Raw genomic sequence first — 101,640 nt, 5'->3', positions numbered from 1 at the left:
GGTTTGAAGTCGATCGGATTTGAAAAAGGTCCAAAAGTGCGGTGTAGAACGAAAACACGTGTTATCCTATGGGAAAAAAAGTGGAAGAAAAAAAAAAAAGAAAAAAAAAAATAACAAAAACAAGAGCTGTTTCGGTGTGTACACCGAAACAGCTAAAAAGTCTCAAATAATTTCTACTTTTCGTTTGCAATTCAACTTATACACCTTTTGCATATAAACACCCGTCTTTGCAGCGTTCTTGTCAGATGAATTCAGTAACTGTGACAATGACTGCATAACAGGTCTACTCATGATTTAACATGTTTAATATCATTGGTGTACAAATGCTCACTCCTCATAGATGACTGCAAACTGAGATATGGCAGTCTTTATCCTCTCTCAATAAAAGTCATAATAGTGTAATTACAACCACAAAGACAATGAAAATCATTTAAATTTCATCAAAAATAATTATCTTTTAGTGACAAAGATGATAATATTCATGTTATTAATGTCAAATCTGAAGTAACAAGGATTCGTTCTGGCTCTATGTAATTTGTGACAGATGACTATGCTATACCTGACCCTACACTTATTAATCGCAATTTGTAGTTCACAATGTGGCTATCTGGAGTTGTTTTCCGATTCCTCTCATTACCAATGTGTTACTGTGGTCCTGGGTGGTAAAACACAGCAGCAGCCCCCATACCAGTGCCAATGCACATAGACACAACACCATAGGCTCTGAAAAAAACAATCAATAAAACATTGCAATTGAAGAATAAACACCTTGGTCATGTGTTTCCCTGAAACCTAAAGTAAAAAGTTTACAAAATATTCTTATTTCAAAAAGCCTGACCTAAGTTCAAAATCTCCCTCGAACTGAACTGTCAACTTAAAAAGAAATACTGTTACAGAATTCCTGATGCATGTGGCAGGTTACAGCTTAAAGTAAAGTGAGGCATGAGATTTGTCAGTCTTGTGTCTGATAGACTTTTTGAATCTGAGAGTAAGACATTATCAGTATAGAAAGGAATGCATCTTTTATCCAGTTTGCAGACATTTTTTGAAATTGACAATCTCATCCCTGTAAAAATGGAAAACCTTTGATGGTACCCCGTATATGCAAGAAAAGAAGATGTTTGATTTGCCCAACGAAAATCAGCACGCTAATTTGAATAGTTTGCAGTAACAGGGCACTTGAATGTGAAGAAATGCATTTGATTGAACTTCTTTCTTTCAAAGTCAAGATGGCCTGGAAATGTATATGTTTGGTCAGTTATGTTGGATGTTCTCCCAATTTAACATTTCCATCTCATTTTCATTTTGACAAAAACTACTGCAAACGGTTTCTCTAGTCAGTGCAATCACATAAATGTACATAACATGCAGCATAACCCCTTGGCTGAGATCAAACCAGCTTTTAAGACTGCAAGGCTAAATAACCGGCTAAAGGGGAAAAACTGATTTCATTGATCTTACCGTCTGCCCCTGCGTTTGAGTTCATGAAGTAGTGTGGCAATCTGACGCGCCCCTGTGCATCCTAGAGGATGCCCAAGGGCTATGGCCCCACCCAGGGGATTGACCTTCTCCATGGGTATGCCCAACTTCTTCACACAGTAAGTGGCCTATCAAGTTGAAAGAGAATAAAAAAATGAATGGGAAAATGAGTCTGAGGTTTAACAGGTGAATCATGCAGTAAGCACAATATTAAGCCTAACCCTGCCAGACGCAACACAATGCAACACCAGTGCATGAATGGCCAGCTCTGAAACAGTGAGAGCTAAGTTCCATTCAACAATGCCACAGTTGCATCCTGCTGCATGCGGTGACCACAGACTCTGAGGCAGTGTGGCCTTGAGACTTTTCCCCGATGGATCTTGCTACATTTGACAGGCTTGTCACTTAGTCAAGTGTTGCATGCTGCTACGTTTGGCAGGGTTCTAGCAAACATATCCTGGAGGCATGCTGGAAAGTGGTTAGAGTTAATGGCAAATCCCATAACCTCATTAAAAAAATATTGCCCAAATATTACTTTGTAATACTTAACTAAATGAGCTGAACCAATGGTCAACTTATACTGACATTTAGATGGGCAATATGGGTGCTTTCCACTTCCGTTAATACAAATGTGCATTTTTTTTCTGTACATGCAAATTGTCCATCAGAAATTGTCAGCATGATGTTTGTCATGCACCCACACTCAAGTGCACTCCGTTTGTGCAAATGTGGACCCAGTTTGTGCATAATCAGTTGAAAACTGTCCTGTGCACTATTTGCCATTCGTGCACAGTGTCTGATGTTGACGTTAGCACCAGTTGCATGTACATCTTGCTCTGACACGGTTTTTTGTAGTTCAGTCACCTGTAAGTTCAAGTGAACTTCTGTGAGAAAAACCAAAACTCAATGCTTTGACTTTACAGCACAGATTTGACAGAAGACCCCCTTTAAAGGCAGAGTACATCATTTGCAGCTATCCAGAAAGTAGCTAGCTATCCAAAAAGTAACTGACCAAATTATTGTTGACAAGCATAAAGATAGTAATGGCACTAAACTCCCTGTGAAAGTATTCTTTCCGGCATGATGTCATTTTGAAGAAAACAACAAAAGAAGGCCATTTCCAAAGATGCGTCTAGCAGTTCGTTTTTAATTTGGCGAACCCATGAATGGGTGCGCGCAAGCATTGACACGACTCGCACGGTTGCTACAATTCGTTGGTTAAGTACGTCACATCACATAGCTGCAATCGGCTCAATGAGAACGTGTCCCAGATGCTGATTTTGGGTGCAATTCAACTAAAATCGAGATCCTAGAATATTGTATTCTCGGAATATGCAGTATTCACTGAGCTAAAACTTTGTCAGGTTAGTTGTTAAGCGCCCTTCTGTACATTCTGAGCACTTTTGTTGCTTCAAAAGAAAAAAAATGCACAAACGAAAAATGATATACTCTATCTTTAAATGGAAATGCCCAGTTGAGCACTGATGTAGTTCAACTGTATAAGTCTTTTACCTGGCTTGCAAAGGCTTCATTGATTTCAAAGACATCAATATCCTGCACAGACAGCCCAGCTTTCTTCAATGCTTCAGGGATGGCATACGCTGGTCCAATACCCATGACAGAAGGGGGTACACCCACCACAGCAAATGAGACTAGCCATCCTAGCACTGGCAAGCCAGCCGCCTCAGCTGTGGAGCGTTTAGCAACTAAGACAGCAGCAGCACCATCACTAACCTGACTGGCATTGCCTGTTGGCAAAAACAAATCAAAACAATGGCAGGATGTTCATCAAGATAAATGTACAATGAATTTCTTTCCTTGATTCATTTTCAGCTGTGTGCTATTTATGTTTGTACTTTGCATCACTATATCTTGTTTCATGCACCTGCTTTCGTTTGATATTTGAAACATGCGAATCTGAAGGTACGTGCAGCAGCAGGAAAATCACATGCACCATCCGATCCACTCCCTGAAAATAATCCTGGGCATCACAGGAGAAAAGTAACTAATTCAGAAATAAACATATTTCCATCAGTACAGAAAGTTTTCTTTATTGACTGGGATTTTTAAACTTGCAAATTGACAGGCTAGACTTAGACTTTTTCTGCCTGCTCTGTACATTTATTTTTAATGTACATTTGTCATGATTTGCCATTTCTATGAACATAATGACTGCATAATCAAGAATATGTTCTTTTGTGGGTGTGGAAAGGGTTTGTGTTTTCCATGTATCATTTGCAAAAAGCTTTATGCGCACTGGAAAAAGTTTTTTTTTTCTTAAATATTCTTTACATTTGTTTACCTTTTTGAAGTGGAAACTAGGGACTAGGGGGTTTATTTTCTCCCATGAGTTAACTTATATTACATTGTACTTATACTGAATCCTTGATGATGGATCCATAAAACCATAGAGTGCTGGGGTGGTTTGGGACGGTACAAGGAGTAGCCATGGTAACAGGCAGGGCACTTTGCAACTGTACAGTGATGTAACACATTCAACCTTGTTGGAACGGTTAGCAAAATGATAGCCTTGATACAAGAATCCCAACATTCAACCTTGTTGGAACAGTTAGCAAAATGATAGCCTTGATACAAGAATCCCAACATTCAACCTTGTTGGAACAGTTAGCAAAATGATAGCCTTGATACAAGAATCCCAACATTCAACCTTGTTGGAACAGTTAGCAAAATGATAGCCTTGATACAAGAATCCCAACATTCAACCTTGTTGGAACAGTTAGCAAAATGATAGCCTTGATAAAAGAATCACAACATTCACCTGCAGTTGTTGTGCCACCTGGCTTGAAAGCAGGTCTTAGTTTTGCCAGTCCTTCCAACGTGGTCTGTGGTCGGATACCATCATCTTCAGTCACCTGATGAATATATGTACAGACAGTTCATGTTATACTGCTAAGTGGCATTCCAAATGTACACGTATACCACGGACTGGGTGGAATTATTGAGTCCTTTTTATGAGTTGCTGTAGGCCTATGAATCAGCATCAGTATGAGAACGAGAGTTGTAACTCCTGCATATTGTAGTTCAGTGGATATGTATCAATACAAGTACATGTATGAATACTTGCCCTATTAATTTTGTTAAGGCTAAGCTTATCTCTTTTCCAATAAACTCAAATCTGACAAATTAAAACAACTGGGACTAGAATCTGAAAGTTAATTTTCCTCAAATTTAAACTTGCCTTGAGGTACTTTGAAAGCTCAACCCCGATTTAAAAGCACAAATTGTTCTGAACATTTTTGAGCCCATTCCAACCTGGATTTACCGTTATCTGTCGTTCTTTGCCATCTTTGTCTTCAATCCGTGTAGTTACTGGCACTATCTCATCCTTGAACAAGCCCTGGGCTTTGGCCCTTGCTGCCCTACCAAACACAACCATTATAAACATTAATACACTGAGGTTGATACATTCCTTTTTCATGGTTTTTTTTTTTATTCAGTGATACCTGAAAATTGTAAGGAGGTAATTAGTATCCCTAACCGCCCTGAATCCTTCAAAATCCTCTTTGCCAAAGTGGAGGAATTTGGAGGATTGAGGTTACATGGCAAAAGTGTGTTACTGATTTCGTAGAATGCACTTTGTTAAAGGTCTGCGGCTGGACCTTGTGTTGTTTTTGCTCAGCCATGAATAAATATAGGCCTGGATTATGCTTGAAATCCTCCCTACTGCTCCAGGATGTCACTGGCCAAGCCTCAACATATTGACAGTCACTGCCGCAGGATTTTGCAGGGTTCAGGCAGTGGTCACCCCTCCACGGACCATACAAATTCAAAAAATAATGGAGGATTTTGCAGGATTGAGGCTACAACCTAGCAAAAAGGCCTAGGGAGTTAGAGTTAATACCACACACAGGGCAACGGACACCAGGGATTTTTTGCTTTCGTACAACATATGGTTTGTGCGTGGATTGCATCAAAATGCTGTTGAGGATATATGGCACAGTCTTAAATCCAATAGGGATCTCTGTATTGCAACATCACGTGCACATGCACACTACTTACTCCAGAACAGTTCTAGCAAAGACCATGCTTGGCACACTGCTTTTTCCTGCTCAGAATACTCTACAGAGGCGGGCTGTGAGAGCATAAAAATGTTCAGACTTCGTAATGGCAACTCTTTTTTGAATTTTTGTCCAATACATTCATAATTAACAGGCATGACAGATTCAGATGATGTATTTTACTTACTTCATTTGTGACTCATATCCCATCTGGTCTTGCTGTTCTCTAGTGATGCCAAACTGCTCAGCCACATTCTCTGAAGTTATTCTGGAAAACAAACCAAAGGAAGTGTTACTTCTATAATTTTCATTTCTCTAAAAACAATTCAAAGATGTTTCTGTAGGCACTGAAGCTGGGTCTAAGCTAAACCAGAAAATAAGAATTATGCCACAACTGGAAAAAACTGTTTGAGCCTGTTTGAAAAGAAGAACCAAAACAAAGTATGAAGTGGGATTGACAAATAAATAAAGGGAGTCTGGAGGATGGCTTGCAAATGTAACTGAGGCAATCAGTGGGATCTGTTCATAACTATTATACACTCATTGCAAGAACAGTACTTGATGCCATGTTACTACTCACAACAGCTTCATAAAAGGGCAAGTTCGAGCAAGGACCAGTGGTTAACTAGTGGTTGGTTTGTGACGTGCCTAGCACATGCACACTGAAGTTGAAGTGTGAACGACTGTAGTCGAACTTTTGTCATGTCAACGACTGTCAAAACAAAAGGCAGTCGCACAATTATTCAACTCTTGTTGTTTCACTTTATTTACACAATAACAGTGGCTGTGTATAGTTTAGGATTAATCGCCAATATTATTATACAAAGGTGACAAAAGTGACAGAATCGTACACTAACATGGAACAACTGTGCAATGAAAATGAAATTTTTAGCTCACAGTTTCGTTTTCCACCATTTTTGTTGAAAGTTGGTCCCCTCTGCACTATGCTATGGAAATTGCTATTGATAACCAGCTATAAATCGTTGCGCGACCAGCCCCAGTAGGCTGGTTCCAAATAGTCGACTAGCGTAGTCAACCATCGTCGACTAGACAGAGTTCCGGCTAACTTTAGTCTAATTATGGTTAACCATTCGTCAACAATAGTTCTTGTGGGAACTTGCCCTAAGGTGTAGACTTGAGGACAAGTCACGTGACAACCGTGTTTTGTCTGTGGGCCCCGCAATATCAACTAGCATGGCGCTGTGTTTCATGCTTATTATCATTTGCTGGGTTCAACATGTCTATTGACTTGACTAACATGATTTGGGATGGATATTCTTTATGCACCCAGCGATATATGTACGCATGCATTACGTTTCCATAATGAGAGAGCCACTAATAGCTCACCTGTTCCACTGAGGAGGCATCCATCATTAACGTGGGGATATCTTGCTTAGATATTTGTATATGTTTCACTTTCTTTCGCAAAATGCTCATTACAATATAAAACTCTATGGTATAATTATAATAAAAGTGGAAATATATTACCTCAAATATTTGATTTCCGAATAAGAAAATAACATGATGGAATGCCAAACGGCCCAGGAATTAGCTTTGACCCCTGGAGGAATGGGACTCGCACTAGGCTGTATTGCATTCATCACGCACAGAATATATGTTTGTGAAACGTGCACAAGATGCGTAAACTGTAAGATTTAATATGAAATAAATTTATATTCTCCTGATTCTTAACCAATTAGACTGCTGGTAGTACTTGCCATACATTGTGTACAAGGGCGAGAACAAATTATTCAAGTTGGTAATTGGAACTGACGTACACGCATATTGAGATTGAAGATGCGCAAACCGTCCCCGCATGTAAGTACCATACTATACTGCACGTACCAAGGAACGAAACGACATGGGGTAACAGGCTGTACATATATCGCAGCACGGTGCGGGCGAATGAAACCCGGCCAATTACAGACTCGATTTCAAGTCTATATAAAGGGCACATCCCATGTGCATATGCAGAACGCATAATTTTTTGGATGTATTGAGCTTTCACAAGAGCGTCTGTATATCTAAGCTGTGGTCTGCCCATTTTTCTTCCTTTGATTGTGTTAAATTACAGATGTTAGGAAAATCCAAATCAGATGGCACTTTTGCACCAGAGCACAGGCCAAACAACCCCAACGGCATGTTTTGTTGGAATCTGTCAGGATGGGTACAGTACCCCTAAACTGACAGTCTTTTACATTGGGTTGGCACACCTCCAGAATCAAAGTCAGAGATATGAGTGTGCAGTTTCCCATATGGTGTTGGAATTTGCCAGGATGGGTATGGTTCCTAGTGAATCATGCTAGGGGGTTAGGGTTGATGTAGGTAAGGATCTATCATTGAATCAAAGAAAACTCACCCCATAGGAGTAAGACATTCGCTGGCGTCTGCATTATCAAACACCTTGGGGTTCAGGTCATTAGCCTCCTGGCCTTGCTGCATTCTAGACATGGACTCAACTCTGCACAGGATCAGACAAACATTTCTTACCTGTAACTCTCTGTTTCAACACAATGCATTGAAGTGCAAGTACAACTATGTCTGGAATCAGTGCCCATATATTCTTTCAAGTTACATGTATATTATATGCATTCACTTCATGTACAACACACTTCTTTACTACTACCTATACTCAACTAATTCTATGAAAGATTTCACTAAATTCATTCACAGTGGGAAAAAAAGTGTATTTCTGGATCATGTAAAAATGGGTTAATATATAGTTGTCAAATATTAAGTAAAGAGTCAGAACTTCTCTAACATATAATATTTTTTTAAACATCACAAACAAAATGGCAGGTGGTTTTCAAGACTTGATTGAAAATTATTTTGCCATTTCCCTTCATGTGTACATGCATCTCTCAAGTTAATGATTTTATTTACCTTGTCTCTAGCATTAGATTGCTTTCAGTGTTTTGTATTTTTGATGCTTCTTACGACGACCCAAAGGCTCATCTTAACTTATGATGAGTTGCCACATACAGCCCCTGGTTAGTAACCATGTGTAGTGCTTTATGGAGTTGGCCCAGATCAGTTGCTGGTGGATGTCAAATTCTAAAAAGATGCATGCTGTATTTCTTTACACAGAATTTTAAACTCCATGTACACTCCGCCTATATTTACTGGGGGTTTTTTTTACATGAAAATCTGCAGGGTACATAAACATATATGGGCCCTTAAAGAATCTCTACAATGTTGCTATAAGCACTCACCCAGCAGCAATGCCCATGTCATACACTCCATTCTTGATTCCTCCTGCTATGTTCATGAATGCCTGCAGACCTGAAGAACACTGACGGTTGACTGTGTTGACCGGCACGGATACAGGAATTCCACTAAAAAAACAAAAAAAACAAGAAATCTTCTGAATGTTTTTTTTTTTTAAATATCATCACCATACAGTGTGAGTCAAAAAAGTGACTGAAATTAATGTTTTTCCACTCATCTGAATTACTAAAATTGCTTCTTGCTATTAGAAGTAATGCATGTTTTACTAAAATAAAAAAACGTTACATTTGTACAAAGAATTTTAAGCTAAATGCTTAGCTATTCAGATTAGAGAGCTCCAGAGATTACACACAGGCATTCAAATTCAAATGACATTTAATTTTAGTCAAGACTGACCTTGTTTTTACTGTCAGATTTTGTTTTTATTTATAGTGAATAAAGCAAGTCTTTTTCTTAATCAAGGATGGCGAGTTTTGTCTGTTTTTCTTTGCAAATTGTATTTAAAAGGTATTAAAATCTTATTATGCATGGGTAAATTATGATCACTAGTGGACCGTGAGATGAATTCTGTGGTGTTTCTAGAACTTGTGAATAGAGTATCATCATTCCAATCAGTCATCAATCATTGTAAATCAGCATTACAATTATCATCATTACCATATGACCATTTTTACTGTAACCACTGATCATATTACCATTATGGCAATCACCATCGTCACCATCATCACCATTTATTTATTCATATATTTAGTGTTATTTTACCAGGGTAGCCCCATCAGTTTTTAATGAACTGTTCCCCCTGGGGGCCCTGGATTACATAAAAACATGATATAATAATGACAAAAATACAATAAAAGACAGTTATTAGTCCAGCATTGGAGGTCCTCACTACCATCAATCTAAGTGTTAGTGCTACCATTTCCATCATCATAACTATCAATAATCATTGATTATACATCCTCACTAAGTTACAGGGGGTCATTATCATGGTGATTCCTTGCCTTCATTCCGTTTTCTCCTTCTCATGTTTACACTTTATACCAGGATCATTTCAAACCTGAGGAGCTGAGCAACTCTTGCCAAGAACGCCCCACCCCCTGGAGCCAGAACATTGCCAACAACGATGTCTCCAATATCAGCTGGGGCAATCTTGGTTTCCTGCAAAACACCCTGGAAGGCTGCTGTCAATAGTTCATCAGCTTTGGTGTCCTGTCAAACAATTCAAATTTTAAAAAAAATATACAACTCTGGATAATAGAATTGTGATCTTAATGCAATTAGGATTTGGGCCTTTGTTCAGAAACGCTGAAGAAAAATAAAAATTGACAAAAAAACTGAGGATAGGTATAACGATGCAAAATGAGAAAAGGGGAGTGGCCAATGACAAATACAATTGGAGTATAGTGGAGGCAATTTTGGATCACTTGAAAAGTTTACCTTTATTAATTTGACCAAAATCTAGATTTTTGAATGTGTATACATGCAAAGATAAACATTGTCAAACCTTTTTTAGTTTTGTAAGACGCAATCAACTTTGAGGTTTTAAATTTGTTAATCACTGAAGTGGTACAATTCCTTCCAGATACGACAGACACTAGACCCAGTAACTGGGGCACTAGAGATCTTGTTTTTTTTAATTTTGGCTTTCAGCTTTGGCATGTTCGGTCAGTTGTACTACAGGTACTGGTAGCTAGTACGACCGACCAAAGATTTTGGTCAGTAGTGCTGGTACGACCGACCAAAGTCAAAATTTGAGGAAAAAATTCCATACTGGGCCACCACTCAGAGCTCCTGCACAAAGACTATGGCCATGACAGAACATTTTAAAGTATTATAAATGGAATATGAATTATGAGTGGTGGCCCCGTATGGATTTTTTTCTCTAAATTAAAAAAAAAATGTAAAATGCTTGGGCCGTGGAGTTGGGGCTGCAAAAAAAGTCATTTTTTGAAAGTCGTTTTGAACGAGGAAGTAGGCCTAGGCCTAAAACAAAACAACTAGCAGTGACAAGGATGAGTCCTAAACTGCATGATTATCGAGGCGTGTCTCTAACCTTGAACGAGCCCCGTTTGGCTTTACCGATAGGTGTCCGTTTAGCACAAACCACCACCACGTCGTCGTGCCTGGGTGCCCGGGCTGGCACCCACGAAGTCCCGACTCCAGCTCCGCTTGCTGCAGCTGTCTCTCTCGGAACAACATTCACTGACGTCGGGCGCTGCGGCGGAACAGCTAAATGACCGGTGATTGTTTGCAACCGATTCATTTTGGAAGGTTTTGGGGGATGTAAAATGCGCAACTCTCAGAAAGCTCTCTATGAAATTAGATGGCGGCACGAAAGGGGCAAAGTCGTCGATTTATCTAGGTCATTCTTCTATCTTATCTTTAAATCAACACATGCATGACATGTGAACCAAAGAATCAAAACTTATTATTAACCACGTACGATAGAGGGCAGTGTCACACATCGATAGAGGGCAGGCAGCACTGCTCGCGAAGTTATTACATGTATTAGTGTGCCAGCGCAGCGCAGGCCAACTACTGTTTTGCTACATGTAGTGTGAAAATGAAATGAAGGGCATCGTCGAGTTATTTTATATTATGGTTAAACATGTGATGTTCGATGTTTCGACACTAGGCCTATTTGAACAATATAAATAAGAAATCAAAAGTCTCCATCGAGATGTTTTGGTCAGACTACTCCAGTAACTATGGAGAAAACGAGGTCGTCGGCAGTGTAAACCCCGGAGACAGTTCATCGAGGCCTGCCCATTCAGATGTTTTGGTTCGTGACGCTCGGGAGTTTGCAACCACAGCGATAAAATGCGACCAGGCAGGGCAGTATCAAACTGCCATATTCTACTACGCTGTGTGTATAATGTTATTGTTAACTTTGGCTCCTTAACTTTGTATAAAGAGGATTGGGCAATGGGTGTGGCCTGTTCCTGCATGTGTCCTGTATTTGTAAGAGAATGAAAATCCACTTAACGTGTTATAAAGTGTTTAAATAGTCGGAGGTTATCTTTGAGTTTGATACCTCGGGCAAACTACCATAAAGGATAATCCTTAGGACACCTCTATTTTCATGATTTTGTAGGAGTTCTGTTCAAAACTGACTGTCATTGTCGTCTTTAACCCCTCATAAATCAAAGCCCTGCCCTCTTTTTACGAAATTAAAGCTGCTGATATTCAAGAAGGTGTCGTTGCCAAATGTTCAAATGTGCCAAGAAATATCAGAGTGTCACTTTTGATTGTCATTTAGTCAGTTGTTTTGGTGAGTCTTTTAACCTTATATAGGAAAGGGGTCCTAAAGGTAAGGATTACCCCATAAAGCATGCCATGGCAGGAAGGAAAGACAGTGTATATTTAGCCGGCACAACTTTCATTAAGTTTAAGTAAATTACATTTTGCCGGATAGGCACTGAACTAGACCCGTAAACATGGCATTATACAACATATGTGACATACAATTGAAGCCACGCTCCGTTCATATCTCTGAGCTTTCAAAATTTCTAACGTTCCTGTTGATGGATTGTGGACTCAATTTTATTTGTGACCTTCTGACACATTTGTAGATGAACTAGGTACCCACAGTAACTCAATTTTTGATTGGAGTATTTTTGCTTCTAGTGTTTCTTTTAGAAAGTTTCAGAGAATTCAGATGTAAGTTATTAATATCAATTTGGAAATGTTGAGGAAAGTCTTATTGCTAGAGCAATATCCCAAGCAATCCTCTAATGATGCTAAATCAACAGTCAGAGTTTGGACGATACTATCACCCAATTATATCCAAATGACTAAACAGGCAGTTTGTAGGGTCCAGCGTTTCTGAGACTGACTGTATGTCACATGTTTTGAAATTTTGTGAAATACAGATTTGTGTCATGTACATATGTACCAAGCTACGAAGCTTATTGACAGGTTTTTGTATACATGTAGATGATTTGAGTTGTCTAAATCCTGTGCTGCTATGTTCCTATCCCGAATACAGGAAGCCATCCAAGCAATGTATAATGCATCTCTTGCTGATCCAAACCTCAACCTTGCTGAGCGATATTCAGAGTACACCAAGCGTGTCAAAGAACTGCATCAGATTGGTAGGATATAAAGCCCCCATCTACATGTACATGTACTGGTATATTCTGCCTGACTCCAGCAATTTAACATTGCCACTGTCACATTCTTTTCGGACATACAACTGATATTTGCTGGGTGCTGTATATAGTACTAATGAATCCATCAATGTTATACAAGTACAGGTTTTGAAGGTTTGAAGGAGTTAATGATAAAAACCCTCACCATGCTCACCGTCACTCACCTTTTAATAAAACACTTACAGCCACTTGATGGACTAGACCTAACGATGCATATTTACAGTATTACTCCTTACTGTTCAGCAGTCTGTAAATTGAAATCCAAGAAGACAAATTCGTTGGGGTTTTTGGAAAGTCTACATGTAGCACTGGTTACCAATGAGAAGGACCCGGAGGAGGGCAAACTCCACTGAGAAAAAGATGCAATCACAAAGTTTATTTGATTATTTATTCAGTTAATCAGAACTCTGGACAGGCAGCGACACAAACAAAGTCTGCTGAGCAGATGGCTGCTGAGAGAGCTAAGTTCTTGTTGAGACAAGCATTTGATGAAGATGGGCATGGAAATGCAGAGGATGCAACAGAACTCTACCTGAATGCTGCTGAGATGTGCATAGAAGCTGTTGAGTATCTTACTGGCGTTGCTTGTTACGAAATTATGAACATTTATTGCAGTTTATACTGACTAAGTCATAGTACCAAAAAAGGTGCTTCATAAAACAGTTGTCCATACATGTACGTTCAAAAAATAGATCATTTTGCTTGTCTCTTATGATTTGATCTCTAACACATACTAGCAAATGTCTTATATCTCCTACTGAAAAAAGGGAATAACATGGTAAAATTGTACCGTGTTTTAGGGTATCAGTGTTGACAATTTGGCCTTTGAAGGACAGGCTAACATTAGTTTTACTATTAAAATAAAACTCTTAGGAGAAATTCCCTTTGAAAGAAAGTTTCAGCACTTAACTTTCTTATCTTATTTAACTTAGAGGCACAACATAAATAAATAAATTTAAATAACAAATTTAAATGTTAGTAAGCATTTGTCAAAAGTAGCAGTAAAAAGTAGTAATTGTCATAGTTGTTCAAGTAATTGTTAAACTTTTTTTTTAAATGACTTTATGAAATGTTTTTTTGCAGGCAAGATCATGCTCATCTGGAGAGCAGAGAAGCAAGCTCAATATACTAGCCAAGCAAGCGATGGATAGGTAAATACATACACGCTGTAACTGAATCATTGAATGGAGCCTTGCAAATTTGGCTTACTTATCTTTTTGTCTGAACATTGCACACTTTTTGTATGACTTCCATCACATATTGTTGCCTAACATGTATGTTTATGAAGAGTCACTTCAGTTAAATATATGCACTGTAACAATGATTTTAAATTGGTTTGTTTTGTTTTTGAAAGTTAATGTTTCATTTGAAAGTTAAGTCTGAAAATGTGTCCAAAAATTTGACATAAAATCAAATGGAGGATCTCCTAATATGACACACTCTGAAAAATATTCCAACACATCAAAAATGTAAGCAAAGTAAGAAAGTACTTACTGTTAAATTGTTCGCTTATACAATTGTGTTCATATGGAAAAGGTTTTGGGGGAGGGAAGGGGGAAGGGGGGTTGTTGGCACTTTAAAAGGGGTCTATTGTACAGCTGTGACTCTATATTTAATTTTCTAAAAGTCTAAACCAATCTTTTAAAGGCATAATAGTGTCATTTGCTTTTCATACATTTTGTTTATTTCCAATAATTACACCACTAATAATCCAAAGAAGAATATTAAAAACCCAACCTGTTGCAGTTTCAGTTTAGTGAATTGTATACTTTTTTTGACAAAAAAGTGAAAAACCATGCAAAACCTTTTGATTACGAAACACAATTTCTATATTTCCAAAAATCAGTCCATTGACTCATCATTGGAAATCACCTACATTTCTTGATTTCTTCTCTGTGGCAGCAAGCCGGACAAAAATGAGTTTCCACAAAGTGTTTAGTACTATACAACCTTTAATCCAAGAACGTTCTTGATAAGAATTTGGTAGGTTACTTTTGGGATAAATGAAAATGATCCTGTATGCCTTCAATACCGGACCATTAACATGATGAAACAGAATATTAAAGTGATACACAGCGCAATGTCAAGCCAGTTGGCAGAACATTGTTCATGTTGGTAACCCTTGCCAGTTTGTTGTTATTTATTTCTTATAGGGCAGAACAGCTCAAGACAAAGAATGAGCCAGTGCTACGCCTTCCAGAGCCTCCGTCCTCCCTTCCTGACTTGCCGAACAACGCCAGCATCCATACATCTCACTCCTCCCATTCCACACCCCAGTCCTCACCTAAGCCAACCAAGAGGAATACTCACAGTGCAGGCAGTGCAAGTGTCGGGTCAAATGATGGCCGGCTGTCTGCATCGGGAGGTGGTGGTGGTGGTGGTCCAAATAGAGGAGGGAATAGAGGTGGTGGAGGAGGCTCCTATACAGCTGAAGAGATTAAAGTACTAAGGTCAGGAAACCTCCCAGACCATACAACATTGTCATTTTGAAATATCATCTGATTTGACTGCTACTTTGAATGGGCTGTGTTCTGTACACCTTTCTGAGTAGAGTTAGTTCCAGTGCAGTTTACATGTAGTTTTGCACTTGAATAAGTTTTTCTTTTCTTTTTTTCACAGGACCACTTCATTTATTAATGGTCGAGAGTTTCTTCCATATATATCGCAAGCTGACTTGAAAGAAAAGTTTGCCTTCTCTATTCCTTTCACGTAAGTTTGCCAAGACTTCCTTTCCAAGTTTTCATGGTTTTACTAAAATTGTGACAGAATCACTTGATTGAGGGCTCCATTGCTGTGATTTAGTTTGTCAGACAAATGCTGCTGCTTTTATTGAACTTGATTTGGGATGGGAGAAGTTTGGGCAGCCAAGACAAAGGCCAGAGAGGCTTCCAAATCAACTGCTCAAACATAACCTGGTCTCTGCGTTTGATATTAAACAACAAGGTGTACTAATGTCAATAAGTTGAGGTTCTCCAGAATGGGCCTTTTTTTTTAAATAGTTTTACATTGGGGGAGACCATGAATTCCTGGAGCGCAGAGCACAAAGCGACGCCGCTTGGCAGTTTGCAATGTTTTATTTTGACTCACAAGCACAAGTTGCCGCTGAGTTTTATTTCTTTAAACAGCAAACAATAAACACAGACTAAAAGCACAAACGGGAAAATTATTTTGACGATAATCTGATGCATTTTCAATATTTTTGATATGATTCCTCAATATCAAAAATTTAAATACTTCAATATGATTAAAAAATTGCTAACGGCGATATCGATATCAAAATAAATCGAATAATCGAGTAATATCAATATATACGGTGCTAAGTCTGTTATTTCAGACCTGGTTTCAATAGTAAAATAATGTGAATGACAAGACTGTGAACCAAGGTATGATAAAGTCCTATGGAAATGAAAGTAAACAACACATGCTGATAAACTGTTCTCTTTTCCCATTGTCCTTTGGATGAACCATTGACTGTTGATAGGGTCTATTCTTTTCCTTCACAGAGACAAGTTGGGTCAGCTAGCCTTAGCCGCTAAGCAGAAATCCAGACTTGCTAAGTTTGTCCGACCATCAGAATTCTGCTCAGACCCACAGATGATCTTTGCTGTGTCAGCGTTCAGTATAAAACAGGCATGTTTTATGTTCACTTAACACATTTGTTACTTTCTGTCACCCCAACCCACCTAAATCAAATGCCTGGTTGTGCCTGATTTTAGAGCCCATCCACTGTAAATTGATATTTGACTCGGCAATTCAGACCTTTTAAGTTTATTAAAGTGCACATGGATATACAGCATTACATCCTTCAGTCAGTTTACTTTGTTAAACTCCGAGATGTCAACTTGAAAACTTGAGTCATGGTAATTACAGTGGTTGCAGCAAACATATCAATTCATATGTTAAATCAGGCAGGGCACCAGTCTTGATGAGATGAGTGTTTGTCTGCTTTTTATAATCTTCCTGTCTTCATTTCTGTGCACATACTGGTTTGCATTTCATGTGGATAGAAAGGATAATGGGCAACAACTAATTTGTTGACATGAAGTTTGCTTCATTTTTGCATTTCAGACAATCTAGTCTGAAGCTTTATTTGGACCTCATTCCAATCTGCTGATCCTTCTTTGTTTGCTTCTTATTAACCTGTAGTTTCATGTGATGCACAGTTTATGTTCTTATATCCTTTTCCTTCAACCTCCAGACAATTGTTCAGGATTGTTCCTTCCTTGCATCCTTGGCCATCTCAGCTAACTATGAAAGACGGTTCAAGAAGAGTGTTATCACAAAGTGAGTTGAGGTTTCATCCAAGTGAGCCCAATGAGCAAAGAACAAGTCAAATCTTCAGAGCAGTAATTGTCATTACTGCAACCTAAGACCCTCCATGAGATTATCAAAATAGAAAACCACATGTGTGAGGGTAGATGGGACAGTGCAGGGAATTTGTTATGTGGCCCTTTAAATCCAACTCCTGCAACTACAGTGTATACGATTTTCCAATTTTAAGATTTCACTTTTGAATGAGGCATCAAACAAAATTGGCTTATTTTCTATTTATGGAATACATGTAAAGGTACCATTAAGGAGACACGTTATCGTAATTTCCTCGCACGATGGGAGACATCGGTCATTAGGGAGACATTTTCATGTCTCCCTAATGTCACAGCCCCCTTTAGAGGCACAATTTTTTTGTCGCAATTAGGTTATATTTGTTGCTCGTGGTCTAATTAGTAAAGACACCGAAATTTGTGGAGAAAGGACGAGGGAATATTGGGTTGAGGCACATTGAAGTTTGAAAAATTGTGTGCACAAGTCTATGGGGATTTCTCCCAAATGGCCCATTTCCCGTAATTTGAATAATTACTTTATAGATTTCAAATTTTTTGCAACCTGACTGTAACTAAGTCCTCACAGGTTACACTTGTTCCAGCCTTGTAATTGGAGGGTTTCAGCTGCCCAAAATAGTAAAAAAAATTAGGTTCTTGTTAAATGAAAACATACAAGTTGACAACTGGTCAGGAGGGAAACAATTGAATTTGTTGAGGAGCATGGACGGTACATCTTTAAGAAGAGACTGCGCAAGTTATTCCTGGAAAGTCCAAATTAAAGTTCACTACTATCTTTCATTTGTGTTGCTTAACATGGAAAACCTAATATCTTTTTGAAATTAGTTTCATTTGCCTTTGTTGTTTTTTTCAGAATTGTCTATCCCCAAGACAAGCAGGGCAAGCCAATCTACAACCCCTGTGGGAAGTACATGGTGATCCTTCATCTCAATGGAGTCAAAAGAAAGGTCAGTCTGTACAAAGAAGATAACTATTATAACTATTATAACTATAATAACAAAGACACACTCAGACCAACTGGGTACGGAGAGAAATGAAAGCAACAACGTTACAAATTAATACCCGTCTGCTCTGATGAATAATTTAAAATTTGTGATTAAACATACTCTAATGTTTTCAGCCACATTTAAAAGAAATGAAAGTGAGGCTGTAGTGAATAAATAGTCTGGCACCATCCTATTTAACAGTTCACAATTTATGAAATAAATTCAGGGAACACGACAAAAATGGCCAGATTGTGCATAAGGCCCATTGCACACAGACAAGGGTTTGATTTTGTAAATAGTTCTTTGTCTGATTCATACTTGATTCTGTTCATTTCATCTGCCTTACTAACATGTATACTTCACCATCAGTCAGGACTAGACCGGGCTATTAGGCCTACCTATTGCCCATGTGATTAGCGACACTATTTAGATTACCATGAGATTACCATGTGACCACAAATATGGCATTATCTGTGAAACAGACTATGGACCGACAAATCACAATCAAGTATGTTAGTTAGCTGAATATAAACTGTCAAGCTCTATGTTTTAAAGGTGGAGTACATCATTTCCAGCTGTCTAAAAAGTAACTGACAAAATTGTTGTTGAAAAGCTTACTTGGTTTAAAGGATAGTAATGGCACTAAACTTCCTGTGAAATTATTCTTTCTTGCATGCTGTCATTTTGAAGAAAACAATAAAAAAAGGTCATTTCTAAAGATGTGTCTGAAGACGTATTTCCGTTGGTAATTCATTTTTAATTCAGCGACTGGTGCGTGCAAGCATTGACAAGACGCACACGCGCACAATTGCTACAATTCGTCAGTTCAGTGCATGATGTATTGCAGCTGCACTCGGCTGAATGAGAACATGTCCCAGACACTGATTTCAGACAAAATTCAAAACATGACTTGGCAAATTTTGAATTGAAATCGAGATCCTAGAATATTGTTTTCTCGGAATATACAGCATTCACAGAGCTAAAACTTCATCAAGTTAGTTGTTCAGCACCCTTCTTTAGATTTTGAGCTCTTTTGTTGCTTCAAACGAACATAATGCACAAATGAAAATTATGTACTCTACCTTTAAAGTAGAAGCAAATTTCTGCCAACAGTTCAAATTTCTTTGTCGTTATATTTGTTATGGAGAGTGTGTCGATCTGTTTTTCTTCAGGTGATCATTGATGATTATCTGCCCATGGATAAACATGGTGATCTGCTGTGCTCATTTTCCAACAACCGCAATGAATTATGGGTGTCTCTGTTGGAGAAAGCCTACATGAAGGTGATGGGAGGCTATGATTTCCCTGGATCCAACTCGGTAAACACTCAGGGATGCATTACTAGGGTTATCTAGTATCTCTTTAGTTCATCTTCTTGATGGGTTGGAGCACTTTAAAGCTCTAATGTGGTGTTCAGCCCTGAGATGTCCAACCAATGTTTAAATCCACAAAAGCATATGATGAAGTTGAAACCAAAGAGGAGGGGGGGGGTGTTTTGGTACACCAGGGTGACTTTTTCTTTGTGAGAGGTCATCCAGGAAAATTACAGATCAGTTTGAGAAGTGCAGGGGAAGATACACCATGGATTTTTGTCTGAAATACGCCCCAAAATACAAAGCCAATCCATGTTGATCCAGCTTGGAATAGAGCCTAGGTCATCATACATGGTAGGTAAATAAAGAAGACTGTCCAATACTAGCATAGGGGTTTACGCTTTGTCTGTGCCGTTATCCAGGGGATCAGTATCTTTCTTGAACATTTTATGATATCAGTGACTTGTTTTTATTCTTTAAGATAGAATGACAATCAGTATAATTCTTCCAAGAAAGAGTTTTTTAATTCAGTGATCATTAAAATTGTATCAAATATACCTGAAAGAGGACAGGGACCTATACACAAAAAGTAAAATATATTTTGTAAAAGTGTGAACTCATCATCTTTAACAAGTTGATTCATCCTTCTGGTAGGATAAGCACAAGCTATCAGATAAATCTGGTGTATTTGGCAGTGAATGCTATTGTCCATTTTCAGTCAAATTATATTTTCATCAAAATTGGTTGGATGATGAGTGAAACATCAGGCATTTGCACAGAAAATGTGTCCTGCAAGTACATCATACATGTGTATTTGTGTGGTATCCAGTAAACAAACTGAGCCGTTTTGAAATGTTGATGGTACTCTCTGTAGCTGACCTTGTTTCCTACACCTCCATGAACATGTTATTGCAGTTCTTGCTTGACCTGTATGTTGATTTGTGCCCCATCCCACAGAACATTGACCTGCATGCCCTAACAGGCTGGATCCCTGAACGCCAAGCCATCAGACCAGACTCCAAGGAATTCGACAAAGACAAAGTCTTTGCTAAACTCAAAGACCGCTTCCATAAAGGAGATGTCCTTGCTACCTTGGCAACGGGCATGATGTCTGATGCTGAAGGAGACCGGGCGGGACTGGTACCCACACATGCTTACGCCATGTTGGATATACGGGAGATAATGGTGGGTTATTCAAACATCAGTATCTTGTCACCATTGCTGTCTTTCTGTTGCTAATGGAGTACCGAAGTGTGACGTCATTTAAAACCAGAAAGTGTAGTGCAAACGAATGGAGTACGCGCGCGTGTTGGTTCGCAGGCTGAATCGCGCGCTAATGTCTTTTACACACATTTGTGCGCATGACGTATTCACTTCAGTACTGCATAAGGCCATGTTAAAGTAATAATTTGCAAACCTTCATGAATACATCTTACAAAACAGCAGTCAAACTGTCAAATTCCATGGATTCTCCACAAAGAAAAGCCAAATAGTGTCTTTAAGCTACTTTTTAGGATACATTTACATCAATTGGCTAGTATATGGCATTATTTTTTTATGTCCTCATCTTAATGATCTTATAGTAAACTGTCTGAGTTATTCCTGACCCAAAATCTTTGTATCGCTGCAGGGAAGAAAGTTACTGCAACTCAAGAATCCTTGGAGCCATCTGCGATGGAAAGGACGATACTCGGAGACAGATGAGACAAACTGGACTGCAGAGCTTCAGAAGGCACTCAACTTTGACCCCAAGAATGCTCAGCAGTTTGACAATGGTACTCTCTCGTACTTTATTTATTGCAGCAGTGCTTGTGACAAAAGTATCATGAATATCGGTATTAATATAGACCAATGTGTTGATTGGTCATTACTGTGGAACCACACATACTAAATGCTCATGCGTAGGCGTTCTGCATGCACTCCATGCTCCTTTGACCAAGGGTTACCAACATGCCTGCCTTCATGGGTCTATCTCAATAATGGCTTGTTATTTTGTTTGCTGAATTATACTATCTGGACTTTAAGAGTCCATTCAGTTGATATTATTGTGCATCTTAGGATCAGGAGTGAAGCTTTGAGGTTTCATTCAGAAAATAAGCAACCAATCCACTGTTTTGTGTGCGTGTGTTGCTTTGCAGTCGAATCATGGATGTATTCAGCCATACAGTCATCTCAGCTATCATCAGCTACTGACTAATGACTATTATTGAGGCTCAGGAGCAATTTTGTTTTAAAAAAAAAACCAATGAAAATAAAATAACAGATGATCATCAGTTTTCTGTGCAGCTTAAATACCTGTGAGAGACTGAGTATTTTTAAAAGAATTTTGAAGTATGGGCATTTAGCACTGGTGTCTGGAAATTTTAGTACAGGGGTGCATCCATACCCTACCTACCAGCTCTTCTATTCTTTTGACAATGTTTTTGGAAACTCAAAATTTATATTCTTTGGCCTAGTCTGTTAAAAGGGTATAAGGTAAACAAGCAAACCAGATCTTGAAAACTAATCAGCCGCCCTTGGATTGCCCTTTTCTATCATAATTTCAAAATCGAGATATTTACCTGGCACAAGCATAAAGCCTCTTTTTGTATTTGTTGAGTTATGTTCTCTTCAAGCTATGAGTGATCAAATAATGCTGAGTTGTCACTATTCATGTTATTAGGAGTGTTTTGGATTGACCTGGATTCATTGTGTCACTTCTTTGATGTCATCTACATGAACTGGAACCCCAAACTCTTCCCCTACACATACGTCATCCACAGGTCAGTCACATGTTGGTTGTTTGGACCATTTTATCCATCACATTAGAGAGCAATTCAATGCAGAATCAGCTAACTCTCAGCATACTTGCTGTAGATATCTGCCATTGATGATTAGGGACTGGTCAGTATTCTCTCTGACCCTTGTTCTCATATATGTAGTCCTACCAAGGGTTTTTTGTTGTACAAATATTGAGTGGCTCAGAGTGAAATGGGAGGAATATTATCGCAAGGTAAAATCTGGACTTTTCCATTTCACGAGGCAAAGCCGAGTGAACTGGAAAAGTCCAGATTTTACCGAGCGATGATATTCCTCCCATTCACAATTTAAAGCCACTTAATATTTGTTTTATATAATTGACATATAGATCCTTGTCATTTGATATATTTTAACTTTTATTTCACTACAAAATTGATGGGAAATGTATTTCTCTTTTCCAAACCACCCCTTCACGAAAATGTTTGAACCCCACTCTGTAGCGCTGGCTAGCTTTTTGGAACAATACATGCTACGCGCATTCCTTTGCACACCAGCATTCCTTTGCACACAAATACCGCATCTTGGAACAAAAATGATCCTAACTGTTCAATAGTATTGCCCATTCCCCATGGGCAGATAGTACTTTTTGAGACCCGGCGTGAATGGGAGCAATAACGAATGTCACGTGATGTGAGTTCCACCAATCAAATGACAAGGATATGTATGTCGGTTATATAATTGTTAATATTAAACCCTCCTATGCAAACATACATCCTTTGAGTCAAAATCAAACAAGTGACTGTTTTCTACAGTTAAGATTCCCACCCACATCAAGCAGGATTGACTGGCTGGGACTGTTTAAGTAACTTGATACAGCTATGCTTTGACTCCAGTTGAGTGATAAAACAGCTGTGACCACAACTTGCCTGCTTTGTCTGTTGACCCAGTTTGACTAGTCACAGTGCTTACTTGACATATGATCTGACTGATGGTGACTAACCCTTGTTAAATGTATAGCAGGGAAAGTGGAAGTAAACTTTGACTGTTTGTGACTGTTTAAATAGCAGGAGGGTCAATGTCCCTACTCAAGAATACACGGCCAAATGTCTCTTCCAAAGCCTTTTGATTTGGTTCTAGGAGCTTAAGTTCATCATATGTGATTAGTTATTCTCATTTAATGGTTGCAAGGTAGTTGGTTACAAGATAGCTTTGGAAAAAGTCAACAAGAGTTATTTCCATACAATTGAAAGGCATACAGGGTGAGTGAAAAAAATGAAAGCTAAATGTCGGGACCATTATTTTAGTGAAGTTCTGCATGTAGCACTTTCAAAATCCAGGATACAAAATCCCAATACAGAAGCTTTCTTTTAGTACAAGAATCAGTCATATCCCTCATGTACTTTTCAAGTTACTGAATTTTAAACACAACCACCGTTTTAAAGTTCTGTCCACGGATCACAAAAAAAGGTGTGCGTTCTTTCAGCAAAACGAAACAGTTCACACACATCCCTATGTGATTCGTTTTCGTTTTGCTGAAAGAACACTTACCTTCTTATGATTTGTGGACAGAACTTTGAAACAGTGGTTGTGTTTAAAATTTCGTAACTTGAGAACTATATGAGTGATTTGAATGATTCTTGTACTATTTAAAAAGAAAGCTTATGAATTGGGCTTTCATATCCTAGATTTTGAAAGTGCTACATGCAGAAGTTCACTAAAACAATAGTCCTGACATTTCGGTTTTGCCTTTTTGACTCACCCTGTATATGTGAACAATATCCATTTTAGTTGAAAATTCATGTTGTAATTCCTGTAAATGACAGAAGGACATTGGTGTATCCCGCTAACCCCAGCCATATTTGTTGTGTTTATTTCAGTGAATGGAAGGCTGGAGAGGGTCCGAAGAAAGACAACTTCAATCTGTCCAACAATCCCCAGTACAAACTGGATGTCAGGGGCAATGGGGCCGTGTGGGTGCTGCTGACAAGGCATATCACAGACAAGGTGAGAATAACCCACAGATGAATAGACAGATAGATAGACAGACAGACAACCTCCCTGTATATCCCTGACTAGCAACAGCTCTTAGTGACTATGCATATCAGTCATGATGTGAGATAGAGTAATGCATAGATAGATGCCTGAACAGACTTGCAAACCAACGTTACACCTTTATACTCGATATTAAGGAATAGTTCTGTGTGAGTGGTTTGTCTGTATTCAAATCTAAAGTTTTGGTTTCAGTGTTGGCTTTTACCCTTAACAAGTGTAACTTTATGGGTACTGCAAGGGCTTCCCAAGTACCCCATGAGAAAATCACTGTATGGTATATTTTCACTATTGCCCTGTCTTGATTTGTTTTTTACTATTGCCCCTCAGTAGCATAATTGATCAAATTGTGTTACACGTATTTGTGTTCTTGTATCACAGCACACATACCTGCCATTACAGTAGTCTGCTCAGTCAGTATACAGTCACATGTAGAGTGTAATTCCAAACCAAAATGTACACTTTTCCTGAAGTAGTCTCCTCCCCCTGTAACTCATATCTCTGAGTAATTCAAAGTTGTATAAGATATAGCTGACCAGTTTTTGCCTTGATAACTTTTCTTGATACTAATCCTATATATCGCTTACAGAAGACACAGTAGGTGCTTATATAAGAGTGGTGCACAGTGTTCAAAAAGTCCCAACTTGTTCTGCATAGGGTTAATAAATATCAACCGATTATCGGATTAGACATCAGATTGGTGTTTTATTAACAGGAATGCAGCTTTTCCATGTATAAGCTGTTCTCTTCTTTACTTCTTTTGTATCCCATCAAACATTGAAAACACTCAAATTGCTCAAACTAATCCGTGACTGCTGTTGCCCGTGCATGTACCTCATCAGGCCATGGTACGTCCACATTGTTCATATAGCTATTACATCGGTACAGTCAACATCCGGACCAACCAAACGTATGCAGCAATGTAATGACAACTAGACACCACATGCCTACACAAAACAATCCAATCTTAGCCAATTAACATTGGTCAACTAGGGCTTGCAACAAGATACTGTTATTTAATTCATATGGCTTTATCTAAAAAAACAAACTTAAAAAAACAAACAGAATAATAGGGCCTAATAACATCCTGAGGTTAACAGAAGGGAAAAAATGACCAGTTTGCCTTGGCAGCCCTTTTTTGTATTTAAAGTGTAATTAATGTAACCATAGTCCCACAGCACTGTACACTGGACATGATATAGGTGACATATTAAACTTATTAACTGTACAATGTATAACTAAACAGGTCCTGCACAGGTGGCAACTAACATGTGATGTTTAAACATTTTAATATTTAACATCCTTAAACGTTTTGTTAATACATGTAGGTTGTTTACGTTAAGAATTTTACGTTTCCATCCATGCAAACACGGCAATAAATCACGTTCAAATATTAACACAAATAGTCTTACACTTTATATTGTACATGTACACGGTGTAGGTTGCATCCAAAGTAGCTTAAAAACACTTTCAAATTGAACACCATGAGGGGCATAGTTGATATATAAAATTAACTATGCCTCTCTAAGGTAGCTGTGGCAATCTTGTACAGTAAATACAATCCAAAAAGCACTTCAGAGGCTGCTGGGTAACAGTGTAGATAAAATGGCCTTATTTGAATTACTAAATCTCACATCATGCTATCGGTCCATACCTTGACTACCCAAAATTGCAGTGAATATTGCTCCATTATAGATTGCCCTCACTAGTTGATAGATCATTAATAGGATGCAAGACATACCCGGTACACTATGAACCAGAAATGTTTTATGTCTGAAACGTGATGGCAATTATAATTTCGGACATTTGGTCACCGTTTCAGCCATATATCTGAAACATACTCGTGGCTAGGTTAGTTTCTGACATGTGCAGGTGACTGACATGATGATATGATGTGCTTATATTTCAGATATTTGAGGTTAACAGAGTGTTTGAAATGTAAGTGGTTTTTACAGGTCCACAGAAAATATCTGAAAAGGTGACATATGTCTGAAATATCATTGCCATCTTTCATGTCTGAGACATTTGTCCGAAGCAAAATCACTTCAGACACAATTCTGGATCCTAGTGTAATTGTTACTTTGTATTTAATCTCATACCGTGTGGCAGTTTTACCTCAGAAAGCACAGCTGTAATTTTTTTTCTGAGATGGATCGGTAAATGTGCAGCTTTGTCCTCCATCCTATTTAGTTGAGGTCATCTGCAGGATGTATGGTATCTAGACATTTTTATGTACAGTGTGTTAAAGTAACTTATAATAAATAAATGTGTGCCCATCTCTATATTCCGCGACAGCACATCATTTACATATTACCTACATGCATACATGTAGGTAATATATCAAGTCATAGACCATGTGGACAGCAACAATCTGGGTGAGTAATTTCAGTCATCATACAAAAGACACCAATAGTACGGATACCGCTCTTTTCAAGGTCAGGCATGATATTCTTGGATCTCTAGAGACATGTCGGCTGCGACACAAGATGCCTGCCATCAAGCCGTCAGAGGTCTTGTCCTGTCCCGTCTAGACTATGCCAACTCTCTCTTGTTCGGTGCACGCGATTCAGACCTTAAGCGCTTGCAGTGCCTTCAAATGAAGCTGCTCGGCTGGCCTGTCGGTAGAGCTTTACTGGCTCCCTTTGAAGCAGCGGATCTCCTTTAAAATTCTCACCCTGATATACAAGTGCCTTTATGCTCTATCCCAGTCCTACTTGACCGACCTTAATACTGTTACTCAATGCTTCAGTTTCCCACAGACACCGAATCCACTCATCTTCTGATCATACCCGACTTTCTCTCCCAAGATCCAACAAGAGAGCCGGGGATATCTCTTTCAAGGTAGCAGCGCCACGTCTCTGGAACGAGCTTCCTGTTGATCTGAGAGAGGCGGAGTCGGTGTCAACTTTCAAGCGGTCTTTCAAGGACCTTCTATTTCCCAGAACCCTTTTAAATTGCCTGTCCCCCCCCCCCCCCCGAATGTTGTTATTGTTAGTTGCTCTGTTGTCCCGACCCCTCTGTGCTTTCCCCCTTATGTTAGGCACTGTGATCTTGGTATAGCGCTATATAAATACTCTGTATTATTATTATGTAAATGAACATGTAGGTGTGTTTATATCCATGCACTTGTTCCTTGTGACTTGGATTCAGACTCGAGACTCGGACTTAAAAGTTGGACTCAGACTCAACTAGAGTGACTCGACTACAACAATGCTTCAAGGTATCTTGCGTGAGAGAAATCCACCCTGAATGCCTGGACTTTATAGAATAACAGCACAGAGTTGATAGACGACGCCCTGAAAATGTAACGTAACAGCTTCTAATCATCTCATTCTGGACTCCCAGCCCGTTTTTGAAGTCTGTGGAGAGTTGAAGAACTAGTTGGCCTCACTTCACTCACAGCATAATGTTAAAGCTGACATGATGCAAAACCTGTTGGCAAATACTCACTTACAAGTCATTTACACACTAGTTATGTGCTAGGATCAGGTTTTGTCCAAGTATATTTGCTTTCAATAAAAGAAATTTAAGTCATCATTTGTGTCATTGGTTGTGACACATTGGCAGTTTGAGTAGTATTCCTCCATTTTTTACAGAATATCATACGGCTAAATGTTTCCTTGAAATCAGGATGAGATGTGCCATATATGATGGGATTGATGCAACTACTGAAGAAGACAATTGCAGCAGCATAGGGTGTCATGCGTATGCTCCAGTCATACCCAAGGGGAATCATTGCAATGAACGATGGCGTGACAAAGATAACAAAGGCCAAGACAATGTGAAGAAGGTTCTTAGTGACGGCAATCTGTCTTTTCCATATCATCTTCTGCATAGCACGATCCACACAACCAGTAGCACCAGAAATGCTGTTGATATCATGCCTCGTCATTCTACGGGATGACTTGATAACATATCGGTAAATAGACACATAACACAGTAAAATCACCAAGAATTGGATTGGGAAATAAAAAATAGGTATGAGGATATTCATAATGTATGACATAGGAACATCCTTGAGCCAACTACAAGTGCTGTACTTGGGTTCATACCCTAGCTGGCCAAAACCAATGGTGGTTGGTATCACTGTTAAACAGATGGGCATTATCCATGAGAATAGTACCATGCCGGCAATGCTGCAGCGGGTGTAGATGCGTCTGGTTGTACTGACTGATTTAGTGATGCCAATCCATCTATTGAGTGCAATCAGGGCTAGATTAGTGGTGCTGCAGCCATTACTAATAAACATGAATGCAGCACTAATGACGCATAGCCAGTCTGCCCCATGCAATGGCCAACCTGCCTCACTCAATACTGCCACTGCCTGCCATGGTAGGAAGCTACATGCCAGTAAGTCACTGATGCTAAGATTCACCACAAAGACATTGGTGATTGTCCGGAGTTTCTTGGAGACTACCACAGCAATGATGACCAGACCGTTGCCAACGATGCCTAGACAAGTCGCAGTGATACATAGAGCTGCAATGATCTGCCTCTGGTAGTAATGTGTGTAAACTTGAAATGGTTGCACTGTCATTTCAGTATCAGTCCAGACAGTGGTATAGATTGTGCTATTTACTGTTGTGCCACCCATACCTCAAACAGTGAAGCACAAGTAGTGACTTCAAGAAAGCACCATATCCTCTGGAAATGTATCCAGTCTTACCTCAGGAGCTCAAGTGCATGACTGGATAATTGGCATCACACACCACTCATTAGCTTACAGTTGATTCTTCTCCCACGTAGTATTGCTATGTAGAGTGCTTATGAGCCAATGAAAGGCAAATGTGAAAGTTGACCCTGCATATCCCAACCTGTCTGTCAATGTGTAGCTAGCAGGAACACTAAAGCCTTAAAGGAAATCAACAAATAACGTATGCTTGACCAAAAAGACGGGATATAGTCCCCTGTCAATTATTAATGGATGTCTGCCTCACTAAAGTGGTTGTATTTGCATACTAGTTGTTATGGTTGTTTGCTATGGCTCAAAGCAATTAAGCTGATGCATCAATCCTTTTCTTAAACATTTGGCAGCAAGGATAGGACAGCATTTCCTGGCTTGCTCTCATATTCATGAATGTGTCAATCTTGTGTTGTGATTGCTTTATAGACAGTGCTCTGGTCAGATGGTCGTATAATCTCTAAGGTTCATGTGCAAATCTACATTGTTTTGGGGATTTTTTTGGAATGATTTTCCTTTTTTTGCTTTAATTTGAACACATGTTAACATGTATGGGATGTTTTATGCATGCACAATGACATTGACATACAGATGTGCAAGGATTACATGAAATCATGATGAGTCGTTTGATTTAAATTGCAAATAGAAACTTGTATAAACAGTTACAATACATGTACACTGCATTAATGTTGTAATTAATTGAATTTGTTACTTGTTTGTTTGGTCCATCAGGATGACTTTGCAGACAATAAGGAATTCATCACCTTGCTGGTCTACAAAGGAGGCAAGAAGGTCTACTATCCCAGTAAGTCCACTCGTCTTACCTTAGGCTAGAGGATACCAGACTGTGAATGAACCATGCAAATCCTACCAATGGAGCAAGAATTCTTATCTGGTGTTTAATGATGAACATCTACTTGAGCATCAGCTCTAGTTTTTACCTCCTGACTATTGACATTCAATTGACTATTGACTATTATTCTCATGCTACCAAGGGCACTATTGGGCCATTTCATAAGAGACTATGGATTGGGGGGGGGGCTCATTTAATTTGCAGGTCTGCTAATTTTCCAGAATGTTCACTGAACATTAGCATGGTATTGTTTGGCAATTTACAAAAGTTGTTGTACCTTTTAAACCTCCTTTTCAAACATACTTTCTGTGCAAAGTTGTCCTTTCAGTCAAAATCAATCAAGTGACTGTTTTTAACAGTTAAGAGCTCCAAGCATACATAATGCAGGATTGACTGGCTGTGGCTGTTAATGTAATTTGATACAGCTATGCTTTGACCGATAAGCCAGTTGTGCCAACCACTTGCCTGATTTTGTCTGTTGACTGAATTTGACTAGTCACAGTGCTTGTGTGAAATATGATCTGACTGTTGGTGACTAGCCTGTGTAGAAGGCATGGCAGGGAAGAGGATTGATGTTTTTTTGACTGTCTGTGACTACTCAGACAGCAGGAGGGTTAATAACCAGAGTGTATGCCCAATAGTTGCCAGAAGTTTTCTCTCTGTGGACAATGATTCTATTTGGGATACTTGCTCAACTGATACATCCTAGTAATAACATGTAGCAGTACATGTAACCTGGATTACAGTGCTAAATGTTTCTCCTAACAATGGGTTTGATTTGTTTTCAGCAGCAACATGACAGCAAAGGTGTTTACTGTGGGGATGCATCTGTTAATTGTCAACACATGTTATTATCTTCACTATTGAAAATCTGGGACCTCATTGTATTGTGTATTCATAAATACCTCAGACAGTTTAGCCATTCCTATTGGTCAAGAGTCTGTCACATGGCCGGTCTTAAACGGATGATAAAGACATGGCTAGCTGGTCTTAAACACTTTTTCAGTGTCACATAAAATGTGGACTCCTAAAAATCCAGTGCCTCTTTCCGTTTTATTGGTTGAACGTTCACAGACCACACGTAGGCATGCGCAACATGTCAGAGTCAGAATTTTATAGTTCTAAATTCAAAACGCAACGCTCCAGGTGCGTTCTGCGCAACATCGCTCAGAACGTCCCATGCTCGCGTCAATCTCCATAAAAGGGTTGTTTACATCTTAATCGCCAGCTGAACACTCCATTATTTAGCTAGAGGGATGTTTCAAAAAGCATGAAGTAAACTTGTTGAACAAAATCGGGATTTTTTGACCGAAATATTATGTTTTTTGACCGAAAAGGTATTTATGAATGGGAATAAATATGTGCTCCGTCGGTATTTATCACTCCGTTTAAGACCGCTTAGAGTCTGGGTGCTGATAATTACCCTCGCCTCCAGCTCGGGTAATTATCAGCACCCAGACTCTAAGCGGTCTTAAACAGAGTGATTAAAAGTTCTCGAGCACACATTTATTCCCTTAATAAATGCATCAAATGGAAATTGGGCAAACTGTGCTGATATTGCATGTACCATGGATGCATTTATGCCGTGGAATGGCACTTTTGCTAAATATGCTCAACTGAAGAAAAAAAAAACAATCCAATAAGTTGTTCATGTAGCTAGGTTCGTTTGTTCAGTTGCAGCCCTACTAAATTACTCGGCTTTCAATATCAATGAGAGGATGGAATGGGTCATTTATCTCGTAGGTAGCACCATATCTTGCCTGTTTGTTTTTTCTCTCAATGTACAATGCAGAGAAATGGATCAGTGATTCCAAATCTATGTACCAGATGCAGCATTTTCTTACAATAATTTTGACTTTCTGTCTAACTGGATCATAATTAGATAGCTCAATGCAGTAGGTCATAGTACATCAGGCATAGAGGAGGCTGTATATGTGCATCTATTTGTTGAGGCACAGTATGCCTTGGGATATCTATTTATGTCATGTTTTCAATTTTATGCACTGCTTGCTGCATGGGCTCTTATTCACCCTTTGTTCACTGCAACAGTTTCAACCTGACAAATAAAGTAGTGTTGAAGTTCATTGCAATTGGGTGATGTTCTGATTTTTTATTCTAAATCTGTAGATGACCCTCCACCATACATTGATGGTACAAGAATCAACAGTCCTCATTATCTCTGCAAGATGCTGATTCAAGACAAGAGCGTGTATACAATTGTAGTGTCTCAGTTTGAGAAGAGCAACACCATTCGCTATTCACTCAGGGTAAGGTCCATGCAGACGGTCACAAGGTTGGTAAGGCCTGACAGTTGAACCTATTAGTGCCTGTACCACCCATGTACCACCTTGCCTGTTAGTTCCTGTACCACCCATGTACCACCTTGCCTGTTAGTCCTGGTATCACCTGAAACACCCAAGCACTCTTGGGTTTGATGTATTCATCAGTGAATAAACACAATGTAATACAATGTAGTACAATGTAGTACAGGTGCTAATGGGTTCAGCATAGCAGATTGTTTCTTGCTTTGGATTTGACCCTATTTCAGTCCATTGCAAGTGGTAGGTAGTTACTTCTAAAAAAGAATTAGAAGATGACAGTAGTATAATAATAATTTATTTATACATTTATATTGCTCAAATTCCATATGAATATGGTCAAATGCGCATCACAATTATTATCCCTGTTCATCAGGAATGACGCCAATTTTTTCTACAGCAGCTCGAGATCAGCGCATTTTGGTCTCTATATACCTTCACAGGTACCCATTTATACTCCTGGGTGGAGAGAGGCAATTGAAGTAAAGTACCTTACCCAAGAGCACAAGCACCATGTTTCCTGTCGGGGTTCGAACCCATGTACCACGGCACACAAGTCCATCACCTTAACCATTGGACCACAGCGCCCCAAGGTGCCATCCCAACATCCCTGGAGTCTTCTATGCTGCGTCTCATGTTTGAATCCTGAAAACCATTCTTGCCTCCACAGAACAAAAGCCCCTAATCAAGAAACTACACAGTCCATTTATACCGGTATAACAAAAAAATTATTAGACTGTAACCCTTAATCAGGCATGCAACTTTTTCTCGGATCAGCTGACTTCCTCGTTTTTCACTGCACACTCATGCCATTCAAAATTGAAAATCACTGTACAAAGTCTTGTAAAGATTGAAGTTTCCTTGTTTTTCCTTTTTTCCAAGTTGCATGACTGCTTAATCAATAGTCTCAAGATATTGAACTAAATACACACAACAAGTCTATGTTGACATTTTATAACCAGTTTGGAAATGTTTGAAAAGTACATATGGATTTATTTCATTTTTTGTGTGTTGTTTAGTGATCACTCAAATGTAGTTGGTAAATTCAAAAGTGTCAGAGTTTTCGCAGATTGTATTGGCCTGATACCTGCATATATGTTCCCATATGAACTTGTTGGTTTGTCAAAATCAGGGAAAGCGGAAGCCATTACCATAGATGAGGGGTCTATCAGGGTTGCCAGCCTTGTGAATTGTGGCCAAATGAAATCTGATGGTTTACAGGCAGTGGGATAACGACATTCATGAGCTGTCTAATAGGCAGCTTGTCGTATGAATACGCACAACATGCAGCATTTGCTGTATGCTTGTATGTGAATGTACCTGGTCAGATTCAAGGTAGATGTACATGTAGTTAGTATTATCCAACTGGAGGTAGGCCTCATTGATGAGCACAGCTGCTGAACCTTTATCTGCTGGCTTGATGTCAGTGTGAGAATGCAAGGAATAACTGCCAAGCGCTCATCTCTGGGGCAATTATTGCAAGAAGGTATCAGGATTATTTCTCATTCTCTGTTATGATTTCTATCTTAATGTTTATAGGTGTACAGTACCTGTGAGTTTAAGCTGAGCAAGATGCCAGAGCCATACACTAATACCAAACAGGTCAGTCAACCAATGTCATCATGCTGCATCCTGAGCTGAACTGTATCAGTTAATTGTCAGTCATGTTAACGATGCTAGTAATAACTAATGATAATACAGACCAATCCAGAGGAGGCCGTATGTGGCAGAGGCTCTATGCCAGCTACATGTAGTCTGAGAACGTCTGAATAAATACCACAGACAATAAATCGTAGTTAACAGTAGTTTACTTCTTACAGATATAGCCTCTTACACAGCAGGACTTTGCTCAAAATACACACACTCTAGGCAGTTCAACGTTATGATTATCAGATCATTTATATTCATGTGACAGTTTTCTGCCTACCCTAAGCAAACCATAACAATGAGCACCAGCTAGAAGAGCCGTCCATCCTGTATTAACAACTTTAAAAATGGGTCAAATGGCTTTCAGGCTGGGTTGCTGTTAACCCACCCCCCCCCCCCCCCATAACTCTGTCTTAAGTTTCCTAACAATAAAAAACTTCCCCCAAACATGGTGACGGCCCGCCGTCAATTACATTGTAATTTACAGTGAGGGGATTCAAATCATTACATGCCTCCCTCGTTGTTTATTGAACCTTAGTAATGCCCTTATGGTTGTGCTGGTCTATACTTTAATATGACTTGCTTTTGTTTGACTGTTGAATATTTCAGATCACAGGCGAGTGGAAGGGTAGGACTGCTGGGGGATGTGCCAATAACCGAGCATCATTTGTCAACAACCCCATCTACCAGGTGACCTTACTGGACAAGACAAAAGGAAACTACTTCATGGTTGACCTCAAGGGACCAAGGTCAGGAATTGGGGTCAGGGGTCATATGCAAATGAAGTAATGTCAATGGTTATTGTGTTGTGTGCTTCAAATTACACATCCATATGGGGGTTATTTTTAACTATGCCTCAAGCAGCCAAAATGCAAGAAGGTTTTGTTAAGGCATTTGCAAACTTAATCTAGAGTTTGATACCTAAAGCATTTATATATAACACCTAACTAGATCCTTTTCATTTGATTGGTGGAATTTAGTCACATGACATTGAATCATTGCTTCATTTCATTGACAAATATTCCATTGTATGATTTATGTCATACATCGTCCAATTTGGTTCCATTTACCATGCATTTTGGTTCCATTCATTTTGCTCTATTGCCTTGATATCGATTGCGGAGCATGAACTTTACTATTGCTTTGAGATTGCAGTATTACGCGTTCACAGTACATGACCGACTGTACTGACACTGTGTCGATCGCAACCTTTAATTGACATGAACCTTGATTCGAACAACAACAAACAGTGTTTGGACAGGTAAAGTCTTTGACCAGTTATTAAGTTATAGACTGTATTTGAACAGTTTTGGACTTGAACCCTGAACTTGTTAGGTTTACAGCTGTTTGGATTGGAACTTTTACTACGTGTTGCATTTATAATGTGTTGACTGTTGTGGTGGCCATGGAAATGGAGTAAAATTGGCGTTAAGCCTAAGTAATTTTTTTTTTCCATAAAATATCAAATGACAAGGATCTATTTAGGTGTTGTATGAAACAAATAATGACTGATTTTTTATGCATGCAATGGAAGGAATATTTTCATGAGGTGAAAGATTGACTGTTCCGTTCAACTCAGCTACGTCTCGTTGAATGGAACATTCAGTCTTTCACCTCATGAAAATATTCCTTCCATTGCACTCATAAACATGCATTATTTGTATAACATGCAACATGGACTCGTACTATATGAAATTACTATACCTTATACGTATTCATGATCAAGAGCAGCTTTCTTACTGGTCCATTTACCATCATGTGCCAGATGCTATTTTTGCTGTTTACAAAGCTTGCGCAAGTATTCACACACAGGGTAAATATGCATGCGTAGTCACATGGGTTGCCTGTGCAACAGTCTACTACGCATGCGCTTTACGAAGCAATCGTGGAACTGTCGCACAGGTGTAGTAGCACGTGCAAACATCGCCCCAGCGCTACACATGAAAAGATGGTTGAACACTTACATGTTAATTAGCGTCTTCCTGAGTTTAATAATGGAGAAGTTAACTGGAGAATATTGTGGACAATAAAGATGCCTCACCTACTCAAAAAAAGTTGTCCACAATTCGACATAAACTCTAAGGAGTAAGATACTGTATTGTGAACTAATTGAACTTTTCTGAGATTGAGCAAAAATATTCTTCTTGAGAGCTGGACAAATTTATCTGAAGATTTTATTCCCGCGAGGTGCATTCGGCAACTGAATATGTATGAGGTATAGTAAAACAAATATAACATGGTTTATTTCGGGTGGACAGTCGATATTAGCTCCCCTTGGTATTGGAAGTTGACAAACTAGTTCCCGAGGTGAAGTTAATATCGATTGTCCACCCTCAAATCATTTTATATTTGTATACTAATTGCCCAATGTAATGTGATCAACTGGTTTGGGTCAGCTGGATAGTTCAGATGTTATATCTGCAACAGGAAGGGAATGTTTATGTCAGGGAGAGGTCAATTAATGTTTGTCCTTCACCAATGCACCGTATACTCTGTGTTGTCTAAGAACTACTGAGAAAAATGTACTTTCTTAAGTCTCGTTAGTTGCAGTACCCACCACAGATATCAGATTCACTGTTGACCCTTGAAAGATTGGTGGTTGAGTGGTCAAGACACCTGCACTAGTAAACAGGAGGTGGTGGGTTCCACTCCCACCCAAGCAAGCATGTGAATTGTAGACAGTGCTTTGTAAACAGTGCTTACAAATTACATTGGTGAAGGGTTTAATCCAGCTTAACTGTGATAGTGCTGCATATTCATTATCTATGGACTCTGAACACAAGTACCCCGCAAACCCCGACCCCCCCAACCACACCCCCACCCCCACCCCCACACCCAACCCCCATTTCATCTTGAATCCAAGCATGTGTTAATACTGTGGCATGTGATTTCTATTCCTGTAGGGAGTTCCATGTTGGCTTTGAGATTGTTGCAATTGCCTCAGATGGTCCAGGCACGGCATCATTCAACAAACAAATGAGTGGCGATTACAGGCATGTACCGTTTTATGTAGCTAGTAGCAAATTTTGTGCTTTTCTAAAGAATTCATATATGATTATGACATACCAATGGTATTGAAAGAATTTTGAATTCAGTTTTGATTGTTCTTAAGATGTCAACCAAAAAATGTTGAATATTATGGTTTGAAAGAATCTCACCTGATGACATCATTGTGATCTCACGCTATTATTAGTATTTACAATACATGTTCTACGGACATACCAAGTTTCAACCCATCAGATTACCACTTTTGTATGTGCATAGCTTCCAGAATCTACTGCCTTAGCACTGTTACTTGTAATATCTTGGTGTTGTTGAAGTACAAAGAATGCACATAGTAGGTTGACTGCACAGGGGGGATTTTGTTGCATATTTTATAAAGTTCCTAGCAAAACAATTGCTTGGGGTTATGGTAAATAATACATCTTCCTGTAAATTATTGTTAATTTCTTGGTTTTGTAGACGGGGTTTCACTGTGGTTCAGCTGGAGGATCTACCAGGAGGAACATATAACATCCGACCCACAACATTTGCTCCAGGACAAGAGGGGCCATTCTTCCTAACATTGTCTGCATCATGCCCTATGAAAGTGGCTCAACTTCAATGATCTAAATAAGACTGAACTAAGGACAAAACAAAGTGATGATACAGGATCCACCCCTACTACATCATGTAGTTATTGGTGTAAAACTTACAATTGATGACAGTGGCACTTCAAGGATTTTTGAGTATGGGAGCCAGGGGCTGGGGTGGTGGAATCAGCATCTTATGGTAGGGAGCCTTCGGTGGTCTGTTTGGTCTCAAACATTCTGGGCATTTATGTCCAGTATAAAGCCCCTCTATTTATCCCTTCACAACTGGATAAATGACAGGAAATACTAGTAACGTACAGAACTTGCTCGATTGCACAAGACCAATTCTATATCTACGAAATTGCTGGCTAGAACTTACTGGCTGGAACTGCCAGGTTGCTTAGTCTGCTGATAGCCATGGAGTTTCTAACTGCTGCTTTGATGAATTTCATTTTGAAAAACTCACAAAAGGGAGAGGATACAGGGAAGACTACTGCAATTTGATCAAAGCCTGTATGGGTCCTGAAAACCCTCTGCAAATGGTTCCAGTGAAATGATGAACTTGCAGTAGTTTCCTCCCATCTTCACTGCAGCATTTGAGAACGCGCTTTGTTGAATAACAAATGTCTTAGACCTGCCATATTGGCAGTTCCTGCTGTGGTCATAACCAGTCCCGGCATTTTTTCCAAAATCTAAGAAGCACTGACTTTGAGGATTGAGTGACTGTACGATTTCATAATTACGCAAGAATCATAATCGAAGCGCCTTTTCATTTCTGATATCAGTCTACCAGAATGCGATATGCTAATTGAGCCTGAACTGTCTTTGATTGTTGCAATGGTGTGAGCCTCGCCTTAACTACATGTGGCAGTAGCTTCTAGCATGATATCCTTCTCTAAATACTCAGGTAATCAGCGTTTTCCCTTTCTTTGACAACTCAATGGATTCAATGTAGGTCAGATGGTCCATGTAAAGGATATCCAAGCCCTGCTCTTCTTCTATGGTTTGTGCGTCATTCCAGAGGAGATTGTCTTATAGCTGTGAGATGAGAATAGTTCAGCTGCCTTATTGACATCCACATCAATAGATTGAAGCGTGTTGGAAAGTTGGTTTGTCTTGGTATGTCAGTAAACATTACAAGTGTCTTGAGGAACTGGGCATTGACCTATGCCAATAGCATCAACTGCCCAGTCAGCATGGGGTTTCGTTATCTATTTCCTCTAACAGACATATCAGCGCTTGAAATCATTCTCTACCATCCAGCAAGCGTTACTCTAAAGCCCAACATGTCTGTCTTTCACTAGGATACATATTCGTATTGTCCACCTATTTGAAATGAACATAAGATCCACTCATAAACACATAGACTTCAACAAGTACCAAGCTTAGATGATGACAGCATGAGTCAGTCAAGAAGTGTGCATGATACAAATGTATGTTCACTGCCATGCTCATCGTCTAAGCATCGTTTTTGTGCACATCACTAAAATTACTCGCCAAGTGGTTTTATGAAGTGATGACTTGTTCTCACTGTGGCTTCACACCAGTACGCTTTGTTCGCCAACTGCCCAACAGAGGTTCCTTGCTTTTGAATGTTCTTGTATTCTGACCAGGCAACCATTGCTTCGGTGATAGTCAGCGTGACGTTTTGTTAAACATCCAGGATTCCCAACAACCTTCTTCCGTTTGGAATAACCAGTACAAATTGTAATAGTAATACAGGCAAAAGGACTGCAAAGAATACAGAATTGTCATTTTCTGCCAAATTGTATGTGCAGGCCGAGTCAGCTTGCTTTGGCAAGTTTGAAGTAAATGTCAGCCTGAGATATATATTATGATCATAAATTGTCAGTTATAACTGGCTGTCACAGGTTTCAGCAATCATACCTTTACCTTCATCAACACATTTAGCTAGTGTTTTTTTGTAGAAAGATTCATATTCATCTTGAGGTACAAATGCTTATCTTTTATAGTTATAAAAGTTTCGATGGAAGGGGTGTCGTGCAATTGCTTTATTTTTTTTATTAAACAGTTCAGCTTCTATGTGTATAGCAACAGTTTCATATGCTTCAACTTGCGTCAAATCAAAATTAATGTTAAATGTATACAAATCACAAACAGAAACAGTTCAAGAAAGCAGAGTTTCCGATCAAGTAAACATTTTATTCTCTAATCTGAAACCCAAGACATATATACATAAAAGTGTGTTGATATGAAATATAGATACAAAAGAACAAACACTGTACAGAAAGGTGTGGTGGTTTTTACAAAGCATAAGTTAACTTAAAACACTTGTTGAATAAATAGTCATTTTGTAAATATTGCCTTTTTGAGGCCCATGAGCATCAGCAGTGATTGAAATATAAATTATTTTATGCTTTAGAAAGTTCTAAAAGGTGGTCTTTTAAATGGCAAAATAATGTATGTATAATGCAATTTCATTTAAATTTATTTGATAAAACATTTTCTAATGAGCAAATGTTATAATAGTTATCATGGTGGAAAATACGTTCCAACAAATCTTCATATTAATGTATGAGTAGCATTGCTGATTTGTATTCATCAGTTATAATATGACAGGTCTTGATCATCAAGGAACCTGCATCAGTATGCTTAGATATTTGGCCATTTGCCCAGACTTACAGTTATTTTTTTTCCAACTTTCAACATTTTCATAGCCACGGAAATGTCTTTTTAATCAAGTGGCACTAATTCAGAAATAAAGGGTTTCTCATCGTAAAAAATTGGAAGACTTCTAACTTCATTAGTTAACTTACATGATGAATGTAAACTATTCAAGTATACATGTATGTTTACTGCGCAAGCAAGCAATGTTACAACTGAATGCACACTTCATTCAGTGTGTTAAACTCATCTATTGGTTACAAAAACATTCACGTCAGCTAGTTTAGTATCTAGGCTTTTTTGTTTGGCAAAAAGTGAAAGAAATAAAATAGCACCTTCAGAGTGTTTCTTTTTAGAATTGTTGGTCTATAGTGCATTGTCTAAGAACTTGGCAAAGAAAACCGTCTATTGCTTCCCACATTATCAATACTTTCCCAATACAACCAATCATGGTCATTGGGGTACATGTCATTGGCATCTTGCAACTTGCCACACATCAAGTGACGCATGCAAATATGACTGGGTCTGAATGACTGGCTAAGGCTGGCACCAACACATGCCTGAATGGGAAGTGCAGTCAGCGGCTTCTGTAGTCTCATATGTCATTGCCAGCCGCAGCTAAGTAATTCATAGATTTTATCGAGTTAAGTACTTGCTGTGATTTGGTTAACTTGAAAGTGATACTTTGACAAGTTTGACGAAAACACAATGATACATTATTCAGACACTGGTCCTTGTTTGTTTCTACATGTTCTATGCCAACTGCACAAGGGATGTAAAGACATACATGTATACTATTGCCTTCATATCCAATCACTATGTGCATCATTTGTACGTCTAATGGGTAATTCAACAATCATATCATGTGCAGTCATTTCTATATTCAGTAATACTTCATTTTGCAGTTAAGTTGAAACGAGCATTCAAATGTAAAATCTATATGATTAAAATGAAATGGAAGTTAATTTTTTATGGCTCAAGGTGCTTTTAATTCTTTTTAGCATAAATTTAACATTTTCTAACAAAAGAATTATTAATAACGTCAAACGCTTGATATGTAGGACTTAGTTACTGTAGGACAGTAACTATAAGGTGGTAAAACGAACCTGAATATGGTTCATTAATATTCAAGTTTTGTTCATGACTAATTGTAGGTTAAATCACATTACAGTGGTACAATCCTAACACCGGTACGTGTAAAAATTTAACTTAATTTTATCTATTAATATGCATATATGCAGATACAGATCATGCAAATGCATTAAGCACAACTCATACATGTATCTGTACACGGTGGTTTAATGTACATACTGTTTGTATAGACACATCATGAAATATATAAATGTACAAAATTTACAACTTGTTATCTGTAAATTACAAAAAATTGACTCTTGATTCTTTTAATAAATCACAACCTGATACTGACAGCTTCTTTGCATATCTGAAATCTTGTTGTTGACTTTTGTTGCTAGTTTTACAAGTCACACATGTCTGATACTTGCCAATTGTCAAAATGATGAACATGTTACATCTGCAAAATCTGCAAACAAGCAATCCACAAAGCGGGACACTGTATACAAAAAGGAAGGTGACATTTTCAGGGATAAATTCTGCTACCATCAACATATGAATATATTTGTCATACCTCTGTCTTGTATACTGTATTTTTATTGGCCTAGAACGATCACGTTAAGTTTATAAAAAGTCATGGCACACTCCCTGTGGGATATCACGTACTTTGACTTTGTACTTACAGTGTGAAACACCTGTATCGTTGGTACCCACGCTATTTTCACCGTGTTTTCACACATGAGTGGGAGCAGCGAAGTAATAGAGGCTCAGCTGTTTCGAGCTCGGTACGCGACATGCATGTGAGTTGACGTTCCATTGTCATGATTGTTGTATTTACTGCTGTTTGTTTTCGTCATGCTTGCATCAAAATCCAAAGAATCCAAGACAGAGGTATAACAAAACAATTGTTGACTGCTGTGATGTGGGATATGACGTTTTCAACACCCTCGGGTGCTTCGCCTCGGGTGTTTGAGACGTCATATCCCACATCAAAGCAGTCAACAATTGTTAGGTAGATAATGCACCCATTCATTTATTCACAATCCAAAACCTCATTGTAATAATTCTATCAAATGTGCATTGGTGATACGTGACTCACCCATTTCAACAATTTCAACAATTATAAAACCTCCCAACATTTCACACATCTAGACAATGTTTCACTAGGAAAACAAAAACATTTCAAATGTACATCCAATATTTACAAGGTTAAGCTGATGTTACGTAACTAGCCTGAGAAGTCTTGTAGTGATTGATAGTCCTACTATTAATATGACATTGGGTATTCTCTGGAGTGGCGCAGTGTTCAGTGGTGTCAAGGTGCTGAAGATCGCTGTGGTGGAGTTATGTGGTGACCAGAAGTTACATTGTGTTCCTTCACAGCATGATACACACCTCTGCATGGGAAAAAAGAGAAAACTAATGGTAATGGTTGGAAAGCCCTGTACATTCATTGTACTCTTAGTGAGATTCCAAGCTTCAATAGAAGATCCAATAAGCTCTACCCTATGAAGACTTGACCAATCACTGCTGTAATTAATGCGTGTACAAAATGCACTTGCAGTATGATGTTAGAGAGGCCCACATGATGTTGCTCAATGTGTGCAGCGGGTAGGGCTTTAAAGGATTGGTCCAGATTTCAGTGTATTCTGATCACTACCAGTTTGCTTTAAACCTACAGTCCATCATTTGCAGCTATCTAAAAAGTAACTGACCTAATTATTGTTGAAAAGCATACTTAGTTTAAAGATGGGACTAAACTCTCTGTAAAAAAAAAAATTTCTGACAAGCTGTCATTTTGAAGAAAACAATGAAAGAAGGCCTTCCAACGATGCATCTTTCATTGGAAATTTCTGTTAGTAGTTTGTTTTTAATTTTGCAAAGGGCAGTTGCTTTAATTCGTCGGTTCAGTGCACGTCATCATGTAGCTGCAATCAGCTGGATGAAAATGTGTCCCGAACGCCGAATTCGGGCGCAATTCAAAACATGACTCAGCAACTTTTGATTTGAAATCAAGATCCTAGAATGGTGTTTTCTCAGAATATACAGCATTTGCTGAGCTAAAACTTCATAGGGTGAGTTGTTAAGCATCTTTCTTTAGATTTTGAGCACTTTTGTTGCTTCAAACAAACATAATGCACAAATGCCAAATGATGGAGTGTACATTTAAGCTTGAGAGTAGCAATAGCAGCAAATCGTCTTGCTTAAAGACAGCACAGTGTTTTACTGAAGCATATATAGCCCCACAGGTGACATGTCAACTTACCTTGATATATACAAACATGTACATACACAACAAGAGTATGGCTTCTTACTGCACTAGGGCCCCACCCAATTCTTGCCATGAGCTAGGCCACACCCCTTATTACAATCTCACCTGTACATGTTTAGTGCTGGTATCTGTGCAGCCTACAGTGTTCATTGTACAGTCTTGTATCTCAGCACATTTCTTGTTGACTAATATACTCTCTCTAGTCTTCTGGTTCACGTAATGGGATGTATGGCAGTACTTGGTTCCTAGTGAGTCAAAGATAAAGAACTTGCAACATTAAATAGTATTCTACTACATGTATTTTAACAACATCGTTGACAGGCATTTGAATGTTCTCCATAAGACCAGGCCAAGCTCAGCTAAAGCTGTGGGAGTCTAACATGTATTTCACAATGCAGAATCCTGTATTTAGAGTTATCACACATAAAGCAAGTGACTCCAAGCACTCATACATGCTTCTTATCATATCACTCGTACATGTTGTAATTGTCCTTAAGTTCTGCTTTATGACATAAAATACACACAGCTGATGGACATTTGAGTGCACATGTTGCATGTTTAAGCAGTCTACGGTCAACTGACTGACTTACCTTTAGGACAGAACGCATCATAGGCTCTCTCATTGCATTCCCTGTTACTCCTCTTATCCGTGCAGGTAAAACACTTAATGGCATTAGGGAAAGGTGTACCTACAAAATAATACAAATTCAAGAGTGTCTCATGGTTATTCAACTATTGTCTGCAGGCATTCAATTAGATGGCCTAGTACATGTACTTTGTAAGAAAAATTGAACAGTCACTACATGTAATTTGGCAAGGATGAGCATTTATCAAACTTGGGTGATAGGTTTAACAACAACAAAAAAAATTTTCCACAAAATGATTGGATATTTTATGTGGTGTATAAAAAAGGTGAACTTTTTTTCCATTAAAAAAGAATGTATATTTCATTATTTCACCCTTTGTATATGAAAATTCTTTATGGTCATGAACCAAGCATCCCTGAGAGCAATATTTAATAAATAGAAAATAAAGTAAATCTGTCAAAATCACATTGAGAGATGAGAGAACATAATGACATTTAACTTTTAGGTGTGAACTAAAAAAAAACAATTCTTATAAAAACACAGGGTGAAGCAAGGAGTGACAAAAAGTGCAATGTGAATCCGATCAGAATGACATGGGGTTAGCAGAGATGGAAGGCATGCATGTACATGAGGACATGACCACTATGTCAAGCTGATCCAATCATGGATATTTAACTAGGTAGGAGTGATGTAAAGCACAAAGATAGAATGACTTACTGTCATCATAGGAGAATATGAGAGAGGGTTCAGTGGGTGCGCAGCATGAAGACATAAAGACTAAGCAGAAGACAGCTGCTGACAACCACTGCTGGATAATCTTAGGCCAATATGGTAGCATCGTGGAGTACTTCACATTCTCAAGGTAACAAAGACATCACTTCTGAATCTGCACACAAAAAGAAAGAAGACATTCAGGTAAGTTTGAGTGTATGTACGTATAAGGCATAGAAAATGTCACTAATGACCAACTTTTGTCAAACTGATCCTTCTGCACTCAGCAAATTTGTGTTGTCCATAGCTTACCGGTACCAACTTGATGATCATATTGGGCAATTCAAACTACCGGTACACGGGCAGTGTTATCACAGTTCTGTCTATGATGACACATGAACAAGAACTGATGCATGAACAAAGCACTCTGGAAAACATTGTGTAGACAGGATGTCTCAACATAAATTATACCAATTTCTTAAATGTAAAATATCAGACATGTTCAGATTATTTCAGATAGAGAAAACTACAAGTGAAAAGGCCAGGTCGTCCTCTATCCAATGGTATACAAATAATGAGTGGCTTAGAGAGGAATGGGAGGAATATTACCGCAAGGTAAAATCTTAACTTTTCTATTTTACGAGGCGAAGTCGAGTGCAATGGAAAAGATTTTATTGAGCTCAATATTTATATACAGTGTAACTGGCATATAGATCCTTGTCATTTGATTTACAGTTAATATGAACTTCTATTTCAATACAAAATTGGTGGGAAATATATTTCTCTCTTCCAAACCGCCTGGGTGGCAATGAAGGGCAGACATATGTTGTTATTTTTTTGCTGTTACTTAAAGGGAATAAACAACATTTGCAAACATCAGAAAACAAAACTACCAAATTATTATGAAAAACCTTAGTGGACTGTTAGTAAATGTTACTTTTTCTTGTGGGTTCACTAAAAAGACAAGGTTTTCACCCAGCTAACGTTCACGAGTTATTGGGCGCTTTCCAGAACACAATGTTCCTTTAACCTAACCAAAATGGAACAAACACAGTAACACACATCCAAAAATCTGTATCTTTGCAGAGACATCGCTTTGTTCTCGTGTACAAACAGGTTAGAGGGTTGTAAAGCTATTTTCAAAACACTCCTATCCTACTTGAACCAGAATTACTTTCCTGGGTCAAAATTTATTTCGTGAATCGTCAGGTCAGGGAACCAGACTAGCTGGACTGACTGTAAACAAAATGTGGACTACCGATACCAGTACATGTAACTACATTTGGTAAATTAGGGGCAGCTCATAAAGTCAGGTTTTTTCCAACGATTGTCCGTTGACCATCTTTGGAAATTGATACTTTTTTTTTAAATGACAGCACACCAGGTGCCATGATTTCACAGGATGCTTGAGACTATTATTCACGCAAATGTTGTATTACCTTTAAGTTGATGTAAACTTATTTACATTGTAAATAGAAAAAACTACCGCATTTCTGTGAAATCAGGTCCACAAACATTCTTTGCATTGGTAAACTTATTTTAGCCCTGATTGAATTTCAGAATGGAACTGCACCTGGTTTTCTGGTTTATTTGTTACTTTGATTGTCCTTGAATGGCTAGCATCACTATCCTTGGGACTCTATTTGGAGATCCTGTATCATCCTTAATCTCTGTAAATGTCAAGGGCTTGAATTGGTACAGTCCCTGGATGATGCATTGGCCATGCTTATGATCAGATAGGTTGAGGATGCAATGAATATAACCTATACCATGTGTCAATGCAATTGCTGGTGTTGCAAGCACCTTGAACCATGATGACAGAACCAGACTATTGCATTGCAAGAAGCCTCTGACTGTTTCAAAAATGAGAATCTCTCATAAAATTGAACTACCAGTACATGTACTGGTACATGTACCGGTGCAACACCAACAAATTTCAATTTCAACTCAATAATAAATTTGTAGAAATTTACAAGTTGCTTAGAAGAAAAAAAAAAGTTCTAAATCGACCCCTGTTTTCATCAAATCTTTATTTTTTATTTCTATATTCACCAACATACATGTGTACACAGTTGATAGGGTACATGTAGATCCTGTTCATACATTTGCTGTATGTTTGTTTGGACAATTATCAATTTACTCTGGACAGCACAATGTGACAACACAACTCATGAACAGTTTTGATTTTGCAAGTTTTTCACTATACAATAGGGCCTATGCCAAAAGAATAAATTGTGCCAAGCTTATGATTGAACTAACAATGGCAGATAAGGGATGGGGGTATATATCGTAAAACCTGAACTCCAAACTCTCTGAAAAATACTGAACTTTTAATACCTCAGCTACCGGTATCCTTCCCATTCTTCCTAAAAAAAATCATGGGACCGGCTATTGCTTCACTCACTCAACAAGACCTGATTGCAGTGCCCTCTGCCAGATCCAGTATAAATGCCGTTTGAAAGGCCAATATCAATTTGGAGAACTTTAAAAAGATATACAGAATATCAAGATATACTAAAACATGTCATCATTGACAATGTTCACGTAACGCAGATATTCTCCAGGTACATTGAATATGCACAAGATAAAAAAGATGAGACCCTATCAATCATGAAAGACAATGAATGAGTAATACTATTGCTATGGTAACCAATTTGATGTTACTGAGTCATCCATTTTACTTCATCAACAGAAAGTTGAAGCTTCCTTAACAACAGAAAGCATTATTTATAGGTAGGCCTATGTCTGAACTGTTCACTTTTGTTACTATGAACTCAATTGAAACAAAGTGCCAATTTAATAAGATGGAATTTATGCATCGGGGTGATATAAATCAAATTAGGTTTTGCCTTTCACCAACGTTTAAACACTGTATACTCAGTGTGTTACCTCCCGAGTGAAAGTTGGGGGGGAAAAATGAGTGAAAGTTGGAAAAAAATCACTCGGGTGGGACTCGAACCCACGACCTCCTGCTTTCTAAATAAACGTCGGTGAAGGGCAAAACTGCCAATTATTTGTAAGCTGGAATGAGGTCTTTCATCAATGCTTGCCTAGATGCTGATGTTAAGGTGTAGCATAGTATAAGAGTGATAGTCAATGGTAGCCTTGTATCCATTGCTGCAGTTATCCATCCATGGTCCCCATACAGTTTGCTATGCAGTCAGAGCTCCTTTTATTGTGTTACAAGATTCGGACTTCCTTTTCCAAAACATTTCACCCACTGTAACTATTACATATGATTAAGGGGAAATAGTGTGATGTTTAAGACTGGTTGAAGGGGTCTGGCCACTGATTTTGGCCTGAGCCGCATTATCAGTGGCCGTGTTCCACTCGTGCTCATAGGATAACTAATATTATAATCCAACATTGCAATTTATGAAAAAAAGTCTCCTATCCATGTCAATACATTGTATGTCAATCCAGACCAAAAGTCATCTTGATCTTCCATGCCTCAGCCTGTTTCTCCCAGATGTGACATTGTAACATTTCACAAAATCCAGGTTGAGAAAACACCAAGGATATGAAACATGTATTTCCAAGTACTAAGCTAGCATGTTTATACATGTAGCTTTACTTCATGCCTACTATGCTTGAGCCAAGCTAGCTAGCCCCATCTGTGTCTCCTTCCTAACAGACATGTGGAATTACTTACCTGATCCTGTCAATCACTATCAACACAGCCTTACACAGATGTGCTCCTGTTTTTACCAAATTTCACTCTGTAAAAGTCTTAAAATGTGGACTAAAATAACATACATGTAGCCAACACATACTTGCTCCATGATTAAAGCTTCAGCTGTGAAAATAGAAAGTTGCTGCTGATAAACATGTAGTTCAATGTACATGTAGGTTCTGCATTGATTACTTCAGAGAAATTTGAGCCCTTCTTTACTGTCATGCATTCAAAGGACTAGGTACATGTATGTACAGTACATGTTTAAGTGTATTGTGGTTTTAATATTTTAAGAAGGTAATATTTATGGTTGAATATTCATAGTGTAATATTTTAGTGTATAGTCACTGGCACAGGTGCTATATACTTTGAACCTGATCGTGAATGTATCCCCAATCAATAGCACCTTTGCACAGGTGTTCTTGAAAGCAAGCCAAGAAACTGTATACTTCCAGGTGTTTAAACACTCAAGTTTCCATCTCCAATGTCTTCTTTTATTGAGGGTGGAAGATGGAAACTTAATCCCATCCATGAACAATACAATGAGCTGGGACGTGACCCAATGAAGTCATTTATGCGCACAATGGATGCTCCTTAAACATAAAGTAGGTCTAGATCATTTTTCAAAATAATAAACATTGTGTGGCTGAAGAAAATTCCTGACTTTACTTCAAATGTTCAGAAATTAGATTGGGAGTGCGAGTGGTTCAAAACAAAAAGGTGGAATTTGGTATCTTCTAAGACTTCCTCCCAAAAATAAAGTACTTCACTGTTGATGATTTGAAAGGATCATTTGGAAGCCATTTTGACATGATTTGACATTACTTGTATGCACACAGCATGGACAATGAAACTTGTCAAAACAACATCAGCGAAGTCTGCTGCCAGACATAACTCAAAATTGACATAGCTCACGTTTAGAGAGTAAGCAGTCAAGAAATGGCTCCAAGTGTTTTAAGACATCCATCACAATGTAGTCAAGATGCATGTAACAGAGTCTGTCTGTCTGTCTGTCTGTCTGTCTGTCTGTCGGTCGGGCTGTCTGTCTGTCTGTCTGTCCTTGCTCTGTGGTCCATACTAGGAACTTGTAATAGACATCTTGATAAAAATCCACCCATCATGCATTCATGTACATTTGTATACATGTACATGGCAAGGCCACACGATGCAAGTGTAGAAAATTAATCAGACTGTCAACTAATGGAAATGTTGTAGTTATTAACATGAAATGATTCCAGGTTAAATGAATTATACATCCCTCTTGCTTGCTTTCTAACGTCATAATGAAGAAATCATACAGTACCTCCCCACCTTCTATCTTCACATTCACAAAGTGGCACAGCCGGCTCCATCCACAATTTAAAGCATTAACTTTCTATCGCTGGCACAGAGTGAAAGATATGCAACCAAACATTGGAGATATATTGAAGTCAAAACCAAGTGTCAATTTATGACGGCAGCTGTATGACTAAAATGTAGGTCACTTGCAAAGGATGGCTTTATGGAGAGTAGAGTAGACACAGGCCAAACAGCACAACAACTTTGTCAAATCTTGTCCCACCTTCAACAAAATTTCATTTATAATTTATGATCAACTGGCTACTAAAAGCTAGGCTTTTCCATGTGGCCCCGGTATGTTCTTGATCATAATAAAAACAAACAGTTCATGGGTTTTGAGGCCGGTTGTAAAAAAAAAAAATAAGAAAACAAAATCTGCCTTTGAGTACCAGGTGGTTAACTCACATCGTGTCAACATAATCAAAACACTCTTTCTCTTGTATCCAAGGAAAGTAGACATTTTTACAGCCAAATAAATGAGAAAAGATCAACAGAATAATGATAACAGCCCTATTTCTTTTGTGGTAAGGACCCCCTCTACTCAAGTGCATAAAACAGAAAATCTAGCTCCAAAAAAAAGTTGAAATCTGTCCAAGAAAATGATGCAATGGGGAAAAAACTGTTCAACACATAAGATGAAACTTTTGCTTCCCTTCAAATGCTCAGAGATACACAAATGTCCATGACGTGGTACATGTCAAGATATAAGTTTGCAGTTTTAAATACAATACAATTATTCCTTCCACCTTGCCACCCCATACAGAGCAATCTTTCAACAACTGCCAATCAAGAAAGACAAACTAACATACATGTACATTGAACATGTACATTGTACATAATCTTGCAGCAAAATATCAGGATATCGTCTACACGTATTACAAAATGCATTACAAAAGTGATGTGGAACACTGTTTGTGCATGAACAAATGTACTTTTTGGTAACGAAAATAAATCCAACCTACACGTACAGTATTAAAAAGAAATTTTTCTGGTTGTGCAGAATTCTCTTCATTAGTCCCCTTCCTGTAATAATAACGTAGTGCCTGGAGCACCAATTCTGTGTGCTTTATAAGTAAGCTTTATTATTTTATTCTTATTAAAGATAATGTAAACTGGTGGACCCACATACATACATGTACATGTACAAAACTACATGTAAAACTTTTTAGATAAAAATGTGTAAGTATACTACAAAATTTGGACTTGTGATCCAATGTTCATCATCCTGTTGTTTTATCTTACCCCACCAGCCCTCCAAACAATGAAGGAAAAAAACTATGGTACCTTCAATGCAAAACGTATAATTATGTAAATAAACTAAACAAGATCAATCCTTGAGTACCATTTGACCAAAATACAATAATTATTTATCATTTAAAGCCCATTATGATATCAATTCTTGATAACTGTAAATAGGTCAAGACGTGTGGCCTATTTGGGTCAGTATCAAATATATCTGATGGATACAATCAATATGATATGCAGAAATACAATGTATAGGCATTTTAAAGAGAGTTACTATTGTTGAATGTTACTGTTAGAAAGGGGGTGCAATTGTACATGTACGGTACATAGAAGTACAATTTCAACTTTTTCCAAGACTACAGTATCATACCACTGTTATCTAAAACAAACAATGTTAAATACCCAAATGTTTAGTCTGGAACACGTGCTACATATGTACATGTAACTTAGAAGAAAACGGGAAAGCTGTGAGACCATTGGTTCAGTCAGGAAACTTTTTTAACCACAACGGTGCTTGAAGACACATTTTCATCAGATGTGCGCAGTGTTGGGCTCAAAAACATGTCTGTCACTAACTGATATTACCCGGTAGTTGAAAAGATCATTATAAAATCGAACAACATACCTAGAAAACTTACGGATAACAGTGAATTGCAAAATGCAAGTATAAATTTCAGGTACACATCTTTTTTGAGTTATGGAGTGCTACCCGTCGCTGCGGTCACAATTTCTGAAACTCACCTTCATAAAGACTTCATATCACACACTGGAAAATTGTAATGAGGTAAACTGGCAGTTTGGCTCAAACGTCAATGGCATCATGCACTGCTGGAATTATGTAAAGGCAAGGCAAAAACTATTTGCCACATCAGATGTATAAACAGGGGTTTTCAGTAGTTTCTCTGTCAGTGTAAGATGGATTTCATGTGACCCAGACAATGGTTAGCAAACAATCCAAAGCACTAAACTGTGGCAATCTCTGACAAATGAGCAGATTGAAGTTCACCAACTACTTAGAAAAAACACTGTTTAGAAGACTTAGCCTATTAATACATTCAGCTGATATACTCGGGGGGGGGGGGAATTGCTGTTAACTTATTCAGATAAAAAAGGCATACCTGGAAGGGAATACATTGGAAACTAGAGGTTGTAGGAACAACCACACGGTGTTGGGCCATGGATTACCGCAAACTTTGCCACACACATCAACTCAAATGCATGTTTAAATCCATGTTTGACTTTTCAATATGCCGCCAGAGGGCGCTCTATAATTTGATGACGTCACCTGTACAATTTTTGTACAGTACTGCCTAGGCAGACACTCACATCGTTGAAAGCAAGTTCGCATCTTCTGCCAATTTTAAATAATAAGGCACTTCCGGTTTCAACCGGAAGGAAGGGTCACGTGATTTTGCACTTAATACCGAAAATGAAGACACTGCAATGTTGTATCGACTGCCATAAAAAACAAAATCAAATCTGTAATGGTTGATTTTATATTGATTTTCAAAGATTAAATCTAGAAATCTTTGATTGCTTGTAATATGTTACTTGATGACGTCATTGTGACATTATTACCAGAAAGTTCAAGAGCTATGTTAACTGTGCTATATATAGCAAAATTTTGATTATATCTATCACGGCTGATTTTTTTGCAATTTTTGAAGGTTTAAAAATCTTTTTATTGTAACTTCCAGAATGATGACGTAATCAATTTTTTTTTCGCACACAGGTCTTGCCTGCATTTTGGTCATCATGTACATTAATTTTGAAGCGATTACCGCAAACAACACCAAAGACATCAAGTGAAAATGCATTTTTGGCGTTTTTAACCTGCCGCTAGAGGGCGCTCCAACACTTCATGGCATCACCCATCATTTTTTTTTAAAGGTCAATCCAGGCAGACACTAACATCATTGGAAGCAAGTTCATATCTTTTTCCAATTTCAAATTATTAGGCACTTCCGGTTTCGACCGGAAGGAGGGTCACATGATTTTACGCGCACAAGATAAAATGAAGAGCATATGTACAATGTAGTATCATGTCGATTCCCGCAAAATTGAAGTTCCAGTATCTCACGGTTGTTTTAAATTGAATTTCAAAGATTAAATTTACTATTTTTTGGAGTGCCGTCACGTGACCAATGATGACGTCATGATGACGTAATTGCAAAAAACTACATCTTCAGTGGGTTGTGCATTCATGTATAATATTGACAAATGAAGTTCAAATATGTTTTCATTTTGACATAAATAATGAATAATGAAAGGTTTGCGGGAACACCATGTGCGAATAATTTCTCAATTAAGAGAATGGTTCTGAAAAGACAAACAATTCTGGAGAAGAATGTGTCTTAAAGAATAAAAAAAAAAAAAACCAAGAATATTGAATTCATACAAAAACAATAGGTGTTGGGCTCACGGCCCAACACCTAATTAGAAATGTTTTAAGTTGGCAAATTCACAGCTGCATCTGAGAGTAGCCTTTGGAAGCACACATGTACATTGTATGTGGGTAATTCCACAAAGTTGGGTACAGAATGTGTGACATGAGGGTGAGTTTTTCAAAATAATGTGAAGAGCACTAAAATAACTTTTTTAGGTGCTGACATATATGTAGTGTCTAAAATAATAAACCATTTTGAGACATCTTGTCAAACGTTTTATTTTTAACAGTGTTGTTTATTAACAGATGCAAAGCAAGTTTCACATGTAACATGGACACCAAACATGAGGAATCACCTTTCCCATTGTTATTTTATAGAATTGATATGCTCCAAGTATAGAATGTATTTAAAAGGGCTTGATAAGTACATTAATTAAATTCATACATTTTTTGGCTAATCGTTATGAGATTATTGAAATCAGCTGTTGTTCACTCACATGAAATGGGCAAATTATATAAATTTGGCCCTTCATACATATTTTTTCTTGTATTGTCTGTTCCAAAAATGTTTGTCTACACCAAACGTGTAAAACACAAGGAAGCAAACCCACACGTTCAACTTATTTTGCCATGTTACCATTTCTTTTACACAAGACAGTATCCATGCAAAATAATTTTGTGGTTTCACATGTAACAATGACACCAAAATATTGGTGTCCTGTTACACGTGAAACTGATATATGGATTATAAGGTAATAAGCTTTAAACTTGATAAAAAATGAGTAAAACTTCATTTATATTAGTTAAAAATGAACAAATTTGAAACATCAGCTGAAGATGTGAGTGTGTTTAGCTTTGAGACTCCCATATTGGACAGGGTTGGGTTTCACATGTAACATGGATGCCAAATTATTGAACGTTCTGATTACATCTCAAGATGTGATGCCTAAACCATTTTGCCGTCCCCATCCTTCCCGTATCCCGTCCCTACCCTCCCCTACCCCACCCCACCCTCCCCCACTCCATTCCCACCCTTCTAGTACCCATAACATATTGGACAGGGTTGGGTTTCACATGTAACATGGATGCCAAATTATCGAAAGTTCCGATTACATCTCAAGATGTGATGCCTAAACTATTTTGCGGTCCCCATCCTTCCTGTATCCCGTCCCTACCCTCCTCTACCCCACCCCACCCTCCCCCACTCCATTCCCATCCTTCTAGTACCCATTACATAACAGTGTTGTAGTCGAGTCCATCACAAGTCCCTGCAAGTCCATCATAAGTCCATCACAAACAATTCAGTCTTAATCAGGTAATAAACTTTAAACTTGATAAAAAAATGAGTAAAACTTTATTTACCGGTATATTAATTAAAAATGAACAAATTTGAAACATCCGCTAAAGATGTGAGAGAGTTTAGCTTCGAGACTCCCATTATTGGACAGGGTTGGGTTTCACATGTAACATGGATGCCAAATTATCGAACGTTCTGATTACATCTCAAGATGTGATGCCTAAACCATTTTGCCGTCCCCATCCTTCCCGTATCCCGTCCCTACCCTCCCCTACCCCAACCCCCCCCCCTCCCCACTCTACCCTCCCCTTCCCCACTCCATTCCCACCCTCTAGTACCCATTACATAACAGTGTTGTTGGATGCATTGTTCCTTGGATTAACCATTCCCAAATGGATGAATTTACTGAACATGCTGAAGCCTAAATCAATGCAAATTATGAATTTATTTCTTAGGGGAAGATTTTTTTTTAGTTTTGTACTATTCATTCTTATGTGTTTTGTTTCTTTTGTTTGAAAAAAATGTTGAAATATCTTAATTCAAACCAGAAAAAGAAAATCACATGATGCTCCACCCCCATTATGAGAATGGAATGGTCTGGCGGTATCCTGGCCTGTGACCAATCAATGTTGACACTTCCCCTCTTATTTTAGACTAACTTCAGTAAAAATCACCAACTTTCGAACCCCCTTCAAACAGATAAATGAAAAGGACCCCATTTTTAATAGATCAGACGTTGACCATCCAACGCAGGCAAAAGCACAGGCCAAAACACAAAATCGTACCACACCGTCGCATGGAAACCACGTCGTGATATTTCCATTACGATGTGCAATTTCAGTTAGGGTTTCGGGACACATATTTAGCGTCATTTGTGAAAGCTTAGCCTCTTCTAGTCCGAGTAACTTGGACCCAACTTATCGCCTTTTTTAACATTTTGGACATGGTCTGGCGATAGTGGGGTCCAAGCTAATACCGCGACCTGGACAACATCATCCTGTCACTGTCCCAAACCAACATTTTCCAACAAAAAACATCAGATTTCACCTTCAAAACGGCCTCCAAATTACTAGATATGCCACCTGAAGTACAAGTAGACATCGATGATTAAGATGGTTGTACTTAAGTTTACTTACGATCCGGAAGAAAAGTGAAATTTTCCGTTCATTTCGGAGAGCTCCCCTCGCGATCTTGAACACGTTAAATTTCCGATCGTGTTTAATGTTTGAACGACGCGATTTCTTCTACATGCCCAGTGTACATTCAATGGTCCCCGTATCCCGTGTGCGATTCCGTTACCGAGCGCGCGCGATGCACGATTATGATAATGAGTCACGTTTGTAAACACATACATGTGCATTTTGAACTGTAAAAGGGAATCGGGAACCAGCTTGAACTGGTACCCGCCATAAAAGCTGCGCTAGTTCCCGACTCCCTATTATCGTTTGAAATGCACATGTGTTTACAAATGTGATCCAGTCTACTCATTATCATAATCGATGCATCGCGCGCGCTCGGTAACGGAATCGCACTCGGGATACGGGGACCATCGAATGTACGCTGGGCATGTAGAAGAAATCGCGTCGTTCAAACATTAAACACGATCGGAAATTTAACGTGTTCAAGATCGCGAGGGGAGCTCTCCGAAATGAACGGAAAATTTCACTTTTCTTCCGGATCGTAAGTAAACTTAAGTACAATCATCTTAATCATCGATGTCTACTTGTACTTCAGGTGGCATATCTAGTAATTTGGAGGCCGTTTGACCGTGCATGAACATGTTTTATGCCAAATCACGGAAATGGAATATCACGTCGTCACGCGGTTACCATTTTGTTTCGTATCCATTCCGTAGCTGAAGTGCAGGTTTTAGCGTGTCAACTATACTGCAACAATTGTTTGAGATGTTATTCATGTTTCAGCATACACAGGGAGTAGTTCTTCGGGATTACCAGGCACCGTGTTGATAAATCTGTAATCTAACCCTTGTTTGTCCTCCCCGAATGTGGTATACCTCGTAACTGACATCACACCGTAAAAAAATGACACCAAAACTATTGGCACCCACGATGGAAAAGTTGCCGAAAGCACGCGGGTTTCTTCTTGCAACAAAGCAAGGGTTGCATCCGGGTACTTTGATCGCAAGACGTTCATCCAGAAAATCTATAGAGGGCGCACGCGCGATCGCATTTAATTATCACGTCGTCACGTTTTTTAGTGGATGCGAAGTCAACTACCAGTGAGTAACCACGGTTGTTTTTTAAAAATCGTGTAGTTTTTTTCATGATTTCTGGTTGGATACGAATGGAATGCTACTGTTTCTCGTGGAAATCGTTATTTGGGTCTTCTAAATGACTCTGACATTTTACAATATGTCGGTAAATTTCGGTTTCACCTCGCAACATTGCTGACACGAAATGTTACGATGGGCGCTGAGACTTCCGTGATCGATACTTCAGAAATGCAAGACGCATGGAATAAATAACAATCAGGGAATCGTAAACGGTCTATTGGTTCAACTTTATTTGCAAAACATTATTTAAAATATACTCTTGGGAACACAGAATCGTACATTGAAGACCGAGTATGTTTCATGTCACAAAATATTCTTAAAGTAAACATGGATACCATGATATTTTGGTGACGTAGTTTGGGTTTCGACCAATTGGAGGTCCCAAAAAATTTTTTTTTCTTGTTCGCCCATTCATCCTCAATAAATCGGGATCGATAAAAAATGTGATTAATTTGTCAAAAAAAAAAATAACAGCACTTTGTTTTCACTGGACCACTGTCACTGATGCATTGATTGTGTACCCAACTTCATGGAATGACCCATATGCCTGCAACCCCTACATCAATAGAGTGATCAAGACTATGTGATCAAGACTATGCATGTACTGGTAGCTCAACGATGACAAAATACAATGTAGTTGAAAAGGTGGTCACCTTCATGTGTGTACATGTAAGTAATTATTAGTTTCCATGAAAGTCACAGTGTTTATGAAAAGTGGTGTTCTGGTGTAACACTTAAACCAGCGGCATGTCCCTTGATAAAGGCCAGAAGTTTGCAGCTGTTGGAGAGTGTCACCTCCACCAGTCATCTGGCTGTCTCAATATCTGGGTTAAAGTGACATTAACAGGCTGATTTATGACACCCTGGGTATCACTGAAGATTGTGCAGATTGTGCCAAGAGCATTCACCCAAGTCAAGCCATAAATCACCTTCTTCGTTTTTTTCTACATAAAAAAATGATTGTTGAGAGAGATTTAAGCACCGGCAGCTGTTGCTTTCCTTTTGATTGCTGCGAGTACTCAATAATAAAGGTGCTAGCTGAAATGAGTCAAGTAGTTTGGGCTCTCAGTTTCAGTCATGAAAAACTTGGTTTGAGGCACCCACGGATGCACCAAGAAAATGTTGATCCTTACCTTCAGCACTCAGGGACTGCATTTTGGATAATTACAAACTGCATCAGGATTTCCGTGTTAGGTTGGTTAAAATACTCAACATGGCTTGCCTTTATGACTTATGTGAAGATTTACATACCATGTAAATGTTGAACATGACATATTCCACATCACAGCAGTCGACAATTGTTTTGTTACATTTGTATTATCATGCCAATCAGTCACAAGGGTTTTAACTCACTATTCAAGATTAAATTTCATTTGCAAGTCAACCTTTTGATTACTGTGAGCTTTCCTGCCAGACATGAGATTGAGAGGTTGCAGTTTGATGTTCGTTGATTGACTGACGTACTACCTCCACTCCACTTCATGTTGGGCAGTAGTCACAATCAATCAACAACTCAGGACCAGTTATTTTGCACTACATGTACAACTTTCCTCTCATGCCTTGTTTGATATTACTATACTTCATGAATATTCATCAGGCAACCGCGGTATTTCATTGGTCAATTCCACCATGTTTTTGATCATGCAGTATTTGGATAATACAACATGGTTTATTTTGAAGTGACCAGCTGATTTTAACTCTCTATCTTCTGCTTCCCATGAGGTACCGGTAAATCAGCCACAACTGTGCAGTATTTCACCTCAAACATGTTATATTTGTACATGTACAATGTACTGTATACTAGTATCACATGAGTTCTGCAGATGATTAATGATCAATGACAGCACAAATGTAGGTCACAAGTTTCTAATAATTATGATTGCCTTAAACTTGTCTTATAACAAACTGTAGACAACTGAGAAATAAGTAAGGTCTCAAAACAGGGCCCAAAGTTCAACTTGTTCTTAGCAATGGTGGATAAGAGGCAACAGTTCAGTAAATGTGTGCTGCTTGCTTCACAATTTAATGGAAAATATTCCATGACAACTGGATCCATAACAACTGGATCAAGGCCCTGACCTACATGTACGTACCAGTCATGTACATGTATGCAGGCTTTATCTTGCCCCTCAGCTGCAATCAATTCATTTCCATTACTCTCTTACAATGTGGACAGACGATTTACAATCCTCCCAATAATTGTTTTGCCAGTTCAGTGCTACTCAACACCCTAACTGCCCTGATATACAAGTGATAAATCCTCCTCAGGTTCATCCCAAATGAAGGGTCAATACTTGAACAGTTTGGTAATAATATCTTAACCTTCATTCTGGGTCAAGATCTTGGTGGGAGGACTGTTGAAATGTGACAACACAGAGGTTCTGTTACTTTGTAGAGCTTTTAAGTTTAGTAGTAATTCAGTCAGTTCTTATCAGCAGACCAGATACAATAAAAGTTATAACTTGAGAAGGGATATAAATTATGGTTTTGAGTGGGGAAAGCATTATTTATTGGGCAATGATTGCCGTTGAAAAGCAATGGTAACGACACTCATGAGCCCAGAGTAGTGGTCAAATTTTGTTTCCTGTCTTTCATCAATGACCTAATAATATTATGATAACAATCCATCTTGTCAGTTTGCAGTCACCCCGGCTTTTTATTTCAGATCATCCAGTAACGTGTTCTATTCCCTTTTTATGATTAAACTAGGTCTAGAGGATGAAATCCATCAGGTCACACTGCAGTAAAAATGCCTCCTGATACATGACACCGGTACCAGCTAGTAAAGTACCAATGAAATCTCTCTGCCAACTTGAAGCTGTATGTAACAAATATTTCACATTTTTACTAAAGATTTGATTTACCTAAATACCATACATTATTTCAGGCACTAACTGAGCTCTGAAAAAATGTCCACACACGTTACAATGTAGGTTACATATTCAATGCCATACAAACATGGCTACATCAAATTCTTCTATTGGCACGTAGACACCATTTGATTTCAGAATCAAATATTCTAATGGGGTCCAAAGTCACACCATTTCAACCTTTGACATTCAACTTTGAATACTTTCCAACAACAGATATCCCAAGCATGTATTTATCAAAGAGGAAAATTAACCTACATGTAACTAACAGCAACTCTGGATTTAGCATTATATTATAGGCATTGTGATTAAAGAGAGCTGAATTGACATGTCAGGCCATACATTACAAGACTAAGCATTGCACTTAGGAAATCAAGAAAGAATCGGCAAACCAAAGTTCACATTGGCCAGCCTACCGGTACATGTACATATGACAGAATAGTGATGCAGTAAAGTCAACATAAGTCATGCCTAAATTTTGTTGTGGTTTCTTTGAAATTGTATATAAAAAATTACAGGACTATCTATTGTATATCAAAGTTGTACTTGGTTGTGAGGCACGTACATGTCGGCCTGAAATCCCCGAAAATGTTAAGTTTTGGATTGTTTGCTTATCCTACTTTAAAGGTCTGGTTGAAAGGAAACTAACCTAATGTAGTACTGTTCCCAGTTGTTTACATACACACGCACTGAAATTTGTATCCTTGTGGAGTCATTTCTTTGTTCTCGTGTGCTAAAGTTTACGAGTTTGAAAGGGTAGTTTCAAAATGCTCCTATTGTAACCAGAATTAATTTCCTGGGCTGAAATTTGGACTTAATATCCCTTACATAAAAAACTTCAATTTGCGACACATTATCAACACACCTTGGAAATTTCTAGTTTCTGAGTAAAATTCATGTATCTATTTCGTGATAACCTTGTGGAGATGTATTCATCTATAGAAGTTGCCCTGTGGAGAAGTATACAATCTTTTGTTCCCTATTATACACATGTCTCCACAGGGTACCGTGTACCAGATCACTTTTGATGCATACCCATTTCCAGCCGTGTCCATTCAATGTGTTGTGTGTGACACATAATACACACAGCACCATTACACAAATGGTTTTCTCGCACGTCCGCAAAATGCGATGCACCGCAGTAAAATATGTGCGGCAGGAATCACAACTACTGGGTAGCACAAAACAGCTTGATTTTTGAGAGTCAAAATTTGGACCCCCAAAATTCATTCTCATGCGCCATCGCAAGAATAACACAAAAATGCCCAGTTTTTAAAGGACGGTTGTGTGGACGTTTATATACATCCTACTTTTTAATTCTCTCTTTCAAATGAACATAATTTCGTTTAAAGTGTGTTTTGTAGCCCAATTGGGTGCATATCAGGACGTAATGTCCCTTTAACCCCATTTTAATTAAACAAGAATGTAACGACTGTGATGGAAGCTGTACCTTTAACCTATGATAAACAGAAAGATATGGATTGGAAATATTACCTGATGAATCTATCTATTTTTTTGTTGAAGATGCAAACTCCAAATGACTTTAGCCAGCTCTAGGTACCTAAAATAAAGATATCAAAAATCACAAGAAAAATATCAGTGCACAATAGTAAGGATATGGATATCACAAATGCTCAATCTGACATTGTTCCAAAAATAGGCAAACTAAACACAAACACAGCCAACCTCGGCTTTTATTATTTGTTTTCAATTTCAGTTGTTTCAGTGTGTTTATTGTTGTACCGTATCACTTTCAAATCAATTTCCAAAAACTCAACACAAACCAAATGGTTGTGTTTCCTTGACATATTTTTTTCCATACCAAACACTTTTGTTCTGCTTTATTAAAGCATCTCACTGGTAGCAGCCTAGCACAAGCCAGTGCACACAGGCACATCATGTAGCTGGATACTGCACACTGGGCTACATGTACATGTATGCATCAAACACCACCAAACAGGAGCTCATACACATTAAGAATCCACAGGATTAACTGATAATTTTACCCCAAAATGTTGGCAAGTTGCTGATTGAAGAGCTTCTTAATCCTTCTGGATGTTTGTATTTGATATGATACAAATTCTTCTACTTTGTAATCCCTGATTAAAGTCATGCTACTTAATTTGGGTGTACAGTTAACTCTTACAAACTAAGAGGCATCAATCAATCACAAGGCTTGTACTAGCACAATGGGAAAAAATGCCAAAATCACTCTTGAGGGCTTTGTGAGCATTTCAACTGTCCAACCAATAGTATAGTACATTGTAAGATGCCGTAAACACGATGGTGTACATACCGTACATGTACACATGATCTGCTACCCGGTATGCTTGCGTGCACTAAAATAAAGCTCCTGGTACCAGAAGTACCGGTACCTCAGTACCCCCCGGCAACCTTAACCCTGCACAATCCAACAGAATCCAACTATTTGTCATTTCCGTTGGATTCTGTTGGATTGAGCAGTAAACCCCTTGTACATGTACATGTATACATGTATATTCCTGTTCAAATCTGTTGGATTCAGCAGGCAACTGAAAGCACCCATAGTCAGATTCTGTTGGGTACTAGTAAATATCGCTGGATATAAGTTGGACTCTGTTGGATCCAGCAGCAAACCGAAAAATAAGGCAACTGGACTCTGTTGCATTGAGCATATATCAGTTATTTTACCGGTATATTTTCAGGCACCCAACAATTTGGCAAGTTGGATTGTGTGAGACTGTGTTGGATTGAGCAGGAAACTCACATGACTGAATAACTGTCGGGGATTTAGCAGGGTAGTCCAGGGGAACAATTAGGGGTTAGGGTTTGGTTGTACCCAGGTAACCAGAGTAAACCACCAGATCTCAGGAACCCCTGTCACACCAGCAGGGTTGCTAGACGCTATCCAGGTAGAAAGTCCCAAATGTTCCTCCAACCAGTGTACACAAGACAATAGAACAGGCCTATGCATGAATTTTGATAGAAGGGGAAAGCCTACCGTGTATGTTCAATGTATCCTTAAAAGACAATCACTGTACAAAATATCCTCCTTTTTCCTGTATAATGTTGAGGAGACTGACATGTTAAATGAGGTTCATAAGGGAATGATTGAAATTGCTTCAGTGTGAAAATGAATGCAGTTGAAAAAACAACATGCTTGCACAATCAAAATTCTGAAGAACCAATTCAACCATGGCAAGCCTAAGAATCTTTATTAAGTGAATCTAAATGAGAAAAGGCAAGTCACTAAATCTGCTTCTATTCCCATTTCCTATTCAATCACAAGCTTGATGAAAGAAATTGGTGTGTATTTAATATTTAATGTTTAACAATTTTATGTTTAATCTGTAATCCGTCGTATCTTTTTAGCGAACAAGCAAGCGAATTTCTACCACACTGTATGTTTTCACATACTGGGTAGGCCTATTTGTTGCAATATGATATTAAATAAATAAACAATAAAGAAAAAACATGTACACGTACAAGTAAATGTATGCTGACAAAATATCTACTACAATGTTGAAAACAAGAACTGCAATTTCCAATTCCTCTCTGGTAAAGAACATTTTCTGCAGGCATTCCATTCACAGCGGCTTGAATGAGTCATCCCAACACACAACACATCACAATTCAATCTTCATTTGCACTTGGTCAGCATTGAACCTCAAATTACTGACAGGACATGGTGTTTCTCCTCCACAGATTGGCCATGGAGCCACAGCTATTGTGGCTGTACAGTACATGAAAGCTTTTCATTTAAGGAATGGATTTATGAGTCTGTCAGTTGATGCTTCAATTCATCTCTGAAAGCAATTTTTTTGGAGGAGGAAGGGGTGGAAAATTCTAAAAGTGTACCTCCTGAAGATATCTACATACTATACCAGTACATGTACAAACATGTAACTTTGTGACTGCAACATACATTTAAAGATCACATTTTTACAGCACAGAGTACATATAGTATTTTTGAAGTATTAATGGGTTGATTGGTGTCGGGGGGGGGGGGAATATTTCTGGACAATAATTCAGCCAAGCATAAATCAACAACAGTGTTTCCCATGCCCATTCAATTGCAAGGGGACCCACTTTGTAAATGTTAGAGGCAACCTCTGCCTTCTTCTTTTTTGGCCATAAATTAATACCAGCTCAGCTCACCTCACAAAAGGAAATTTGCAATAAAAAAAAAGGAAATTGATACAGGAAAGTATTTTGTGTAAAGTGTGGAGTCACCAGTTTTTCCACTCTGGATGAAAAAGCTACATCTGATATTTTTGATACAAGTTCATCAAGTGTTCATGTGTATACAGAAAGTGTAAAGTGAAAATGCTGAGTACATTTACCGGTATGCGGTATCTGTTTTGCAAGCTAAAATGCACAAGTGAGTGTGCAGTTTCAGGTCCGCTGCAGATTTTGGTACACCCTCACTACACTCCCCCAAAACCCAGGGGAAACCCTGCTCAACCACTTACATTGGCACCTTATTAAAGTGCTAAGGCATGTCAATCGATTCATTTTATCACAAATTGAATTATCTTGATGAAACCTAAGGCAATCATTCATCTGTAGGGACTTAAAGGAATACTAGACCCTTTCCTGGTTAGTGGCCCACTGATGATCACTTAGCTTCAGGTTTCTGGACATTAAGAATGCTATTCCAGGCATTTCAAACAAACAGCCTAGGGACCTGGTCTTTTAACACTCTCCTAAATGAACTTGATAATGAATCACACGTGTGTAGAAAGTAACCCACTGAGACTGTTACTGGCACTGAACTTGGGAAATCACACATGTCCAATTTCAAAGGGATTTGCTATCAACTCCACCTAAAATCCATAACCTGACATTCATAAGATGGAATTTTTGCATTGGGGTGATGTAAATCAAATTAGGTTTTGCCCTTCACCAACGTATAAACAATGTATACTCAAGTGTGTTACCTCCCGAGTGAAAGTTGGAAAAAAATCACTCGGGTGGGACTCGAACCCACGACCTCCTGCTTTCTAGTGCAGATGTCTTACCACTCGACCACCGAGCTAACAGGATCGGTTGGCTGGTTCGAATGTGATGTACATACAGCGGATACCGCATTAACTATTCGTAAGATGGAATTTTTGCATCCAGGTGATGTAAATCAAATTAGGTTTTGCCCTTCACCGACGTATAAACACTGTATACTCAAGTGTGAGAGTACCACAAAGAACCCATACAGCTTTGTTGTCTCAAAGATCGCCGTTTATGTTTACACATACATGTGAAACACAGAATTGGCTATTCCTTACCACTGCCGAGTAGAATAGCATCAGAAGTGTATACACAAAGTTCTATCGTGCACTATACAGTCATTTCATTGGTCTAGAACTTTTATGTGGAGATCAGTGATATATCGCAAAATGTTCAATGCGCGCGTTGCACACACGTACATGTATGGAACCTGCCGGCGCGCTAGCTTCGCGCAATGAGAACTGCAACGTCAACTGCTCAGTCTCATGTTCGGCAGGACATCAAAACTTTCAGTTATCAAAGGTTACATCGCAGTGGTTTAATTTATTTCTCAAACAGTAAGTTACAACCATTTATCGTTTTGACTTCGGCCTATTGGCAAGATATAACCAAAAAATTGTTGACTGCTGTGATATGGGATATGCCATTTTTAACCCCCTCGGGGCACATAGCACCTGAGGTGAACACCCTTCAGGTGTTCAAAACGTCATATCCCACATCACTAAATTCAATGATGAAATAATTTATTGCCAGCTACCGGTACCATTTTACATAAAATAATAACAACACACAGTGACCAGGATGTGACCTAAATTCTCCACAATCAACCCAAAATATCAATATTCATACATTAATTAATAGCCCAAACTGCAACCTGGCCTGAGTGTGTTTGTTTTTATGCTACAAGTACATTGTAGTACTGTAAATATCCACATGCACAGTTTACAGAATGGTAGTCAGCATACCAGTAATCATCATGAACAAATTAATCAAAATTAGGAATATCATTTGATTAAAGTACACCACGATGCCTACTGACATCACATGTCTGCAAATAGAATGGAGACTGTTAGTACATGTATGAAAAGTGCCATTTGGACCAGTCAAAATAACTTGCTTGCTGTTTTCATACAATTCAGAAGCATAGACATTCAACAAAATGTGTTTTCAATTGAAATTCCTTCAAACAATAAGATGTGAAAGTAGCAATAAATAGTGTTCAGTGCATGGGTACTGAAATTAGGGATAGAAAAGTATCCTCCTTTTCAGATTTTATTCAGAATACAAATGTACATACGGTATATGCACTGTGGCTCTTGTGTGACAAATGCTACACTGTGAATTACAAAACTTTGCAGCTCTCATCTATTATATCTATTATCAATTTCTAAATTTTGTGAAGATTGTTAAGTGTCCCCCAGGCAAGGGCCTACCAAATGTTTGGCATAATGGTCTGAGCATAGAGCCTAGCTCTATGGTCTGAGGAGGTGTAATCAAGTGTCCTTGTTCCTTTCCTCCTGCCTCATAGATCTGGCTTCATCTCAGTGAGTAGGCAATCAGGATCCACCGCCAGCACTCTCTGCTATCATAATATGATTATTTAGAAGCCAATGGATTGAAAAGGGATCAGTGGTAACGCCGGTGGCATATAAACGTTCAGAGCAAAAGAAACATTTTTGAGAGTTCTTATTCACTTGTATAAAACTATAATCAGTACAATTGAATTTTGCCTCCACTCTCCAATGACGTGCATGTGCACATGGCATGCATACAAATGTGGCCTTTAAAAAGTGTTTAACCAACATAAATATATACAGTTAATAAAATGGGTCCACAAAATTTGGGAAAGTCTTTTAAAATGAAGCCCTGCATAGATTTCTTCCAACACTTGACTATGAAAACACTAAATTATATCTTGTACTACATGAACACGTACATGTAGTGTACCAGTACATGTACCGGTATGCTCAATCTTACCATGGAGTGTTTCAACTTTATGAGCTCATATTTACAGCTTTGTGACTGTCATGCCTGTGAGTTCATTGTTGTACCTTTATCACTCCAAACAATATAAAGAAGCAATGACAAACTTGTCAAAGCCATATCTCTTGCGGTGTAGGCGGTGGGAATACTCCATGTCTGTTTATGGACCCCAGGGTCACTCTGAATAGTCTTTGAGGGGATCAGCTATGGGTACTTTCAATCCATTCACATATTTGACTAATCATGGTAACCCTTCAACCTAAACTTGTAAAAAAAAAAAAAGGCAATTTTATTACCATCACCTGCAATTCCAGAGATGATTCATCAACCACTGATAAACTGAGAGCGGAAATGAAAAATCTACTCACAACTTCCTTCTATTAAATTTATCAGTGTTTGAATAAACAGGGCAATTTTACACAATGTAGCCACATGCCATTTGGAGCACATACTCAATTTGTCATCATGCTCAGTTTGTCATCACTTTTTCATTGATTGATTCTCTGAAATGATGACATAATTATAATGTATATTGTACATGTACCGGTACTCTATGAATTTCTAAGTTGATACATGTACATTGATCCATACATGTATGCAATTTCAAGGTATGTTTTAAATGTTTAAATTTGCATTTAAAGTTCTGAGACAAGCCGACTACCACTTTGTTCCATGTTGCTTTAACATCTTTGCAAGATGAACCACAACGGGAAACTGACTACATGTATGAAGGTTCAAATTGAACCTACATACTGTACATACATACGTGTACATGTAGTCAGTTTGCCTTTGTGGTTCATATTATTAATTTTAAACAACAAAGAAATTGACTGCCAGAGCGGGGCTTGCACCTGCGACCTCCGGATTACTGTTCAAGCCCCACTCCAGTGAATTTCTTTGTTCAACTTTGAAAAGTATCTTTAAATTTAACTAGATCTAGTTTCTAGGCATGCATGCTATCATTTACAGTTTGTGTGCTGCATGTCCTTCATTTCCTTGACATTTTTATGATTCCAAATTAAAGGATCATATTCCCACTTTCCCTTTGCTTCACTTGTTGGTGGTGTAAATTGCCGACATCAAAAGAACATTATTTATATCTTGGGAAAATGAGCAGCTGCATTTTATGACATCAAATCACAGGGGAGAATGCACAGAATGTGAAGCACAGGGGAATTCCTGGCTTCTGCTTAGAATCTTCTTGACCTTCGAAATGTTTAGACATAGATCCCCTAACTATACATGTATTCAGAATTTGCAAATATTCATATGGTGCTTTAACAGAAGTTTAAGGAGTTGAGTTGGTTATTTTCCCATGCACTGAAATACCTTTTAAAAGCCTGATGTACCACAACTTATGCCTGGTTGCTATTCCTGAATCTCTAATATCCAAGGCTTGATAGATTTTATCCTTTATAAGTGACTTGAACACATAGAGCTATATTAAGTTACTAGAGCGATAACTCCTCATTCTTGCGCGGAGACGCTTTGAAGCCGCTCTGGGCGCAGATATTTTGAATTTATGTGCATGTTTGTGGAACACAATCAAAATCGATGGATTGAATTTTAAAAGTGTACTCTAAATGCAACGCGCAAGTAGAAGATATGCAAACAACTTAAGCGCGTCACGGCGAAAAGCATCGCCAGTGGAGGGACGCGCACGCGTTGCGCTGTTTGCGTAGAGCAAAATTAAACGCTCAATTGCTGATCGTGCGTTTCGGTTTTGGGCGTATCGGCTTCGATGGCGCACCGACCGGTATGGAATACAAACGCAGATATGCAAATAGCCGTACAATAGACGTACAAAATTTTGAGTTTTTCATAGGTTTGAGCACAAACATGGATGCGCCCATCAGGCATTACCTTGTACATCGAGTTAGCGCTCTAGCAATTTAATATAGCTCTATGCTTGAACAGCATCTCCCATGATCAGACTACACATAGCACCCAGTGACCAGTATGGTACAATCCTCAAGAGAATTGTCTTACCACGGAGAACTCCAAACACAAAATCTTCTGTTCATCTCCTTCACTGAAATGCACAATATCCACAGGAATGTCGGCAACTTCTGTTAAATCAATTGCCCTAAAAAAAATCTATTAATTGACTCTACTAAAAAGGCTATTCCTCTCCTACACGAGGATTCAATAGGTTGCTCAGTCCTTTCTCAAGATTCTCTCTCAGCTCCTTAGTATGTAACTGTTGGCTGGAATCCCACTTAATCCCATCCGCCACTTTGAATAGATGGGAAGCTTCTGCTTAACAATAACATTTGTTTATACCATTTGCCTCACACACCATTAGATCACAAGGCAAAGCCAAACCCTTTGAAGTAATCTTGGATGGATTAATGCCCCCCCCCCCCCCTGAAAGGCTCTTCTTGCAATTCATTAGACAGGCACCTCCAGATACATCATTCTTGCTGTGGTTAACAGCAACTCAATTCCCTGGGTTATAAAAAGGTCAGTCAGTTTACAAAGGATACCTGTGCAATTGTTCAGTATTGTATAGCCTAGAAGCATTTTGTTAAGAGTCCATACAGAGAGGTTTTTTTCCTATTCTGAAAAGGTAAATTTGTTCCTTTTCTAATTGAAGAAAAACTTAATTTATTCTAAAATTCTAATTGTCTTTAGTCTTGATACATGCAGATGTCATGGGTTTGATACCCTTATGAACGAGGATGTTGTTATTTTAGGGTAATAACATGAAAGGTAATGTTTGGGGATCACCAAAAAGAAGCAGGTTTTTAATGGCAGGTCTGATTAAAAAATTCTTCATATTATGCAAACATTTCTCATAGGGAAAGATGCAAAGTTTTCTTGATGAACAGCAGCACTTGTTACAGATACAATGTATACTGGTATTTAGTTTGTCTGAATTGTTGACAAGGGCTTCCTGCTGTGTTTCCTCAATACAAGTCCAGATTACATCGTTAACCTCACAGAAGTCATCAGACTATTCATTCTACTGTCACACTATTCACTTCACTGACACAAACCTATGTTTGAAAAAAAACAATGACCACTTAAAGAAAATGCTTGCAAGATGTACTAAATTAAACACACAAAAATTATACAGATCTGAAGATCTGAAGATACAGTGTACTACTAATTAAAGGGAAACTAGGTCCTGGAACAGCCCAATTGGGCTACAAAATGCGCTTTGAACGAGATGATGTTAATCGGAAATAACATTTAAAAGTAGGGTATTTACATCCACACAACTATCCTTTCAAAACTGGGAGTTTTTGTGTTATTCCTGTATTATGCGTGCGGGAACGAATTTCGGGGTCCACTTTTGCGACCCCATGGCATAAATTTGAGCTGTTTGGATGCTACTTGTGATTCGATTCGTAAAGTGTTCGCCTTGTGCAGACGTTGAAGAAACCACTTTTTTGCATTGGTGATTGGTGACCCCTGTTCCCGAGACACACAACGTGTGTATCGTGCACTGAGAACGACACGAAAAACGTATTCGTGCTCCGTCATGTCCGATGTAAACAAGCGGGGTTTTTCTTTTCTTTTCTCGGGAACGGTAAGACATTAGATGTTGGTTTCCTTTCAACCAGATGTTTGAAATAGGCTAAGTAAACAATCCAAAACATAAACTTTTCGGGGATTTCAGGACCTAGAGCCCCTTTAAACACACAAAAATCATTATCAAATCTGAAGATCTCAACCAAACCATAAAACTGGAAGAGAAAATATCTCCAAAAGGTATCTGGCTTTTAACAACACCCAGTTGAGAGATTGCAGTAAATGAGTTGTCCTACTGGGAAACTGCTGGAAAGATTGATGGTAGGATAGGGAATACATTAACCCTTGTTTATTGGTGTTGATGGGCCAAATGGTGTATATTGCTGAAATTCTGAGGTGAAATATTTTGGACAAAATCGCCTGGAAAGCCTAGAAAGGGATATTCAATGTCTCATAAATTATTATGACTAAGTTCACATTTGGTTTGCTGTGAACAGCAAGTTCTAGGCCATCTGTGAGGCGGGAGGCAGGGGAGGGGTGGACAAAGTAATTTCTAGGATTGTTTCCAAATTATTGAGGACCTGGTTTTGGCCTTTGAAACTGAACAGTTTGTTAAAGCTTCAGACACTATTACAATGTATCCCATTTACCCCCAGCAGAATTTGAGATATTAGGGCCATCATCTTATTTTGATAATTCTTACCTCACAAATATCGCTGTTTGCTGGGGAGTGGGGGCAATTTTTTTTTAAACCCATTTATTGAATGGGGGTTGCCCTTCCAAGTTCCAGCTGTACCACTACCAGCTACCACCTGCGCTATGGGTAGGACTACATGTATGTACATGTAAATACAAACATGTATGTAAAAAAAAAAAAAAGCTCCTTAGCTGTCAACAAAGAAATCGTCTTGTGTTGGAGCCTGCGTACTGGTACTCGGGAATACAAGGTGTCCCAATCTGTCAATGTTCAAGAACCAACAATATACATGTAGGATGGATATATCTTTGTTAGTTAAGTACTGGAAGACAAACAAGTAAACCTAATCATAGACTTCAGCTTCTTGTTTAATATCAAATCACACATACACCATGTAACAGGTACGTAATAACGGTACATGTATGTACATGTACATGTACATGTACGTACACATGTACATGTACATGAACCGCTAGCAAGTTTAAAATGGAGTCTCAGCTACACAGAAATATGTATTCTAATCACTGACAAGGAGGCAAAGCAAAGGAACAGCTAGGAAAGATGATTCTGCTCAAGTCCATCTCACAGCTCAGAGATTAACAATCAACACACCTTCTGTCAAGGATTTATGAGGCAGTCATGGACAGCACAAATTGGGCCCTTGCAATCTTTCATATCCAGAGAATGCAACCATTAAAACTTGATGTGAAACAGCTACATAACATGTGGCTGTGTACTGGTATTTAAGAAAAGGAATGCCGGTATGGATAAGGAATGCCACTGCCCTGTTGACAAATTCCATCCTAACATCAACACACAAAAACGGAACAGTTTTTGCAGATTTTGTACCTTTTTTCATATCTTTGTTACAAATGTGATTTTCATCCTAATTTTGAATGCAACCTCTGTCAAAGATTTTACACCAATACATATTCTTTCTAGTTTTATGCATGCACCTATCCCCTATAGACTAATTCAACGAACAAAAGTACATGTAGAGGCCATTTTTTACGTGGCACCACGTATGCGCCCATGCTGCATGTACACGTGTACCTCACAGCGACTTGCACAAGCCTTGTGCCACACATCTCAGATAATGTCTGTCGCCATATTCATAGTCTACCATGTTTAGTGCTGCTGTCAGGTCATTTTCCACCCCAAATTACAAGCCAGCATACATGAACATGAACAACTTCTAATTCTCTTAAGTTAATCTATGAGGAGTTAGGCCTATGTATAGATCTATAAAATGTTTATGATATGTCTTGTGCATTGTTACATTTACATGTACCTTGTACTTCCGGGTAAATTGTAGTTATTGACAAGAATTAATTGCATTTGAAATTGATATGATTGTGGCACTTGGAAATTCCAGACACTTTCTCACTGCAATTGTCCAACAGTGGATCCCTCACCCATCCATCCAAGGCATAAACACAGTCGAAACACGACCCTAGGTGCACTCCCCACGTGTATGAAAATGTGTGTTGCTGGGAAACTGGATTGGTAGGGTGTAAAAAAACACCGACTTCCTGAGGCAAATTTACCCAAATCTGACCAGGGAACATGTCTAGGTAACTCTATCTCGCAAATGGATGGCCAAATCATCTTCTACTTTCATCGACTTGAAAGCAGACCGTATTGTACTTTAATCTACAATCGCCATGGGAACCAAGATGTGGATTTTTCCCGGAGATATTTTGGTTGAAGGATGCCAAGGCATTAGGGAATTGTACATTTTGTTTGGATAAGGGTTAGAGAAAATTGCTAAGTATTTTTGTGGGTTCTGATGGTCAACACCTGCATGTACATGTATTACATGTAGGGCTGTATACACGTAAATTACCGGTACTACTACCCGGTATGTGACTCCAGTACATTGCCACAATGTGTTTACTTAAATTTATTACATTTCACAACAGAGGATGTTATGTTTACAGTTAAAATATTTAAACAAAAAAAATCCATTCAAAAGTTTTCTAAATATTTAAAGAACCCAAATTTAAACAAAAATGGAACATTGCACTCATGATGTACCGTACCTTCTTCTAGGTTTGTTTAGAATGAATGGTGTCTGCACATTACCTAAATCTGTGGTACTCTAACTGTGACAGTGCTAGGGGGGGGGGGCATTTTCCCCCAAAGTTTTTCCCTTGCCCCCTCCCCCCCCCCCCCCATTTTTCTCCCAACTTTTTATCCACAAATAGATTTTAAGATTATGTTTATTTTCTTCGCTGTTTAAATTCATAAAATGTGGAGACATTTTGGGCCAATGAAAGCCTTATAAACATCGGTACTGTAGCCAAAACATGCCACACATGCATTTACATGTATACAGCCGTAGATAGTGTGCAGCCAACGTCTTTGTACATTTTGTTATACATTTTTTATACCATTCTGCGGTTTGATACATTTCTCATTCATAAAAATGACTATACTTCTAAGTTGCTCTAGTGGCTTATTTCCGGGCCACCGACAATGGTACACGTGCGCGTACACAGGCTTAAGATTTTTTTTGACTGCCCCCAAAAATATTTCCTTTCCCCCAATTTCCCCCCTAAATTTTAGAGTCTGGCCCCGTCACTGCTCTAAACTCAAGCACCATGCTACGTGTACATTGACTAGAACATATCCTGGAACATTTAATTTAATGACTTGTAAACTACATCTTCATGGACTTAAACCATCATAGACATGTATTTTCAATTTATATTATTGTGGATGCTGTTTTTACACCACAGGGCCATGATCAATGTTCATCCTCCAGTACATGCTGATTCATACAGAGGTATGTAGGGCCCCTCCTCCCTCCCCCCCAAAAAAAAAATGTTAGGTTGTTCAACAAAACTGACTAAAACAGCTCATGTTTGAACCATGCTATTCTGCCCTTGACTGTAGGCCTATGTTGAGGGTCCCCCCACCAATGTCTTTGTTCAGCAGAAGGATGCTATAGTCAGAAACCATAAACCATTGATGGCCAGAGCTGATGCCTAAATCCACAATGCTAGCACTCAACATTAGCAATGCAAGCTGCCCAATGGCAACAAGAGATTATTCAAAGAAGATGCAGCACTACAATGTTACCCCGGTACATATTGTTCTAGATGACTATGAGCTCAACCAATAAAGGCTATAAAGAAATTTTACAGGAAAACATTTGTAAAAAGTGCTCAATTCTTCATCCCATGTTTCAATTACTCCCAATTATCATGTACACAAGCTGCAAAGTCTGTACATAAGGCATTTACAGGTAAAAGCAGCAATTGAAACGATAATTTTTAATCAAAAGAAAACAAACTGACACTTTTTAAGAATCAGAATACAGTGCTGAAAATTGAAGTGAATTGTAAATTTGTAGCGTGTAGCCAGCCAGGAGCAAGGAAATGCAATTGAATGTTATCAGTTACATTTTGACAAAGAGTCAACAGGTGTATATTTTCAGGCTTGTTGACTGAGGTCATCTGCCTCGTTATTAACCGGTGAACTCTGGACTATGGCCACATGACGATGTGTTAATTGTTTTGTTCCATTTTGTGTTGAAAAGAAGTCACACTAAACAGTAACCAATATTTTTAATATGCAAATTTTCTCATCAAAATATGCATGCCCAAATAAATTTTGGGCACCAATTTCACTTCTGGATTAATCTGCCATCCATGCAAAATACAAAGGATACCAAAGAAATGAATGTAATGAAAACAGATTTCTTGTATTAAAACTGGTTAAATCTTTTAAACACTTAAGTGCCCCTTTTTTTATCATGTTTTTACGTAATTTTATTATTTTTTTTACTTTGCGTAGTACAATGTCCTGCCATAGTCTTGCGAAAGTATAAAGCGTGTGGATATGCTTACTTGTGCACAATACATGCTGACTGTTGTGATATGAAGTGGGACATTTTATTTTACACCCACAAGAACACATTGCTATGTACCATGGCAAACAACTGTCAACACCCCCCCCCCCCCCATGATCATGATGTACACGTAAGATGCAAAAATGGATTTGCACATAGGCATGGTTGTGGGCACCAAACATAAAGTGTGCAGCGTATAAAATCCAGATTCCATAACGAAAAGTCGATGTGATCACTGAAATTCACATGCAATCATGTACATTCGAATACATGTGTATATAAACATGAACCTTGTACCTACCGTACCTGAATAACAAAGCCAACTCACAAAAAACCAACAGTCAAGCAAATGAATGATAGTTCACTTTCTGTTCATCAGGAGTTGTTCAACATGAGTTGTTAAACTACATACATATTTATGTACCTGTTGTCCACAATTTCAGATCTTGGTATCAGTGCTCTCCCTGCTTGCTCAGCCACACGTAGTGTCCTTGTGAATATTTGTTGTTATGATGGTCGGCAAAATATCTGAAGGAGTCTGGCCAGTGGGATAGTAAAATGCCTGACATACGGATCGCAATATGAAAAATGATATTGACAGGAGATTGTGTGCATGGCTGACATACAGCAAAGTGGATTGATCTATTGTGATGATAGGGGTGTTTAGCTTATTAAAATGTTACATGCATGGAGCCATGGAGCCCATACTTGTTTTTGGTACTGGATTATAATTGGCAAAAGTTCAAAATCATACGTTCCTTCAGTTTTAGTAAAAAAATATTTGAAATTAACTTAATCACTTGTGTTCACAACTTTCATCTTTAGTTTAGTATTGTCCTTCAGCAAGTGACGGCACTATGTGGTAAACTTACACAGTATATTGTGCACTGAGACTGATAACTATCCTTAATTTGATATTGTATAGTTGCATTTACATGTACCGGTATGTGTTTAAAATAATACTGCAATGAAATGAATGAAATTAGGAACATATCGGTATAACACTTTGAAGGCAGCTGGTGCCCAGTATTATCAGAATCAAGACAACCCGAACATCAACCTGAACACGTACAATAATGTGATGCCATCCTGCAGTACTACAATACATGTACATATGCACCGGTGTACATGTATTTCTCTACTTCAAATGGCTTTATCTTCAAACTATGCTCTACTAAAACATTTTTTTATGTAAAGAGGCTACTGAAAATGTTTCTTAGTTTTTCATCTTTGAAAATATTGTCAAATAAGTCTTTACCATTATGGAATGAAAAACACATCAGACTATACACATTGCACTATGATTGATACAGTCTGCAGTAGAATGTGAACCGGCTGCTGTGAAGTTTATTAAAGCTGGCTGGATATGAGAGGCTACTCACTGTGAGCAAATAGCTCACTCTGGCTTCTGTTCTTTACATGTTCAAAGGACCGACCACGTAATTGAGCACACGTGCAAGTAAGATGAGGAGATTTTCAGCCTAATTGGAAACAGGGCTGATGACGGCCTTGTTTTGAAGAGAATCAAGTACATGGACAGGGCCCGATCAGAAACAAAATGAAACCCCTATTAGGGCCGGGTTATTTTGACCATCTCACAGAGGCCCGCCATCGAGTGACGAAAACTTATATGAAACTCGTTTCATGCATAGAACAACTTAATATGAACATACCCTAGAACTTTCATGACTATAACGGTAGGTCAAAGAGTTTTGGAATTATGGCTAATTAATTATTCATATGCACCAATGCTAATTCTGCTTTGTGTACACAACTGTATATGGGAAAATTCAGTTTTACTTTTTCGCTGCGCGGCAAACTGTTGTCCAGTTTTATATATTTTGTATCAAAAGATGTGCAAGACTCAAGTCTAAAAAGTCAGGACAGCTCCGGTTGCGATAAAAAAAATTGCAATGGTGTCGTGAGAAAAGTTGAGGGGTGGCGGATTTTTTTGTATTGCTTGCCTGGTCCCAGATCCCCCCCCCCCCTCCCCCATCAAAAACAAAAACAAACCAACTGCTCTTGGAAAAAAGACTGCTCTCGAAACGAAAATAACTGCTCTCGAAACGAAAATAACTGCTCTCAAAAAAAGTGGTGGCAATAAAGCTTTCCTACAGTGGTACTGTACCGGTACATGTACATTATGTACATTACCTATAATCTGAAATCTTTCCTCCATCTGATACCTGGAGGGCAAAGAGTTTGATGGAGTTTGTCAAGCTGATAATATCTGCTGAACTGTCAGGCCATTGAAATAAATGCAATTCCAGAAGAGAAGTTGAACCAACTCTTTAAAATTGATGTCACTGACTACAAAGTTCATATTCCTGGGCTAAACAGGGCCAGTCTAGAAATTTGTACTATATTATTGTTTGGTAAACTTCCAAGTCCTGTGTGTGCTGATAATGTATACATCACGGTGAACAGACTACATGTAGTAGAGAAGAGCCCTTAAACGTGTCTAATGGAGGTCTAAGAGACAGGTACACCAATAAACCAGCCACTGTCAAAAACATCAACTTCATGTTCAGATTGTTCTTGCATGATGTGTCCAAAGAATTTCTGCATGTTTACTGAAAAGGACATTGACATGTATCCTGCATTCATTGGACAGTAGGACCGGGTGTTCAAGGAATGCAAAACATCCACAATATTAACATAATTTGTTGAAAGATTTTCAACATCCTGTGAAATCATTGTGCCTGGTATGCTGTCATTTTTTTTTTTTAAAAGAGGAATTACGGTACATGTACCCGTACAATCATTAGCTTCCAAATGTTAGGACCAAACCATCGTGAGAAAGTTTTTGTTTCAAATACTACATATACATGTACTCCCAACTAACCAAATTTAGTTTAAATAGTTGGCAATCGGTTACATGTTCAAATCCATGAATGAGAATTATTTTCCTGAGTATCAAACTGGAATCAAGTCAAGTATATTAAAGATGGGCTTTCATCGGAAACCTTGCTTTGAAGAAAAATGAAGATGCTTACCGGTACCTACACATATTCAGAGTTTTCTCAAAAAGTATATTTTGACAGGTTATTTTTTTAACAACGTGCTTCAGATTTATAGTATTGTTGCTTCTTGCATTGGCAAAAATACATGGTGTACCGGTACATGTAATTCAGACAATTTTCTAACTTACCCATATTGAAATCAACATGAGCCCCCCTCCCCAGGAAAACATGCATGCATGTAGAGTTGAACCTTACATGTGTAAATAAAACACAGCTGATTTATACCTTCCGAGTCGGCTTTTTATGGTGCATCATGCTTTGATCTGGTTTCAGCCTCCTTGACAAATCAAAATAAGCAGGCTGAGAATGATGTAAAGGGATAGCCCTGAATCTGAGAGGGTATGACCTACAAACATACATTGTACCATCTCACCCTACATGTTGATCAAGGACAACCTTATCCAAAAACTCTTTCATTTTCTTTTCAGAACAAAATGAAGACAGGATTGATTTTTTGCTTGAGGTACAAAATGTACATAAGTGGCTACATGTTCACATAAATGTACAGCAACACAGCAAGCCAACCCTAGAAAAACACACGGGTTCTAATATTGTTTTTTAAGAAATGTACACCCCACACCACCAGGAATGGCAGGGAAATCCTATACATAAAAAAACCAGCCTAAACATTGGTATGTCAAGAGTTGATAGAATTAGGCCAAGCATAATGCCCCTTGGATACATGTACAATACACTTCAACGTGGATCGGGTTCAAGTTATCACTACAGACGAGCACTGGAGCAGGCAGCAATGAAGTAAACAATTCAACATTGAGGTTCTGTGAATCACATCCATGTTTCAATCAAGTTGTAGGCTTTTTCACTATTTTTGTATGAAAATGTTTACAGCAAAACTTTAAAAAGTAGCAAATGAAGGGTAATCTATAAACCATGAACGATTCATGCATCATTGGAACAAGGTTACAGCACAGACAAAGGCACAATTAATATCCCAAAACAACCATCCAAAGTATGCTACAGTGAGTGTTCCACAAGACTGATGTACAAGGTCATGAAAAGATAATCAGCCAATAATTATTCTTACCCATCAACTCTTTTATATCACCTTTTTTCCTGAAATGGCAGCCATCAATCCAGAAAGTTGTTTTTAATATCTTGTATTTACCAATGATTGATGGGTATAATGGTGTCAGGAACCCACCAGACATCATGTCTGCTGAGGGATCATCTGTATTTCTATCCTTCACCACTGGCCCATGAAGGAAACCTCAGCTCCTTGGTCATAAGGCATTTTTCTTCTAATCAATTTTGTTCATTCCATTTCCTTTTCTCTTTACCTTTGCTTGATTTTATTATTATTTTTTTTTTTTGTGGGGTGATCTGCACCTTTTTTACTACCATTCGTTCATCAAGTTCAGCGACCGACGAAAAATGAACATGTATGTATGTACATGTATATTGTTTATGTACCCTAACGTGTCGCGGCCCCTAATGTGGCGCACTTTGATTTTTCGCCTGTAGCGCATTGTTTGAGCAAAAATATTACCTTGAATTTCCAGTAAGTGAAATTTCAACAGGCTCTTAACATTCCCATTCATTATCTTGAGTTTACTTAGCTATTACAAAGTTAACAGAGACATTTATTTTGGTGCAAATTTCCGATTTCATTTTGAAGTGCACGGTGAACCCTTTAAAAATGCACCCAAAAGTAAGAAAATAAATTTCTGACAAATTTCTAGTTGGTTATGTGGTTAGAGATAATAATGGCTTATCAGCATTTTTTACCTTTAAAAAAATCTTAAATTTTAACTTGGGATTTTCCAAGATTTTTTCAAGTGTGCGACCGTAGGGAACACTCAGCTGCTTTTGTGCCCAATTTCCGGACGCCACCATTTTGAATTTCGGACTTAATTTCATGACACTGAAATGGTTCACAAAGGTTCAACAGCAAGCATTATTAAGGTAATAGTACCAGTATTTAACCAAATGAATTTGAAGTTTGTCAACAAAGAAGTTTGGCAACACTGCATGAGGAAAGTCGGGGGAAAGTGCGCCACGTTAGGAAACACCAGTATATCAATGTACTTCATTTTTCACAGGAGGTATGTAACAAACATGTATTAAATACAAGTGTACATGTATGTATGTTGTATACATGGTTTGAAAGAAGAAGAAAAAAACAGGATATGCAATCCACAAGAAGGGATACAAATTCTTTCAGGGGAATACATGTACATGTACATTAACTGCTATCTTGTCAAGGTTTGTAGAAGTATATTTTTTTCACTACGTACATTGTACATTGTAGTCCACTTTTGCCACTGGTCTTTCAGCTGTAATAATTCCAATGAGACAAAATGATGACAGAATCAGTTATGAATCCACTTACACAAACTTGTGCAGTTGACTTTGCATGCAGTGGCAAGTATGATTCTGTACTTTGAGGACTACAGACAGACAGTATACTTACCAGTTACATGTAGCAATAGTGATTCCGAAGGCAAAGTACCCAGCAATAGTCCAAGTGTCTAGCCAACTATTCCAGCATCAAATCTTAGTCTAGTCTAGATTTGTCTCCATGAGTTCCAAAGGCCATATTATTCAATCTGCCATTTTGCCTGCACTGTACACGCCTAGCACGAGTTGATAGTGTTTGTTGTCCTATAGATGTGTACACATCAAATAGAGACAGTGTGTCGTCCTAGAGTGGCCTTCTGCCTGGGCTATTGTACGCATCCAGTAATCTGCACACTTAGCTTATGAGGCCAGGTACAATGGGGTAAATGTGACAGCTCCAAACTAATGACAGTCAATGGTGCTCAGACTAGAAGGTACCGGTACGTGTAGTATGGTGACACTTGAATTGGAGTCAGGTATTCCTCAGACTCAGACACTGGCTTTGAGTTGGTTGGCTGGCAATGAGGTTTAGTTCCTCCTGTTTAGGTCAGTTGTATGTTGACTCCTAACATTCACAGTAATCTGCAATACAAATATTGAATAGAACAATCCAGTTAGTATGCATATGGACAAGAGTAAACTCAGTCACAAACAGAATTTTCAATTTCCCAATAAATCAACCACATACATAAATTTCCTTCAATTGAAACATGGAGACATAAGACATGTTCTATGCCTTGTACACAAGGGTACAGGGCCAATCATGGAGCCATGGGCCAATACACTTTGTCAAACTTTGTCAAACTGAATTAATAACCTACCGGCACAACTTTTTAAGCTCTGGGAGGAGCTTATACCAGGGGTACATGTCACTTCGTGGTCGGTCGGTCAGTAGGTCTGTCCCCAGAAAATCCACCAAAAATATTGTACCAAAATTGAGCAAGTGCCATGCTGTCATCAGTAAATGCACTCTCAAAATTGTTGAGACAATTGGTAAAGTTGTTTATGAACATTTTGTAAACGGAGGCAACATATGTGTAGTAATGTTATAGTCACGTGGTATTTTGTGTAGTGGTTGGACGGTATCCAGAAGGAGGAAATGAAAGTAGACCAAAAGTATGGTGTTCCGTGGCCGCAGCCCAGGCTTGTACATACGCACATTCATTTCATGCAAGACGGCCACAGCTTATGTTTATTTTCTTACACAACAGTCTGCGGTAATAAATATTTATGTGACTTAAAACGATCCTTTTACCCACAAACGTATGTACTGGTATACCCTCTGTATATGCATAATCTATGGTACACAAATTCTCCAGGCCAACCAAGCAACACCCAATGGCGAAGTGGAAAAGCATAGGGCTCCTAGTAGAAAGGTTCGTGGATCGATTCCCATCAAGACGTCCTCTTTTTTTCCCCGAACAGCTTTTGTTGTTCCCCTAGAAATGTTAGTTTTTAGTTAGATACTAATTCTATAGCAGACAAGTTCTTTTTCTTCATGCAAGACTTTCATGCAAGACGGCCAGAGCTCATTGTGCACTTGCACTTGTTTACACGGTGCCTCAAACTACTCTCCATCAGTCAACTTACAATCAACAAATTCATGAAAATTAGCACATGAAATTCATGAAACAAACACAACTTAATTAGCTTTGCCTTTTTGTGGGGTAGTCTCGTCACATAATTTCAAGGGATATCTTGTCAGAAAAATCCCCCTAAATAACTTTGACTTTATAGAAAAGTACAAAGTTGACGAAAGACCTCTTATAAATGTAATGCGAGTTACATGTACCATGGAATTGTCCATGTTTTTAACATGATTTATTGCTCCATACAAATATTAGTGAATTTAAGTGTGCATGGACATGTTTACTTTTTGTACACATTTGTTGTAAACACAGAACACTGACAACAGGAGTCAGGAACCTTATGTCAAATACTTTTTTTTCATGCCTGCCCACGTCTTGATGTTTTATCAGGAGGACATCAATCAGGTGAGCAGTAGGAGAAAACCATCTAGAAACATACATTGTATGAAGAAGCCCCTGTGAACACATCACACATTATTAACACTGTGAAGGTACATGTAGCATCATGCATGCTTTGATGGAAATTATGCTTCAAAGACTTCCTTGTGAACACCAAGATGCATGTACTGAAAATTGGACAATGGTACACATGTACTGACGATGTACATTCATGGCTGCTGCAAAAACTGTGTCCTGCCACTTTTGTGTTTATCCATGGAGCTCCATGGTTTATCCAAGTCATGAGTTTCTGAAGTAAATACAACATTTTGACAGTACATACAGTGTACATACAACTGTACATAAGAAAGGCATTCAAGTCCTATCCAATAGTATGAAATTTATTGCTTCCCACAATTATTTCTCTGGATCAACTGCATCAATAAATATTGTTTAAAAACATTTCCTGAATGGATTCAATTGATTGGCATTTTCCTTCTCACGAGTAATTTCATTAATTGTCTTGTAAATGTAGCCAATAAAAAGGTTACACTTTAATACTGGAAGGTGAGCAGAATCTTTGATGCTTGCTTGTTTTGTTTTTGTTTTTAGCATGTTAAAGGTAAATGTACTCATTTTTACTGTTTTTTATTTTTTTTTACTGTTTTTTTTATTTACAATAGTTTTTTTGAACTTCGTTTTTTCGTTTATATTTGCATGTAGGACTTATTTTGTGATTTTATTCTTAAATTTAACTTCTTAATCTGCACTTTTGTCTATTGTCATTTTCAGATACACATTTATATTGTTTATTTTGTAAACCTGTTCATGTCTCTTTTATTTAATGATTATAATTTAACGGTTATAATTTTATATGATCTTATTTCTTATCTGTTTTGATAATTTTACACACTTTTAATCCTTTAAATTGTTCGTTTTTGTTTTATTAATTTATAATTACATGTATATGTTCAGGGCCCCGTGGAAGACCACATTATATGTGAACGGGCTACCCTGATAAAAGATCAGAAATAAATAAATAAATAAATAAATAATACAAATCCAACAATTACTGTTGGATGCTACTTAAACTATGACTGATAAACAGTGAATGGGAGACGAAAGGACTATTTCATTGAAGCAGACAAGGCTGAAAAATGGAAATTTATTACAACGTCATAAAAAAACTACAAGCATCACAACAAATGTGGTATAAATTTAAAGGGGACAGCAAGACCTTTCTTTTGAGTGGTGTGCTGGTGAGTATGGAATGTTTTTGATTAAAAAAAGCACCTGCTTTTTGGCTAAAATTATGGTTTTCGTTAATAGGTCAAAGAGAAAGGTTCATATTATCTGCCAAAAGAGCTTTTTTTTGGCTGATTATTTATAGTTTCTTATATACAATGGAAAATATACATACCGGTACACTTGTGTCAAAGTTGGGCAGACATGACGTAACTATTGGTAACTTAACTAACCAAGAATTTATGGCAACTCTTCAAACTGAGGAAAAAATTTGAGAAATGTTACATGTATGTCAAAACATTTGTCATTTAGTAAGCAATTACAGAAATACTGTAATTTGTTTCAGCTGTGTCCCATTTGAGAAAACTTTTGTTTATGCAAAGACATGTATTTTTTATCCTTGTCCATTTTTTGTAACGTAACTAATGTAACCATGATTACAAGTCCCATTACAACTCAAAAACATGTCTAAATGAATTTGCTCACTGTGTTTTAATTCCTGGTAAGATGTATTGATGGTACAAAATGGAGAATTGATACACACACACACATGTTGATAAAGGATCCCAAAGGGTGGTGCTACCGGTACATCGCTTAAAATGTAACGTAACTACCGGGGTAAGGCCAAAAATATTAGTTCTGCTTCCAATTACCGGTATATGCCTTTCAAAAATAGGGTCTGTAGGTCGGAACGTTGGGGTTTTGGGCCAATTTATTTTTTTGCTGATTGAATGGGATATTCAATTATGCAAATTCAGCCTGAACTACACAATGTGTATATGTATGTATCCATTTGTGCTACGAAAGCTATTAAAGACACAAAAAGTGATAAAAGCTTGCCTTCGTTAATGTCAAAATATTTACAGTCGATACATTCTTTTAAATAATGGAGAATTCAGGTCGCGCACACTACTATGCACAACGCTAGTCACGACAGGAAACTGGCCAATACTATCTGTATATATCGCGCTGTAAGCATACGTGATGTACTGTGTGTGGCGGGTGACAAACCTCGTGTTGCGGCAGGAAATGTCGGGGAAACACAATGCACTTTGCAGAATGCACAAATAACCTCAAAATAAATTCATGAACACGGAAAATACATGTACACAGACAAGAGAGATCAAGTTTTGTGAATTAACTTGCAGAAATGATGTCAGATCCAACCTGCAACTGCAGTGCACTCTGCTGTCTCACGTTATGTTGGCCGGCCATATGCATGGTTGCCGCATTTCCATCATGCCTTCTTTAGCCCTTTTAGTGCGTGGCGCGGTAGGAACCAGTACAGCATTGCTGCATTCAGCATTACATGTACATGTACACACGAGTTTTCATCACCACGATAGCGAATCACGAAGGGAACTTGTAATCACGAAGGGAACTTGTAAAAATAACGGAGGTCATTTCTTCTCAAAAATAGCGAATGTAAGTAGGCAAACAAATGAATACATACGTACAAGAGTTTTTGAGGTAAAAAAGCTTTTGGAAGGCGTTTTGTGAAGACAGAGAGGACAACAGGATTAATTTTTTTTTTTTCTAACTTGCCGATAAAAACTTAAGGGTCGCGCCGTAAAAATATGGAAGGTCAGGTAACTAGAAGCAGAACTATTTTGTTTTTTTGGCCTTATCGCAGAATTGCCCAAATATACACATGAACATGCACATGTGCACAGGAACAAAAAGTTGGACTTATTACTTTCACACACTCATGCAATCTCTAAACAAAACCAGCAAGGCTGCAAAGAATATCCCCAGCTATGTTAAATTTCAACAATTGGTGTCTCAGGTGTTTGTACAGACTCCAAGGACTCTGCCTTTTTATCTCCAAACTCAACAGATACCGGATATTTATGAGTGCACAGCAAGCAGTGATAAACGCCTTTCTGCATAAACTGTACATGTAGCAAAGGGAAGCACTTTATCATACTTATGCTACAATGGGGCTTTGTCAGCTTTTGCTGTTCCATTCCTCCAGTTGCAAACCTGTAGGCTACGTGTACATTGTACCTTATACCCTCGTCATTCAGGGTATGTAGTGGAATGATCAAAGCACATTTTTGAAGCTAATTGGAAGTAGGGGAGCCTATTAGGAGACAAAGGGAAGGTGGGAGGGCTTTGTGGCTAAGGACGGAGGTAGAGTTGGCCTGCGGAACTTGATTTGGGAGGATCACAATAAGACCTGGTGCCAAGGAGTGGAATGCTGTCATCGTGTGGCCTTGTGAAATTGTTCCATCTTCACATGAGGCCTCATACAACTCTTAATATTATGTCCCAAGCCCTGCCTCACACTGTCAAACAACTTCAGGTTAAAAGTTGCATGGACATTTCATGACATATTTTGACACAGCTGTTGGACATTTAGTAAAAATTAATAAAACAGAGTGAAATTTCTTGAAGGGGGGGGTCATCGTTTCGGACAGTATACTCTGCCCGTCATCAGGAGACTTTGGGGATTCCAGCGATGGTGGGTGTTATGTAGTAGAGATCTGCCACATGGTGCTACCGTAAATCTTTATCTTATTATGAAACATCAAGATTGTAATGTCATGGCTGCTACAATGTTGCATTGCAGACATTAATTGTGTATATACATACAAAATGTTCCCGTACATGTAGTTGTGTTAAAAATTGTGGCTGTCAGAATGCTGGTGATAATGAAGAATGCTTTGCTAAGCTGCATGTTTGTTAAAAATTCAGTCCCTCCTCCCTCTGATCTAATTTCAACAGATGAAGCCAAGTTTTGAGAAAAAGCATGACAGAGAAGCATTGATGGACTTAAGTACAATGGTGTGCATAGGTACCACTAACCCTTACTTTATCAATAGAGAACTGTGTCAATCTAAAGTTCAGACCTGCAGTGTCAACCACCCGTTCCCCCTCCCATAAAAAAAATAATAATGCCAATAAAAAAGTTACAGAAAAAAAATTTAAAAAAATAAAAAAGCCTGTTTAATTTTTTTTTTTAAGAGCTGAACACAAATTCCTTACAGAAATGAAGAATTACCAGTAGTTCACTCCCTAGAGAGCAGCTGTTTTTATAATTGGGTAATATTCCTCCCCAGCTGATCAACAATGAAATGCAGGTGTCGGCCAAAGAAAACCTGATCAGGGCAGTGCAACTACTGCTTAAGGACAATTACGTCCAAATACTGCATCTATAAAGTACAAGGTGAGGGTCACACATGCAAGATCAATGGCATATTGACAATTACAGAAATGTGTACATCACACGGTTTGTGAATACACTATATTTAGTGCAGCTACTGTAACCAGCTATGCTATCGCCTTCAGTAGACTGGTGACGAATAGTCAACTAGACTTCAGTCCAACTAATGCTAGGTTCACCCATTTCCGAGTTATTGCCACGAATACCCCGATCTATCCCGAATATAAATTGTTGATGGCATCGGGAGAAATTAGTCCCGATTTGCTGTTTGTAAGAATAACTTAAGAATGAAAATAATATAATCAAGAACTAGGTACGAATTGGAAACCGAATCAGACCAAACTAAGCCGAATGATTGCGATTTAGTGCAGAATACATGGTAAAACCAAATTGTAGCGATTTTGTCAAGAATAATACATGAATAACTCCAGAATCATCCAGAATGACCCAGAATTATGCCGATTTCATTATGAATTTAATAAGAACAAAGACCAAATAAGCCAAATGTAATGCGAACATCAGCCCCAAACAACCCCGAACTAAGCTGATTTCAATCAGAACAAACCAGAATCATCCAGAACCAGGCCGAATCCAGCTGAGGCGATCATGGTATACAAACCGATCCAGGCAAGTGCTCATCGTCAGTCAGTTCCAGTTTGCCGAGCAGTGTAGATCTCCACATCATTCAGGACTACATGTATTCTTGATCAATTTGTACTAAATTCTGCTTGATTCTTGGTTATTCTAAATAATCCAGCATTATTAGTGATTCATTCTTGCTAAGTTCTTAGATTATTCTTATCTATTCTTAACAAAATCTTAGTGTTTATCGTAAGCTATTCTTAATAATAATTATTCGTACATTGATTCGGCATGATTCTGGACTGTTACCACCAAGAATAACTCTACGAAACTTGTAAGAATGCTGTAAGAATCAGATGAGACTGGTTTGAAATATTTCAAGCCAATTCAAACATACACATGTACATGTACATGTACCATACCACATCCGTTCATACGAGGCATTTAAAAGAACACACAGATCTAAACCTAAACTCAGTGGGGAAAAAAAAGCTTCTTACATGCAACTCTTGACCGGTGAATGACCACAGCAACTTGATTTCTTCCTTGTAATAAATGTCACATTGTGATTGTAATCAGAATTCTACACCATGCTTCTACCGGCATTATTTGTGGCTTTGCATTCAACCGTCTACAATTCAATCATCAGGAATTTACTTTGATTCATCCACCTCATAGTGAGGTGACTGACCTTGCACCAAGTTCCACCAATAATAAGAGGTGTGTATCAGGCTCCATTCCCCTGGCACTCAATAAGTGACCTGTTCAGCATCCAAGTGCAAATTTTCAAAAGCAATAAAGGGACTCTGACCTGTTAACTTGCAAATTCTATCCTAATATGCCTACCTGAAGTACATGTATGTATACATGTAAATCAAGGGCAACATCCCATAATCAAGTTTTGATGTTTTTGTTCAATATGATACCAAATCAATTGCTGAGAAACCCTTGCCCCCCCCCCCAGAAAAAAAAATATGCATTTTTTCCCAAACCACATTTTCAGGGGCAAAACAAATAATTTGTTCATGTGCCCCATACCCCAATTTGGCCCCTATGGCCTGTCCCATTCAATGAAACTTGGATGATAGATACACTTACTAGAGAAACCACAACCCATCTTTCAGCCCAATTGTACCCAGTGGTGTAAATACATCTCGGGCGAGTTGGGGGTTGGGGGAAGATCATACCATTAAATCCTCAATTTAGTCTGGCAAAAAGTGGGGGGGGGGGGGCAGGTAACGACACCATGTGACACTTGGTTGGGGACCCTATTTAGACGTCCACTTGGGGACATCCCTTAACCTTACACAAAAATAGTGAAATAGTGTTACTAAAAGCTTTTGTACTGTTTGTTCTTCGCTTTTCAAACTATTCATTAAATTTGGACTGCTGGAAAGTTACATTTTTTTGTTTCCCAATAGCCCCCCCCCCCCACCCCCGGTCAAAAAATATGGGGGGATATATCCTCCACTTCCCCTCCCCCCCCCCCCACCAGATTTACATCAATGCTTTGTACAATGTGTATAGGTCTGCTTTTGTACCATTTGTTCTTCGCTTTTCAAACTATATGTATATAAATTTTGTTCTGCTTTACACCAAAAAACGTACATGTACATAAGTATGCCATATACTATACACTATGTTTACAGGGTTTTTTTCTTCTCAAATCTTTATGCCCAAGGGTGAAACACTCGTCCCAGGGCAAAAGCAGTAGTTTCAACTGAGTAGGGGTGAGTTCACCCCAGGGCAAGCATCAGAGGGTTAAAATAGACTCTGAAGTTTGATGTTATTATTGCAACAATTCATCTGAAAATACGGTACATTGTGTACTTTGCGCTTTATTTCTGGCTTTTCGACCGATGCAAATCTAACCAACAGCTCATAATATTGGACCGCATACAAATTGGATAAAAAACGTCAGTTGAATTTTTCTTGATTTAAGAAAAAGGCAAACATGTTTTTTTACTCCTTTCACTCCTAAGTTAGATATTATCTGTAAAATGATATTCAGCCTCTCTGCTTCGCAGACCGCGAAAATCATGTGAAATCATGTTTATGATCAATCAAAATGAATGCTTACCGGTAGTGGCCTATTAGCTTTCCGGTACCAGAACTAGGAAATCCATGCTTATTCATCAGCTTTATGACGTCATGTTTAACGGACTGTACATGTAGCATGCACGATGATGTGGAAGTTCATTTAAGTTCAATGTGCAAGTTCATTTAAACATTCAATGATTTGATAGGGAACTTTTGTCGCATTTTTTATATACCTTTCAAATGTATCTGAATTTGGTAATTTGAACTTGGCATGTTTTATGTATGTTGCTGTACCAGGTCAAAAACTCTGATTGTGAAATGAAATGCAAATCAAATCCACGGGATGAATTCCCAGCGGGCCAAGATAAACAGGTCTGCACAACTTTAACAAGTCTGAAACAACACCGGGTTATACTCCAGGGAGAGCCCCCCCCCCCCCCCCCAAGCCCAATGTGAGTTCACCCTGGGGATACATGTAGATGCTCAGTGTGAAAAGGCCTCATGTGATTGTGACATAACCTGGCTTGCACAAGTAGTCTGCACAGCCCTCTATTGTTCCGGCACAAAGCCAATACAAGTACAGGGTACCGGTACAATCAGCCCCATGCAGGTCAATGGGTACATACCGGTACATGATACAGTACTTATTTACAAAGTATAGCCAGCTTCTTTCCTAGCACATGACCCCACAATGTAGTGACTAGTGATCAATGTCTCTTGCCTCCTCTGGTGTTCATCCATTAACAGGGAAATATTGCTGACATTGTTGGCCCAAAAATAAGACAAATGTACATGTATACATACCAGCACAGTGCCCAGCTAGCAACATTACTTGGATCGAAGGTTAACAAGTCATAATAAACACACTGTCTCCAGAGGACCCACAGTTCTTTATTTTTCCCAGAGCTCAGATAAACATAGCACAATTATGGTCTAAAAACCCTGAATCACCATAGACACAGAGCATAACATTGTTGCATACACATACCGATTCATATCCTTTATAAAGTGCTTTTCTTTTAAACAGTAAAGTAGTCAGTTTGATTTGTTATAACTAAACGTGTTTGTGTTTTGGAGTGCTTTGTTTTTTAGGAGTTGGGATGGGCTAGGGAGTAGGGACTAGTCCATTTTTACAGCCATTAACTAAGCTGTGTTGATATCAGAATTTTCAATAATATATAGGAAATCCAATATCGGAAATCCAATACATGTATCATGAATATTTGCTATATCGTTTAGGCCTATCCCATGTAAAAATTAAAGACCAAAAAATTAAAGACCAATATGATCATTGCTGATCATATTTTTCAGCCCCCAATATGCACAGATTAAAAACTCCTAACTACAGACCCTGTTAGTCGACACTTGACAATTTGACAGTTGTCCTGCACTGGACTTCATTTGGTTGACAACAGTCTCCACAAAGTTGACAACAGTCTCTATTAGTTTTACCCAAAAAAAGTCCAATGCAAACATATCTTTGCATACATTCATCTAGAAAGCCCCCTACAAGGCCAATCCTAAAGAAGCAAACAACAAATATTCCACTAGGCCCTGCATTTTTAGTGTGGATTTTAATACAGAACAAGACAACACCCACTTCACAGATTGGGCGGCATCTTAGATCTTTAACTTAAGGAGCTTGTAGAATGTGTTAAGCCTACTCACCACCTCTTCATAAAACCTCTACTATGGTCTTTGTCTCGGAATACAAATGAATAATGGAGGAGGTTGGTATTTGGAGGGGAGGCCCAGTTGAGGGGTGCTTGATGAGTGCAATATTCAAAAAAGAACAAGTGGTTTGGAAATGATGGGCAGGCCTATTTGATGGGATTAGAGTGGATCAGGATGAATTAGAATCAAGTGAAGTGAACTTTTCAAGACAAGTTGCTTCATAAAAACACCTACTTGTAGGCTTCTTGAGCTCAAAGTGGTAGGACCTGAACAATCTCCTTTACGGCGCTGACTTCGCTGAGTATCATTGTAAAGTCTTTATATTAACACATCAGGGCCAAAGTGGTATGACAATTAAAATTTCAACTCAAATGCCACTTTTTTTCAGGTATATATGTTTATATACAATGGGGTTGTAATCCACAAAAACAGTGTGGGTACGTGTGCACTGGTACATGTACAATGTATTTCATTTTGTATTTCAAGAGTTGTATTCTAGTGCAAATACCATAGTACATGCATAGTGTGCACAGCCACAATCATGGCTAAAATCCCCAAAAAAGGTGTTTTTCTCTTTTTTTTAAGCCCTTATTGTACTTCTGACATATACACAGCCACAATCATGGGTACCCTTTTTGTTACAAAACGACTAAAAATTAAACTAGTCACTTACATGTAATCAAGTCCAATATCACAATGTTGAAAGGCAAAGTTGATTCTTCCAGCCATCAGGAAAAAACATGAGGCAGAGCTACGAAGTGTACCTTGTGACTTACCGTTAGGTCTAGGGTATGTTATGTTGTTTGGGTTTTTTCCCAATTGGTCAGTAGCTTGAAAGTACAAGTGTAATGTCCATGCGGTCTACAGGTGTACACAATGCATGTGTGCAGTACGTGCGATGTGAATGGAACTCAAAATGACTCGGTCCCTGCAATATTGAGCCCAGAACAAATATTGCATATTTACTTACACAGTACAATGGACCAGAGCTGCTAATCTAAGCTCACCAACACCTGACACGCCAAACACTTTCTCCTGGATAACTCCTAGCAATCCCATCTGGACTTCATGAAGCCCCGTACAGAAGACATATTCCCATTAGAATTACCAATCAGTACATGGTCAATTTACTTGGCCATGTCATTTCGTAGGTGGTAATTTCCAAGGTCTTCTCGGTACAACTACTGTATGTTGGATCATAGATGCAGTAGGCTTCTGGTGTGAACAAAGAGTGTGTCCAGTTAAAAGATGAGAGATGTGACTTCTAATGCTCATTGACTTGCTTATTGATCCAAGGAGGACAGGGCCAAGCACCTGATCTATTATTACCCTTTTGTACCAATGGCACATGTACCGGTACATGCGTGTACTGTACAGTGTAATGTTCATAATGCAAGGGTGTTAGTGTGGTACCTCTAGTCAAAAATCACTTAGAATGTAATGGGTTTTTGGGGGGGTCGGGGTTGAAATAATAATTTTCTACCGTTTAAAAAAGTGCACTTTCTTACCATAAAGGATTGTCCCATGTTTAATTCACTTGAGAGGAAAAGATACATAAACAAATATGATCCAGTTTTAAGTTCACCACATGGATCCTTCATAGTGTGCATACTTGTGTACACATACTTGTTCCGTAACTGAGGGGACTACACACGTGATGTCCCATATTATGGGGACCGAAGATGCTATGGGGACAGCAGAAAGTCCCCATAACTCCGTCCTAATTTGTTTCCCAAACAATAAAAAGTTCCCCATAAAGCGGTGATGGCCCGCCTACACATGTACCGTACATGTAGCAACACTTCTCGTTTTTTTCCCTTATTTTATTGTAAATTTCATGTCATTCATCCTCTACATGTAGCTGCCACACAGTTAACTTTCTTTTTATTAAATAACCCATTAACCATGAATTACTACAAAGAAAAGGATTGACAATATTGACAATATTGAAAAGTGAATGAGGCTCTCATGATATGTCAATTGATATTATCAGTGTCATTATACACTGTGTTATTTTAATCACGGAATAGAAAACAATGAAAGTACTGTTATACCCTCCTGAGCTTTTGTACTTGCACACCTTAATTTAAATAAAACTCAACCAACTACAAAACAGAGTGAATATGTGCACCTTGAACACTTGATTTAATGAGCATGCCAAACTGCTGGTCAGCCTTCCATGTGCATATTTAGGTTCACAATAATATCTACCCCTCCGGGCCCCGCCTCCCATGCAACACAATAGAGGTGAGGTGGCATCAGACAGTATTGAAGCTAGGTGAATAGTACCCTACTGAGCTCATGCTGTGCCTGTTCAATTGACCAAGTGTTGACAGCTCAACAAAATCAGCATGTAACTGCCACAACCCTGGTTTTAGAGTAAAAGCTCAAAACAAACTACAGGTACTGAATTGTATGTGTTCAACCTTTTATTGCAAGAAAGTCGTTAGTCTTCAATGTGCAGTCAAGGAGGTCAAATCTGAATAAATTAGCTGAATGCCCATCGCCACTGTGTAGTGCGAGCAGTTTTTACACTTTGTATGTTTTAAGATACCTCTACAAGTACCGGTATATGACCACTAGATACCCATCACAAAACATAGGAATAATTCCTGTTAATGAGTTTGAATGGTTGAACAAGACCAAGCAAGATCTATACAGCCTGGTGTTGTACCGGTAGTGCAGTACGTGGTCTTGTTGAATACATGTAGTGTTTTGTCTGGGGCAGCCCCGGGCTAGGCCACTCACTCACTTGCACCCTTGTCGGCACATTCTCTTGATTTTTTAGGAAATTATAACTTTAAGTCATTTTTGCAAGGACCTACATTCATGGGCCTACAATAATTAATTGTTGTGGATTTGTTCTTGTCTTTTAAACTGTTTTTAACACACGGGGTGTTGATTTTCATGTTTTTAATCATGATGGTAAATAATAAATAGAATTGAAATACATTCATATTAATCAGTAATGTACATGTCAAACTTTTGTAAGGTAATTGATACACTACATTTACAACATACTCGAGATGTATGCAATTAAAAGCAGAATCACAGAGGTACATGTACAATGTATGTCCTACTGTATTTCGCTGGCAAAATGGAGCAGCTTAATATGAGCAAACAAGATACACTGAGAGTAAGACAACTGCCCCCTTACACACTCAAACTGTAAAACATGAATGAGTTGCAATGTGGAAAACGCATTCATATTGTCCCATTTTGTCTCACCCAAAATGCTTCTCAACAATTACTGCTGTTTGTATTTCATCTAAAAAATTGATGGTGATTAAGAAAACATGAAGCAACTTCAAATTCATTTATCCTTTGTATTAACTAAGTACATGTGTACCATCTCGGTACACACTCGGCTCAAGAAAATCCCCCCCCCCCCTATATCGCTTGATTTCAGATTTGATTTTTTTCCCCACAAGCATACACAACATCAATACATACACAACATCAAAGGGTCAGTGGTAATACACTGCTTCCGAATCACTTAGTGAGTGAATCACCTTTAGCAAGGGAAAACATGCAAACTACAATAACCCAACCAAAGCTATTCAATATTAACAATGAATACACTCCACCAACTTGTCTGATCAAATTAAATGATTTCTGGTCACTGGTTTGCCTTCATTGTTCACTATTATTGTGTAAATTTCCAAACATTCTCATTTCAAATTACCAGGTGCAAAAGTCAACTCTGTGATGATTTAATTTCAAACATTTTGATTTGTTTTGGGTTTCATTTCTGTTTTTGGTTTTTGGGGGGTCTGGTTTGGTTTATTTTGTTTTGTTTTGTGTATTTTATTTATTCAATGTACAAAAGCCACAAAACAATATTGAACAACTAGAAGAAAATGTACTTTAAAAAGGGCTGCCTTTACATTGACGAAAGGCATTTAGGCATTACACACGAAAGAGCAGTTCTTCAGTTCAGAGGTGTTGGTAAAAATTTGCTGTTTGTGCAAGAATGGCGCTAACTTGGCAAAGTTACACCAACAGACTGCTTCTCCCCGATACAAAAAGGGTGAGGCTTTTTCAGCTCAATGTTTTGATAGGCCGGGGGGGTAACAAATATAGTGTGTATGCAGTCTTTTCACGAAGCCAGCAGGGATTTTGCGGAGCTGAATCTGGGCACCTTTCTGTGCGTTTGTTTACTCATTATTCAAGCCTTAAATTTGAATTCCTTTCAGATGTCAATCCCATGTTTAGACAGCACTTCAAGTTGGCTTGGGTAGCTTGATACTCAAACCACAGTTTTCATTTCCCCTTCATAAAAATCCTTTCATATTGTACCCAACAGTACACCAATTTCCTGATTGCAACGGCCATTGGTGGGATTAAGTGACAATAAGAGGTTTCTGCAGTGAACTGGGCTTGGCTGAATCAGACCTAAATTCCTATTTGAATGCAATGTAGTGAGTGAAAAAGACAGCGAGTTGCCGAGTTGGTGACAACTTGATACATAAAGTTGTTCTCCCTATACTATATGCCAAGTTTCACATCCTGAAAAATTGATTCATTTGTTTTGTTTTATTTTGTTGTTTTTATCCTTCTATTTTTATTGTTACAAAAAAAGTTATTCACTTTCAATGACACAGCATGACTAACACAACAAATGATAGCATGGGCGATAATAAGATTTTTTTCATCAGTGCACAGAATGAGGAAAATTTCAAATGTAGCGTACAATGTATTTAAATGTTTGACATGTCCTTTTCTTGTACTAAACACAAGTTACTGATTAAACTAATATAATAGGCCCCCTATTGCCAAACCAACACAAATGTATTTTGTTGACCTTTTTTCTTATAGTTTAGTCACTCCATTTCCAGGGATCTTCTGTGAGAAAAATCCACCCTGAATGCTTTGACTTAAAACAGCAAAGATCTAACGGAAGACCTCAAAGTAACATGATTTACCATTGTTACACGTTGTTATGGTTTGATACGCAATAACCCACCGCAGCGATAACCCACCGCAGCGAGAAGGCCCTATCACGATCAACCAATATCACCCACGAACCCGTCAGAACAATGTGTTGGCCAATTTGTGCTGGTTGTGTAATGCCTGCGCACCTGTTTGGCCAAATATATACGCAGCGCGCAATTCAAAATAGTCATAGCAGTTCCGAAGCAAACTCTCAATTTCTTCCAGTAATGTGAAAGATGCAGCAAGACATTTGTGTTACTACACTGGTCAGCTCTTTTGTTGTGTGTAGTATTGTGTGGGACTGAAAATGAACAGTAACTGCCTGCAGAAGTCGTGCATGCACAGTAATTTCCCCCAATTTCGGGGGGAAAAATTTGGAGTTGGCCTAGATGTTATTCCGACGGGTTCGTGGGTGATATTGGTTGGTCATGATAACACCCTCTTGCAGCGGCGGGTTATCGCTGCGGCGGGTTATCGCATATCTAACCATAACAACCATCTTGAAAAATAGCCGGTCAGGCGGCCATTTTCGAGGGGGGGGAAGGGCCTCCTCCTTCCTTTTTTTTCAAAAAGGCAGGACGCTAAACATGTTTTTGTTTTTTATTTTACCTTTAATATAATGGCACATTTTAAAAATAGAAAAATGTAACGCAACGGCACAAACTCACCAAGGACCAAAAACCTTTGACCCAGCACAGAATACATCACACAAAATCGATTACCGCGTGCAGTTGGTCGTAAGTGCACGCGCGATCCGGAACTAGGCAAAATCACACGGTCATTTATTGGTATATTTTCAAATATTGCTATTAGAGACTCTACAACTTATCTTGATTCAACAAACATTCGATGGAAGAGTTTATACGACTGTACTACTGTATGAACAAAATATTCAAAATCACACGGTACAAAGGATGTTCTGAGGAGAAAATTTATTGATTCCCAGCTCCTGTGATTTTCAATAAACGTTCCAAACATGTCATACGCCTAGGCCTAGTGTGAGTCAGAAATCTCGCCAAAAGTCCTTTTCTAAAGATTTTTATCCAAAAGATCTTTGTCTTTTGTGTATCAAGAAGCTTACATTTTCCTTTTCAAAGTGCACTTCGTCAGAAAAAAAAATTATTGGAGACTATAAATCCAAAAGAGGTAGGCTAGGCTTTTATTTGAAGCGATCCGGAACTAACGAGTAACGTTAGTCCGAGTAGCTTTGACCCAACTTATCGCCTTTTTAACATTCGGACATGGTCTGGCGATAATAGGGTCCAAGTCGATCCGTATATATGCCGAGCGACACAACGCTCACATTGACCTAGCTGGAGTTACCTCAGCCCTAGATTTTATCATTGGGTTGTCATACAGGGCTGGAGGATATTGTTAACTTGGACTACCAGGTACAAAAATGAATTCCAAAATGTGCCATTTTGTCCCCATGATGAGCTCCGCGCGTATGCGGTGTCAATTACCATGCACACACAGCGAACGCACCAGTCACACCAGAGTCACACTTGCCAACTGCACGGCGCGGTGCGGCATGGCACTGAAGCGCGAGTCTAGTATTTAGCCCCATTTTGAAATCAGTTGATTTCCCTCTCATGTGCAAAATATTGAACAAAAGTCTCCTTTAAAAATGGAATTGAGTCTGGAAAGTTGGTTGGTGAAATACTGAGGACCTTTTCTTTGCCCCAGTAGAATTTTTGAAGAAATTTGCTGGCCAGGGGTGTGAGTGACCACTGATAAAAATAGCTGAAAACAGCTGAAAAAGGTGTAAAAAAGCTGAACTTTGGAAATCTCCTATACTTTTGTACACAGCAAGTGAGGGGGAAAAGCTGAAATCCAAAACAAAAAAAGCTGAAATCAGCTAAAAAGCTGAGATTTCACACCCCTGCTGGCTAAACTGTGAGTAAAGTGGGCCTGTTAGTTTTGCACATTTCAGAGCACTCCAGAGCCCTGTCTGGGTTGGCTCAGTGCGGAAAGGGCATATTTTTCATCATTTTGGCCTAAAAACCGACAAAATCCAGCGATGTTTGTTATGCGCAACTTAAGTGAGTATGTCATGAGGTATTGTACGGAGTTTAGGGGCAAACTGTGCAGCAGTTCTGTGGGAAATGTCTGTATTTTGATGGACATTTTTGAACTTACATGTACAGTGTAGTTAGTGTTTTGTGCTGCAAACAATTTTGCGGGGTTCTGTGTCTATGAGCTCCGCTCATGCGGAGCATCATAGTTCTAGGAGTAACAAGACCCGGTAATTTTGAAAAAAGAGCAAAATATTCTGGATTTCTGATAAACTTACCGCTCACAATTAAATGTGTCTACCGAGTTGTGTCATCCATTTCATGGCTAGATCGTCGAGCGCGTGTGTGACATCACTATTGAAGAAAAACAAGTTGTGCTGAATCAACGACTGTTGCGTGTAATGATTTGTGCTCCGCGCCAAAAGCCGATACTGTCATATACGGCGCGGGGCACATATCATTACACGCAACAGTCGTGGATTCAGCGCAACTTGTTTTTCTTCAACAGTGACGTCACACATGCACTCGACGATCTAGCCAAGAAATGGATGGCACAACTCGGTAGACACATTTAATTGTGAGCGGTAAGTTTATCAGAATATTTTGCTCTTTTTTCAAAATTAGGCCCTACCGCTTGTTGGGAACAATTAAACTTATGGCACGTATGGCATGTCATAAATGTGTGGATCTGTCCAGGGTAACTGTTTTTCTCATTTGTTTTCTCTTTACCAGTTTTTTGGGGCCTTTTCTCTCCCAGGGTATGCACAAAAATGCAAACCGTGTGTCAGTGATTTAAATGTGTAGTCAAAGTATGCCGATTCGGTGGAGTGCTTGTATGGAGGGTACCGAAGTTCCAGCACTCCACTCAGTAGAGCTATACAGTCGTTTTCCTAGTTACGGATAGCAAACATCATTCAGACAGCTTTCAGCTCAACTACTCCCAAATTCAAGTGACATTGGTTAAAAAGTTTACCTTGAGTGATGGAGATACTACATAATAATTTTCCAAATTTAGGCTCTTTTTGTTTTGACTTTACGACGTCAAAAGTACCAATGTCATTTTTCCTAGTTCCAGATCGGTTCAATCAGTTCAGAATCGATCAAAAACTGCTTCACGCAAAAAAAGAATCACGCGAGAAAAAAAATTTTTTTCAGCCAGAGCTTACCGAATCAAGCATATCTTCTGATAAGGTATTATTTCATTTTCCCAAAAAAGTTCATTCAAGAGAATTCCACCAAATTTGAGAAAAACTTAAATGATTTTGAAACGTTTGTCTGCAGCACAATGGCACGAACTCACGCACGGACCAAAAACATTTGACACAGCACACAGAATACGTCACACAAAATCGATTAATGTCGTAAGGGACGAATAAGTACACGCGCTATCCGGAACTAGTCAAATGCATACGGTTATTCATTGGCGAATTTTCAAAAATTAGAGACTCTATAGTCCGAGTAACTTGGACCCAACTTATCACCTTTTTAACATTCGGACATGGTCTGGCGATAGTAGGGTCCAAGCTAATCCTTACATGCCGAGCAACACAATTTTGTCTTTGACCCCAAAACCCAACATTGCCCAACAAAAACATCAGATTTCACCCTCAAAATGGCCGACAAATTACTAGATACGCCACCTGAGGTACAGGTAGACATCGATGATTAAGATGGTTGTACTGAAGTTTACTTACGATCCGGATGAAAAGTGAAATTTCCCGTTCAATTCCGAAAGCTCCCCTCTCGATCGTGAACACGTTAAATTTCCGACTCTGTTAATGTTTGAACGACGCGATGTGGTCTTCATGCCCAGCGTACATTCGATGGTCCCCGTATCCCGAGTGCGATTCCATTACCGAGCGCGACGCATCGATTATGATAATGAGTAGACTGGATCTCGTAAACACTGGTACATTTCTAACAATAATAGGGAGTCGGGAACTAGGACAGCTTTTATGGGCGGAAACCAGTTCAAGCTAGTTCCCAACTCCCTAATATTGTTCGAAATGCACTTGTGTTTACAAACGAGGTCCACGGAAACGGAATTGCACTCGGGATACAGGGACCATCGAATGTACGCTGAGAATGAAGACCACACATCGCGTCGTTCAAACATTAACAGAGTCGGAAATTTAACGTGTTCACGATAGCGAGGGGAGCTCTCGGAATTGAACGGGAAATTTCACTTTTCATCCAGATCGTAAGCAAACTTCAGTACAACTATCTTAATCATCGATGTCTATTTGTACCTCAGGTGGCGTATCTAGTAATTTGAAGGCCATTTTGAAGGTGAAATCTGATGTTTTTGTTGGGCAATGTTGGGTTTTGGGGTAATCCTTACCTTTAGGACCCCTTTCCTATATAAGGTTTAAAGACTCACCAGCTGACTAAGTGACAATCAAAAGTGACATTCTGATATTTCTTGGCACATTTGAACATTTGGCAATGACACCTTCTTGAATATCAGCAGGTTTAATTTTGTAGAAAGAGGGCAGGGCTTTGATTTAAGAGGGGTTAAAGACGACGATGACAAACAGAAAATATATTAAAAAAGCAAGATGGCGAACTGCAAAAAAAGGTAGGAAATTCAAATTTTCTTCGAAAGTGCTTTCGAAATTACAACTAGGCCTAACATGAGTTTGTCTGAAGAAAATAGACTGCTTTAGCCTGCAAAATTCACTTTGGTATTGGACAGTCATCTGCAAAAGTCAGTTTTGAACAGAACTCCTACAAAATAGAGGTGTCCTAAAAGTAAGGATTAAGGACAAAATTGTGTTGCTCGGCATATAAGGATTAGCTTGGACCCTACTATCACCAGACCATGTCCGAATGTTAAAAAGGCGATAAGTTGGGTCCAAGTTACTCGGACTAGAGACTCTACAACTTATTTTTATTCAACAAACATTCGATGGAAGAGTTTATACGGCTGTAATGTATAAACAAAATATTCGAAATCACACGGTACGAGTGATGTACCGAGGAGAAAATTTTTCGTCGATTCGCAGCTCCCGCGATTTTCTACAAACCGTCGACCAAACAAGTTAAAGTGCGAGTCGGAAATCTGGCCGAAATTCCTCTTCTATTTTTTCTAAAGATTTTACCAAAAAGATCTTCGTAGTTCGTGTATCAAGAAGCTTACATTTTCCTTTTTAAAATGCACTTCATCACATCAGAAAAAAAATATATTGGAGACTAATCCAAAAGAGGTAGGTTTCTATTTGAAGCTATCCGAAACTAGGAAAAATCCGGAACTAGGAAAACGACCATGACGACTGAACGAATCGCCTTTTTACATTTGGACAAATAGGCCTAGCCTATTTAAAAAGGCGATTCATAGAGTCCTACTCGGACTATACGATAACCATTCTCACTTTAACTTGCCTACAGTACCTCCAAGCATTCCTTCCTCAATGCTCCAAGTCCAACATGTCCAGGCCAAGTGCTTGCTATGATTAAAAAAGCTGAGATTCTGAGATGAAGCAGCTTGGTAGATCACTTCGACCGACCATTTATTCTCTGCGATCATCATCCACACAACACATGCACAACGTACATGACGCACGTACGTCATTACAAATACAAATCCATTCCATACAAACTACACGTATTATGGTTTGACATACACAAAACATGTCTCGTACGGGGGCCGGCCGGGGTACGTAACGCGTACGCCGCCGCGCATCCGGCACGTGTTTTGAACTGTCACTGGCAGAGGGCGCTAGAGCAATTTTTTTTAAAGCCTGGGCAGGCCAGGATAGTGACTGATAACACAATCACTTGGTACGGCACATGGTGGTCGGTCGGTCGGTCGGTCGGTCGGATGGTATGTCTGTCTGTCCCCGAAAATTGACAAAAGTATGGTGTTCCATATGTGCCATGATGCCCATCGGCGTCGC

General features: G+C 38.6%; 4 protein-coding genes across 6 annotated transcripts; 1 reads left to right on the top strand and 3 right to left on the bottom strand.

Annotated features, from left to right (window-relative positions):
- Positions 1–481: 481 nt before the first annotated feature.
- Positions 482–10,989, bottom strand: LOC119719195 (3-ketoacyl-CoA thiolase B, peroxisomal-like). The gene is made up of 10 exons (XM_038188556.1): positions 10,780–10,989; positions 9,784–9,935; positions 8,711–8,833; positions 7,858–7,959; positions 5,686–5,766; positions 4,763–4,859; positions 4,259–4,352; positions 2,992–3,227; positions 1,462–1,607; positions 482–723 (listed from the first exon to the last, which is right to left on the bottom strand). Exons 1-10 carry the CDS (start codon positions 10,987–10,989, stop codon positions 645–647), a joined length of 1,320 nt encoding a protein of 439 aa, XP_038044484.1. The 3' UTR covers positions 482–644.
- Positions 10,990–11,239: 250 nt separating this feature from the next.
- LOC119719191 (calpain-7-like) lies at positions 11,240–40,358 on the top strand. The gene is made up of 20 exons (XM_038188550.1): positions 11,240–11,592; positions 12,715–12,820; positions 13,273–13,439; positions 13,961–14,028; positions 15,031–15,327; positions 15,497–15,586; positions 16,381–16,507; positions 17,076–17,161; positions 18,071–18,164; positions 19,376–19,522; positions 20,474–20,701; positions 21,147–21,291; positions 22,179–22,278; positions 24,133–24,259; positions 29,718–29,790; positions 31,966–32,105; positions 33,696–33,758; positions 34,413–34,552; positions 36,707–36,796; positions 37,266–40,358. The coding sequence occupies exons 1-20, from the start codon at positions 11,407–11,409 to the stop codon at positions 37,408–37,410; spliced, it is 2,619 nt and encodes an 872-aa protein (XP_038044478.1). The 5' UTR covers positions 11,240–11,406; the 3' UTR covers positions 37,411–40,358.
- LOC119719192 (melatonin receptor type 1B-B-like) lies at positions 27,279–29,125 on the bottom strand. The gene has a single exon (XM_038188551.1). The coding sequence runs from the start codon at positions 28,896–28,898 to the stop codon at positions 27,831–27,833; it is 1,068 nt and encodes a 355-aa protein (XP_038044479.1). The 5' UTR covers positions 28,899–29,125; the 3' UTR covers positions 27,279–27,830.
- Positions 39,518–101,391, bottom strand: LOC119719193 (ly6/PLAUR domain-containing protein 6-like). 3 transcript variants are annotated; one of them, XM_038188553.1, is made up of 7 exons: positions 101,116–101,391; positions 80,194–80,702; positions 61,238–61,304; positions 44,648–44,816; positions 43,934–44,032; positions 43,449–43,588; positions 39,518–42,468 (listed from the first exon to the last, which is right to left on the bottom strand). In XM_038188553.1, exons 4-7 carry the CDS (start codon positions 44,766–44,768, stop codon positions 42,292–42,294), a joined length of 537 nt encoding a protein of 178 aa, XP_038044481.1. In that variant the 5' UTR covers positions 44,769–44,816; positions 61,238–61,304; positions 80,194–80,702; positions 101,116–101,391; the 3' UTR covers positions 39,518–42,291. The 3 variants fall into 3 exon arrangements, with proteins under 3 accessions (XP_038044481.1, XP_038044480.1, XP_038044482.1); XM_038188552.1 differs by having other exon boundaries at positions 101,135–101,391; XM_038188554.1 differs by lacking the exon at positions 101,116–101,391 and adding an exon at positions 91,765–92,014.
- Positions 101,392–101,640: the final 249 nt, after the last annotated feature.

This window comes from Patiria miniata, unplaced genomic scaffold (assembly GCF_015706575.1).
Source record: "Patiria miniata isolate m_02_andy unplaced genomic scaffold, ASM1570657v1 HiC_scaffold_8, whole genome shotgun sequence".
In the NCBI taxonomy this organism is placed as follows: domain Eukaryota; kingdom Metazoa; phylum Echinodermata; class Asteroidea; order Valvatida; family Asterinidae; genus Patiria; species Patiria miniata.
The sequence above is the reverse complement of the archived record's forward strand: the minus strand, read 5'-3'. Positions and strand labels throughout refer to the sequence as shown.

Excerpts from the sequence above, each read along its gene's own strand:
- LOC119719195 (XM_038188556.1), bottom strand. The coding sequence starts at position 10,989 with ATGAATCGGTTGCAAACAATCACCGGTCATTTAGCTGTTCCGCCGCAG. Across the intron at positions 7,960-8,710 it reads GACATGGGCATTGCTGCTGG|AGTTGAGTCCATGTCTAGAA; the intron begins GTGAGTGCTTAT and ends GATCCTGTGCAG. Across the intron at positions 724-1,461 it reads CTCAAACGCAGGGGCAGACG|AGCCTATGGTGTTGTGTCTA; the intron begins GTAAGATCAATG and ends TGTTTTTTTCAG.
- LOC119719191 (XM_038188550.1), top strand. The coding sequence starts at position 11,407 with ATGTTTTGGTCAGACTACTCCAGTAACTATGGAGAAAACGAGGTCGTC. Across the intron at positions 14,029-15,030 it reads GCCAAGCAAGCGATGGATAG|GGCAGAACAGCTCAAGACAA; the intron begins GTAAATACATAC and ends TATTTCTTATAG. Across the intron at positions 17,162-18,070 it reads AAGAAGAGTGTTATCACAAA|AATTGTCTATCCCCAAGACA; the intron begins GTGAGTTGAGGT and ends TGTTTTTTTCAG.
- LOC119719192 (XM_038188551.1), bottom strand. The coding sequence starts at position 28,898 with ATGGGTGGCACAACAGTAAATAGCACAATCTATACCACTGTCTGGACT.
- LOC119719193 (XM_038188553.1), bottom strand. The coding sequence starts at position 44,768 with ATGCTACCATATTGGCCTAAGATTATCCAGCAGTGGTTGTCAGCAGCT. Across the intron at positions 44,033-44,647 it reads CATATTCTCCTATGATGACA|GTACACCTTTCCCTAATGCC; the intron begins GTAAGTCATTCT and ends ATTATTTTGTAG. Across the intron at positions 42,469-43,448 it reads CCAGCACTAAACATGTACAG|AGGTGTGTATCATGCTGTGA; the intron begins GTGAGATTGTAA and ends TTTCCCATGCAG.